Source organism: Arvicola amphibius, chromosome 3, assembly GCF_903992535.2.
Source record: "Arvicola amphibius chromosome 3, mArvAmp1.2, whole genome shotgun sequence".
Lineage (NCBI taxonomy): Eukaryota > Metazoa > Chordata > Mammalia > Rodentia > Cricetidae > Arvicola > Arvicola amphibius.
The window spans coordinates 30,436,892-30,581,070 of NC_052049.1; the positions used below are offsets into that span (position 1 = coordinate 30,436,892).

General features: G+C 37.2%; 1 protein-coding gene across 1 annotated transcript; it reads right to left on the minus strand.

The window, feature by feature from the left end:
- Positions 1 to 5,448: 5,448 nt before the first annotated feature.
- Positions 5,449 to 78,586, minus strand: Fgf10 (fibroblast growth factor 10). The gene is made up of 3 exons (XM_038321083.1): positions 78,229 to 78,586; positions 10,200 to 10,303; positions 5,449 to 5,646 (listed from the first exon to the last, which is right to left on the minus strand). The coding sequence occupies exons 1-3, from the start codon at positions 78,584 to 78,586 to the stop codon at positions 5,449 to 5,451; spliced, it is 660 nt and encodes a 219-aa protein (XP_038177011.1).
- Positions 78,587 to 144,179: the final 65,593 nt, after the last annotated feature.

A 144,179-nucleotide genomic window follows, 5' to 3' on the forward strand; every position in this document is an offset into this window, starting at 1 on the left:
CAGACATCAGTCTGAATCTATCGTTCAGTTCCATTTGATTTCTACATGAGCATAAGCTTGATATATGAAATTCATTTTGCATCCAGAACTCAATATCTGGAAAAGTCAGTGAGATAACCGTTTCCTTAAGATCCAGTGCGAGCATCCTGCAGTGTTTGTCATTGGAGAACTCCATAAAAATACATAGAGGTCTCCTAGATGCTCACCTGGATACCATTGATGTCTGAACATATTGATTTGTGTCACACACAAAAAAGTATTTGTTAAGGATTCTGGTTTAAATACTATATGTTAAAATATTTTAATGTTGAACTGAATTAATAATTGATCCCTAACCCTAAAGCTTCCCATAACCGTAAAACAGAGTCCTTTCAAAATGTATAATAGCTCATGGAAAACTGGTTTTAATTTACTTCTCCTTGAAAGACCTCTTTGAGGGTATTTGCATTGTCAGCAGCTTAAATTGACCACAGAAATGATAACTAAATAATTTAGAAAATTGTAAGATGATTTAGGCATTTAAGATGTGTATAAGGTAATTAAAACCAAACCTTAGGAGGGTTAAGGCCACACTGCCGTTGGTTGTTCTGCAGCTGGGGTCACTGCCTACATTGTACAAAGGCATATGTTCAATCTACAGTTGTAATGAGGGACATGGGGTGTTTTGATTCTCCATTTGCTGTGCTCATCTCTAGAGGATGCAATTGCCTGCGTTAAAAAAATGCACATAGGCTCTTTTGTGGAGGGTAATAAAATTGTGTCAAATAATACATGTCACATGCATGTACCGTTGGCATATGGCTTTTCTCAGAGTTTGGAATTGTTGCCTTCAGCTGCTATCATGATGGAGACTCATGGAAATGTTCGTTATTATCCACTTAGAAATAAGACCAGCTCCTTTGATCCTGCTAGTTTGATCATGATTATTCCATTTTAACTAATGCATGGTGTTTATAAATGTGTTTCAGTAGATTGTTTACTTACAAGGGAAATTTCTGCTGTTTTCCCCTAATCTACAAAAGGAAAGAGGAATGCAGGTTGTAAAGTTTTCCTTTGTCTCCTGTTGAGTGTATACATGAAACATTAACAGATGCAACCGAAGGGTTTTTTTTTTATAATTTTATTCTGCAATGAAAACAATAAACGATATTGGGTATTCAACTCCTTTTGTGCTCTGATTTCTCAAAAACATTAGCACATGTTCACGGGAGACGTTTGAAGAAGTGTTTCCAGCATGATTAGGATACACGTTGGTATTTACTGCGAGAATCAGCTTCTTTTCACTGCAAACCTGTACCTCGTTCCACTGATCTAAGATGTGCGAAACTACAGATAGCCTGGCTGTGTTCAGGGCCTTATTCTTGACTTACAGCAAAACAAACCTATTACTTTCATTTAACAACTGCACAAAAGAGAAAGACCTTTACATCTCCTTTGGAAAATCAAATGGCAAATGATTGGAACTGATTAACAAATATAGTTTGTTTTAATCACTCGTAATTTTGTACCTGCCTACCACTGAATTGGTTACTTTTTTCTTATTGTCCTTCCTCTTTTCCTCTTCAGTTTCGTGGCTAATTTTTCATGCTTGCGTGTGAACTTCTAACAACTCTGGCCTTTCTCTTCGTGGTCACATGAATGAAGACTGCTTCTTCACAGCGCCTCATTTTCTTGACATGTTAGTCCCCTGCTCCTGAAGTGGACTGATAACTTCCCAAAACAGAGTGGTCAGGATCATGCCTAGGCTGTCTCTATTTTTCATCTTGAGAAAAGAAAATCTGGGGTTTGGGAGTTGGAAAGAAACAAATTGGAAGCTAGCCTCCATAGCTATTTACCGCCAATCAGTTGTGAGGGCCTGAAGAAGGCGAACAAGTGAATAGAGCTTCATTTCCCAGCTCTGGAAGAGTTCTGATGTTATCCCCAGCACCCTTCCAAGATAAATCGTTTTTAAACCTTAGTTTGAACTGCAGAGGTGTCATCTGTCGAGGTAGACAGAGCTCTTGACACAGGATTTCTTTCCATCCATGTGTGTTGTTCTAAAGTGCAGACCGTTATCTCTTAAATATTCTAATTTCCTGTACATATATCTTTATTTAAACAAACTTAAGGCTAGCAACTTCCTGATATGAAAATATTGTTTACATTATTGACTACTCAAACCAAGAATTAGCAGCATTCTAATTCTTAGAACTGTGCCACACAAAACTATGGCTCCATACTGGAAATATGTCTACAAACTTGTACCCTGGAATCAACTTGCATTATTATTGTTTTTTTTTTTTTCCTGCCTACTTCTCAGATCAAATGCATTGGTCTATTCCATCCCCTGGAAGTCTGATTTTGCAGCTCCTGGCTTTCCTCCAAAAGCCTTTCATTGCTGCACAAGCCATCCTGGTTTTCAATTCATCCTTCTTTATCCACTGTGTAAACTAGGTGGATCTGAATGGTTAGGAAAACTGAAAGCATTTGGTTGTTATTAGGGTAAGGATAGCCGGCTCACACATGTAAAACATTAAAGAAACCTTACAAATGTTTGAGTATTTTTTTTTCTGTTGTTGTTGTTTGGGGCTGTGGGGCATTTAACCACATCCTGCCATGCACACAAGCCCGGAGATTCTCTCATTACCAGGTAGAGTTTAGGCTAATAAAAAGAAAAAAAAAAGAAAAAAACAAGGACAGTATTTTTATTTTCTTTTCCCAGCATTTTATTGCCTTTATTTAAATGTAACATAATATACACTGTTCAGCCTTTTGGGGGGGTGGGTAGAAGGGAGGAGTGATTCTATATCAAGGAACTTTAGTGCCAGCGCTTACAGCTCACATGGCCTTGTATCTGTGACTGACACACTTTAGTGTAGTGGACCAGTGCCCACACTTCCCATGGAGGCACAGCTCCCAAAATCGTGATACTTTTTTTTTCTTTAACACACAACATTCAGGACTGAACTTCTTTTCTTTCAGTAGTTGTAAAAGGGAATACTATTATCAAACAAAGACGCAATATTTTTTTTTAATGCGGAAAAATCCTCACTCCTTATTGAATTGTCTCTGTATTTATCTCTGTTAACTTGTATACAGAGAACAACAGTGTAGCGTGGGGAAGGGGGAAAGATGTTTTCTATTTTTGGACTCTGCAAGCTTTGATACATTTTGCTAGAAGCTGTTTAATGTCTTGAGTACTATAATGATGACTGTTTACACGTAGTCTCTTTAGTAATCTAAATGGCAATGTGAAATAAGAATCCAACGTCTGCCCTATTTGCTGTTACTCTGGTCATTGAATACTATAGTTTGTCTCCCCAAACATTTAATTTTGGTTGTGGGTGGTCTGTGTTCATGTGTCAGGTATAATTATTATTTTAAAATAAAAGAAAAAGAGAGACACCTAGTTTTTCTAGGGATGCATTACATTAGAGCTCTCAGACTCAGTTACCAATTACATGTTAACGTACAGAATCCAACCACAAAAAAGCATACATTTTTAAAATCCCATTTGTCACAAAACAAGTGGAATGAAAAATACCATGAAATGCAGCTATACCCATAAACACAAGCACTGTGACTCTGTGCACTTCTCTTGAACTAACGCTTTACAAAGAAATCACAAAGTATGACTTTTGTGAAATTACTCTATGAGAACATTCTCAACAAAGTGGATTTTTAAATAACTGATTAGCTTTTAACCTAATATTTTAAGTAACTGATTTGCACTTGCAAAAGGTCCACAAATCACCAGCCTTTGTAGAGGTTAAATTTTTAGTAAAAAGAATGCTTGCTCAGTCTTTTGTTTGTACCAAAATACTGTCTCCAGACAATAAAAATGAACAGATCTTCCAAAACAAGAAATAAGAAGATAAAACTGCAGCATCAATATAGACTTAGAATTATTCTTTAAAACATTTAGAACAAATAATTTTTTTACATTTTTAAATCATTACAGACACTGCAAATAAGGCTTATGTGTTTATTTAGTGAAATACAAAGTAACAGTGAGTTGTACACTTACGTACTGCTTTCTATACCTGCTCTAAGAAAATGAATTTTGATGTGGTTATATTATGGAATCTTCTAGAACACTTTAAATGTACAGAAAACAAGCTTTATTTGGTTTTGTAAAGACTAGATCATACAGCTTGAACAGGTTTCAGTATATGGTTACACATATACCAGGATATATTTGCTCAGTTTTAGCCCCTGGGAGAGTTGTATGTCATACCAAATTCCTTTTTGGTTCCTTTTGGGGAGAAGCATTCTGTGGGACTTACAAAGGGTTCTTGCATATGAGGATAACCTTTCCATCATTTGTGACTTTGACCTATAGTGAACCATCATCAGAAAAAAAAAAAAAAAAAAAACGAAAACAAAAAACAAACAAAAAAAAAGGTTAGGCTAAAATCTAATAATTCATTTCCTTTGTTTTAGTATATTTACGGAGATAAAATAAGGCAATGAAAGAGAATTCGTTTAGCCTTATATGCTTTTAAGTAAGGAAGCCTCAGACCTGACACATGTTGGCAAAGGATGACAGAGATCTATTCCTCAAGCTACAGCAGAACTCCGCCATAGTCCTCACTGAGGGTCCTTACTGCACAAGTGCAAAGAAAGTCAACTGATGCACACAGGGCACTTGTGCTGCTCCCTTGATCTCATCTCCTGTTTCTGAAGTGTTTACCAAGTTCTTAAAACACTTTGTCATGATCATGCATAGGGTGCCAAAATTAAAAAAAAAAAAAAACTGAGAAGGCAAATCTGAGGGCAGCGCTGAGGATACTCTTTAAAACCCCAAAAGATATTTAACATCCTATTAAATAAATAACTTAGAAAGAAATAGTAAAGGATGAAGGCAGAATGCACAAGCATACCATACTATTTGTATTGTTAGAACAGTTTCACACTAATATGCTTATATTTGTAAATCTGATCCAATTCTTCCATGGTGCCACACCCAAAGCTCCTTTGGTTGTGCATATGATATGACCCAAGTGCTTTCCAGTAAATGCTTGCGTGTCTTCCTGCTCATTGAATCATCAGGCTTGAATGAGCAATGAAAGTCTTTGATATGTGTTCATATTCCATAAATAACTTTCCCAAAGATCATTCAACAGATTGTTCCATGTCCTTTAAGTTCTATCTCAGAAGTCCAAAAGCAAAAACTTAAACAAACAAACAAACAAAACCCAGCCCACAGCGTTGTTCACTTGGGGATAACTTCCATTCCATTTGATTTGCCTCTGTCTTGGGTATAAGGCATGGCACAGAGCTACTGAAAAGAACTTCATATGTCAGCAGTGAGTACAAAAGACTCCAAAGCCTTCCTTCCTTTAAGCAGGTTGAACTCTGTGATATGTCTTTGCCTTTTACTCTACAGTCTTCTGTGAGGATACCAACTCTAACTCTTCCTGGTCAAAGAGTCTTTGGTTGTACTGCATCCACCAATGGTGCCTTCTTCTATGAGTGGACCACCATTGGGAGGAAATGAGCAGAGGTGTTTTTCCTTCGTGTTTTTTGTCCTCTCCTGGGAGCTCCTTTTCCATTCAATGCTACATACATTTGCCTGCCATTGTGCTGCCAGTTAAAGGATGCATAGGTGTTGTATCCATTTTCCTCTATCCTCTCTTTCAGCTTACAGTCGTTGTTAAATTCTTTCTGCAAAGGAAAAACAGTCATTTATTGGTATGGTGTTGATACTTGACTCCATAGGATATAAACCATCTAATGAGTTACAGTGAATAGTCTTGTTTATAGCTGCCATTTTTACATAATGCTCACTTCTTATAAAATGTCAGCAACAGAAGAGTCAAAATTTCTAACAACAAAACAGATTCTGGGTTTGAAAACACATGGCTCATTTTTGATTTATAACCACAGAACCACATCCACATTTTCTGGCCCTTTAAAAAATGATGTGCTTTGACTATAGCCTGGTTTAAGTGCCCAGAATGGTTGTCAGGAAGTAGATACCACATCAACAATATTTATGAGGACAGTATTATAGTATTGTCTTTGCTAGTGTTCAATATAGGTTTTATAGGAAAAACAGAATCACCAGAGATTTGGGCGTATCACATTTACAAACATGATCGATAAAAGTCAACCCAAAGAATGTTTTAAAGCTAAGATATAGAAAATGCTTTGGGGATTAGGAATGTGGCTCACTTGGCAGAGTTCTTACACAGAATGCATGAGACCCTGGGATCTATCATTAGTACTCCATATATTAGGCATGGTGACCTATACCTATAATCCAAACACTAAGCATATAGAGCCAAGTGGATCAGAAGTAAAGATACACAATGAAATTCAAGCCAACCTTAGCTGTGCGACATGCCTTGTTTTGCCATGTCAAAATAATTATGAACATAGCAATTGAAAATGCATTGCAGTGATCTCACTGGGATACCCATCTATACCTACATTATTTTTACATTGTACCAAGGAAGTGACCAAGTGGTTTAGGGAGTTTTAATGGGCCAAGAATTTTTTCTGCTTTCCAAATTCAGTGTCTTATTCTGAAGTTACTAACAGACATGAAAATCTAATGAAAATCCCTCTGCTCTTGATGCAAACTAGAGTTATAAAGAAACTAAGGACCAATAGTTTTGGGGTTCTAATCCCTTCATGTACCACAAAGGTATTGTGGGCCCATTCTGATGGATGCGTCGATTGTGTAATTTAATTCACCTCAGGAATCTTTGTGTTTTCTAATTTTTTGAAGAATTTATTAACTTTAAAATGTATATATAGGTATGTGAACCTGTATTAGTTTGAGTATACTATATTCCAGCAGGAACCCACTTGGGTCAAAAGAGGGCATCTGGTCTCCTGAAACTTGGGTTGTACAGGCTGTTGTGAACCACCACGTGGGTGCTAGTAACTGAACCCTGGTCCTCTGCAAAAGCAGGAAGCAGTCTTATCCCTGAGCCATTGGTCCAGGCCCCAAGTTAAATTCTGGTTTATAAATTTTCATGTTTTAGTGGTATAGGTAATAATTCAGAACATAATAATGAAACATTGCATATTTACACTGATATCATTCATTTATTTTTCTGTTTCCTGGAATTGAGTAGTAGCATGTGTTTCTCATCTCTAAAGTACTATTAAATGTAAAATTCACATGGTGATAGGATTGAAATGAAAAAAAAAATTATCAAAGATAATTCTTACAATAAATAAAGTATTCACTAGAAAATTAAATATTTTATGAATTTATTCATCTTACTATTTAACTTTTATACTTATTCATCTGTCTAAAAATATGGATTTCAAGCAAATGGACGCTTTTGCACTTATTAATATGGTATGCAATTTAAAGAGTCAGGGACAAGGCCAGTAACATAGTTCATTGGTTAAGACTCTTGCCTCGAAGACTAAATGACCTGAGTTCCATCCCCAGGAACCATAGGGTGGAAAGAGAGAACCAACTCTTTCAAGTTGTCCTTTGACCTCTACAGGTGTATTGGGGAATGTACCTGTCCTCTCATGTACATATACACATAGAGACTAAACAAATGTAACGACTCTGTTCAAAGGAAGATTGGGACTATTTCAGATAATTTCATTTGGAGATGCTTATTTTTTTTTCTTGCCATAATGAATTTTAAGAAAACCTTTTTAAAAAAGAAGTGTGCCTTAATAATTTTTTAGAGAGTGTGTCTGAGTCAGCATTTTCATCCCAGATATTTTGACCCTTGGAATGTAACTAAGATGTGCCATAGCTATAATCTCTGAAGGATGGCCTAGACTTTCATGAGATACAGGCAAAGCATGACTACTAATGTTTAAGAAATCTAGATTGTACTAATGTAAACATTTCTCCCTGCTGGCTAGACTTCATACTGAAAGGTATTATGCAGGCTGCTAAGGAAAACCTAGGAGTAGTCCCCTAGGTCTGTGAACCTTGTGAATTGCAGTAATGACTGGTGTGGCGAGAAATGCCATTGGGTGCAATAGTGGTACAAATATTATGGGAATAACCACCATTTTCTGATTAGATATAAAGCCCATCTCACAGTAGAAAACTCATGCCCTGTGCAATAAATCTGGCCAAGAATTCATGGCTGGGGAGTTTACAGGCCACAGGAGTGAACCTACTTCTACCATTTTGCTAAATAGAGAGTATCAGACTGCCCTCCTAAATCTCTGTCTCTTGACTGGTAGATTAGCACACCTTTTAAAATTCTGGGATTCCTGAAGGCCGGATCGCCATTTCGGATTGTGGTCAAGGTAAGAGTCAGTAGCTGACTGCTTTGCTTTTTGGATCTTCAGGCTGAACTCAATTTCTCTTTCTGAGTTTTTATTAATTGTGCACAGGAGAAGGTAAAGAGGTAAAATTGTATCTTGATAGGGGAAGGATCTGGTGATGAATATGCTAAAAATACATTGTATGAAATTCTTAAAGAATTAATAAATATATTTTAAGAGAAGTAGCCTGTGTGTTTTTCTGTCTTCTTCTTGTATGCCTGGCACCTGAGGAGGTTAGCAGAGTATTATATTCGCTGAAACAGGAGTTACCTAAGGTTGTGAGCCATCATTTGGTTGCTAAGAACTAACTTGGGTCCTCTGCAAGAGCAGCAACTTCTCTTAAATGCTGAACTATCATCTCTCCATGCCTATGACATAATATTTTTAAGAGAAAACTTATAAGCAGATTTATTTTGTTAGTTGTTGTTGGTGGTGGTGGTGATGGCTTTTTATGTCTTTCTTTTCTTTTTTTTAAATGTCTGTATGAGTGTACATATGTACATATTAGGTCACACATATAGAAGCCAGAGGACGATTTGTGGGAGTCATCTCTCTCCTATCAGTTGAGTTCTGGAGATTGAGCCCAGGTTGTCAGATTTGGTGGCACATTTATGTGCTGGACTATCTGGCAGGTCCTCAAACATGTTTAATGGGGGAAAAAAAAGCAAAAACAGTATTTTTGCAAAAGTGGTACGAATTTACAGCCCTAAATGGAGCTATTTTTAAAAATGTTCTGTTGCTTTTTAGGCTCCTTTTAGAATAATATGCAATGAAGAAATTGAATTAAAATTCCTGTAGACCTCATACTTCACGTATTCATTCTGGTATGACTGGCTTGTCACTTAACAGTAGACCTGATATGAATAAAAGACCAAACTAGGCCATTTCTAGACTTCTACTTCTCAATTCTCAGTAAGTGAACCAGGAGCATGGGCAGTGCTTGGCTCCACATTGAATGTGTAAATTCCTGGACCTTATCTTAGACTCTGAATCAGAGAATCTAGGCCTGCCTTGGTTGCATTATTATGTCTTTTAACAATGCCTCACGTTGATTTTAAGGCTTACTTAGGTATAAGAACCACCAACAGCACTTATGTTAATCAAAAAAGTAAATTTATTTTTATATTTAAAGTTAAATTCTTTTCGATGCTGTGAAAAATGTAAAAGTACACACTAATTGGCTAGAAATACATGAGATTATTTAAAGTGTGTCAAATGTTTTATAAATCTCGGCCCATTGATATTATTATATGTATCCTCAAAATGTAATTAAAATTTTATATAGCTATATTTTATGTTCTCTTCTAGAGTGGAATTCAGAAAAATTTAAAATCATTTAGTATTTCTTTGGTAGACTTTTAGGATTAAAACCACGAAACATAATCCATCATCATCAACTGACCTGCTTGTGCTATCCTTCAAATGGCAATTAAGTCTTCATATAATATCTATAATACTCATGCATAATTAGTATTAATGACTATTACCTAGGTAAGTGCAATTCTAGGGCTCATTGAATAACTTGGGAAAAATCATGAGTCTCTTGATATGTTTCTCCATTTATGATTTTAACTAAACTACGCAACATCTGTGCCCTCGTTTTCTCTTCAGCTGTGGCAGACACTCATAGTACATGAGGTTCCATTCCACCCAAGGTTTTTGATTTAAGCAATTCCTCTCCAAGTTGTCTCCAGTCCCCGCGCTACTTCGCTCATTTGAGTGAAAGTCTGATTGACTTGCAGCTTTGCATGTTCACAAATGCCAGTAATAGACTCATGGGCCAACAACTATGGAATTATAGAGCTGAACAAGATGCTGGTGACCCAACCCCTCCCTCTGTGAATCTGGTTACGTAATGATGGAATGACCACGAGGACATTCAGTGTCTCCTCCTGGAAACCATCCAAGTCTCTGGTGCTTAGTGCAATGTGTTTTGAAAACGAAAGCCAGCTACTTACTGAGCCATAGAGTTTCCCCTTCTTGTTCATGGCTAAGTAATAGTTGCTGTTAATGGCTTTGACGGCAACAACTCCGATTTCCACTGATGTTATCTCTAGGATACCTAAAACACATAATTACAGAGGCAAGCTGTAAAGAGTCATCTGTGCTTAGGTGGGAGAAGGTAAAACAACCAAAAACAAATGAAAAGGTACATTTTGTATTATCTCAAAGCAAAAGGCAAATAGTGGGGTAGCCAAACTGAGCCAAAATTGTGTTGGTATGGACAATTGTCTGTATTCTGTCAATTAGGTTTTAAAGAAATGCGGATTGGCCAATAGCCAGGCAGGAAGTATAGGTGGAACAACCAGACAGGAAGTAGAGGTGGATCAATGAGAACAGGAAAATTCTGGGAAGAGGACACAGTACCAGCCCAGACACAGAAGAAGCAAGATGTGACAGCCTCGCTGAAAAAGGTACTGAGCCATGTGGCTAACATATACTAGAATAATGGGCTAATATAAGTTATAAGAGTTAATAAGAAGCCTAAGCTAATGGGCCAATCAGTTTACAACTAATGTAGACCTCTGTGTGATTTCCTTGGGACTTAATGACTGCGGGAACGGGGCAGGACAGTAACTCAGACAATACTGTGTAAATAGGTTAAAAACCCCAGTGAATACATAAAGCCAGTAGTAAAGACTTTGGGAGGTTTCCTTCCCGTTTTTACTCTGAGCATATACAGGCAAATGTTGTTTTAATTAAAATGCTTCCTTTGCAACCTCTGCATTTTCAACCCCATAAATATTGAAACTCCTCTACTCATCTTAGCCTAGATTTCACAAAAACTTATCAGAGCCCACATCTGTACTGTGGTATTAAATTAAATCCACAGCATATGTCAGTGATATGTCAGACTTACCTCAATCTGTAAAAACAATGGCAAGCTATTTTTTTTGTAGCACATTTAGATAAACTAAATCCCTTGGCTGCGTTAACTGATAAATTCATTTTTGACCAATGTGTTGACATGCTGAGGCACAGGGAGACTTGCCTCAGCATCTGTCCAGCCTTACCATAGCAGATACAATGCTCCACGTTAAGGGATTTTCTCCTTTTTGAGAAAGAAAGGAAAGCAGAGGGAAGCAGTGATTGACAGACAAGACCATTTCCTCCAGGAACAGGTGTTTGGTTTGGTTTATGTAAAGATGATATCCTTAGAAAAGTTCGTAGGCTGGTGTGGAAAAGGCATTTGGTATAGAATGCAAAAAGCCCAGCCACTTCCACCTAAGACTACTTCAAACTAAAACTCATTTGATTATTTTTAACAGCGCTTGCTCAGGCTGGATGAACAGCACAGTGAGGAGAATGTGGTATCAGGAGTTAGGGTCTATGGACTCGACTCCCGGCTTAGCATCTGTTGGAAAATGACCCCAGAAGATATCAAACCATTCTATGTCTCCCTGTCATTTGAAAAGTGGGCAACATAACAATATTTCTCTCAGAATCTTGCTGTGAAGGCAAACAAGATTATATGCACAAAGTTATTAGTATCTGCCTAGAGGTCAAAACTCTAGTTATTATGAGAGGCATTTTTTCCCCTGAATTTTTAAACTTCTTTAAGAGGCTACGGAACTTTTTCATAGATCAGACAAACTCCCCATTGTCTTAGCCAGCTGATGTGGAAAGAAATCGTAGTTACCATGCATTGTGTATCACCTAAGATGACAAACACCATCTTCAATGAGTATATAAAGTATGTTCTCAGATTTTGTCCCCTTTGAAGGACATGAATGGCTTCTCTCCTATTCTTTCCCAGCTTAGTCTGCCAGAAGACTTTTCTGACAGCAAAGCTGACATAAAAAGAGACTTCCACTAGATAACATGAAGCAAAACCTCTATCGATGTGTCAAGGAAATGTTTGATTTCACACAGCATAATCTTCACTAACATAGCATCTCACTGTGCTTGCAAACCCAAACCAAGGACATCAATGAGGTCTGTTTGGGGCAAGGTTTATGTCATCAGTATGTCTTACTGTATGCTGGTTATTGCCCTTGGGCCACTCACCCACGTATTCATTTGCTTATTTAAAAAAGTACTCTCTTGCAGTTTGTTTCTTTAATTTTTGTAACTGTTCCCCAAGGAGGCATGGCATTCTTATTGTCAATTGTAGATTAGAATATAGAAGATAAAGTTATATAGCTCGCACACAGGTGATTTTTAGGTCCATCATGATGGTTATATACACCCAGTCCCAGGGCTTTCACACTTCCTTTCCCCCACCTCTGAATAACTTCATTTCTCCATCTTTCCCTTTCTTAGAGGGGGATTCTCTAGGAACCATTTAGCAATTATGATTCTTTAGAAACTCTTATTAAATGACAACATGCTATCGTCACAACGATGTAGGTGTGCCACATGGGAAAACTTCTGAGTTTCAGAGGGTGAAAAAGTTAACAAACTCGGTGACAAGGAAAAGATACCAACTAGACAGGAAGTGGTATTCTGGTGGGATTTAAGCTGCTGTGCCTGCAGAAAGGGAGTGTACAGTATCAGTAAACTGTGAGATGGGCCGCATGTATTTCTACTCAGACAGGAAATTGACAGAAAAGAGAGGGAGGAAGAATGTTTTAACAAATAATAAAGCAGAATTTCTGAAGGAGAAGTAGTAGGGGGAGCTGTAGTAATGAGACAAAGGCAAGGAAACAACATGATATGAATATCGCCAAATCCTTGGTTAGTTATTTTGGAGAATTTGTGGCATACAACAGGTTTACTAAGACACATTTAAATTATTTGAGTTTTACCACAAATGAGAACTCAGTATTTAAAGGATTGATCAAGCATCGTTTTTTACTTTACAGCTAGTTTGAGTAAGAATGCAAAATATTTACTTTTTCAATTTTTCAATTGAGGCATTAGAATGCACATATCTAAGGGTCATCACATGATGCTCTACCACAAATGTGTATTGCTCAGGGTTCATATCAGAAGAAGTCTGCCTATCTCTTCAAAAAAGGTCTACTATACTTTTAAAATAGAAAAAGGAAAGAGTTAGGTGATTTAATACTTTTTTGGTTGTACCACAAATCACTAAATCATAACTTGGAAGCTTTATAGGTCATAGGCAAGTGCTGCACTTATTTATTGCAAAGCTCATTGAATGTGGATACTTCTTTGTGAGGAACCAAGCCTGCAGGGCATCCCTGTTCTTCGTATGTAATTTCTGCAGTGTTTAGTATTTGGTGAAAATTATCAGGCTTTCTTATTCAAATTATTTTTGAAAAGAGACCTCAGAATTTTTGTTGTTCATTAGATCAATAGCTATATTTGTCCACTTTGACATAAAATGCAATGCCAGTTGAAATACATAATTCTAAAGAATGAGTAAAGGGTATATGGCATCTCTCTGCATTTCTTGCATCTTATATAATGCTATAATTATCTCAAAAATTAAAAGTTGCTAAAAAGCTTTTGAAAGCTAAAGCGATGATTCAGTGGTAAAGACATCTACTGTCAAGACTGGGGACAACTGGAATATAATTTTAATCAATATGTTGAAATACAACATAGGATAATGGTATTAGAATTTAAACTTTTTAAGTTAAATCTCTCCCTTTACCACATGAGTTGTAGAGTCCTTAACTGATCGATTGCATGCTAACATGGGAAAATATTTTGGGTAGCCATCACTTTTGAACTACATATATATATGTATATATATATATATATATATATATATATATATATATATATATATATATCAAGGCTTAGGTAACCCCACTCAATATTGTGAGACACTCTGCATGACTATGCACTTCATTTCCTAAGAATTCCCATTTGGGGTCTCATATCTTTTATAATTCTTTTTTATAAAAAAATTTATAATTTTTTATATCTTCTTTAAGGAATCATAATAAGCACAGTGGTGCTCATTATATACACTTGATACATAGTCATTGAATGGCAAAAAACAAGAATCCATGACTGTGCAAAGCAAAATTGGGCATTTCTGAAATCTCAAAATTTGGGGGTTTTTTTGATCATAGTTATACTTGTGAAATTATCCATTAATATTTTCATTAAAATGAATATAAAAGTAAGGAAAACAAAATAAAGAAATGTTAGTGAATTATAAGATGAATTTGATATCAGTTATACATAAATTATTATAAATGTGAAAGTTTTTGTTGCTTTTAAGTAATCTTCAACTATTGGTTAATATAAGTAGAGGAGTTTTGAAATGATATTGAAAGGTTATTTTTGGTGTAACAGCCTTGATTTAAGCAATATTGATTTTGGGACAACAGAAGATAACAGGATAACATATCTAACTGTATTTATTCACTGAACCATCTCTCCAGCTCCTTTAAATTCAATAAAAACAATAATGTAGCAAGATATGGCTGTAATAAAGGACCCTATTGTGTCATCTACTTTTACATATGTCAGAAAGTTCCAATTAATTTAATAAGATATATCAGAGTTAAACATGTTTTTTATATACAAAAATAGTCTTGGAGAAATTACTAATTATAAGTTAGTGGACATCTATTATTTTGAGTATGATTGATTTGATGCTTGAACCCAAAGTCTCTCTGTTCTTTCTATATTATTGGGCTTCACTAATAAAACTGTTATTTAGTAATATGCCAAAGCCTTAGATAGAGTCATAAGAGTGAGGTATATATAGATGTTGACCTCATGGCTAAATAAACAGAGAGACCTGAACTAACTTGTTCTTCCTCATCATGTGATGCTGTCTGCCACATTGTTGCCACAAGTAGGGTTTACCAGATGTCCAGAACTTGATGATGAACTTTTTCTCATCTGGAACAGTGAGTTTAAAAAACCTGTATTCTTTACATGGTATACAGTTGCGTTTGTCTCAGAGTTGAGCTCATTTTGCTTCTTTCCTTACTGTGACTGTCAGAACATCTGAAGTCTGTATCCAGCATTGCTTTCTTTCTACTTGTTTTTATTTTCCCTTTGATAATCACATGATATTTAAAAGGTCTCAGAGACTAGAGAGTAAAAAAAAAAATTACCAAAAACATGGATGTTACATGTCAACAAAATATTCCATAAATATTTGATACAACAAAAGATCAAAAAGGATTACTAAAGGAGATCTACTTAAGGAGGGGAGCGAGGTATGTTAGTGTCTGTGAGTGTCCAGCCAGTTTAAACCTGTCTGGGTTGTAATGAAAATAAAATACCATTTGTCTTGGAGTCATATCTGTAATACTAGGGTGTGGACACTCTAAAATGTGTCTCCCAACAATAACAATGAGAACCCATTTTTGACCTGTCTGAAATAGTGCATGTGGTTAATTTGACAATTTAGCTTGGTTTCTTTTGAAAGAATGGCTAAGTAATTGTTATGATCAGTATAGCTAGAATCGTATAATATTGGTAATATTAATTTTATTTATTTATTTTCGATTAGCTTCTTATTCCCTTAGTTAATTTTTCTACTCTCCACGTAGTGTCAAGGAAATTTCAGGATCCCATTTTTGGCCATGAAATTTAGAAAGGTGCTTAGCTTAGTGTGTAGGGAGGGAGTGGATCTGTAGTAGAGGTGAAGCAGTGGAGGAGGTCGGCTTTCCATCTGATGCTGGGTAGTTATCGATGCAGGTAAGTTAGTTGCAATCCCAGAGTCTTAGCATTATTTGTAAATTGGAACTAACTGTCCGTAGCTCCCTAGGTTGGGTGGTGGCGTTTTAGAGAGGGGGCCATTAAATCTGTGTCCTGTCATCTCAGTCACAGAGGTGCCAAGTTAACTAACAAACCCAAACCTGCCTACCAACCATCTAGAAGACGCGTTGAAATATGGGTTGGTTGGTTTTTTGTTTTTGGTTTTTTTTTCTCTGTAGGTCTAGGCTGGATCCCTGGAATTAGATTTTCCAGCATTTGATTTTTTTCAGTCAGTTTTGGCTCTGCTAGCACAAGGACCACCCACTGCTCTATACATTACAACTCAGAGGCAGGCAGCAGCTTTGATGCATGAAAGTCATGGCAAAAACATGTGTAGAGAAGCAGAACCACAACAGGAAGAGACGCAAATGACGGCAGCAGTTAACGTCCCCCGCGAAAGCTTCTGATAGATGTGGATAGAAGAGGATTGTCTTCTGTATAACAGGTGTGGGATTCTTGACATTCACACAACTGTCAAAACATGAATTTGGGATATGTGCTGTATATGTATCATTTCCTTTCTCAGCTTTTTAGAGATTCAAAATAATATTATTATCAAAGAGGCTAGAGAAGAGCTCAGTGATTAAAAGCATGCACTGCTCTTGAAGAGGGCCAGAGGGACCAAATCCCTTTTTCTGGTCTCCATGGGCACCAGACACATACATGGTGTACAGACATACATGCAGTTGAAATACACATACACATAAAATAAAAATAAATATTTTATTAGAGATAATATTATCATTTTTTTTCTTCTAAGACTATAGAAATGTTAACAGAAACTTAGAAGATTTTAACACCTTTTATTGACATTCTGAAGTGATTATTTGTATTGACAGACAGGATTAAAGGCCTGTATGTTGCCCTTAAAGCTTTGCTTATGTCTGTGAAGCTGGTTCAGTGCAATGGGGATTCGTTTTCTCACCAGACTTTCAACCCAAGTTGAAGAAATCTGCTTTTCCTAGAATGATCTTGTCTTTCAAAGAGGGACAGCACAGTAGCCTAGTGATTAGTCCAAGTCTGGGCTATCTGGTACAATTATAGACATGGGTCTCCTGTTCAGCAAACTGCAGGACAGCTATCGAGTTTCCCTATCAGTTCAGAGACTCTTAGCGTTCACTTAGAATTAATCCCCAATGAGAAAATCCTTACCAGTATTCCATGAGGAGATATGTATTTCTTAATTCGGTAAAGACCAAATGACCTTCCACATTCTCACTTAGCAATTTAAGGCATAGGATAAACTCAGCCATCAGCTTGATTTTATGGATCTTAGGAAGGCCAAACCTAAAACAATCATAAATTTAAGACTAACTGGTAATTTAAAGAACAAGTGAAGTGTTTGGTCTGGGGATATAGTTCAGTGGTAAAGAGCTTAGCTAGTATGTGCAAGACCTTGGGTTTCACACCCAGCATCAAACACACACACACAAAAAAAAAATAAACAAACAAACAAACAAAAAACATACTTTTAAATAGTTAACCCATTGGCACTAACCTAGCATTTCCTGATGTCGGAAATTTACGATGGGATCCAAACAAAGTTTTTTAAAAATTTACTTATTTTTTAAATTCTGTCTAACACCTTTCTTACTGTGTTTTATTACAAACAAAATGTGTCTTCAGGTCATTGATACCAATCAGAAACCAATAAATACTTGGAGTTAGTGATCTAATGTGTGTTTTAGTTATCAGTTTGATACTTTCTGGCTGTTTTTTTTTTTTCTCACTAACTCTTCTAATTTTTTTCCTGTGGCTGCGATAAAAATACTGATAGAAAGCAACTTTGGGGAAAAGTTTTTATTTGACTTATGATTCCAAGCCATAGGCTATGATTTCGGGGAAGTCAAGGGAGGGACTCAAGCAGACTGTCACAGCACACCCACAGTCAGGAGCAAAGAACCTAAATAAATGCATCCATGTTTGCCTGTCTCATCCCACTCTCCTCTCTTCCTGTTTAGAACACTCCGTCTAGGGAATGGCGACCTTCACAAGAGGACAATAGACTGGGTCTTCAAACACCAGTTGTCAATCAAGACAATTTCCCATATACTTGTTCGTAAGACAGCATGATCTAGGTGATTATTAAGTCTCTCTCTAGTAAAGATAAAACCAAAACACAAATTATCTGAATATGTTAGGAAACACAATTTATCAATTTTGCAAGTGTTATGTTTTCTTTACTTTTATATTACTTTATTTTAGCATATTTTCCCAGAAAGACATAAATCGTGTTTTTCCAAGGGCTCTTCATAACTGTGTGAGTTTGTTCTGATATAAATTTGCCTCGCAAAACAGGAGAGGATTTGGTGGCAAGCTAGGGTAAAGTACATACTTGAACTTGCTTATATATGATTGACAGCTAGCTCCGGTTTGAGAAGAGATAAAATGGGCTGTGGTGGGGTACACAAAACACAGGAGTTTAGAGTGACAGGTACTTCCAAAAGGGCCCATTCAAATGGTGTCTATCAAAATTTTGAACAAGGAGGTGAGTAATGTTTTTCCTAGATGAGTTTGACCAGAAGATATATTTGTATAAAGACAAATACAGCTATTAATTCTCATTTTATTAAATGACTCTTAAAATAATTCTATCAAATCAGAAACCTTGATTTTTTTTTAAATAGGGTATCCTAGATACATCACACAAGTGACTATACCTCCTATTATTATATTTCACATTGTGGAAAAAAAGGCCTGAGTGATTTCATATGTAATGCAGGTCTTTACTGAACATTGAAGGAAAAAAAAAGTCTGCTATTCTCAGCAGGAAGTGCTTTCCTCACCAGTAATCACTGTAACATTATTGCTTCCAGAGAAATCAATAAGTGATTTATGATCTCATAGCTGTGGTATGCATTAGTAGAAGCCAAAGGCCTCCTTAAGTTAGATCTACTGCAGTAAGGTGTTGGCAAACATCAATTCTCATATATTTTTCATGTCCTAAAATTAAGTTATAAATTATTTCATAAATCTGCATGCATTCAAAGCCTGTGATCACTCTAATTGAAGGGATGAACTTCAGAGCTTCAAAATGAGTAAAACAGCACTAAATAATAGTAATAAAAAGACTAGCTTTTTTTCTTTTTTAAAGTGAGAAACATTGATTTTAAAACTTAAGGAAGGCTATGGTTTAGCACACTGTAAATTCAGAGAAGAGCTTGAAGAAATGTAGAGAATGTCTGCTTCATATCCCTTCTCTTCTACAAGAGATGACACCAGGGGATTCAGAGAGATTGGAGGGCTTATCCGAGCACCTGTAGAAAGGTCACTTAGGACAAGAAGTAAATCCCAAGCCTATATTCTTCCTGGGCTCCTGTAAACATTTATAAACAGTTGGCAGCCAGGCAAAGACGTTATATCGACTTTATGTTTTATAGGCTAATTCGTCTTGTTCATTACCCAGAAACAATTCAGTCTATTTGACTCTTAACCATTGCTTTTTATTTATAAATGAAGAAAAAATTAAAGTTAATGCAAAGGGATGGATGAGTTACTACATGAAATATTTCAATAAATTATCATTATGCTGTTTTAGATATTTATCTTAAACGTAGCTCAATAAAGTATCTACCATATTTATTAATTTTTAAAGTAAATTTCTCTAGTGTATCTAACTACATTGTCTTTTTCTTCTCAACTTAATTAAAAAGAAAATGAGTCATTGGAGCACACGTTGATGTTGTTCTTGTACTTTGTCCACAAAAAAAGTTGTACTTGATGTGTTGAAGAGTTCGTAAAGTGGATAAGCATGGAGGGCTCTAAGTAATAAAAACTTAATATGGAACAAGTTTTAGGGGTTCAAGCTATGGCTTAAACACATATGCTTGCAAGTCTGACAAATTCTCACACTAAAATAAATTAACATTAAACTCTTTCCATGACCACTTAGAAATGTGCATTTTGATTTGATTGTGAAATTTCTTAACATGAAATTTTCAAATTATAACTAGAAATTGACAAACTATGTTTACTCGTCTTTATAATTAAACGCTATATTTTGTTAATTCATGGCAATGAGCTATGAGAAATTATGTTTCTAATACTTAGATTATGTTCCTTAGATTACGGCAGGAGTAAGTCAGACCAAGGTTAGAAGCGATATTCCCATAGTCCCTGTAAATGCTCTGGATTTGCACAACTGGCACAAGAAAGAAAACAGAACCAAGGATTGATTTCGGACCACTGTCAAAGCGTAGCCAGTAAATTAGGCTAGAGTGGGTACTTCATATAAGTTAACACAAAGTGCTTGCTTCGTGCAAGAGTTTGAAATTGTGTAAAGACAAAAGTTAAAGCATGGTGATGCAGATGTTCTAGTCTAGAAAGGAAAAGGGTAGTACTGGGCTGGGAAATGTTTTAGGAGTAAACACTGCTTTTTTAACCACACAGGAAGAGGGAGGACTGCTTCGTCAGCAAGAAGACGGGGTAGCAGAATACAAGCTTGTGATTCAGTCCTGTAATTATATATGGGGTGTAGAGTGTTAAGTCAAAGTGTCAAAGTTCTAATTGAAGATACTTTTGTTGTCATTAAATCTTAGGTTAACAATCTGTAAAGGGATTCCCAGAAAGAGTGAATCCTACCTGACACATTATGACCTCCTCATGTGGACAAAGAAAATAAATTATGTCAGTATTACAATTTCTCAGAAAACAAAAGCTGACATTGGTTGAAAACTGTATGTTCTTGATAAACAAACTCCCTTTTTCTGAAAAATACAAGGTTTCAAGTGAAAACCAATGTCTAAGAGGAAGAGGAAGAGTTTATGACATGTTACAAATTATCACTAGGTGTTCTTTTTTTTATGTTTGTATTTCTTTTTTTTCCATTCTCATGGTTTATTTTTTTTTATATTTAAAAATTTCCATCTCCTTCCCTCCTCCTCCCCCTTCCTGCCCCTCCTTCTCCCCCTTCCCTCCCCTTCCCTCCACCCATACCTCCCCTCCCTCCCTCTCAAGGCCAAGGAGCCATCAGGGTTCCCCACTCTATGCTAAGTCCAAGGTCCTCCCAACTCCCCCCAGGTCCAGGAAGGTGATCGACCAGTGTTCTTTTTTTTGTTTGTTTGTTTGTTTGTTTGTTTGTTTGTTTTTTCGAGACAGGGTTTCTCTGTGGCTTTAGAGCCTGTCCTGGAGCTAGCTCTTGTAGACCAGGCTGGTCTCGAACTCACAGAGATCCGCCTGCCTCTGCCTCCCGAGTGCTGGGATTAAAGGCGTGCGCCACCACCGCCCGGCCTAGGTGTTCTTAAGAAGGATTTCAAAATGCAAAGAGGTAAATCATATCTGTACCTTGGCTATGCTTACAAACACTAAGGTCCACAATATTGCCATTTAAAGAAATATTGTATGCATATATACAAACACATAAACACACACACAAAGAGAGAGAGAAAGAGAGAGAGAGAGAAAGGTAGAGAAAGAGAGAGATTTATACTTGGAGGAAGTTTGAACAACTTTATAAATAAAATGAGTTGAAAACAATATTTAATAGTGCTTAGAACATTCACTTGGGATTACAACCTATTTCAGTTCTTGCACACGTAAAGTGTCAGTATGGTGAAGAATCAGAGGGCAGAAGTGATTAACAGGAAACCAAATCCTAAAAGTTAGCAGAACAAAAAGAAACATTATATACATCTGTATGCTAAATTTAAACACTTGCTTTTACTCAATTTGTAGCTTATTCAAGAATGGCAAACTTGAAAACAATTAGAGAATTATACAGGATAAAATTATCTTAATTTCCTTTGGGTATATCTAACTCAGCTGTGTTTTTAATAATAACCTCCAACTTTGGCTTGAGCTATAGCAGCATGCTTGAGTACCCATCTAGCATGCGCAAGCTCCTGGGTTCAACTACCAGTATGTACATGCTCAAAAACATACATGTAAAGAATCTCAATATTAGATAATGAAAAAATCCTTCAATTTACATTTAGCTGTAAAGTTCCTAATGTCTTTATCTTTAGAAGACTTATTAATATTATTTACTGTTCATAGTACATTGCAATGAGTAAATTGGGTTGATTTGCTCAGTCTTGACTGAGTGAGTTTTTGTGAAGCAGTTATAAATTCAATGAGAAGCATTAGTCTGTTGTAATATGTGTGATTAACAGTTACATCACTAGCTGGGAAGACAAAAAATGTTTTAAAATCTCATCAAAATCAATAATATGACAACACACATTTCTAGGTAAAGTGCCTGGCTTCTTTAGGCAGGTTTTAATTATTGAAAATATCCATAAAGAAGAATGGGTTGTTCCGAGTGCCAAACGACCACCCCTGAAAATATATAAAGTAACAGTATACAGACTGAACAAATTAGATTTAGGAATATATATGTATGCAATAATAATTATTTTTAAAGAGGCCAAAAATAGAAAGAGATTGAGGAGGGATATATGGAAGTATTGGGAGGAAGAAAGGGGAACAGAGAAACATTGTAATTATTATAATCTTGAAAATGCAAAGGAAAAGAATTACCAAACACCAACAGTTCCATAATGCTCAATTTCTGTTTCAATTGTTGCTCCTTCTCTTTCTAGTTCAGATCAGAGTAGAAACTGATCTGCGCCTCCTCAATTTAGTACAAACACTGCAGTATCTCAGTGAGGATTATTCTTGAATATGAGTCAAAGTAATTGGACTTTCACATAAAGAGCTTACAAATGATATTTAGATGGAGGAAAAGCGAGGGTCCTAATCTACATTTCAGAAGGAGATATATCTGTAGTTTTTTTATATTTTAGAAAATAGGCTAAAAATCAGCACCAGCAGCATGGCTTTATTTCCACAGTTGCTGTCATTCAGTGGCTGGATAGATAGGTTGATGAATAGATGCGTGCACATCTGTCTCACACGAGAGAACAGTTAGAAAACAACTTCAAATTAAATTACAGAATGACATAACCAAAACAGAATTGATCAAAAATAGAGCTGCCCTCTAGAAAGCTAAAAATTCAAAGCATGGCTGATAAAGAAATAGAAGGAACAATCAATTAAGGAATTTCTACTATGGGTAGAGTACAGCTATTGTGTAACTAAGCGTCTTTCTTTTAGGCATATACTGTTGTGGAGAAGTGTTTCGTATGTAGGTTTCAAGCTAGCTTCAAATCTCTGATCTTTGACCGCACAGCAGAGGTGTGAGCTGTACTGAAGCAAGAAGGTAGAGCGTTTGACTGAGGGGTAGGATGAAGTCTATCTTGTTCCTGAGAGAACAGTACTTTTCTGTCTCCTTCGGGGCCTCCTTTGTCCCCCTTTCTTTATGGTGGACTAGAAGGGCAGGTTCATGGACGATGCCCAAATATTAGCCGTGGGAGAAATTAATCAATCTGAAAAACTCTCGTGGGCAATGAATCTGTTTGTGAACCTTATTTTCTTTAGAAAGGAGAAAGGAGAGCAGTAGAAGCTCTTAGTGTCTGTCCTTCATTTTTCAGTTCTGAAGTTCCATGGTGACACTAAGTGAAAAAAGGAAGCCAGAATTTCCACCTATAATTTTTGGCAACTCTAAGCATGGTACTCAGCGAAGCTGAAATTCGAAGACCAATGTCTGTTTTCTACATTCAACACAGTCCCTAACCTACGCAACAAATCCTCACATGATTTGGTTTTGTTTGTTTGTTTGTTTTGTTTGTTTGTTTTGTTTTGTTTTGATTCTCGAGAAAGGGTTTCTCCGTGCAACAGTCCTGGCTGTCCTAGGACTCGCTTTGTAGACCAGGCTGGCCTTGATCACATGATTTTATATATGTGTATTTTAATCAAAAGCAACAAGCTGGCACCCTGAAGATCTGGTGCCCCAGTACAACTCTAAGAAAACTGTGTTGACAGCCTTTGATGTTTAGTGCTTAAGACCCTTGTAGGAAACAGAAAAAGCAACTGTCGACTTCATGCTCTAGGAAAATAAAGGAAAAAAAGAACTCCAAATCTAAATGAGAATTATTGTACGTAGGCTTCTCTTGCTAAATCCACGTATTTCATTCACAGGAGCCAATGACCACTTCTCCCTCTTTTGTGGCATAGTGTGTAGTCATGGGAACGTTTATAAAAAGGAATTCTTAAAGAAGTCATCTTAGCACAGAAGGCCAGTGTCCTAGCCATAACTCTGGATATTCTTTGTCTAAGAAGCCAGGGATGTGAAGGTAAGGAGGCCTGGTGCAAATGTCCCAATATAAACAATTGTTTGTTGACTCTAAAACTCCAATGAGTGTTTTCATCTTGAGTGCTTAACAGCTCTTTGACATGTTGGCAGATCCTATCTTTCCTCCTGTAGCCGACAAACAGCCTCCTCATCCCTCTTTGCCTTCACAGTCATTCAACACTTTAACTCTGAAGAGGATGACAAACTCTTTCCTTGAGGTGGACTTAAAAGACACGAGGAAAAAATAGAGCCATTTAACACCCCCTCTTCTTTCATTATCACCAGCTCCTCTTTTTATTGTTTCTTCAACTTGCCGCAAGTCTACAAAGACAGCCGCTAATGATTACAATTGGGGTCCTGGGTTCTGTGATCTAATTGCACAGGCTTCTGCCACATGTCTTGTCCAGTTACACTAACTTGATTTGCAGAAAGAGAGTTTGGGAGACATTTCCGTAGGCTCTTCCTACTCACTCTTCAATGCTTGTGTATGCTCTACTGTTAGATTTGTTTTCACCTCCAGCTAACTGTCTCCAAAAATACTGACCTACACAGGGAGTGAGTGTCTTTGGTAGCTGACTACTATGTAAGGCAATCACACTGGAAAGTCAGGGATATACTGACACCAAATCATGCTAGCAAATTCTGCTGTCAAATTAATGGGAGCAAAAAAAATATGATCAGTCATTTTCTAGCATCATTAACTTCTCAAACAGATTTTATATATGTCCCTTAGCTCTTACCATACTCCTGTCGGTGAGAAGCTAACCCGTACTGACAACCTCATCTATGTGCATAAAATGCTTATAAAATGAAGAGGATGTCTATGAGGAGAATTGTCCAAGTAGGTTTTTATATAAAATAAATGTTTGACATATTTGAAGATTTATAGATGCAGACTTTGATCTTCTCTTAGCAAAAAGAAACAAGTCATTGATTCCTTTTTTTTATTATATCTTTCAAAGAAGATTTATCTCTAATTTGATTGACATGTTTGACACTAGCCTTTTAAGTTTGCACCATCGTTCTCCTACCTCAAACAGAACCCCTAATCGCAGGACAATCTGAATGAAAATATCGCCAAACGAACACACTTCCAATACAAAAAAACCATTTGCTTTAAAATTTATGGATTAGTCTTAAGTGCTTCAGTAAGATTTACCAGTCTCCAATACAAAACAGCTGCTCTCAGTGGCATGCCAGGTGAAGTACCCAAGTCTCAAGAATGGCTAGACAGAAGATCATTGTTCCAATGCATCTTTAGATCTACTGAACCTGTGAGTTTGGCACAGTTTCTCTTCCTACAGTAGACAGCTCAGTTTCCCCCTGGGACACAGTTTTCAGAATCACCACATGCCCAGAGGATGCTGCACTGTACAACTAGTCTAGCATGAGCCCCACTGATAGAAGTTCTCAGAATCATTGCATTCCCAGAGGATGCTGCACTGCACTGCTTGCCTAGGATGAGCCCCATTGATAGAAGTTTTCAGAATCATCACATGCCCAGAGGATGCTGCACTGCACAGCTAGTCTAGCATGAGCCCCACTGATAGAAGTTTCCTCTTGGGATTCCTAGACTGGTCTTTTATATGAATGAACTTATCCATGAGCTAAATATTTTAAATGTAATTTGGCTACTTCACTCTTCATCTGGTAGTTGTCTCAGAACTATAAAATTGTTTAATGTGTCAGTAAACAACCATTTAAAATTCCTAAAGGGTGTTGCAGTTTCAAAAGTAAGTTAGTTAGAGAAGTAATTATAAGCAAGGTTATTAGGAGACACTAGCAGGCAATGACTGCCTTTCTCTGCAGCGGGTTTATTTTACAGCTAAGAAAGCCTCCTTCTTTTTATCTGTGTGGCTTCAGCTGCTCATAGGTCCTACTGTCTAATTAATCCTTACTTAAAATTCATCTAAGTAAGTTTAACATGGGGAGGAAGTTGGTTTTTGTTAGCTCTTCCACCTTTAACCCTACCGCACATCTGGGAAATATTCAGTTTTAGAACAGGTCCAAGCCTTTTGGCATTAACTACCTTAAAACATTAAGATATCACCAGGAATTTGCCTCTGTTTCAGAAAATGGAAAGCATATTTGAAATATAAACATGAGTGTGCCACTAGCATTACTGGTAGTGGTTGCAAGCACATTCCTTGATTATAAGACTGTCAGAGAAAAGAGACTCTTAGGCGAAAGCTGGAGAAGCAGCCTAAACGGTTTGTTCTCCTACAATATCTGAGTACGCATGTCTGTGAATTTTGCAAGCAACACACAGTGAAAGCTGCTGTTTTGCTTCGAGGTTATTGTACTTTTATTAAGAGAAAAAACACATGCCTTATATAATGGCATAAAATCTTGTCTAGCTCTTGGGAAAATATCTAAATTATAATTTATAAACTGATAAAATTAAAAATAGGCATTATTAACTCAATTGATCAGACAGTTTTAATTCTCTGTAAAGTTTTTCATTAGTTTTTTTTTTTTTTAAATCCTTATTTGGTCATTTTCTTCAGCCTCCAATCAACCTTAGTGATTAGATTTTTACATTTCTGTTGTTGATAATTAAAAGTAAGCTTGAGCAAAACCAAATTGCATAACTGCTTCTCGGTCAAATTATGGGAGTTACAACTTCTTTCGTACGCCAGAATCATGAGGAAGGAGAAATGGATAAATGGTGTTTATACTGTTTGTTTGTTTGCTTAATTTGAAGAAATTAAATTTAAAGATTTATATGGGAGCTGGATTTGCATTTTTGAATTGTCCCTGGTAAGGGCAGAAATTTAGGTAGACCAGATAGACCTTCAGATTTTCAGGCACTTTTTTGAAGAGTTTATATGTTGCTAGGATAACTCTGCAAAGACTTTTCTTACTACAGTTTTCATTTTAGAAACTTACTAATAAATCTAGATCTTTAGAAACGTATAAAATTTATAAATTTATAAAACTTGTACAATTTCTACTAACACCCAAGTGACTATGTTCATACATTTTACATAATTGAAACATTCATTGAAAAAATAAGAAACAAGAGGAAGAAGACATTCTATGTGCTTTTAATCCAGTGTTATTGTTTCTTTCTCAGGCAATTTCCATTTTGGTTCATTTATTTATTTTTTCTAAATGGCACTGACATTTAAAAAACATTCCTTTAAAAGGTCGCTCTGAAGACACATACGTTGTTCTGGGGGTGTTGTATGTGCAATTAGGGATTTCTTCTTTGTGAAGCCTTGCCAGTTTCTCAGATGAATGGATATCTACTCGCCCAGTTTTCAACACCTTTTGTATCTGTGGGCCTGACACAATGTTACTGATCCCATCTTGCTTGCAAAAACCATGTGGGACTCAGCATGAGAAGCAGTCACTAGCCAAGCTACACAGAACCAAGGACCACCAAGAATCACATTCAGGGTTCTTGCTGAAAGGAATGGAAAAGGGTGCCGTAGTGTGGTTGCCCAATACTTAGGGACTGGTTGATATTCGCATGTGGACGCTTTGGAGCTTGATGTGGAGACACGCAAGCTGTGTTCTGAATGTAGAGCTGATGAGAACGAAAAGTCAAGGAAGGAAAAAAAGAAAGAAACTACAAATTGGTCTTGCAGCTTCATGTTCCTCAGTAACAGTTACTGGAGTCAGGCCGGTGACAGATGTCCACCCTAGGTGTGAACCACATTTTTCCAACAGAACAAAACAAAGAGAAGTTTAACCTGGTGGTACAGCCTTCACTTGCTTTTGATTGGAACCCGATTGACAACAGTTTCAGCTTTGTCTGATGAAACCATAAACTCTAGTTTTGGAAAATCCGATTGACTTCTCAAGGTCCTTCTTCTCTGTAAAATAAGTAGGATGCTCTCTTTATAGTTTTGTGTTCTATGAACAACAGCCGAAGTTACAATTTAGGATTTGACCCCCGATTTTATACTGCTAATGCCATGGTACTTCTTATTTCATTAACCTCCCATGTTGAATTTCCCCATGTTAGCCTAGTATGACTTCATTGTTTTTATTTTCAAGGAACTATGTTTAAACTCCTTGACAACAATAGGTGATTTTTTTTTTAACAAGAGTTTTTAACCCTACTTTGGAAACAAAGGCAGTACTGGGTGGTACATATGTCCTAGCGCCCTCTAGTGGATGAAACCATGTACTGCTTAGATTAGTCATGAGCTGCGTTGGGTAGTTCCTCTCAAAATTTTTTCACAGATTATCAGAAATAAAGCCTCAATTTCTGCATCTCAAACTCCCATATGATTTAAAAATCATTCTCCAAGAGTTGCTCAGGCATTCAGACATCCTGCCTTAATGATAAAAGCAAGGGCTACTCCCCCCAAATCCATGTAGACTGGAAACGCCCTTTTGATTTTTCTACCAGATTAGGATTCAACTTTAGTCATGTTTCCAGTCCTGTTCAAAGTCAGAGTGTCCTGCTAAGGACTAATATGAGAGCTGCATTCTAAAAAGTCCTTTTAATAAGGATATTTTATGAAGAGAAAAGAAAATCCAAATTTACGTCTTCCTGGGAATTGCATGAGCACCAAACTCCATGTCAACTATAATTATGTCATTCTAAAATGTCCATTGATTTATGACCGGAGCATTGTTAGTGAAGATCAAAAATTTCCATCTATTTGGATAATCATTTTGCTATTATTTTTTTACTGCAAAAACCTTATCATGGAAAACAAGTCATTCCATACTACAGTTATCTATAGTGTATATGTTTGCTTTTCTGCATTTAATTTGCTGTGTTTTTCCCGTCAAGTATATATGATATACCTGATTTTATATATGTGTGTGTGTACACATATATGTATGTGTGTGTGTGTGTGTGTGTATATATATATATATATATATATATATATATCACCAGATTGTGAAAGAAACTATTCTGCAACTAACTAGGTAGACTATGATATTTAATATAAACATACTCATTGGAATAATCCTACAATTACTCAAACTCTTGAATATGTGACAATCAGAATGTAATTTGTGACTGCTAATTATGAAAATGGCTTTATCAGAGATTGGAAAAACAAGAACTACTCTATGACTTCATATCTTACAGGCTAGAAAATGCAAACAAGATGGAAAAACGTGCATCATTTCTCTGAATAGTAGATATATTTGTGGAAGACTTATCTTTTCATGTTAACTGTTCCCATATGCTTTCCAACATTTTTAAAAGCAGCTTTCTTTAGCATTTATTTCATTAGCATTCTTGGAAAGCTGGGATCTCACTGCTGCTGGTTATTATGTCTTGTGATTGAGAATTGAGTTCCTTATATCTTTTATTTATTATTTGTAGTTAATCTCTTAACCCTCCCTTTATATATATGTATATATGCATATGTGCATGTATAATATGTGTATATATACATATGTGTGTAGGTATATTATGTGTATTAATCCATACTCATGTTTAGTTTTAGTATCCTTCATATACATTGTTCAAAGATTATTTTATATAGTGCTTTTAGTATGCCTACGTTTTGCAGAATCCTGTCACTCAAAATACTTCCGGTATTATATTACTATCTGAGGGTTCATATTTTGCATATGTTTTTGGTGTTCACATTAGGCATGCTCAACTTATTTTTTATTTCATTTGATTCAATAACATTGAAAAATAGTCTAAAATACTTATTAAGATAACAATGACACAGAGCACCAGATTCGTTCATTTGTTGTTAACCATATATCACTGTCTCCCCAGGGCCTCTCCCTCTAGAGAAAGTTGGTAGAGAATTTCCAGAGTTTTGGAATTGAACAATGTTTATGAACTTTGAAAATTTCCAGTTAGTTGGATTAAATCCTGCTTTCCCCGTGTACTTACTGTCTTTGTAACTTTGTGTGGATTGTGTAATCTTGATAAACCTGGGTCATTCCACTATTATCTGAGATAATAATAGGATTTAGAACTCTGCTGAGAATTAAATGACAAGGTACCTTCAAACCTTTTAGAATGATAATAATACTTATGTGGCAAAAATGTTGTTAATTAATCAATTTTACTTAATCCAGGAGACAAATCCTTTGAGTTATGTCCCATCTAACATGAAGTCCAGAGAGAAAAAGTGATATGGGGCAAAAACAAAGAAACACCAAACAAGGACAAAACAAAACAGGCGTTTTCCCAACCTGCTTGTTGGGATGAGGGCAAAGCAGGTGCGAACACTTGAAAGCAATCAAGGTGACCTTCAGACTTTTTCCCCCTATTCCATTCCTCAGAACTTAAACAAGAAAAACGCCTGCCGCAGATGTGCTGTAGGTCCAGCCTCAAGACCACACCACCGCAAAAGCATTTTTAAAATCTTTACCAGTGATAGAATTATCTAGTTGTTTGGCTCATAAATGTTATTGAAGTTTCTAAAACTGGCAATTCTATGCTCTATCAGTGATCTCAACTTCAAAATTATCGCATAGTTGTTATACTGAAATATAATAAAGTTAATACTCAAAGAATAGTATTGTTGACTTCTAAATAAAAGGATAGTCAATCGAACTAAACAGAATTGTAGAGGATAATCATAAGAAGTAAGATTTAGACTAAAAAAATTGCGACATAATTTACAATAAGATAAGCCAGATCAGCTGACACAGAGGGTTTTTTTTTTTAAACATTAAACAAAAGGACTGAACAAAGCAAGAGCAAAGAAAATTTTGGAGGGTCAGGACTAAGGAGAGGAAGCCACGCTACTGTTAGCATGAGGCAATAGGACAACCCAAACAAATACAAAGTAGCCTAGAATAAAACTCCTGGTTTAAAATAAGTTGTACTGAACAAAACTCAAGAGCTCTTAATGATTTGAGTAGATAGGTTACTTTTGGTTGGGTTGCCCTATCACCTCAAGTTACCAAGGTAACCTATCTACTCAAATCATTAAGAGCTCTCGAGTTTTGTTCAGTACAAGTTATTTTAAGCCAAGAGTTTTATTCTGGGTGCCGAATACTGTTGGGGAGATAAAATGGTAGGAGATTAAAACCTAGACTTGCTTATTAAATAATGTCAAAATCATTATGAATGGTGATGACAAACTAAGGGTCCATTTAAGGACATGTGTTGGTTACATAGCTATATCAACATAAGATCAGAGCATTTGACTCTGTATGGTAGATGATCTTAATGCTGTCAATAATTGCTCATAATGTAAACCTTAAATATACTACTAGATATCAATAATTCTATAAAAGATATAATCCAATGTATATGCTACATGTAGTTTTGAGATCCTAGAGGAAGAAAGGTGATCCAAAATAATAGTGACTCCCATGAGAGATGACGTCATTTCTGCTTTAATTTATTCTTTGCGTTACTCAGTATTTTCTAGAGCTGGCACTCACAACTTTCCCCCATAATACAAAATTTATTCTGAGAAAAGAAGACTTGATAATCTAAGTTGACAAATACCAAAGCAAACAGAAACTGTGCTCTGCGTAGACCTTCTGGTTCTGAGTCCCTGTAGTGAGCAGCTCTCTTTTCTAGTATTCATAAGAGATGGATGGTTGTCTACACTGAGAGATGCCTCCCAGCTCCCTTTTAGGCTGAGAAAAGCATCCTTCTGGCCTTGTGGGCTTTGCTGTGTGTTAAAGATCATCAGAGGTTTCCTCTGCTCTTCCTCTAGGCACGCAAGTTCAAAGGGACTTTTATTATGAAGGGGTGCAACTGTAACAAAAGCCTTTTCCTTGCTTTTATTTATGATGTAAAGTTTCTCCATAACTTTATCAGAAATTCATCAATTATTAAAGTACTATACTCTATCAATTTTCATTGGCTGTTGTGATTAATGCTTGCTGCTTCTAGTATCAAAGGCAAAAGGCGAGAGACATGATTATTCGGTGAAAGGATCAGTGTAGGAAACCAAGTAATATCCACATGAAGATTATTCCACCAGGTACTTAATAATGCATTTGAAGCATGTTAAAAATGTCAGCCAGAATGTGGATAGATGCTCCTCAAAGCCAAAACAATGACTCTAATTTCCTGTTTATTTAGAATGAACTCTGTTTAATTTAAAAATAAAAGAAACCCTTTCCTGTCAACTATTTTTCTTTCTTTCTTCTTTTTCTTTTTTATTGATTTTTATTGAGCTCTACATTTTTCTCTGTTCTCCTTCCTGCCTCTCCCCGCCCCTACAACCCTCTTTTAAGGTCCCCATGCTTCCAATTTACTCAGGAGATCTTGTCTTTTTCTACTCTAAAAGTGATCTAAGCACACAGGGAGTAAGATTTAAAGAAAGTAAGCTAGGAAAATATTCAATGTATTTAATCTTTCCAGAGAACATTTTAAAATGGATTTAATGATTTTTATTTGCATATCTTAGCTTCTCAGTGTTACAAAATGATCAGAATAAATTATTTTAGAATTCATAACACTACTTTTAAGCAGTATTAACGTTTACCCTATTGATGAAAGATTGATATACCACCCAAAGATATTAACCATTTTATAATTTAATGTATTTTAGCTGTTAAGTGGACAATGATGTTGTTGGTTTTTTAATACTACATTGATTAGTTTTCAAGACTAAGAAGATTTAAACACACACACACACACAAAATTAAATCTTGATAGTAAGGCAGTCAGTCTACCAGGGAAATTTTCTCTGTTTGTGCCAGTCAGCTTTACGCGAAGACAATTTCATTGTGTGTTTGCAAATTATCTGAACCACAATGACAACCTCCCACCAGCTCTCTGTATGTGAGAACAGTAACCTATTAGACCCATGCTGAGAACTAACCACTCACTTCTTTCTCCACTTGGGGATTCTTTTGAATGGTGTCTCCTTATCTTACAGGTTTCCTCTGGACATTTGACCCCTCTCTGTAAAGTCAGGCTTCCTGCTCTCTGCTCTTCAGCTCCTCACCTTGCCACTTCGGGTTACCCCCACCCCTTGTTATCTCAAACAAAGGGTCATCGCTTTAGGCCATCCGCCTCCCTTCTTTTTATGTCCTATCAACACTAGTCTCTCACGTAGGAAGACTTGGGTCTCTCTTCTTACGCACTGCTTTCAAATGAACTGCTGTCTTGCACTTTTCTCTTGCCTTTCAATTACTTTCTCTACTTATTGGTTAGTAGTGAGGGGGGAAGGGTAAGAATTTATGGGGAATCAAGAAGGAGGATTTGGGGATGCAGATGTGTCTTTTGCTCTCACACTACTGTTCCATTTTCTATATCTGTGTATCAACAGCTGCGGAAGTCAGTAAAGGGTGGTCCCAAAGAAGAGAGGAACATGTAAAAAGGGCATGACTGGGTGAGAAAAAAAAATAGTGCGTGCGAACAGAAATGCAAATATTTGAATTAACACAGTTTGGATGGGGAAATGAACAAGAGGAATAATGTTCCTTGAGCTCGCAGTCTCCAAGAATACAGGAGTTACCCAGGTGTGGTGGCACATAGCCATAATCACTGTACCTCTCAGTATGAGGCAGGAGAGTATCCATGAATTCAAGGCCAGTCTGGGCTATATGGTCACTTAGAAGTCCATCTTGGTTACCTAGTTATTAAGAAGCCAATCTGGACTTCAAAGTAAGACTTGTCTCCAGGAAAAAAGAAAAAAAAAAAAGCAAGCCCAATGACTGTGAGAGTTTAAACTCAGGTGAGAATCGAAACCTTTGTAACTACCCTGTATGCATAAGGCAACAACCCTTGGATCTTTGACGATTTATTTGAACTTTTTAAAACACTCAACACTGACTTAAAAGAAAATCATATGCAACATAATGAAAGTATGGAAGTTTAAGAATAGTATATAAGCATGTATGTATTTCAACATTAAAACAAGGCTCAGCAAGATCAAAGTATAGTTCCAGGCTTTCTTGTCATTATGTGAAATGCTACTTTTCACTATTTTGCTAGTGTTGACACAATTAATCTATAGTTCCTATCATTCACGTTGAACTACACAACACACACTAGTGTGGACTTCTAAAGGAAAATGCCTTTTTAAGAATTTAGACTACAGCACGAAACAAACTCAATGGTATTTTTGAGGGATTTTTTTTCCCTCATATTGCTTTGTTTGGGTATTTATTACCATACTGGTTCTTTTGTTTATATTATGGTTTCTGATTTTGTGGTTTTATAAGTTTTGGATGTATGTATGTGTTTCTTTGCTTCTTTGTTCTTACTTGTTAAATTTTGTTTCAGTCTGGCGTTTTTTGTCTTTTTGTTTGCCTGTTGGTTTTCTAAAGAGGGAGACAAGGAAGTCTTGGAATTGGAAGTGGGGAGAGATTGGGAGGATCTGGAAGGAGATGCGGAGGGGAAATCATGATCAGAATATATTGTTTAAAAATAGTCTCAATAAAAAGAAAAAGAATTTAGGCTATATTGGGGTCGGTTTATTTTATTTTTTATTTTTCCTGTCACAGATTTCTTTCTATAATTTAGAATCTGTGACCTGGGATAAAATCAGAAATATAGAGAAGGAAAAAAAAGTGATTTGTTCTTCTTTGCCTAAAAGGAAAATAATGTCAAAAAAAGAAGAAAGTAAATATATATAAAATTATTTATATACATCTGAGAAATTAATGTTAAATGTACTCTAAGAATTGGTTTATACATTGCCTTGATATATATTGTCTAACTAATCAGAAAAATGTTTTAATTTTCTTCATTTGTTGTTGTGTTTTTAAGTCTCTGGGTGTATCTGAGCTTAGGCTCTAAAATAAAAGTTTCCATGAGAGTTCAAAGAAAAATAAACAGCTAGAGATGTATGTTGATTAAGTAACTACCCTACCATAGCAGTCTGTCATAAATTTCGTTTCTATACCATTTATGTTTTACAGACTTAGTAACTACATTTTCTTGGACATTTAATATATGAAATATTATTTAGTTTAATAAAATGCTTGAATTTAATGTTTAAAGGCTTAGCAAAAAGCAAGAATTAAAAATATAATTTTAAAATGACACTACCCACCCAGTTCTACTTCATTGGGACATGCAATGAGATGTACTGAATACAGTGAAGGATTAAGAGACTACGTTTCATTATTTTCTATACTTGGGCAGATAGACAAAAAACATGAACATGTAAATGGCCAGAGATGTCTCTGTTCCTGGTTTTCCATTATGGGGAAAAGAACATAAAATTTAAAGTCTTCCAATAGAAAAAGACTCACTCTTTAGAAAAGAACAATGGATGGTGTGAACTGTCCACATCCGGCCCATCCTCTTACATGGAAACCATGGTGAAGATTTCACAGCCATTATTGCAAGATCCATGCCAGCTAGGAGACTGTCATGGCCACTCAACACTGCTCTCAGGATGAACTAGAAAGACAGAAGCATCCCTGTATATGATCTGAGGAGACTGAGAAAAAAAACCTGTGATTCTGGATTAAGGATGGAATTTAAAAGAGAATCCAGGTCTGACTTTAATGAAATTGAATACCTTTAATGATATTGAATGACCCCCCAACTGATAAAATTTCATTGAAGAACAAATTAATGTACAAAAAGCATTAAAAATAGATACTCTTATTTTCGTATTTCAGCCAATAGAGTAGGCATTACCAAAATTGCACTTGGGTGTCATGGAAGACAAGGGCTAAAATATATTGTTATGTTTTTATAACTTTTTAAAAATTAGCTGTATATCTCTTAATAATTTACCGTAGTGAATATTTGGGCACGTAAACTTATCTCAAAGTTACTGAGTGTATTTGCAGTTTCATCTGCCTCTTCCTACATATTAAAAAAGCTAGTTGCTGACTCTAAAATTTATACTATTTTATGTTAAACTTGATTTTAAAGCATTCAGGCATATCATTAACTATGGATCTGACAACTGATGTAACTGTATGGCAGCAATATCTAATGTCAGGTTTATGTGCTTTTCACTATAGAAAACAAGGAAACAGCAAGTAAACCTTACCTCTAATTCCACCATTAAAAATTGCTAAATATTATGCATATACATTCTGTTAAGAGATAAAACAATTTTCAAAAAGTTAATAAACGTTCCAGGACAGGCTCTAGAAACTACAGGGAAACCCTGTCTCGAAAAACCAAAAAAAAAAAAAGTTAATAAACGCCAGACATACTTAGATATCCAAACATCAATATAGATATCACAAATATGAACACAAATAAGTGTGAGTTTAGATGTCACAGATATATAAATATGAATTGCCAAATAACTGAAATAAATAGCAACTTGAATAGCAGTTCAAAGGAATTTTAGATAATGAAGTTTATAGAAGGCTCAGTGGAAACACTAGAATCCATTATTCAAAGTATTTACTGACTGTCAGTTATAGACCAAGCTCTACAATAAATCCCTGCGGAAATCCTTACCATAATCAGATGAAAACAGACAGGAAACTCCTGTTGGTAAGTGAAGGATAGCCATCGGGTCTCACATAGCCCAGGCTAGACTAGAACTCCTATGTATCTGATGATGACCCTTGATCTCCTGATCTTCCCACCTCTATCTCTCAAGGGATTGTCTGCACCATCACACCTGACTTCAGGCTATTTGCGACACTAAAGCCTACTATGAAAACATAAAGTCATGACTCTGAAAGGGACTGGTAGGGGAAGAAAGGAGTTTTGTATGTTAGGAGATTTAAAAATTAGTGGAAAGAGGAGTAACTAGAATACATTGTATATGTGTATGAAATTGTGAAATTTTAAAAATTAAAAGAAACCACAACTCATCAACTATATGCTTTGGGATTTTTCAGTAGTTTAAGCAAAGGAGTTGAATAATAAATGTACGGATGTCAATTTCCCTTTTAATTACAAGATGGAATCTATAACACCAAAGAAGTAATAGTGCAAGACTTTACTGAGTTACCTACTAGCCTCATAGCATGGTCCTTCTTTATAAATTGCATCACAAAATTTGGTAAGATTTCCATTGGGTTTTATTATCTGTTTTTTTTTTAAAGAATTGCACACAGGAGCATTTATATTTAAATCATTTCGACACCTCCTACCACCACTAACTTCTCCTCCGTGTGCCTACACTGCATCTCAAATTCAGGACCTCTTTCTTTATGATTATTATTCATACACAGCTTCCCCCTGCACAAGGACAGACATAACCACTGGCCCCATTTAATATTGTGCTTATGTACCTGTGCTTAGGACTGACCATTTGGCATAGTATAACTTACTAGGGGCCACATCCCTGGAGAAGACTGAGTCTCTATCTATCAGCATCCTTATGACAATCTACTCATCATTCTGTCAGTTTCTGATATGTATGTAGGGAAGAAATATCTTCAAGATTAATGCAGATTCATGTATGTGTGTGCGCACATGCATTAATGCATGCACACATGTATATGTGTAAATGGTGATTGGTGCATTCACGTAGGCAAACTAATCTGATAATTATATGTAATATGATTATTCACTACTAGAAGATTTTACTTTTCATTTAATAGCTCTCATTTACAATGAACTTTTCCATTTAAATCTTTCCTTGATATCCAAATTTAGCATAAGGTATTAATTCTGTATAGAAACAGTTTTGTCAATTGACAAGGGCACGGAGAATCATTACAGTCACAACTTATACTGGATTTCAAAGTCTAAATGTCTTATAAGCCTTGTACTAATGTTATAGCTCAAAAGTAGAAAATGCAGTTAAAGACCATGAATCAGCCAACAGTATAGCTAGTTGTATTATTGTTTAGCACAAGCTGTCTGATAGTTCCATACTTAATCACAATATACTAAAGTGTGACATGCATAACTTTCACATAACATGTCGAGGAAACATGTGGTTTTTCTGGCGTGACACAGACATGACATGAAAAAGCACAGAGTCATACAATGACACGTAGTTTTTCAATGTTTGTGATATGTCAAGCAGAATCTCAGTTTAGTAACAATATCATTAGGATCTCTGGAAAACATGTTTCTATCTCTCATTTGATAGGTGAAATCATTACTCCAAAACTTAGATTATTCTGTAAAAGACACCACATAAGGGTAACTTAATACAAAATTTTCTTCATATTATTTATTACTTGATGTTCCTGGCAATAGATATTAGCTTTCCTTTACGAGTGTGATAGGAAAGATGATTTCTTTTCGAAGACATATTATGTTAGTATACACAACAAATCAATTTAAAGGGAGTATTTGGTAAGTAATAAGATAGAGCTCTAACAGACATGGCCAACTTTGTAACAGTACTATGTGAAACAGCTGTTGAAGAAACAATGCTAATGTAACTCTTACATCTTAATCTAACCCATTTCTATTAATCTGTGTATCGCCACATGGCAGTGGCTTACTGGCAAAGTTTCGGCATGTCTGACTCTGGCTGTGGCTCCATGGCATCTCTCTCTCCCTGCCTTCCTTCTCCCAGAACAACCCAGCAATAGAAAACTGACTGCTATATACTGTCACACAGCTAACAAACCAGAGAGGAAGTTAAAGATGAAGCTGAACACTACAGAGATGGAGAGGGCAAGCCATACGGAATCGCCAGACATCTGCTTAGAAGAGTAAACAAAATGTGTCTACAGTGATACCGAGTCAGTTGAAACTGAGCTAAAATGACAGACGTCAGCTTCAATGAGGCTCACTACATTCCCTACCCATGTTTAAGGAATCCCATCACCATAGTTCGGTTTTAGGGAATAGTGAATCTCAATGTACCGCAGGGGTATATTTAGGAGTATGATGAAATCAAGCTTGCTTAAGAGAAGCAATCAGGATGACAATATTGGTGTGCTTGTACTTCTTACTAGGTTACTGCCAAGCCATGCAAAATATAATTTGCAAATGTTTTAAATATTACATGAATGCTCAATTATATTTTGTAAATTTCAATCAGCAAAATTGCCAGTTTCTAGCTACGTTGTAATTTAGGAAAAGTTTTAAATTAGGATTTTCTCTCTCCCCACCCCCGCACCCCATACCAACTGCCTGACCCACTTCTGCTTTGAGGAACAAATACTTTATGTTTCCAGTACTCAAGATGGAGAGAGAGCTGTTCGCTTCAAGAGGATTTTCCGTGGCCTAATGCTAATAATAACAGTGTTTCAACATTGTTCTGATTTTATGGTATGTACTGGGTCAGTGGTTTCTATGGGTCAGGAAAGGAAAGGAAGTTTTTGGACTTTCAAAGGATTTAACTTGAAAAAATAACTCTGACTTTGGATAAAACTCATTTGTCTATTCCTAGTAACATCTCCAGTTTAGACAAAATACAATAGGCATTTCTTCGGGTTTTGTTTTCTTTTTATTGTGCATGGAACATTGATCTTTGGCTTTGAGTGCCAAAAGTTTCAGCTAATTTAATTCATAGTTTCACTATACATTGTCTAGCTTCAAAACAAGCATGTTGTATGTATATGCACCATTTTTCATCCAATGTGTTGTTCTTAGCCATGAAATAATAAAGCTATTTCAAAGGACAAAAACTAACTTTTCATCATGATTCAAATTTAATAATTCTAAGTATAGAGTCAAAAATACCTTCATGTTAAAAGATAACTTTATTACGCTGCTGCTGCCCAGCTAGCTTAGACCTGAAATAATCACACAGAAACTGAATTAATTAAATCACTGCTTGACCCATTAGCTCTAACTTATTATTGGCTACTCTTATATCTTAATTTAACCCATTTCTACTAATCTGTGTATCGCCACATGGCAGTGGCTTACTGGCAAAGTTTCGGCATGTCTGACTCTGGTTGTGGCTCCATGGCATCTCTCTCTCTCCCTGCCTTCCTTTTCCCAGCATTCAGTCCAGTTTCCCCCGCCTACCTAAGTTCTGCCCTATCATAGGCCAAGGCAGTTTCTTTATTCATTAACCAACAAGAGCAACACATAGACAGATTTCCCACACCAGTGGCATGTGACTATAGTCTCAGTACTTGGGAGGTGGAAATGGAGATCAGGAGTTCAAGTTTTGCTTCACTTCTTAACAAGTTCCTGGCCTGATGCTTTCTCAAAAAAGGATCTTCAAATGCTAAAAGCTGAGGGTTAATGATAATATTTTCATATTGTAAAATAATGAATGATAAAATGAGAAAATTTGGTGATCTGATTTGAGCAAATACTGAAGGAAAATATAAGCTTTTAAACACTAAAATGCTATTGTTAAAATGTCTTATATTCCGTCAAATTTATATTCATCTGTTCAGAATAATTTTAATGTAATAAAAGTCTCCATTATGACCTGACTTTCAACCACTTCTGCCTGAGAAAATGCTTATTTCCACCATTCATGTCTGTCTGTATGTAGGGCTGTGGCAGCAGCATGTTTGTCTCTCTCTCAGGTTAAAAGCGTCCTTTCTCTGACCCAACAAGGGTTTTCTGAATTTTTCTCCATTTTTGTTTTATGTCCCTTTTCTCAGGAAACCATGGGATTTTCTGTAGGTTACCACTTTGCCATTTTACATTCCTCTCTCCTCATCAGCTCTGCTGGGTCCTTGCTTGTTCTCATCACCATCAATAGTGGTACCTTCATTACTCCAAAGGTCTTACCTCAAACCTTCCATGGAAACAGTTTCCTCTGCTGTCATCTGTGAGAACACCTTGACTTTTAGCATATTCTTCGACAGCACTTCTTTCTCTCTCTATCTTTTCCAATTCTCTACTCATCATGGAAATGCTATGTTGACTTTGGATTCAGGCCCACATGCCCTATATTGTTTCCTCAGGGATCTGCTTCATGAGTTTAAATCCCAAACACATGTTAATGATGCCCAAACAGTCAGATTTAACTGTGACATCTTTTGTAAGTTCATAAACCTCTACTTAACAGCCCTTGACATTTTAATGATGATCTTAATATCTTAATATCTTAATTAACTGAGTGGTTCTCCTGAAGCTGTTCCTTGAACCAAGATCCTTCTCAAGAACAGAAATTCACCCTTCACATGCCTGTACCTCCCACTCCCATTTGTGGTAAAACCGAAGCCTGATGTGTTCTACCTTGGATGTGTTTCTGGATGCTGTTACTCTCTTACAGCTCCACTGTTAGCTATAAGGCCATGTTCTCATTTGCATAGTGCTTTCACTTTTCTAGTTTCTCGTGTCCAAAGCAGCACCATTCACCTCTATTAATTCCTTCACTAACTTTTTGCTGTTTTTAATGGGCCATGAAATCATAATCTACTCCGTAACTTCTTCATTTTTACTTTTATAAGTTATAAGCTGCTCATTAGACATGGCTCCCATCCATGTAGCAGGAGTCCACAGCACTAGAGGTTGTCACCTTGTAACTCTGTCTTAAGGCTTTCACTATTACTATAGAAAAATAATTCTTTTATTTTCTTGAGATAGACTCTCACATTGTAGCACAGGCTTGCCTGCTAGTCATTTCATAGTCCAGACTGACTTTGAATTCCTAACCATTTTATTGCTTCAGCCTTTCAAGAACTATGATTCCAGGCATCAACCAATATGACTAGTTTTTGTACTATAGGAAAAAATACTTTTGTTATGGAAATATAATTTTCTGTTTGGATAATGAAGATACATTTTTACTTAATTTAGAAGGCAATATATGATCATTCCAGAAAATTATTCTGCTGTGTAATGTTTTTCTTAAGAATGTCATAATTGAACATAAATATAGAAAGAAAATGTTTGAATGAAAATTTTTGAAAAATACGAGACTGATCCAAGGAAGCCCCACAAAGACTCTGTTTGCCTTCTAGAATACTACATATAGAATGATGTCGATGCATGCAACATTTCTTTAAAAAGAGTTACACACTTCATGGAAGGCTAAAAGTGAATTCTTAGAAATGCATTTTTGAAACCACTCACAATAATAGAATAAAATAATCTATAAGTATTAAACAAAGTTAATGCTAATAAAACTTACTAATGGAATCGTCTTGCCATAAATGGAAGCAGAACCAGGGACAGAAGAAAGGGCACTTGACTTGGGATCTGGATTTCATAATCATCCTGACACTAACTGTGCATACTTGTGCTCACTCCACCCTTGGAGCTGCAGCACCGTTCAGTGCAAATTTCCCCCACTCCCATTCCAGATAAGATGGAACCTGTGACCCTTCTCATTATCTCTTCTCAGGAGCAAGTTGCTGGGAGTAGTGAACAAAATGTGGACTACCCAGCTATGGCTGAACTTTACGTAATCATCCTAGGAATTTTTACTTAGTGTATGGGGTATTCCATGCGATGTCATGTACACGTCTATTTACAGTACACGTCAATTGTTGTTTAACCCAACTCTTGGAATAAAACATTTCTTAAACAAAAGATGTTAACTGATGAAAATCTGGTAATGTGTGTGGGAAAGGTACTGGCAGGCCATTCGTCACCGTATCCCTTCCAGTAAAATATCACTCTCAGTTTTCATATTTATTTCATTCCTTACGCAATGTGTCAGCTGCTTTGTGAAGCAGGCCTTATTTTCTGTAGAGTTTCCTGCAAACTCATTCAGGACAGTTGTGTACGGAGCTGACTTAGGCAAACTTCTGTGAGTAGGGATGGGCAAATACATTATGCCAATGTAAATAATAAAAGTAATAGATAATCAAAGGTCACCTCCTTCCCTCCCACCCCCCACCCCGCACAATGCTTCAGTCCTGTCCTGTTCATGGTTCCTCCTGTTTCTATGATCAGTAAATTTTTCATCATTCACTTGAATGGCCAGGTAAACTAAATACTGCTCAGAATTTTTAAGGGAGTCAAACTAATACATAGACATTTTTATGATAAGGGAAAGTATCCATAAGAAAACGTAATTATAACTACTGTTCAATGGACTGTGTACAGCTTAATATTACTCAGAGTATCCACTTATTATGTAATTACATGAACACATGTAAGTGAAAGCTACATTGAGATTCCATCTCTAATAAGAAAGGCCATCAGTAAGGAAACAATGACAAGTTTTGTTGAGAACACAGGGAAAGGAGAACACTAACATATCAGTGGTATTTGATCACTGTGGGAATCAGGAAGAAAATCACTCAAAAACTGAGAGTGGAACTACTATATAGTCAAGGTGGGCTATTCCTGGGAATATGCCCAAATTGATCAAAGCCAACATCCTACAGGGATCAGGCTCATCCACGTTTATTGTAGCTGTCATGATAGCCAAGTTATGGAATCAGTTTAGTTGTCTGTCAACAGATGAATGGGTTATCCATACACACAAAGAAGATGTGTTCAGTCATAAAGGGACAAAAAAACATGCCACTTGTATAAGAGTGGAGGAAATAGAAGATTATTGTACTAAGTAAAAGTAAGTCAAACCCAGAAACACAAGTATACAAATATTGCATATATTTTCTCTCTTTCTCTCTCTCTCTCTCTCTCTCCCTCTCTCTCTTTCTCTCTCTCCACACACACACAGAGACACATCTATAATATAGATGTACTTATACATATGGCATGTAGTCAAGTGAGAGACTATTTGGAGAAAGTAAGGAGACTATTGGGTGCAGAGGATGGGGAATTAGATTTCTGTGAGGGTTTAATATGATCAAAGTACATGATATATTTGAATAAAATACCACTCTGAAGCTTTTAATTTTGTGCAATGAATATATGATAAATAAAACCTATTAGTTACATAATCATAGACACAGAGAATAAAATAAAGGGAAATTCAGCAAAATGCAAAAGCTGGTATCTCTGTGTAGCAGAATTATGAGTAATTATTGTTGCAGCTCCTCTTTTATTTTACACACTTGCAATAAAGGACATGCATTAAAGTCATTAACATGAAAATAATGCTTATATGTATATACATAGGCATGCAAATGATATTTACACCACCTATCAGTAAATGTGTGTAATATATGCTCTTCAGTTATATAGAATGTGTAATTCATGTGTAAAATATAAGAAATGTATCCAGTTTTAAAGTTCCATAGACACTTTTGGAAATGAGATTTTACTTTATCTACAGTTTATTTCATGAAAAAAATCATCATTTGTTGTTAGCAACACCCTTGTCAAACTACTGTGGTTCATTATTGGCTGTGTATTTCATAGTACCACACTCTGGGTTTGTTTTGTGTTTTAAAATATGATTTTAATAACTTTAGGTTGAGTTTCCAAGTTGAAAAATCCCACATTTTATTTGCATTATTTTGCTACCTTAGTAAATATGTCCCAATGAAAACCATTTCACTGTTATTATAATCATGTCTAAAAGGTTTAAAGAGTACCTAAATTAACCCTCTAAGTCAATTTGCTCATTCTGTAAGTGTTAAGTGAACAAGATTAGCTTATTCAATTCAGCCAACACTGAAACTTGGTGTTCATGGATCTAAGAAATGCTTTTCTACTTCGCAAGGTAGAAGATGATCACACAAGATAAAAATTTCTCTTTCACTCAAAGGGCATAATTAGCTCCTTTAAACATGGTTCCATAATATGAGGGTCCTGCACATTTTGTCACAGAAAAGAAGGCCTTTATTATTCCATGATAGACAAGTAATTCTTAAATGTGTCAGAGAGTTGTTCTTAGAATCTTCCTAAAGATCTTAACCTAAGATGTTTCCTAGTTGGTACACACCAGGCCACGTTTTCTGATGTGTTCTTTAGGAAAGACTCTAACTTCATTTTTATCCAAAAAATTCCTGAGGATTTCAGAACTATACATGAAACTTCATTCAAATGACTGCTTACTGGGGCTGGAGAAATGGCTCAGCAGTTAAGAACACTGGCTGCTCTTCCTGAGGACCTAGGTTCAATTCTCAGCACCCACATGGCAGCTCACACCTGTCGGTAATTCCAGTTGCCGGGCTTCTGACACCCTCATACATTCATCCATGCAGGAAGAACACCAGTGAACATAAAATACAACTGAATGTAAAATAAAACAAATGACTGATCACAAACACTGTTTGTTTAGTTAAAATAAAGAGGCATCTGCAGGAGGAACTTGTCCTCTGTAATTAAGAGGAACAGGTTTCCCAAGGCAGTTTCAGCATCAGCATTTCAATTCTGCCAGGGAGGAAGACTCCTAGGTTATCTATCACTAATTTTTATGAACTAACATTTCTTTCTCTGCGTATTCTGTTGCTGGTTTGACATCTGGAAGCACTATAACAAGTCATAGAAATTTCCATTTTTGCACAATAAAGTTGAAGAAATATAGTCAATTATGTGAGTTATGGTTATAATTTGGTTTAAAAGACGTGCATCATAGATGTTCCTTGCTTCAAGTTAAACACACACACACACACACACCACACAAAAATCTAGAACTAAATTTTAATATTTATAATTATAATTTCTACTTTAAAGTCTACATTTCTCTTACCAGCTGGGAAATTTTTAAGTTGAATATATTAGTAAAAGTTATTAAGGAATGGACTCATAGAACAAATCAGTCATTCTGCTACTGGTGATTCCATCTCAGACCAAAGTGATCTGAAGGCTGATCAGGAGCATAGTTCACAAAAGAGGGACACTTTGGGTATTATAAATAATATTGTCTTTCATGCAAGGTGGGAGAAAGTATACTTATAACTGCAGGTGATTTTTCAAATCATAAAATGTGAAATAACTCACATAAATTATTTTGTATTACTGTTCATCTTCCCTGACTCCAGCTACTGCATAACAAAGGAAAATTATAATGCATTTTTAAGACAAATAATTAACTCTTAATTTTAAATGCAAGCAGAGTTAATGTAGAGCCCAGTCCCAACTGATACATGTGTAACACAATCCCTGCACCTAAGACCTAAGCATCATTTGAGAATAGGAGTTCCAAAGACTGTAAGAGACAAAGGAACAGGGAATTTGATGTGATATTCTGTCTCCTAGAAATGTCAGAGAAGCTATACTCATGAAGTCACATGGCTGCCTAAACAAGACCTGAACAAGGACTAATGTGGAAAGGAGCTTATGAGGCCTCAACCTTACACAGAGAACTACAGGCAACTCAAAAATGCTGAGAGTGGGAGAAACAGTCTTCCTCAGGACAGAGCACAACAATAGGTTATCCAATACTAAATGGTCAGCCCTGAAAACATGCATACAGTCAACCTGATACTGACTAAACATGTTATATTTAGAAATATATGTGCCTATACATATTGCATGTAACAATAATTTACTAAAATAGAGACCATGAATTGAAAGAAAGCAAGGAGAGGGTGTATATGGGAGGAGTTGAGGTAGAAAAGGAAGGGGAGATGCTGTTATAATGTTATAGTTTCAAGAAATAGAAAAATAATTAAAAAATAGTTGCTTGTGAAGACCTTAGAACTTTAAAGTTCTGTTTATGGCTACAGCACAGTTACAAATGTTACCTTTACGGATATGTTCAAATTTCCATCCTGTGAGAGAAAAATGTCACGTAGACATCAGTCCTCACACACGAGTTAAAAGTCTGAATGGGGCGTAATGTTAGGCTGTAGTGGCAGGTCATGTGTGGGAATTTGGTCCATTAGAAAGCTGTAATGCAGCTGGAGTTTCAATACTCAATCTGTGATGGATAAAACCCAGGGCTACCAGTTCAGCTACCGCCTGCCCTGAGTCACACTATCTCCTCTCCAGAACATATGCAACATATTAACAGTCCGATAATTAGTGCGCATTCCTGCCTGCTCCTTAAAACCTCCCGCCCAGATGCTGCTTTGGTGGGATGTTGGTTTTATTAGCTCGCATGATTCACTGCCATTCTCACACCAGCTTCTTTTCAGCTCCTTAGCCTTGCTACCCGACAGAGCAGTGCTGATGCATGCTCAGGCCTTGGCAAATCAGTCCTGCCCGTGCTCTTTGCGTGAAACCAGTCTCTAAATGATATGTCCATACAATTAGATCTGGGATTGGAATGGCATAAGTGAGGAGGAGAACATGAAAGAGTATTTATTTTTACTTGCATCTACAGTTAGAAAATGAAGTAGGGAAACAAACAATTCACTGAGCAAGGCCATTATCTCCTGGCCTACACAGAATGTGTAAAAGCTCCATCTGACCAAAGCCCTTTGAGACATGTGGCCCCATCTAACATTACAGAGGCTGTGTGAAATCCAAGCATATTATTGCTCTTCTGTGGCATAATGTGCTTTTCATAGACATGATAAGTGACAGCTAGAACCAAAAGAGAAAATTACTTATGAAGTTCTGGCATGAAGACTCAAAGACAAGATATACATACACACACACATATATGAAACATATTCATTATACACATGCAACTTATTTTTAGTGTCATAGTGTTAACTAAGAAGACAGAGAATGAAAAATCAATCACCTCAGATTTCTGAATGTAAAATAAAGGCAGACCAATCAGGTGTTAGTGTACACGAGGTATAAAAACAAGGAAAACAGAATGAATGGCCCATATTTTTCACAATACTTTTGCACAGAAAAGAAAGTTCAGCTATCTGACTGCTGGATAAGATGCATACGTTTACTTCAAGCATCATGATTCCCTTCTCCTATTTTGTATTTGATAAGTAGCATAAAAAAGCGATAAATTATCTTAAGTGGTACTTTGGGCCAAATATCTGAAGCACATCCCTGCCTTTCCTGTGAGTCTTGACTCATTAATGCTTAAACAATAGACCGCTGAGCATAAAACTCTCCATGTCAGGAAAGGGAGAGAGGAGACACTGCTAAAACATTTCCCCTAGGAAATCAATGATGGGAATAGAAAGATGTAATATCAGCTCCATTTCTAAACTTTAACCAACTCCATCCCAGCTCATGGTCAGCCAAAAGGGACAATACAAGGGGCTTTTTTCCTTTTTTTTTTCTTTTCTTTCTTTCTTTTTTTTTTTTGTGTGCCAACTATGCTTTAACAAATTTGGGAATCAAGATCAATTAAGTGATCATTAGCAATACAGTTGATATTGGCCAACTTCTTCCACTGAAAGGGAGTGGTTCCCCTGGGCAAAATCTAGATAAAAGAGCACACTCCTTATTAACAACAAAATGTTGGGTATGTTTCAGTTTATCACAAAATCAACTCTCTTTGTCCCTGATGGTGAATTAAACCTAAATTCAACTTAGATTGAAGTCCAAAATAAGTAATTTTATTAGCTGATCTACCTAACACTTTATTACACAATGAATTCAGTGTCGTAAACATGCTTTTTGGCAATCGGTTACTTTAGCTCGGGAACGAACTTGGAAAACCCTGGACAACATTTGGATAATGACAATCTCATCTTGTCTGCTTTGGAGAGCAATAATGTAAACAAAATGAACTCTGTACCGGCAGCCAAATGCAGTGGACTTTGTGTCTGTTTCTTCCTAATGTCGACGTCCCAGGCTCTATCATGACTATGTTTCTGGAGGCAGGAAAGACTTCATGTCTGTAGTCAAGACACGAGTCTTATACTGCACTATCAACTGTTTGCCGCAGTGAGACATTTTCTATGAAGAGTGTTACCCAAGAAAGCCATCACTTTATCTGCTATTTTTAAAAGCAGTCCTAAAGTTCTCTGAAGCTTTAATGGAGGGAGTGTCCATGAAAAGGTGTCTAGGATGGTTTTAGTTGTTGGGAGGGGCAAGGCAGCCTTATCAAACTGATGCAGTATTACCCAACTGCCTTTCTGGAGGAGCAGGAATGAGGTGAGAGAGAAAAGAATTATATACTTTAGCCTAACCGGGTGACCTTGTATCCCTTTTCCTCCCAATATATTTTACTCTAAGAAAAAAAAAAAAATCTAATGTTTCACTTCTTCCTGTTTAACTGCCAAAAACTGTTAGTAAAAAAAAAAAAAAAAAAAAAAAAAAGGTTGTTACACAGAAAATATATGTCTGTGTAGGTAGCAGATGCCTCTTAGGTCACTGATACTTCCTAAGTTTCCTGGTATTTAAAAAAAAATCTGGAATCACGACAAGTTATTTTGGCATATCCACAAAAAGCCCTAAAGCTGAAGAAATTCGATGTTATACCCACAAGATGCCATGCAAGTAATCGCCAATCTTATTTTACAATCAGTTGGGATGTTGTTTAATACTGACTGATAAGGGCCAGGTGCCCCTTATCCAGTCACTGTAGGAACCCTGAGCAGGATTCTACAGGCATCTCCATTCCACTGCGGCATGGCAGGTGTGTGATATTCAGCAACTTACTTCATCACTGAAGGTAAAAGTTAATCATCAGCTCCAGAGTCTTTATGTTCTAGTGTTCTAACACATATGCCAATTTATGCCAAGATTCTCCCGTGTTTTGTTTTCTCTTCAACATTTCAGTGAATGTAGTTTTTTTTTTTCTATATGGTTAGTAAGTTCCTTATTGTAAAGATATTAGAACCCTAGAATCTTCCTGAGTGTTTTTGCCCGGGAAGTCATAGGATACCTGCAGGGATTATATCTGCCTAGCCTCGCTAACCTGAACCGCATTGAAGCCAGTGAAACAGAACTTCAATGAGGAAAGCCAGACCTTGTATAACCCTGGAATGAATGACACCGTATTCAGAGGCTTGATGGAAGAAAAGGTCCTCCCAGACCATCCTCGATTGCCTAGCTTCAATATTTGTCTTTTATTGTTTAAGACAGAAAGAGCACTACAGACAAAAAGATTAAACTTTGTGGAAAATGAGGAAGATTTTATATGGCAGGAAATATAATAGACATTCAAGAGACTAGCTCCTTAATCTAAGTTTATTGGGTAATTACTTTATGTACTTTTTGCAGATTGGGCTGTTTTCCAAAGTCATACCATGTTTAATTTGAAATTTGGAGTAAAAGATGCCATGTTTTTCTTGAGGTGCAATGGGGGGCTATTCTGGCACATACCATCTCAAACTAAGAACTATTTCTACATGTGGATTGTTTAAATTCAAGATTTGATCTTATTTGCTATTAATTATTTGGTTTTATAAGCATACATTTGATTAACTATACATTAAATAAAACAGAATGACTATTAGAGTCAGGATTCTGAAAAACAAAAGGACATTATAGAGCCCAGACAGCTAGCTGCTCTCTTGCTCTGCTAATAAAGGTCTCCCTCCAGACTGTTTATGTAGTATGCACAGAGTGTCAACTGATGTAGATTGTACTGGAAACTTTCAGACATAATTAACCTCAGTAGCCTTGTAATGCAGTTTCACCTATAATACACAGCCTAGCTCAAACACAGAAGAATCTAACAGCTAACTCGCCCTAGGATTGCGACATTTCATGAAGAATCTGTGATTAAATCCAGACATATAGACAGTAAGGAACCATGTGGTGTGTATTATCTCCACACATCAGTTTTAATGGTACATGCTCTACCCATGACAACACTAAAAGTCAGCGTGTTGTATCTTAAATTGAGATATCTATTTTAGAAGCCAAGAAGAAAATGAAAATCATATAATTAATAGGATTAGCCTCCCAAAATAAAAATCACAGGGTAACAGTCTGTAGGACCAGATCTGTTTCTGTGTTGTGTTCATTCCCTGTATACACACACACACACACACACACACACACACACACACACACACACACACACATACAAATCCTCATAAATACAAAGACTCAAGCAAGTCAGGAGTAGATAATGTACAGTCTTGGATCTCTCTGAGAGCTTCCTAGCAAGACTGTAAGTCCCATAGGGCAGGGCACCATTTTGCACTTTGTGTTTAAACCGTTCATAGCACCTTTGCAGAGGGCTAAATAATGATAATGAAAGCTTGAGAGTTTTCTTCTTGTTCTTAGGTATGTTCTGAACCCTCACCTTTTGGTATACAGGAGGTTCATAAGAAAAAAGTGATGCTAATACACACTGGCTGGATACGATGTACAAAAGTTAATGATAGATAAAGATAGAAATCTCTCACCGAGGATACAGTTGCTGATTTCCCTACCAGCCTGTTGTCGCTGTGAGGTTTTGAAAGAGGGAATTAGTGTATCCTACAACCATCCATATTACCTGGGAGATGCCTGGGATACAAGCATCCTTCTCAGATCAATCCTTCAGATTGAAACAGAGACACAGTGTTATGTTTTGGAGTTTTCAAAGAGACTGGGCTATCGGCTTACATTTATTAGTTTGGAGACTGCAGCAAACCAATGGAGCATCTTAAGGTCATAGATTTTCTGACTGCAGAGTGGTGATGATGACACTTTTTCCCGGCTGGTATATTGTAGGGACACATACAATAGCATTTATAAATCGTTTGCACACGAGAGATCCTTTAATAGTCCCTTACTTTCCCCAAGAGGTAGCTTTGTGCTGGCTAGGAGGTTGGTGTAGTTTGGTCTAGAGAGTTCAATGCCCTACTAAAACATGTGATGAGGTATATCACCGTGAGTGTTGAGAACATTTTAGTTTCCTTGACTGAATTTTCCTACAGGATCTATAGTTTTCTGTGAGCCTTAGAACTGCCTTCGCATGAATGCAGTCATCACTGTCCTGGAAAAAAAAATGCAAAGCAAATTGGCCAGTTGACAAGTATCCCTTTAATACTTTCATGCATTGTGACATATCATGACTTCATGCATGACTTTTGCCAAGATTCATTTGGATAATTTTGAAAGCCAAATGAGATCTAATCCAATAGCAGACGTCTTTAAATAAAACAGATAGTATTTAATTGCTTAAAATCTAGTCCATCAAGAAAAATAATTTTTAAAAGCAAGACAATGTGCCAACTGAACTCTCCTATTTTTCCTATGTTTGCAATCTTATGAGAGCCTTTCATATGTCTATCAAAATATGAGTTCACCAACTATCTCAAGCAGTGTCTTCCCTGGTTCCGTCATTCCTTCAGTCACATGATTTGAATGCTTAATCCATGTACAAACTACATTTCAAATTAGGACAAAGATATTACTTTGAATTTGTTTCAGTTTCTCCTCTAGAATGTATGTTTCCTTCAAAGAACATCTCTTGTGTTTCCACCTCCAAGATTTTATCATACCCACCACTTTCCTGATTACTTCATTTGCCCTCAGAAATTATAGGCATTTATAAATTCCATTATATTAACTTCCTTAAATTCTAAATTAGATGGTTGTAGGAGTTTGAAGTATAGGGCTGACGTCTTCTGTTTTCTTGTTATTATAAATACTGTTATTTTTGAGACAAGGTTTTTCTATGTAGGTTAAATTAGTCTGAAACTCATTATCCCCTTACCTCAGCATCCTAAATAAAATATTGGAGTTACAGGAACTGCCACACAGGCACCCAATAGGTTCTCAATGAATATCTGTATAATATGATGAAAGCCATTATTATTATTCTATTAAAAGAAGCAAGATGGTTTTAGCAATACAATTGACAACTGAATTATTATTAACAATATTAATGTCATTATGTTGTCAATAATATATTCTGTCTCAATGATAGAATATATTATTTCAAGATTTGAATCTTTTAAGAAGGCTGATGTGGCTAAAATCCGAGATGATTTTCTCATATTCCCTAATTTAAACTTTAAACATTTGTGAATGCATGCTATTTTAACTATATTTTTAATATAATATAGAATATAAACAGAAGTGTCCAGCAATATCTACATTAAATGCTACCCTGGATCCTTAGAAGCAATAATAAATTTTAATTCATTTGCAGAAGCAACTCTGTGTCAAGATCACTCTTCTGTGTTACAGAAGCAACTCTGTGTCAAGCTCATTCTTGTGTGTTGAAATCTTGACTGGAACGGTGACAATCAGAGGGTTTGCTAGTTCTGCTGAAAGCAGCTTCTGCTGCTCCACAGAAGCACCCTGAGTCTTCTTAGCTGGTAGTTTATTGCTTTCTGGGATAAAACATAAAACAAATTAAGTTGGAGAAATAACAGCTGAGATTTTTCAGGCACTCATGGGAGCCTTCTCTGCAGAGACATGTGACGGCCACCATGTAAGGGGTAGTCATGTCTTTTCCCCAGCGGCAATGCCATTGATTTGAGAATCTGACGTTTTGATCTGTAAGAACTCCTAGGCACATGGGATGACCCAGTGTGTTAATTAGGAAAGCAAGCCTCCGTGTATCCCTCTGAAAACTCAATGGGGAGTGAGAGTTCCACTCCAGATGACTGATCATCAAATAAGAATTTGGAAGGGGTCAGAACATCTGGAATTATCTCTCCAGATAAAAGCTCTGCTTAGGAGCTGAGCCAGGGAGGCAAGAGAAATTGCCTTGCATAGTCTGGCAAGTCTTAGACATATTGGACTTCTACAGACCTCTTGTGCCTTGCAAACCATTATTACATTGCACTTAATAAATCTGTATTTGATGTTGTATATAGGTTGCCTTGAGATTTTTTTTGCTAATTTTATTTTGTCTGATCAGCACTTTTATAGTCACCATCTTCACAGCATCTATATATCATTACTTTTCCCTTTTGTCTGCACTTGTGAAGTCTCTTAAACATACACCAACATAAAGCCATTTTCCTCTCTCCCCATTGCTACTTTTCCTAGAAAGACGTCTTAATTATTTTGCCAAACTGCATCCGCCATATTTCTTCTTTCTGCGTCAACCCTGAAGGTCTTTTGAAAAGACCATGAACTCTAAAAAGCCATACCAAACTCATAGAAATGAGATGCTATTATGCAATGATTAGATTCAGGTAGACCTAGCTTGGGACCATTGTTCTGCTAATCGTTGTACTTGCCAACTAGTTTAGGTTAGATTTAGTTTTCCAGAAAATTGGAAATACCATTCCTCACTACATAGTATTTCTGATTGAATTGATTAGGGCCTATAGACAGATTCTATAATCCAGCATATAGCACACAGATCTATTTATATTACCCCTTATTTGGCAGAACTAATATTCCTCACAGTGCTTCATGCTATGAGTTCATAGACGTACATTGGAAGCCTACCATATACAGAGATCTCAGCCAATGATCTTTAAGAGGTGGGACCAGGTTAAGGCATGACTTTTGGGCTACCTGGAGAAAAATGCCAGGCAACCCAGAGTTCTCTCTCCCTCTCTCTCTCTCTCTCTCTCTCTCTCTCTCTCTCTCTCTCTCTCTCTCTCTCTCTCTCTCTCTCTCTGTGGTTCCCTCTCTACTCAGTTGAAATTGGACTTCTCATTTTGTGAATTTGCCCTTTATAATAGAGAAAAATATAATTGGTTTATCTTGTAGTTAGCCTGGCATTTTTCTACTCCCCAATAATTCAACACTCAGATAGTATAAGTAGATATTATTTGTTAAATTACAAACATTTAGATTTTTGTGGCCTTACCATGACAAATCGTTTTAATTATTTTTGCTATAATATGTGCCATTATTATGTATTCACAATCTCCCTAATGCCTTGAAGATAGCTTATATATCCTTTATTCCCTGACAATCCTTCTTGGAGAAACTTGAACTGGTATCATTCATCTGAAACAGTTTTTAACCTCAAGATTTAGACCTTATTAGGGTTGCATTTTACTCTTTCTTGTTCTTGGCTTGTCTGTTATTCAGATGATTACTCCCCTGTGTGAATACATGGTTTTTTTTTTCTGCTTCCAAGTTATAAGCAGCATATAAGAGATATTCATTTTATTGTACCAAACTACTTCACAGAGGATGGAGTATAACAAGTACTTAGTGCGTATTTGCCAAATGATGAATACGCTTCTGAATGAAAGGCACTGTGACTTTTCCAATATTTCACATGAGTTTTATTGGTAATTTAATTTGGCATAAACAACAGAAGAGTCTAATTGACTTTAATTATATGTCATTTAAAAATGTGTCCTTGCATAAGATCTCTAAAATTCCATTATTCGATACACTATCAATATAGTTTTCAATATTCAGTTCAAAAAAATCAAACAAAAAAACAAAACAAAGCAACACTATCAGAGAAAATTAGCAGGTAAGAATTTGGTGAATCTCGAGTGATCCTCTCTTAATGACTATCTGTGAATGTCACCTGGACATTTTGATAAACAGTAAAGAATTGGACATTTTAAAGCCCCATAAAAATATGATCATATTGGCATGCAATCAGCAAGACTCAGCTGTTGGATAGTCTTGAAGGCAACAGCAATTTAAAAGAGAAAAATTACAACATTCCCATGATGTTTGAATGTTCTAAGATTTCTGTGAATTTTTTTGAATCAAAAAAGTGTCACAGTTTGTGATCAAGTGAGTTACCTTGCTAACCCCAAGGAAATAGATGTTGAATATTGTCAAATGCATGTTAAAAAGCATAATCAGAGAATGAAATATTCAACCACTTTTAGTTGGATTATTCATTGAGGTCATTGGCAGCATTTTTCTCCATTGAAAGATTTTCTTTACCATGTAAGCAAAATGTTCTTAGTAGTCTCATATCTGTATTGTGTCATTAGGAAACTTATGTTTAAATTAGTGGACTACCACTGACCATATTCTGTTCTTGAAATCATTTATAGTTTGTTTTGTTTTGTTTTCAGTTTTTCAAGACAGGGCTTCTCTGTGTAACAACCCTGACTGTCCTAGAACTAGCTCTTGCAGACCAGGCTGACCTCGAACTCACAGAGATTCACCTGTCTCCTCCTCTCGATTGCTGGAATTAAAGACATCAGCCACCACCACCTGGCCATTTATAGTTTTATATACACTTTCAGTCTATGGAAATCTTCAACCTTTCTTTTCTCTAGCTATTATTTACCCAAGGCACAATTTTTTTCTTTAGACTTTATTTCTTATATAACACCAACTATACAAATAAGATTACCTATGTAGTAAGGCAGCAAACTAAAGTCTATAGTAGCATAAGGTTTTATATTTAATGTACATCATGTAATTCAAAATGTATTTCCATAAGTTCCAAAAAGTACAGTAAAACTTTTGGATTCAGATCCTAGCTACAGACTGAGGCTTAGTGGCTAAGGGACTCTCAAAATCATCTAAAATCTATATTTTCTTTTGCAATTTAATTTGTGTGCAAATTGGTGGTGCATGTATATGAGATCATGTATGTGCGTGTCTGTGGTTGTGCAAAGGTGTGCCTGTGCTCTGAAGGCCAGTGGCTGACACTGGTTGTCCTCATTGATTACTTTCTGCTTTAGATTTTGATATAATGTCGGTCAGTGAACCTGGAGCTCCCCAATTCTGCTGGAATGGGTGGTTAGTGAGTTCAGAAGATCTGTATGCCTCCATCCTGCCCACTCCATACCTATCCTTTTCAGTATGGGTGCTGGAAATCTGAGTTCAGGTCCAGTCTGCATGTTTGTGGCTAACAAGCTCTTTGGTCACTTTACAAATTGAGCCATCATCCCAGCCTCCTCAAAGTACATTAGGAAACGAACAATTTCTTACTGAAACTCATCATGTGCATGTGTATGTGTGTGTGTGATTTGACATGAACTTCCTTTTTTACCCCAAAAAGGCAAAATGGGCATGCATGTTGAAAATTGAAAATAGGTAGTGCAGTATGTATGTGTGATGAATATATTCATTAATATGTATCTGTGTATATCCAAATATTTAACCATGCTAGACATGGCTATTAATGAACACAGGAGAATCTCCAATTGTGACTATTATTGTTAAGAGTGGGGGGAAGATGTCTAGAATGATGGGTATGGTTTGCAGAATGACTGGAGTGACCTAAATGACCTCTGGATGCTCCTCCCATACCTCAGAACCTCCATTCTGACTTTATACTCCAAAATTAGCTGTCAACACACTTTAGGGGGTATCTTATAGGATTCCAGCATTGACACATTCTAAAATTCTTTAATCAACGTCTCTTTGGGTCTCTTCATACCTCATTCGCAATAGTCAACTTCATTCTCAAGTCATTTGTCAACATCAACAACAAAATCTTTCTCTTTTATTGTTCCCTTCTTCCTAGATCCTGATTCTGTAATGTTATTTAAAAAATACATTTGGAAGGAAATTCAAAACCTTCTTGCACCTCCCCCTTCTTACTCCATAAAATTCCTACTCCACTCTGAGCCATGACTAACATGTACAGTATGCTTGCAATGAAAAAATTTCCCTCCTAAATGTCCTAACTCCAGTGACTTAGAGTCACTTTTGTGACTCTAAGCTTTGATTAAGACATACATTGAAAGCGCAAGTCTGTTTTCATCCCAGTTCCAGGATTCTCCTTTTGTCATTAAGACACTTGTGAGGATGATCTGACTCAACTATGTTTACTTGTCACAAATAGCTAATAGTACTAAAAAGGAAAACCACACAAAGTCAGAAAGCACAGATCCAACTACAGACATAGTTAGCCACAAGTGGTTAGAACATTTGGCTTGTCTTTCAAAGTACAAAAATAAATGTAAATATGAGAAGCATTAAAAATAATACAGCCTGGGCACAATACATGAAAGATAGATAATATCTAAGTGCCAACAATAAAGATAAGTCATTTCCCTTCCTCCTTTTAGGATTATGCATATTATCATTTAATCTTTTGTAACTTCTTATCATTGTAGTTTTTAAAGTCCTGGATTTTAGCTAAACTAAGCTAAGTTTACTATCTCAGTTTTGCATTAATTAGTTCCTATTTTGTGGAATTTTATTTTTCCCGCCCTCTGTCTGATGGAAACCAATTAGAATAATGAGGGCAAAAGGTTATATATACATCTGGCCCTGGTATTTAACATCCTGGTTTATCCTCTATGCTTCGCAGAGAACAATGGTGAAAGGTGGACAGGAGGACCCCGCTATCCCCTTTTGATGTTAGAAAAACATGAAACATTCTTTTTTTTTTCTTTTAATATATGTGACATCTGAAAGGACTCAGGCATGACAACATTACAGAGATCGTTGTGTCTTAATTCCGTGTTTAATTGTCAGAGCCAGGAAGGAGGAGGTGAAGAGAGAAGGCAGGACTTGCACGGGCTGGTGCTTTTGGAGGGGCTGGCCTGGACAGGCATGGCTTTCATTATATGTAAGTGAATTAGTCTGTTTCCTTTAAACAGGGGAGATTAACAAGCCACCAAGGGCCTGCTGTGGGAGTCTGACACTTTTAGTGGCTTGTGACATATGATTTGTGAATATCAATTCTCCTTCAAAAGCAAAAAGCAAATCTATCATTAGCATGAAGTATGCCAAAAGCTGATTTTGGGTTAGTTTGGTTGAAATTCATTAGGAAATCCATTTCCTAAAATAGGGGAATAAATCTCTCATTTGATCCAGTGATCTGATAATTTTTCAATTATCCCCTTTGGATTTAGGAATAGTTACACATAGATGTGGGATTAACTAAGAATAAATATTTTTTATAAACAGAATGGTTGAGGTATTGAGGTAGAGAACTACAGAAGACTTAAGTTAGAGGAAAGGACTTCTTCAAAGTTTTTTTTCTTTTCTTCTTTTCTGACATTTGGGCTCACTGTGCAGCTCTGGCTGCTGTGCTGGAACTCACTCTAGACCAGGTTTGCCTCACACACACAGAGATCTGTCTGCCTCTATCTCTCAAGTGCTTAGATTAAAGGTGTGTGCTACGGCTTCTGGTCATAAAATTTTGCTTTTAAAGAGTATGTCTTCAAGAAGGTAGTCTATTACCAAGATAAAAATTTCTTAAGTAAAATTAACAAGATATTTACCCCATCGTGGACTAAGTAAAACAAACTTTGATATTAGAGGAATGACATAAAAAATTTCAAGATGACAGGACTGATACATAGAAAAATTTACACTATAAAACCTTCTTTTAAAATACCATGTTTATCATGATTTGAAATGATAGAAATGTATAGATTTTTTTCTATTCTGTTTCTTTTTTAAGACTATAAAGATTAAAAACAGGAGCCAGATTTTTGTAGCTGCAAGTAAAATTATCTAGACAGCAAGAAGAGGTATTCTGGGGTCTCCATGTAGGAAAGATTTAATCAGGAAAATCAAGTACAACCTAAGTTCCATTAGCTATAGCATTTAATTTACAGATGTACCGTCGAAGACTCATCTAATGTATGAATAAAGGGTTTTAAAATGTATTGGTTGCATCTCATTGAGGATAGCATAGTGATTAAGTGGATAGGAACAAAAACTATGCCAACTGGGCTCAAATCTTACTTTGATCCCACTGATCAGCTATTGACTTCAGTGATGTTAATCAGTGGTCATGAATGTTCACATCTATAAGGTGGGATTTCCTGGTATCTATACCACTTAGTTGTTCTTTAAAAGAGGAAATAAGTACAAGTGTGAAATATATGGAATTGCGTATCAAATTCCAATACTTATTATTTCTGTTTTATCCAAGTCTATTAACAGCTGAAGGAATATTTAAAACTGAGGGATAGATAGCTATCAATACTCAAAAACCTTCCACCAGTTTGCATCCATTTAGTGCTACCTAAGAAAAATCATAAGCTCTCAAAATTGACCTGATTAACAAGTTGATACTGCAAATATCCACAACGATAAAACGAAAAGTTACAATGACACATGAAGAATCCATGTGCTGATTAATACTGAGGTAATGATTAGAGCCTACGCATTGTTTCATTACAGACTTAAGGAAACCATAATTTTCTGTCTAATCAAAGTGAACACAGGTATGCTACTTGAGCTCTTTATTTGTTTTGACTGCAAAATAAGAATTTAATAATCTATTCCAAAATCTGTATTGATCTCTTATTCTACTTCATTAAAAAGGTCATTATTTTCCCTACCACTAGGGAGGTAAAGGCAGGCAGATCTCTGTGAGTTTGAGGCCAGCCTGGTCTACAGAGTAAGTTCTAGAACAGCCAGGGATACACAGTGATACCCTGTCTCAAAAAAAAAAAAAAGAAATTTATTTATATATTTCTTTATTTATGATTGTGTGTGTTCAAGTGTGTAAGTGATGGGAAGTGTATAGGTGTCATGAAACATGTGTGTAGGTCAGAGAATAAGCTTGTGGAGTTGGTACTCTTCTGCCTTTACTTGATGAGCCATCTTGCTGGCTGACCCTCCTCAAATTTAACTTCATTAATTTAACTTTATTATTATCGTGCAAGCTGTGTGAGAGTGTGTGTACACCTGTGCAGGTCAGAAAAGAGAAGACAACTTTGGGGGTTGATTTTTCTCCTTTCGACCAGGAATCCCAGGCTTGAATACTTTTATATGTTGAAGCATATAAATATAAATATAAACATAAATAGTTTTTATATATGGAGGCATGTCTTCAGCCAAAGCATCAATATTACTCTTGAGAATTTAGTTCAACTGTTAGAGCAGTTTTCTAACATACATGAAGCTCTGGGTTTGATCCCTAATACTGTATACATTCAGCTTGGTAATATATACTTATAATCCCAGCATTTTTGGCCAAGCATCTTTTAAGACAGTACAATAAGCTATAGCAAATAATGAATCCCCCAGTCTGTGGGGGTTGTGAAAAGTCTAAGCCTTCTCCTTTCGGTATGTGAGACTAATGAATTATGGTCAGTGGTCAATGTCAGTAGCTATATAGCTTGGGTGAATAAATTCCAGTTATCCTTATTATATTACTTTATGGCCTATAGTACAGAGAAAAGAATGTTTGCAAATACATAAAGGAAAACAAAGAAATGTATCCGAGTTATGCTACCTGTAGTTAATTCTTTATTAGCACTCTTGGATTCATATTCTTTGTGACTTTACCTAAGTATGCCCATGAGAAACACAGGGTCTCAGTCTTGTATGAACTCAGCCTTGTCAGTATAAAGAAATGCCACATATATTAGAAGTGAAGTTATCTTGTGTATACTCTTAAAACACCCAAGGTTGGCAGATGAGCAAAGTAATCTTTTTTTTTTTTTTTTTTTTTTTTTTAATCACAGTGTCAATCCTATTTATTTTAGGAAAAAGTGTATACAGGAAGACAACTTCAATTCTCACAGTGAAAGGAATTCCTCCTATCACTAAAGCATTCTCCAAACAGTCTACAAGGCTAAGAAATGACTGAATTTAAAAGACAGCAGCACACAGAGAAGCTGCAGCCTCTGGCTGCTATCCCTTCTTAATACTTCTAGCTTTGGAAGTTGCATTTCGATCTCCAGCGGTCACTTGAATAGCTAAGGTGCTGGAAGAAGTCTCAGGGTCAGAGGCACAAGCTCAGAAATTCCTGTGGCTTCAAAGCTGAAGTAGGGAAAAGCCCCAAACCTCTAACGTTTGTTTACAAGTGTCATCTGCTGCAGCGACTCCAGTTCTCGCTCATAAAGGGCAGTGGGGGAGCACGCTGACATGGCGAGGACAGTTCGAGAAGAGGATCACGTTTGTGTCTCCTCCTCCCAGCTCTAGCACGCAGGCACTCAGACTAGAGGGAACTGAAAACTGACCTAATCTCAGGTCTATCAGAAAACCCTTTCAGTAAGCAAGGAGCAGCAGAAGGCGAGCATCTGTTTTAACTTACGTTTAGAATTACCTCCCTTTTAGAGAACATACTGGCACTTTCTCTCTCTCCAGAACATACGTAAAAATGAAAAGTTTGCCAACATGGGAAGTGTGCATGAAGATTTTTCTGCCAAATTTTCAAGTTGTCCTAAACTCAAAACAACTTAGCCACTCCTAGTATTCCCTTTCTTAAAGGCTGACTGGCATAATAAAACCAAGTGAAGCTGTTTGTCACTGTTCAGATTTACTGTGTGTGAATCTGCTTTGTCCTCCACCCACCTATCAAAAATGATCTCTAGATTAAGAGTTATAATTTGCATCTGAATACTCATACTAATTCATTCTGGTCATGTCTACTTTATAAACATAAGCTTGAGAAATGCCAATTATTACCAATTATTATTATAACATAGTTCCAATCTGGCTTCCTTCTCTTACTTTAATACTCTTTTGTTAAATGCTTATTAGAAGGAATTTTATATATTTTTAAGAGTAATGAGTAAGTTCTAGATCTCAATGAGAATACCCAATTGACTCTTGTAGCCATTTTACCACTGAGAAAATTTAGAAAATGTCCTAGAGACTTGAACTACCTCCTGCTATATGACTGGTTTTGGAGCCTAAAACTGAAATGCTTTGTTAGAAGCAATTGCAGGTTGCATTTCTCACCTAGTTCTTTTGTACCACAATGTTGTTTGTAATTGGAGCCACCCTTCCAACTCTCTTTGCCATTATCTCTTTTCTCAAGTTCCTATAGGAAAGCCTACTGAATAAGGAGTGTTAAAGAGGAGAAGTAGGAGCTGTGGCAGTCAGTCTCATCTTGGTGAAAGTCCTGTTGTCTTAAGGCTGAATAACATAATGATTGTCGTCTGTCTGGGAACTCTATAGCTTCTACCGTAATGAGAGAAACCAATTTCTATTAAACAAAGGGAATGTTGTAGAATCATACTGCTGTTCTAAACCCTGAAAATTCAAACAGTAGAAACATGTATGAGTTTCAGAAGAACTGTATGAAAGCCTCTTGAGAGAGGACAGGTTTGCATAGAGTCTATCATTTGAGTTTTATGCATTTTGGCATACCGAGAGATAGAGATGATGTAATTGATTTTAAAAAGAACAAATGCATAGTAGCTAACTGTTTTTAACATTGAGGACATTTTCCAGAAAGTACTACTTACTGGCATTTTAATTGCATTAATTGCCTACTTTAAAACATTTTTCTTTTATTTGATGTGAATGAGTGCTTTGTCTGACTGTTTATCTAGGTACCTTGTGCATACCTGGTACATAGGAGGCCGTAAGGCAGCATCCAGTCCTCTGGAACTGGAGTGAACAAATGGTCATGGGCCACCGTGTGAGTGCTGGCCACAGAACCCAGCATCTTTAGTAGAGTAACAAGGGTTCTTAAGCACTAAGCCATTTCTCCAGTCCCAGTTACCTATATTTTTTATAATTTAGCCTTCAGTCACCTCCTGTTGTGGAATAATCTTTCTGTACACCGTGAAGGTTTGTCACTCAGAATGGTTTAATAAAAAGCTGAACGGCCAATAGCAAGGCAGGATTTTCAGGGTGGAGAAGACTCTGGGAAGAAATAGGGTGGAGATGCAGAGAGTCACCAGTCAGTCATGGAAGAAGCAAGAAAGCAGCTTGGGCAGTACAGAGCAAACATAATAAAATGATGAATCAGAAAGTAAATAAACAGAAATGTGCAAAAAAAAAGCCTATGCTATCAGGCAAGCTTTAATAAATAATAAGAAGTGTGCATGTGGCTGTTCGGGAGCTGGCAGGCAAGACAGAGAGCTCTGTCTACATCCTCCATTTTCAAAGGGGACTTTTTCAATAGGAAGCATTTCCATGGAGTTAGCAAGCAACTGAAGAGAACTGATCTTGGAAGCATTCAAGGGAAACCCTTCAAACTAGTCAACCTGAGTTTACCTCGTTGCAGAAACAGATCACCTGGGTAGTCAAATTCTGCGCTGAACACGCAAAGCTTTTTAAAACTGAGTAACATAAAGGCCACATAACATAAACACACAAAAACAAACAAACAAACAAAAAGCAGTATTTTAAACAATGTCTTAGGAACATGTAATCATTTAAACTTATCCACTTATAGGTAAGCAGATCCGAGGTGCCATTCTGAGCCCTGTGCTCTGCTAGGTATTTTTACATTGAATCTTTACAGAAGGGCTGAGGAAGCAGAAACATCCAGATACCTCATTCATCCAGTTAAGAAGTAGTACTGTTATAATGTGTATACACTTGACTCCATGCTTAGTTCTGTCTACCGTAAGATGCAGCTTTGTTTTTGTTTGTTCTTAATTTGGTCCATATAAGGCTGTTATAGTTGACTGTAACAAATGACCAAACATTTGGCAGCTTAAAACGGCAGCAACTAGTTATCTCACAGTTTGGGAGACTGTAAATCTGGTATCAGAATGAAAATTTCCCTGGATTGAAATGAAGGCGTTGGCAGGATACACCCCTGCTCCAAGCCCTCCAGAGGAGGTTCTATTCAACGTCTCTTGCAGCTTCTGGATCCACAATTATTTTTCCCTCCTGGCCCATCTGCTGTATTCAATGTCAACAGTGCAAATCTTCAAATCCCTGCATTCCACCTTGCATGGATATGTCTAATCTCCTTCAGTCTTTTCTCTTAAGGTTATTTCTGGTGACACTTGGGGTCTACCTGGATAATCTTAATAATCTCACCTTAATATTTTTAATTATATGAGCAAAACTTTACCATATAAGGCTACATACACACCTATCAGAGCCTAAAACCTGTTATCTCTGGGTGCCCATCATCTCACCTGTTAAAGACTCTGCCTCTCCCAAAAAGGCCCCCCAAATTTACATTTTTCCCATATGTATGCTTGCAAGAGATAATCACCCTCTTCACCCCTCCAGAGTTTCCAATCAATTATAACCTAATGTCTTCAATCTCAAATACTAACAGTTCAAATACCTCCAGTTTCATACTTTACATAACACGATCCATCCCTAGATGAAATTATTCTCTACCAATGTTTCTACAAAACTAGAATATAAGTAATTCGTTCTCAAATGCAATGATAAACAGGGCATGGAAGAACAGTTATAGAAAGTACAGTTCCCCAAAGAGGGCAATGCAGGAACAAGGTGTCCTTTACAGTCCCTAGCAATTTCAGACCCAGCAGAGGAATTTTTTTTTTTGTTTGTTTGTTTAGTTTGGAAACAATTCTCTTTGGCTTGCAGGTTCAGCTTCTGGCTCCACAGTGGGAAGATTTTTTAAACCTGTGTACTCAAACAGCTGAATTTGTTCCCAAGACTCTGTGATTACAGTAACCTTTCCTCTTGTTTTTAAGATAGCCTGTGAAAAAGTTTTATGCCATTAATGCCCCTTCCTGTCCATAAAATCTGTGGGGCACTTGATAATCTTACTTCATCTTGCCTTTTTTTTTCCTTTTAATCCCATCTTAATCCAAAGAGGCAGTCTCTGACAATTTAACATCCTCGAAATCATGGCGGGAATTTTACGTGAGTGGTGGAGAATCCTCATTAACAGAACTTGCTCAATCTCATTATTATTCCTAGCTACTACTTGAATTGACATCAATGTCACCTCTAAGCATACCCTAAAGTTGTTCAGCAGCTCCTTGGACCTGCTCTTTCAAAGGGTCTCCTAGTTTAAAATATTTTACAGCCAAATAAATTGAGATTGTGCTTTCTCCCCTTAGCAAGTCTCTCTTCACTTTATCCTCTTTGTCTTGAATTTTCCTATAGCCACAGGAAAGCAGGCTGTCTTTCAGCATTATCCTTGGGGATGCCCCAGATAATCGAGCTGACCACTTACAAACTGAACCTTGCATACTCAACGATCACCCGTCTTCCAGTTTCAGTAACAGATTTCTCATTGGTTTTTCCAGGCTGTCACCATAGGCATTGATAACACTCCTATTTTCACCAATAAAAGTTCACTAAGGGATGGGTATTCCCAGGTGATTTAGGCTTGACTGTGTGCTTGTCTTCCACATTCCAAACAGAATATCTTTAATGCCCATGTTTCTACCAGGCATCTGTTTCAGAAAAATTTAGACATTTTTAGTACAGGTCTGAAGATTCTTTTGTTTTATGCCCAATGTTCAATTCCAAAGCCACTCTTACAATTCCTGGCATTTCTTGTAGCAGCCTTCTATTTTGCCTGTCAAAAACCTATGGTTTCCGTAACAAAAAACTGCAGAGATGGTTATTCCAGTGCAAATGTATTATTTCACTGCCCTGGAGAGCAGATGTCTGATATCAGTATCAGTTTCAGAGGATCTGCATCAAGGGATCAGAGGGATCAAGCTCTTTTGTGGCTTCTGGAAGGGAAGTCTGCCCTTCCCCAGTTCAGTTACAGGATCCTCTGCAGTTCCTCATTAGAATGTTGGTGACAGCGTATAGGGTCCACATGGCTAAAGAGAGGTAATGTCCCATCTTTTTGTAAAATTTCTACTGAAACTTTACTATATGAAGTTGCATCCACAGGACTTAAGGATTAGGACCTGATGTCTATGAATGACTACCGTTTAACATGTTTATCTATTATTTTCCAATACAGAAAAGCTTCTGAAATTTGCTCCTTAATCCATGAGATGAGTGTACCAGGCTGGAATAGTTTAATGATGATTTAGTTCAATTTGGTGGCACTTTTATAGATAAGTCTCTGAGGCCAAGATAAAGAATGACCAGTTTAAGATCTCACGGTAATGTTTTGACACAACGAAGACTACATGCCACATCTCTTTACTCCGCTATTTGTAGAACATTTTTCTTTTCTTCCAAAGGAATTACTGAGAAATTCTCATTTCTTCATAGTCACCCATATTATCCAAGAATAAGAATAAATAACTTGAAATCAGAAAAATGCTCCAGAGCAGCAAGAATTTTAAAGGGGAGGAGATTCATTATTAATATCCATAGAATATAATCAAAAGATCTTATGAAACTATGGATATATGAAAAGTGATTAATTTCATACTAATACAATTTTAATTCAGAGATTTGGATGAATTTAAGTTTTTCAGAGTGAAAAACTAGCAATGACCCTTCTAATGCACTTTTCTATTTCTCAGAATTGGAAAATAGGAGCTGAATGGAAGGGTATGAGATCATTTACATCAACCCCTTCTCTGCAGAGTACAAAGTACAGAGAATATTAATCATGCTTTTCATAGCATATGACCGACCCCCAAAACGTCTCAGTGCCTTGACTAAGGCTCTAAAGTTGGAATGATTGATTTCCTTAATAACAAATGCGGAGAAAACTGATTATATACGCCAGGTACTAAATTAAGAGTTGATATCAAAGGTCACTGAGACATAGTGTGCACGCACAGCGTCTTTCTCTCAGAATGAAGCTAGGGGTAAGCAGTGAGTAATCAGATGGAAACTGTGTAATGATGGGTCAGGGTTCTGTAGGCATGGGAATGATCAAAAGGGCATCCTCAAGATGGCACCTGGATGAAATCTGCAAGGAAGGGGAGCTGGGAACGAGGGTAAGATCTCCTCCATTCCAGGGGCATCTTACGCGGTCGTAAAGTGGGAACACAGAGATTGGGAACTTCAGGATCAAAATCAACTGGAGATATCTGTAATGAGGGCACAGGAATAAGTGGGACTGGGGGTGAATGGGAAGAAAACCGTGATCATTCTAGATGAAATGCAAAAGACACTGGGAAGAAATCAAAATGTCTCTTAGATAAATGACTTCGTGGATGTTCTCCTTCCAGAGCCAAAGACTGAAAAAGATGGGGTGGCTTCTGTAATAGAGTAATTTGAAATAGAATGGGGTACTGTTGAAAAGTAGCTCAGAAGAAAAGGTAACTATTGTGACTGTTTCATGAAAGCCAATATTTTTGAGGTAGGCTGCTCAACCCAGGATCAGGCGAAGTTTGATATTGACTTACGCTAACTCATGTATCTTCAGGCTGGACACAACTTTTATGCTTAACTTTTCTCATCCTACAATAGTACAGGCTCACAAACACTATCTTACTTTTATACTACTGTTTTGAGAATCATCTGGTGAAAACATTAAAATGTTTTGTAAACTATAAAATAAAGTTGGCTAGTGTAATATCAATATTATTCCTAATTTAAAAATATTGACTAATCCAAGGATCTTTCTAGATAATGAATAATTAGTAACTATACAAGTTAGTCATCTTTCAAATACCAATGAAAGCTAACACCTCTGAGCTCTGCTCAAGGCCCTAGATTTACAATTTATAATTCCAATTACACTTGTAAATCTGTGAACACACCTTCATATGAATAATGAGGCAGATTATTAGTAACATATTTTGCCTAGGTGCAGAAATGAAGCCTTGGGTAGTAACTTGGCCAAGATCACACTGCAGTGTAATTTCAGATTTCCGATTCTTTACCCAAAAGTCTGATTCTGAAGCATACACTTTCATTACTGGATGTCATTATATATAATGACATCTTCTCCTTGTTTGCTTAAAAAATGCTAAAGTATTTAATTTGCCGGAGAATGAGCTGTAGCCTCATTTTTTTCTTTCTCTGATGACTTAGATCAAATAAGTCTAAGAGTATTTGGGAGACGAACAAATGCACAAGCTGGCAGTGGATAGGGATATCCCAGTAGTTCTACTGTGGAACCTGCTGTGAAGTATACAGTCCCTTCCCAGAGATCCACATAGTAAGAACCTTTAAAGCTGGCCATATTTTAAATTTTAAGCTAATGGCCACCTGATATATCAAGAGCTGCTTCATGTTTCCAGTTTAAAAAAAAATACTGTTCTGAGTTTTGTTTTAATCCAACTAGAATTTTTTTTTTTTTGCTACTAACTCTATTTTAATTATGCCAATTATAATACTGCATAATGGCTTTTTCCCAATGTTTCTCAGTTTTCTTTCCATGATTTTCTTTACTTTGTAAAGTCAATGACAGGGCTGGAGAGATGGCTTAGTGGTTAAGGAAACTTGATCTTGCAGAGGACCTGGGTTCAGTTCCTAGCACCCATATGGCAGCTCATCATAACTCCAGTTCCAAGAAGTCCAACACCTTCTTCTGATCTCTTTGGGTGCCAGGAAAGCACAAGGTGCAAATGCATGCATGCAAGCAAGACACCAATATACATCAAATGAATCTAAACAAATCAAATTAACTGGGGGGGGTGGATGTTAAAAATGAAGAAAGTTAGTTTTAAACCAAAACCATGTTCAAGTGATATTTTGTCAGAAAAACTGAAACCCTAAAATGAAGGGTTATTTCACACTTGCTTCTCAACGTGCCAGCAAGTTCCAGTGTTTTCTGTTCCACATAGTCTGTACACTGCCTACTCTGTTGCTGTGCCGTTTCCTGAATACCCTATGGTTGTGAATGTGCATGCTCCAGCGTTGTCTTTTAGTGAATTCTACTCTTGTTTTTTCTTTCATCCTGACTTGTCGGATAGCTCTTTGACTTAGTATTTGCTACTCTTGTCATTCTTTACTGCTTCTCTACTCTGAGAATAAATTGTGTTCTCTCATCTTGCAGCTCCCTGTGATGAGCTCTTGTCTCTGGAATGAAAACTCGTAAGGGAGGAGCCCAGAAAGTTGAAGTAGAGGGACAACAAATGAAAGCCAGAGCACAGTATCTGTGACAATCCTACACAAAACTGGATCACAATAACATATAATGTTACTGAAAATGTGTAATTCCAGAAGAAATTGTGACTTTTCTCTTTCTGCCTTCTGTCCTATAATCTCTCTTCATTGCCCCCGTGCTACCTGTTTTGTGCCAATAGTTTTTCTCCTTTTGTAAAATTTGCTATAGCTTGAATCCTTGAAGACATTTACTGTCCTCTACCCTCTATTCTTCCTTCTCCTCCTACGCCAATCTTTTATGTTTAAATACCTGTTATCAGTCTTTTGAAAGCCTCTACTCTTTCCTGCAACTTCAGAATACTAGGAACATCAATGTTCAAATCAAATTTCAGGAAGTTCTAATGGTGTCTCACTTATCTTTCTTCAATGTTAGGATTGTTAATTTCTACTTTAACAAATAATAATCAGTTTTTTCCCCTGAAGAAGATGGAAGCACCATACTCATTTTTAAATTACTATATCCTCTTGATGAAGACTTAATACATACCATATAATATCACGTTGTGTCCATGTACCAACTCCCATTTCTCTGATCTTTGGTCAAGTCTCAGTGTACCTTCTCCTAGTTTCCTGCTCTTCCCTCAGCCCACTTCTCCAGGTCCCTTTCTCACCACTAGGATCAGAAGAGTTTCCCTGGTTTCTGTTCTGGTACCTACTTATCTCTTTTAGTGCTCACTGTAGCATTCTCGATGTCTTGATTTAGTTGTCTGCTTGACACTGTCGGTCCATTATTAGCTCCATGAGAGCAGAAACATTACTCAATGTTCTCAAACATCAAACCTTCTCAGTACTTGACACAATATCGGACACAAAATAATTAGTTCATATTTCTATTTAGTGAGTTAAATAATGAGGGGGTTCTCTACTTTCGTCTTTATCAAGTAATAAAAAGGACAATTAACACCTTACTTTACTGATGGCACCTTGTACAGAGCTGCACACTCTTGTCTTGCAATTTGGTACCCAAACCCGTGACTTCTGAGTCCACTTTCACCCTATATCCATATTTAATTGCTTTGAATCAAAGACCATGTTTTTTTCGTTCCATCATTAAGATATAGTTGCTTTGAGCAAGACTTGGGTCTAAGTTTTCTTTCTGCTGATACACAGACTATTGATGACCTCTGTGGGCTTCCTCTTAGGTCACAGGTTTTCCTTTCAGTTAATTTAACATACAGTTGACAGGCAGGAGTTGGGTTGTATTTTCTTGTCAGGTCAGCCTTTTTGCGGAGCAGTGCTGATCATTTGCCTGAGCTCTATCCTGGGAGTTAAAACGCTGGTCCTCATCACTCCCGTGAATTTCCCTACCCCCTCCTCAGGCTATGAGTCCTCTTTTCCTCTTGTCCTTTTCTTCCAGTTTCTAGAATTTTCATTACACATTTTGCACTGACTTTCAGGCTGGTTGGATGACTGCTTTATAAATCTAAAGCTCTCCTGTAGTTTTGTTCAACAGGCTCTTACATTGTAGTCTGGTTGTCTTCTTCCTCACTCCTTCCATGTCTATGCAATTATATTATTCCAGAGATATGTCTATAAATACCCATGAAATCTAATAAGTATTGTTACTAATATTGCTACAAAATCTCTCCCTTTAGATGAAAATAGGTCATGTGTTGCCACATTTGCCGTATTATAGATTATTAACTGTTCCTTTCATTATACTGATAAATTCATAGCTTCAAATTTGGAAACAATTAAAAAGAAGCTCACTTTCTTGTTATTATTATAGTAAGAGATAAATTTAATACAAATAAATAGCCACATTCTGTTTATAAAACATATAACTGTAATTTAGCAGGTAGTTCCCAAAGGTGCTTTCTTGGAAAAAGAATATGAGTAGAATTACATATTTCTGGAGATCTTAACTACTGTCTGTGTTTCAAAATATTGTTAATAGAGATCTACATGTCTTTATTTGGTTAAGCAGAAGTACAAATTGTGTGTGTGTGTGTGTGTGTGTGTGTGTATTCCCCTTCCCAATAATCAGAATTTAAAAAGGCATGGATTTTGTTTTAAAAGCCATATATACTTGCCAAAGCTATACAAAGAAGTGTGATAATCTTAGTAACATTCTGAAAGTTGGGATCATCAATTAGCTCTGAATCAGTATTTATCATCTCCTACAATATAGGGGGAAATATGTATTCTTAAATTATCATTGCTTTATCTTATACAAGTTTAGGAGAAGAAATGAAGGCACGGAAGGTATCAAAACAGGGAGTTATACAAATACAAACAGAGTTAAAAATCATAGAACAGAACAGCAGAAATGGGCGTGGATTCAGAATTTAAGATGGAAATCAAATATAGAATGATGTCCTTCTAGGGTTTTGCTGTCTTTGGTATAGGCAGAGCTTAAAAACCCTGGCCTGGAGGGTGGGATACAAAAGGATTGGCATTTGATTCAGTCTAGTGGGGTCCTGGTAGAGCGTGTCCGATTTAAAAGGACGAGGTTCTTGTGTGTTGAACATAAACTATCTAACATCCCAAACCGTCTGTCTGCACTTCTGGCCTTGCATATCTGGCCCTGGGGTGCTAAGTGATGACTTATCTGGCTTCAGGGATATGAAGTAGGTTTAAACATCTGGAAAAAAATGAATTAAAAACAAACAAAAATAGAAGAGAAAAATAATAGGAGAGGTGATAAGCCAATCAGGGTCACAATGTTTCTAAAATAGAGTTGCCATAGGGCGTCTCAAAACAGAACTACTAGAATGTAACTGAGCCTTGACGTGAGTTGCAGTATTACAGATGGCAAGTTATTCTCAACATGAGAGGGAGACCTTAAGAAAGATTAAGAATAAAACAACGGTTATTCTTATCAAGACAGTGAGCATTCTAAAGGGTACCTGAAAGAGACCAATAACTTATCTGAGGGATAATATGGCTGATAAACTAGTCCTTTAGCTTTCTGTTAAGCTAAGCTGCAGAAATAGGTTACAGTTATAGTGGGATTATTAGGCTTGTCTAGTTAATTTAATTATTTAGAGTTTAGGGTACATGAGTTTAATCAAGACATTCCCTTCTATTAGGCTTAGTCGGGTAATAAATTCACATATTCATCACAGCATTCATTGCAGGAAGCATGCCAAACATCTGAAAGTCCCTCGTTATTGGTAATACACATACTGACAGGTTAGGCCTAGGTAAAGGTAGACAGACTGAGGCAGAAGAATTATTAGGTGAACGATACAATGAGGTAATGCTGCACTGCCAGAACTATGAATCTCTCACAGGGTAATTGGATGCACGTGTTCACAGCAGTATAAAGTCAGTGTCCAGTTCTCCACCTTACATGGGAATCTACTCCGAGTGTCTTCTTTGATTTATTGTTCCAATTAGAACACAGCGTTCAAAGAAAGAACACTAGCGGCCTGATTTAAAGGCAAGGAGCCTTGACGACCATTACTTTGTGGGTGACCTGGTAGATATTGTGAATGCTTCTATTAATAAAAAAAATGTGTTACAATTACGGTCTTATTTTAAAAATATCCTACATAATAACATCAAAATTTTGCATCCATCAATTCGGTATCAGGTGTACCTGGTGGATCCTAGGTTTCAGCTCTATTTCCTTCCTCTAACTTGGGAGGAACCTTTATGCTGTTCTTTGTTGCACCCACTTACTGTTACAGGTAAAAGTAATATTGGGAGAAAATATGCCGATAAGAGACCATCAATATCTTACATCTGAAAAAAAAGGCAAATTTAAAAAGTTGTCAAGTGGTAAATATAAAAGATACTAAGTGATTGTGATATACCTTGTAAGGTTAAGATACATTTGTATAAAACACTTGAAACAAAATGAAGATTTTTTTTTTTTATATCCCTACCTTGTCGGAAAACTGTTTGAAAATTGCACAGAGATCTATATTTGGTTTCACTGCAAAACTACAAGAGGATTTCAACTTCTTCAAGGCAAATGCTAATATTTTACTTAAATTAAGCAAGCATCAACTATTAATGTTGACAAATGTTGGACCAGTCATAGTAAAACTGTCATCTGGATAACTATTCATTGCAAAGTTCAGAGAATTAATGTTAAAGTAGATTAAAATCACTTTGAATCCACATGTATTCTCTTCCTTTGGAAGGATAATAAATATCATTTGCACTATAATTTTTGATAAGCATATGGACATTAAGGCTTGGGAAAGATGTAGATAGCTATCCATAGGCAGCTCATAAATGCGAGGAACATTAGTTCCATCTTAAATGAGCTGTCAGCCCTTTTCCCAGGACTTTAGTTTGTGGAAAGGTAGACATTTGGATAATAAATGGGGTTTGCCTCTGAACATTAAAGTAATTGTATAGGAATTTAAAGTATCTATTCATGTTCATTGCAAGTTATTTAATTTCTAAGGAAACACACTAGAGTTAGAGTTTATGTTATAAGCTGTTAGTGACAATGTAGAAGAAAATGTGCAGACAATGGACTTTGATTTAATAGGGCCCTTCTTTTTCAAAAATTGTAAGTTTAAATATTCTTTTGGAAACACATGCTTTTAAGGAATAGTCTGTACCTTCAGGTACCAGGTTACTGACATTCCCAAGACCTAGAGTTTGGTGCCTGAATTCTCCTCCTCCACTACCAGCATGCAATTCCTGCCAACTGGTTTGTTGGGTTCTTCTAGTAGGTGGTTATAAATCAGGTTTATGAAGAGGAAACTCTCAAATTGTGCATTTTAATGGATTTATGATAAAGCCATCAAAGTGGAGGGTCCACATGGTAGAAATGCAGTAAAGGTAATAGAACAGTGTCATGTAAACATTAAATACAGTGCCTTCCACCTTCATAAATCCTCCACGCTGATGATTAAATGCTTCTGGTTATAAATTTTGCAAGCAAATTCTAGAAAGAACCACAATTGTAAATAAGACACCAGCGGAAGCCATAAATTGCCATAGAATTCCCTCACACTACAGAACACTCTGAGTATTTATTATGAGACAGTACCTTATCTCTTCTTTCCTCAACACCTATTTATCTTAGCTTTTTTCAATAATGAACTGAATTTTGATTAAAACAATAATGCAAACCTTTAGTTCTATGTCTAGCATTACAATCTATTATTTTTATGTGGCAAAATATGTTTTTGATTTATGGATTCACTTTGCAGCATCAGTATCTCTAGCTTTAGGTCTCTATAATGTCATTCTTTGTAGGGTCACCTGTTAGAAGTTCCTGCAACAGCCTAAGCTCCCACAGGTATTTCCAATCAGATTATTTTATTGCACGTGGGAACAATTAAGCACTTGGCCCTCAGCTGTAAACAATTACTATATACAATGACATTCATGGATTTTCTTAAATAGTCATGTATTCCTAATGACCTCTGCTCACATAAGTGAGATTGATGTGTGCGTACTTTGTGTGTGTCCACAAGCAATTATATTCCCAAACATAATATCAAGAGAGATGCTTGACCTGGATGATACACTGCCATTGTCTGGTACCATGTGACCACGTGCACTGATTATCTCTAACATTTTATTTTCTTCCCATAGCCATTTTATTTCTCTTCCAATTAAGACTGAAATCTATTAGCGTTCACAGCAAAAGACAACATGAGTTTTAAATGATTTGTTCTTAGGAGGCTGGGAGTGTCTTGGTCTAATAAACTTGGATTCTTATGCAGCTCAGCAGAAAGCTACAGCCTACAAGGAGAGATAACCAGATAGGGTTAGATTTGCAGTGTGCTTCTGTCACTTGCCTGTTGAGAGTTTGGAAACTTTACGTCTTTCAATCTTAATTTTAATATTTTAAAATGCTCATAGTTAATCAAAGCTATGTTACTATGATGAGTACTAATTGGGACACATACTTAAAGAGATGGAGTGTGTGCTCTATACTCCCTGTGCCTCATAGTCTTTTCTCAGAAAGGCCCATCAGCTCTGGGATGCTGTATTGGGAACATCTATTGAGTTGTCTCTAGTTTGGGGACACATTTTCCTTTCACTAGATTATTCTTTTCTTCAAGTGACAGCCATAGGAGAAGCTCACAGCTGTTTTCCTCATGTCCAGAAATAAGTCAACCAGTCCCATTTGCAGGGGGAACTAACAGCTGTATCCAGCCTTTCTAGGAGGTCAGAAGCAGAGCTGAGTGGTAATGTTTCAAGGGCAAAGCTCTAGATGTAAGGAATGATAAAACAAACCCTAAATGAGCCTGCACATATCTAGTGACAGATATGCTATAGCCAGTCTCAATTATTCAAGCTTCCTCAGTCTTCATAATTCACCCCTACTCTCTTTATTCTACTTCCAGATAACAGCAAAGAGCAACACACACACACACACACACACACACACACACACACACACACACACTGCTAAGCCCCTAACTCTCCCCTTCTAAAGAAAAAAGCTTTAGTAATCACTTAAGTTGAGAAGAATTTCTTTAGCACATGTTAAACTTTCAAATCTATTCAAAACAAGGTGCTAACTTTGGAGGATGAAGTTTTTTTAAAAAAAGCATCATTTTGCAATACTTATTGCAATACTTATGAATTGGGTTCCATTCTTCCCTTTTGTTAGCATTCTGCTGGCAATGAGCCAGTGAAACACTGTTTAATTATCCAAGGCATCTAAACTATATCACCTCTTAGGTAAGTGGTGATGGTATTCTAACAGCAATGATAACAGGGTCAAACGTAACAAAGAAAAGTTGTCTTAAAATACACAAATCTCAAAGTAACATCTTTGTGCATTGATACTAAGTAATATCTTGTTTAGGAAAATGGTACTAAAATGTGGCTTTTGGACAAGGACCTGACACTCTTCAGAGTTTAGATAGTCTACTATTTAACAGGCTACTATTTGGTGGGCTGTCTGGTTGGCTACCCTGTGGGTGTGGCAAATGTTTCTTATGTGCAATTATGCAACATTTAAACAATATCTAAATGATACCATGTATTTCAGCTGAATCAGTCCAGCTGGAAACGATAGCTGCATTCTGATGACTAGGCCACATGTGAAATTAAGGCCTTTTCAGTCTGTGCTTTTTACTTGCTATGTTTTGATACACATGTTCTTGGAAAGCTTAAATTAGTTATGGTTTGACAATATTTAGCAATATAACCACCATCCTTCTCCTTTAAACCGTTAATTAGAATGGTCTTCTTATATTATATATTTAGCTTTTAATTTCAAAACAGACTAATAGTAATCACCATATTTTACTCCACAAAAGAGATAATGTCTATTTTTTTAATGTCAGGTTGGAAATTTGCTGTACTTGTTTGTGCAATAAAAGTTGCATAATTTTCTCATTTGGGATAGTTCATATTGTAAAAATAAAACTCAATGTGTTCCCTGGGAGTCATTTTACTAAGTAGTTCATGGCACAGGGATCATTATTTTACAAAATAGTTATCTGAGTATCATAAACTAAAATCATTACATCACATTACATCATTACAGGTTGATCATTACATCACATTAAAAAAACACTTAACACAGTAACAGCAAGACCTAGCTATTATCAAAATGTTAAGAAGAGGAAAGTAAGCTCAAAGTTAAAACTTGGATATTTTGCTCAGTATCTTCATGTTTTCCATATGAACAAAAGAGATTCGGGCCATGGGAATTATAAAAGAGAAGACAGTGCAGCCCAGTTTGGAGACGGCTTCTTCCTTTAACTGAGCACCACTACTAGATTTTATTTTAGAAGTAGGTATAACTATTAGATTTGGATCAGCAGACCATAAAGACTGTTTATAGGATAGTATCTGTCACACTCACGTGAAATGAGACTTTCAAGGAAGAGAAATTATCATTAAAGATACCATTCCAGCTACTTTCTTAGCATCAGAATGTAATATATTTGCATATGTAATAAGGTATCTAATATTGCCAATACTAAACCTAATATAGATTACTTCAAATGATTCCATAATGGTATTACTTAAAAAGATATTGCTAATTTTAATGAGCAACTAGGATGAAAGCAACTGAAAAGGAACAAAAGAATGTTGGATGTTTGTGAGTCCCACAAGAAGAAAACTAAGTCTCAATTCATTTAGTCTTTATTGAAAAATAAAATACTAAATTCTGGTCTGTTGTCATGAAAATGACAACTGAGTAAAAAAAAATTCTGAAATTTGTTACTCACATAGTTCAGCATGCTGGCCAGTATATGTTTGGAATTCCCAAAGAACTAACACAAAACGTTCCCTTTGAAAGGTGACTTGGAATTTACCACGGAGATAAAGCCAAGTGGTCATTAAAGATGTTTAAATGTCATTGTCTACTGTCTTCAGTGTGCCATTACATAGCCTTGGGAATCCTTTCAAAGAACTATCAATAGAGTATGAATAAGTCTCAGCACATGAAAGCAACCAGAAAAGGAAGCCAACAGCATAATTTGGCTTGCCTGGGTTGGTTCAAGAAGAGACTTGGTATCCACCCCTTCCCTTCTCATTTTTCCTCCCCTTTTTTAGGCTCCCCCTCCCCCAACGCAAGACAGACCATGGAAAGAAAGACCAGAGAGACAGGAAGAAGGAGAGAAAGAGATCCAAGGATCCCCTGCCGAATGTGTGCTGGGGAGACAAACCTCGCCCTATGGGATACAGTCTTGGAAACAGACTTAGGCTTTTGCTTTGAAAATAAAAGAATGACAATGAAATTTGTGTGAGGTCTGTGTGAATCCAGTCCCAGATGTTTACAATGCTGTAGTACTATGCCTCTGCAATATGAGAGGGTTCAGAAGAAACAGTACAACAAGACACCACAAAGCAGCGCATATGCTATTGACAATGCAGACATGAGCATCATGTTACCAAGAGAGAAGGCAGGCAAGAGACAAATAGCCGTGGTGCTGCCCGAAAAGCTAACTTCACGGACTGCAACCACTCAAACAAGAATGAGGGACCCAAAATGGGGGGGGGGGTGTTAAAAACTAGGGAAAAAAAAACATTTTGGATTCTATCTAGAAGTGGTGGGGCAAAAGATGGGGGCCGGTAGACAGTGGAAGTGACTCTTCTTCCGTAAAGGTCATATAAAGCCCCTATAATTGACAGTGGATAATTATTTTCAGCTTTAGGAGTCTGTCCCAAAACTCTTAAGGTTGCCAGCGAAAAGAAACAAAATGTGTTTACTTGAGCCATTTCCAGGAGGGAGGGGAAGGAGACCTTTGGATGAGATGGGGGGATATTGGAGACAGAATGGGGAATCTCCTAGCAGGAACAACTCTAGGGTACCGGGAGTGGCCCTGTGAGTGACAAGCTAGAGAGATCCAGAATAGGGTGGCAATAGGTGAAGGAGGCTTGTGTGGTGGAGGGAATCCTGCGGCACAATGTATACTCGGGAGGGGGTTGATTTAGTGTGAAAGTATTCCACTTCATCATTTTACAGGGGTTGGGGACATAAATATTTAGCTGGCCACATCTGGAACAGATTCTGCCCCCCCTCCCCGCGTGGGGTGGGGGTGGATAATTGGAAAGAGAGGAGCACGCATTTCTTACTTACTGTACGGACAGTTTTCTTTCTTGGTACCGCTGACCTTTCCATTCTTCTCAATCTTGAGAAAGTACTTGGTGAAGGAGAACAGCTTTCTCCAGCGGACATCTCCTTGGAGGTGATTGTAGCTCCGCACATGCCTCCCCGCACTGGAAGGAGAGGACAAGGAGGAGGACGAGGAGGAGGAGGAGGAAGAGGAGGAGGAGGAGGAAGAGGAGTTGGTGGCCTCCGGTGACACCATGTCCTGACCAGGAGCTTGGCAGGTGACAGGGACGGAAGACACCAAGAAGAGCAACAAGAAGCAGCAACAGCAGCTCGGCAGGTGGGGAAAGGCTGAGGCACAATGTGTCAGTATCCATTTCCACATTGTACTGAAACTCTCGGCACTGGAAATTGTCTCATCAGAAGGAACATACTGGAAGGGTAAGACCTGGTGCGAGGCAACGAGACAGCTGGAGGTGGTGGCTACTGGTTAGCTCCCTCCGGGTACGGATCTGGCCAGAAGCGAATACACCAACATCCATAACTCCTCGGAAGGGCCGGCTGCCTGTCCTCGCTCCGTTCTCAGATCCGCTGCCTGTGTCTCTCCAGTCTCCGGGTGAACAGTGGACGTGGGTGGCCGCAGCAGTAGGAACTGGTGGTGTCGGTCACCAGCGCTCTCCGCTCCCCACTCGGGGGTTACTTTGTTCTCTTCTTCACTCCTTTCTTCACCATGTTAGATGCAAAAGAGGTCTGAAAAACAGATGACAGGACGGTGAACAAAACCCAAAGTGGGTGGGGTGGGGGTGCAGGAAGACATCTGCGCCCCTCTGCGGTTGGCACCTTCTGGTCCTTCCCTGCAGAGTCCCAGCCTGCTGGCCAACTTAAAAAGTGTGTCTCTTTGGAGTTGTCAGAACTGGAGGCAGCTGCCCAGGCGCTGTTGTTTTCTTCTCCTTCCTTTCTCTTTTTGGTGGTGCCTGTTGATGTGAAGTCTCCCGAAAGCCACTTCTAGTTTGGGGGGCGGCTGGCGGCTGGTGTTTTGTTTGGCTCTACCCTCCACCTCCAAGGCCCTTGGAAAGCCGCTTGTAAACAGGTTGAAGCCTGCAGTCTAAATGTCAGTGCTTTTCAGCCAGAGGTGGGCTCTAACTCTGCTGGTCAAACCTCATTTGCAGGGGTGGAGAAGGCGGGGGAGGGGGTCAAACGGCGGTGGGACATCTGAAACCCTAAGCTGCTGGGAACGCCAGGGAAAAGGGAGGGGGTGGAGAAGGGGCCGGGTGGGAGGGGGGAGCCTGGCAAGAGGAGTGCACGAAGCCTTTGCTCTGAGCTGGGGGCTGCGGGTCCGTTCCTCGCAGCCTCCGTGGGCGCAGCCGCTCCGCAGCCTGCAGCTCCAGCTAATTGCTGCTCCAGCGTCCTGTGCTAGCAGCGCTGGCCACCAGCGCGAGCTGTCCGCGTGCTTTCCGAATTTTGCTGCCCTCCGGCGGGAACCACTCCCCTCCTGGGAGCCCCTTGCTCACTTGTTTTCCAGTGTAGTTTTTTTTTTTCTTTTTCTTTCTTTCTTTCTCCCCCCCCCCACCCCCTTGGCCGTGAAAATAGAATTTGGAGCCTGGTTTTTGTGCGTTTCTCTCCTCCAGGTCCCAGAAGCAGGGAAGAAGGCTGGGGAGAGAGCACAAGGGGATGCTCAGGGCAAACTCTGCCCAAGATTAGCAGATTATAAACTGATAGGAGCTAGAGTCGAAAAGGGAGACCTAACGAGCTGCTTCGTTTCCTCCTTTCCTGCCAGCTTCCAAGGAGGTCTCGGGTTTTAATGAATCATTGATTTCTCGCTTCCGTTGCTGAAGTAAAAAGTTCACACTTTGGCCCTCTCTGACTTTTTAAGCTCAGGGAGATTTATCGTCACCCTTAAACATCGCCTCTCTCTTGGCGTAAATGAAATCAGGGACCCGAGTTACTGATTTCTAATTGCTAACATGAGTCCTTTACAGAATCACGCATGGACTTCAAAGTCTAAGCACTTTCCTGCCATCGCAGATGTTATCACACAATTTGACCAAATCCCCTGCTGCCTGTTTTCTTCCCTTTGTAATTTCCTTTGCATTTTACCATCCAAAGAGGAGGAAAAGTAATGTTTGAAGGGCTGTATTTTACAATGCAGCTTCACTACCTACAAACCTTCCACTCACACCCCAGCACATGCCAACCGCTAACTCTACCACAGCTAGCACAAACCAGCTCTTAACCCAGAAGCAGACAGAAGGCAGTAGCCGCCCAGGAAGCCGTCGCCCAGAATCAAAAGGCACACACACAGAAGGAAATACTGTGCTAACCCATTCCTACCTGAATGTGATACAGTTCTGACTCCCAGAGGATCACTTCTTCAGGAAAGTATCTAAGCTAGGGAACCGGTGACTGGAGAGAATGCATGCACGTAGGTTACTCTGTTGTGTGAGGCAGTTAGCCGTCTGTGTTCTGTCTAAGCCAAACAAATTGTCAATATCTTCCAGCTTTCCATTTAGGAAAGTGGCAATTTCACAAAGCTCAACCTATGAGGTGGCATAAGATGCAGGCATTTCAAGGTGAACTGGACAGACATCCGCAACAATGATTCAAAGAAAAAATTACAAAAGGAACTTGCACACACAAGCTAGAAACCTTGTCACGAGCATTCGGTTTCAGTCTTCCTGGAGAACTGGAGAAAGAAAATTACAATTTAAAAGTTCTAGAGATAGGCATTATTAATGATTGCCCAAATACATTTTAGGGACTTTAAGAATGGCTTTGAATGCATATTCTTATATTTTTTGTGTGTGTTCAGCGCCTTTGAAATAGAACTACTTAGTAGCAGAATCGGGATTTTAATTGCATTATTTATAACTCATTGCAATGCTTATTCAAAAGATTTCAACAATGTGACGAACATCACAGCAGATTTCTAACTTTAATATAATTAGCTGATTTCTGTAGCTATTAATTGAAAAGTTAAGCAAATAAAGAGCATGCGTCAAAGAAGTCTTGCTTCTTTAATTAAAGTATGGATATTGAAAAATGAGCCCACAGTGCTAATTTCAATTTCCTATTTCACAGTTTTATACCTGAACAGACAAATGACTGAGAGAGCAGACAATTTCTTAGGGAATTTACGTAGCATCCTCATAGAAAGAAGAATTCCAATGTTTGAATTGACAACTAATTGAAACTACATTTAAAAATATGTTTGATGGAAACATACAATGAAGATTCTTTTGTGAAAAATTATGAAACACAGGAAGTAATTAGTTTGAGGTTTCTTTACACTGGGCACCAACACTATTGATGCCAACTTGAGTGGTTTTGCTTTTTTAAATTCACACCAGACACACATTCAGTCCAACACCTCTCTCTCTCTCTCTCTCTCTCTCTCTCTCTCTCTGTGTGTGTGTGTGTGTGTCTCCTATACACACACACACACACACACACACACACACACACACGCCACCTTTTTGTTCCAAGAGAAGCTTATTCAGATCCTCTAGCTAAAAGTTTAACTTTAATTCTATCTAAAATGAGGAAAGAGCCATTCTCGAAGCTTCCATATTAAAACTGGCCGCAGCAGGTGTGGTGTCTGAGCGGTCTGGAGTCCTCTCGCCTCTCCTCTGTACAGTGTTGATGACAGGGGGGCATTTACCAAACTGCCCAATGGAGAAGCTGACATGGCTTTTTAGATTATATCTCCGTCTTCTTTTTCCTTTCTGTGCTGCCTTTCTTTCCCAGCACAGTAGGATCCCTAAATCCCCCGCCACTTTGTATTGTAAAGTCACCTCTCAGCGTAGCCCCAGAAAGCCTGAGAAAAGTTCCGCAGGAGAGATGCACTATTTAACGGAATCCAATCTCTCCCAATAGATTTGAATCACTAACATAAATGTATGAATGTAGATTATATCTCTGTAATGAGGCCTGAATCATTCTCAGTTACTTCAAAGGGCTGAAATTCTACCTTCCTTTTTTAGCTGCAATAATCAGGTCTTAATGGGTCCCTTTATTAATTGTTTCTCTGTCCAGATTGAAAGGACAGTACAAGCTTCAGATTGGAGGGGTACCCGCTATTCTAAAAGGCTGTCTGTCTCTTTCATCCAACCTTTGGAAAGCACGCTCTGTTTCTATGGCTTAAGCATATCCAGTGATATTAGACTAAATCTTTATTGATGGAAAGGGAGGAAAACTTTTGTTACATGTGATGACTTGAAAAATTATAGACTTTAAAGAAGCAAGTTCGTGAGAAGAAAGCATTAAAGACTTCGAAAATGTGACATGGCCGTGTAAGGAGGCTCTGCGAGGGCCCTTCTTCCAGACCCTTCGTTGGTAGCTAGTCTCTTGGAGCAGTTTACATGTGAAACGTGTATTTCCTGTATTCTTTATGTTGCCCCGCACTGTCTGTGGTTCAGTTACAAGATGTGTGTTCTATTTTGTGAGATGTTATTGGCAGTGTCAGTAAGCTGCTTCAAATAATTCTAAATCAGGTCAAAAGTCAGCCAGGCTGTTTGACAATTACAACATGTGCAGGCCTCATTTTTTTAAAAAAGCCCATCATGCAGCCAATAGGAGCATGAGCCTGTTTTCTTATTTACATATAGGAAATGCTAGCAGGAAGGCTTTTATTTTTTCCTGCTTGTTTTTTTTCCCCCAAAGCTACAGCTAGAAATGATGGCCACAATCAGTGATTCTAGGACAGAAGTGATAGTTTATAACCGTTGATTTCAAGGTGGACTGAAAAAAACATTGTTACCTTACGGAGTAGGACTGCAACACTTTGGTCAGTAGGAAGCATGGCAGGGGGTGCTGAGCATCCCTCATTGAAATGAACCAGGGCGGAAGGCCTTTGGGATTCAGATTTGCTGAATGGTTTTTCACATTTGCATATATACTGAGTGGTAACTTACAGGCTGAATCTAAGTCCAGTAGTGAAATTCCTGTTTTAAGCATGCTTCATAGAGATGTTCTAAAGGTAAGTTCATTTGCTATTTTAGGGAACTGTGGAGGTGGCTCAGTGGGTAACAGCGCTTGCCATGTAAGCATGAGGACCAGAGTTTGAAACCCTGGCACCTATACACATAAGAAAAGATAGGTATTGCTCTGGTACTTGCTGGCCCGGGGACTAAGGTAGATAGAGCATGGTAGAACAGCACAAACTCCCCTGGCCTGTGCACAGCTCGCTCTATACTACAGGCACACAACCCACTCACATATTCATACACAAGAATACACAGACCACTTTATTTATTTATTTATTTATTTATTTATTTATTTATTTATTATTTAATTGTGTGTCTGCTTCGATTGCAACATAGATTTGGAGGTAAGATGTGGAATTTTCTTTTTCTGATGTCATGGTGACCCTCACAGAGTTTGGATGATTGAAATTTCTGTTTGAACTTTCGGTTTTTGGAGACTCTTGCATTATAAAATGATTGAATTTCGCTCAGTAATAGGTTAGGAGTGCCGGTGACAGACCTCACCTGTGACCCTAGGTTTCGCCACACCCTTCTACCTGTTTTCTTTCCCTTGCTCCTTTCTCTGTTTTTTTCCTTATCATCCCTATTCACCCTAATATGTCTGAATTGCCAGAACGGAAGAGATAAGAAAGCTCAGAAGGCTTTAGTTATGGAAAACCAGCGTATCTTTGCGGCCATTGATTAGCCAGAGAAAAGCAATAAAATACCCTAGCGTTGAATTATTAACTATCTGTTGATTAGACAAAATAAAATAAGTGTTTTTGTGGTTTGGGTAAAGCAGACTCTTAAATGCAATGAACACATTTAAATGTGACTTACGCTACACATTTTCGGGATATTCACAAAGTATTGGGAATTTAATAAGCATTTTTAAGTTGCGTCCCCTAAGCAAGTGATATCATTTAGAAACGTAATCTATTAATTCTTTATGTCATCCTGTTAAATTTTCCAGAAACAGTATGCTATTCTAAAGCATAGACATGTGTATAAACTTTTTTTTAATGTTTGAAAGTGAGATGAATTTTCTGTTGCCTTGTTTTTGAAGATCCAATGATCTCCTACTGCAAATGTGTAAGGCTGAGATAGAAACCTGAAGGTTCTTTTGTAAGGAAATATCTATATTGGCATGTTTGAAATATTTTCACAATAAGTCAGCACAATTCCAGAAAGCTGAACTCTGCATCCTGAAAGCAAACACAATGAACATATTTCCAGAGAGCTGCTGTTTGTCCCTGCCCCACCGCTGGCAGACAGAGCCTCCCTTGACAAAGTTGTAAAGTCTCCCAAAAGCTCGGTTTGGTGCTTCCAGCTGTCCCAGGGCAGATCTGTGTCTCCTGCCAAGCCAAGCTCTCTAGATTGCTTAGTTGTGTGACACTTGCCGACGTTTTGTTGGGAAATTACAGTATTTTCCTTATAATTTCAATTGATCAACATGGAAATATTTACAGCCATTTTTTTCATACATTTTCTGAGTTTTTTAAACTTAAGTGATATTTATTGAGTACTAACTACGTGCTAGTAATCCATTCTCAGTGTTTTGGGTCTAGCAAATAAGATAAGGCAATTTAACTCTTAAATAGTTTGCATGTATGTACATAGGAGCGAACCTGTATTGTTCGCCTTTGTCGTCAGGGATAGGAAAGCTAGAATGACCTAGAAAGCATTTGAAGAGATTTGGATCCTGACAATTAGTTATGTTGCCTTTGTCTACGAAGGAACCAAGAAAAACGGCGGCTTCTATTCACTGGCTTCATGAAGGATTCAGGTTTGATCATCTCCTCTGTGCTTATGGCTCAACCCTTTGCTCTAGATTTCCCCTACAGGCTTAGGATGTGAACAAAACCTCCGCCAGCTAACCCTGATGTTCTCACCTTGGTTTCTTTTTCCAGAATTGAGGATGGATAGTATATGTGTTCTAAATTATTAAGTTAACCGTTTTCTGCAAAAAAAAAAAAAAAACAAAAAAAAAAAACAAAAAAAACAAAACAAAACAAAACAAAAACTCTAAACCATCTTCTGTACTTTCTAGTTTTTGGTCAGATTTATTTATCACTCTTTATTGATGTGTGTTGCATGAGAGAGGGCCTGCTTTGAGTATACATGTGCTGCAATGGAGGCCAAAGAGTATGCCCTGGAAATGGAGTTACAGACAGTTGTGAGCAGCCATCAGAGTTCTGGAAGCAGAACCAAAACCTCTTTAAGAGCAATAGGTGTTAGAAACTACTGAGCTATCATCTTCCCAGCCCCAGGAGCTTACTATTAAAACACACAGCATATCAAATTCAATTTGACCAACACCCTATCACCCATTCTAAATTTCACAAGTTGTCCCTTTATTCCATAGAATTAGGCACAGAGAATGTGCATTCTGTGAATTAGTGATTCACAAAAAGTTCTTGTGTTGTAGTAAACACAATCTTTGTTGTGCTAAGCTTTCTTATATTATCTCTGGGAATCCATTCTCTTCCCTTCTCTGGCTATCTCTAGACTGAAAGCCATACTTCTCCAGTGTTCCTTTGACAGGTGACTTGCCTATGGTTTTGTCAGTGAGTAGATAAGCGCCTGCGTGGAATCTTGTGGTATTTCTTTCCTATATTCCATTTCGTTTCAGTGGCCTGATTTCGACTGGAGGTGCGTCCTTCCAGATTTACATTTCTCTTCAAAGGACCCTTCCGTCAAGTCTCTAGCTTTTCATGGAGTCCTTAGGATAATATTTTATTCTCTCGCTATTTAAGCGCAAGGAGTTGCATTATTCTTTGTTGCTGGCTTGCCAGTATCATCCCTTGTTGCTCCTTCAATTGTGCTACACCTCTGTGAGTAAACTAAGCTCGGTTTAAAGGTCTCTTCCTGTGAATCGTCTGAGATCACGTTTGTCTTTGTTGGGACAGAGCAGACAGACAGACTGTGGACTAGAATACACATCTTCCCCAGCAAGTAATCAGCCTGTGATAATGTGTTTTTGTTTTTATATGAGATTATAAGGAAGTTCAATTTAACACAAAGCCCATTGTAAAACATCCAGTGTTTGCTTGGGGATGTGCTGAATTCTTTGTAGAAAAAGATAATGATATGTGACATTTCCCCTACTGAAATAAATAATATGGAGTCACCTTTAGATGAGGACTACCAAGCTTTTTATTTATCTAATGAAGTTTTAGGTTCAAAGAATCAATTATTTGATTGTTACAGGTCTGATCAAATACTTTCATATAAATAAAAGGAGCTTAGTAAAGTTAAAATTACATCTGTAAACAAAATATGTTTCTAGAAAACTGTGGTTAAAAACTTTACACCAAACCTATTTTTTCCTACGGTAATAGGGGTGAAAAGAACTCAAATTCAGTATACTTGTATGTCAACGAATAGAAAAATTAAAAACTAGTTCCCTTTCCAGTTAACTGTGAAAATACCAAATCTTTCTTAGCGTTAATCTTTACAAATCTTTAAAATAATTATATTTGCAATTAAAGTATTTTATTAACATATAGTTATAACTCATTGTAAAAAATAAAGATTGGAATTAATTATGTCCTTTTTCTGGGACGCTTAGGGTAATTGTTTGAACATCTTGTTTTCCACTAAAAACAACTGTTTTGAGATGGAGAGATGGTCACATCTAAGCTCTAAGGCTAGGCGTAAAGCTGTTCCACATGGAAAAATCTCAAAGAATACAATACACGAGTAGATAATTGCTGTTGGCCATTGTCCTTCTAGGAATTCCACAAATCATTGACTTCCTTTGAAATCGATACAACCCAGAGGAGACCATGCTCGTTGTCCGCTTTCACGTTGCAGTCCTAGGCAAAGATGCAGCCTGCACCCTGCCAGTTTGTAAAGACTGGACTTCCTGTTGTCCTCCAGCCCCTGCTTTACAGGTTAAAAAAAGGTGGGTCTGGGAAAGGTGAGTGCATTGTCTCAGGCAATCAGGTTGGTGATAATCTTCTTCAGTATTAACAGATAAGCGTGCAACAGAAAAGAGTTTCAGCTTTCCACATACAAAGCACAGGATCCACTTCCTGGCGAGCAGAAGCTCTTTCCGGGCTCTAAAGCGAGCAGGAAGGAAAGGCATGCTTCAGAATTAGGGTCTTGAGCTGTGAGGATTGGACACTTCTCGGGGTTTATTGGCCCTCGTTTGGAAAATCATGCCTTTTTAGAAGACCATGCTTTGTGACACAGAATGAACTAAAACCATCTCTACATTGAGAGGATCTTGATGAGTTCCTTGAATCCCAACTAAGCCTAGCAATTCAAAACAGTGAGTTTTACAACCCATTTCTGCTGAAGAATCTTCTCAGTGGTTTCCTATTGCCTTCACTACCAGGTGCAAATCCTTACCCTACATGCCCGCTGTAGTTAGTGGAGTCTCGGGTAGCCTGAGAGTAAATATTTTATAAACTCTGCCTTCTACGTTCCCATTGCAATTAGTGGGGTTTGGGACACAATACTAGATTTCTCTTGGTAGAGGGAATATGGTCTTAGTTCCTTTGGCTAATTTTGTGAGAAAGAAGCACTCTTGCTTTTAACCAATGAAATCATGCCTATTATAAATTGATTAGTGCAGAATTTCCTTAGCCTCTTTATTCCCTTTCCTACTTCAACTGTACTTGCCATGGGCTAGAAAGAAAAGCATAAGATCTATTTTATTCCTATTTTTTCACATTAAAATCTTATTGTGGGAATTTCTGTTATTCCAAGTATCAATAAACTAATGCATACACGCAGACACCACACATATGCAATCTTTCAGTGGTATCTAGTTAGATATTTAGTCCTGCTTTGAGTCCTGTAAATATGTGAAATTTAAATCTGGGTCTGGTAGCCTTGCTCTGTAATTCCAGTTAATAGGAATAGACTATGGCAAGAGGATTACAAGCTCAAGGCTTATGTGACCTTCAGAACAAGCTTAAAGTCAGCTGTGGAAGTTAACAAGATCCTGTCACAAATATATATATATATATATACATATACATATAATATACATTATATGTGTGCATATTATATACACAGATGTATTTTTACCCTCATATACTTAAATGGATAAAAATATTCAGTGGCAGAGTACATGCTTAGTATGTTCAAGACCCTACATTCAACATCTGGTACTGCAAAAAGCAAACAGCAGACAATCCAGCAAATAGAAACCAGACTTATAGATCAATAGGAATTGGTGGAAAAATAAGGGTTGAAGGTATAGGTCAAAAACAGAACACTTGTCTAGCATGAACAATGCCCTGGTTCAACCTTCAGTGTACACACACACACACACACACACACACACACAAAGCTCAAGATTTAGACAACTTACTTTTATACTACTCAGTATTAATATATGCCACATATTTTAAGGAGAATGACATGGGCTTTTGATACTTCAAAGTTCAAACCCAGAAACACTTCTTGCAACAAAGCTATGTCTCTCTAATTTTTCAAGACCTTTCCACCAACTGGGGACTAAATATTCAAATAACCAGCCTGTGGGAGTCATTGTCATTCAAACCATCAAAGATATATGCATGCATGTATCCACATTCTTCGAGAATTAAATCCCTGATTTTTTTTTTTTAGACAGGGTGTCAAGTATTCCAGGCTGCCCTTGAACTAACCTACAGCCAAGAACGAATGACCTTGAGATCTTGAACTTCTTATCCTCCTCCGTCTACCTTCTGAATGCTGGGGTTGCAGGGCTGTGCTGCCGTGCCTGGTTAATGTGGTTCTCTGGCAAGCTCTCCACCACCTGAGCTCCATCCTTAGCCATATACTTTCGGAATTTTTCAGCACACTGTTCATGCCCCCTCTGTCAGTGGTTCCATCATTATATGGGATTTGATTAAAACTTACTTATCACTTCAGAAATTTCTCAACTTTCATAAAATTATCTACTAATTAATTTTTAGCAGCACCACGTTGCGCAATTGTGGGGCCCACAATTCTTGTGCTAGTCTGTGTGAAAAACATCCCCTGGAATTCTGCAATGCAGAAGTTTCTGCAGCAGATACCACTGGCTGTCTATCTCAGATCCATTACTAGCTTTTTTCCTTGTAGTAGAGCTACTGTCTGATTCGGAAAGCCCACTTCCCTTCTCATGCCTAGAACTCACTAAGCCAAACATAACACACCATTGTTTGTCTCTGCTGGTGATTGGTCTGAGGGTGGACATATGACAAGAGGTCTGGCATAAGGGAAGGGTTCTGGCAACCCTAGATAGATAAAAAGACATGTCTGTTTTCTTATGCCAGCCTTTGTCATAGGCAGACGTGGTTCAAGGAGCCAGGGAAGAGTTTGTGGCTATAAAGGGAGAAGCCGGAGGGCAGGCTACAGTAAGTGGCCATGTGGCATGGCAAATCTATGAGGAAATACCACAGTTTTCTGCTCTATAACACAAAATGACAGAATGACAACACAGGACACTTAAAGTATGGGGCTATCCTGCAAGAAGACAGCCAGAGCGTGAGCTCTCCAGTATTTCCCCATACACACCAGACAGTTATCTGAGATGTGTGTTCGTGGAAGGAGAGCTCAGCTGCAGAAGAAAAGACCGAGCTGAGATTTGAACTAATCCAAAGCTGATGGTGGGAGCTCAGCCAATTAATAAGCTGGAGGGCTACAGTAGAATAAACAACATGCCACTTACAATGTCCAGAATGTGACCGCAAATCTCCCCACTTATAAATGAGAGGAAAAATGTGTGACCCTTTCTCAAGAACAGGGCAGTCAACAAGCAGCAGCATCAACGTAGCCCCATTATCCTGGTGAGCATAGAAAGACTTAGAGGAGCTGCAATCATTGAGATATATTAAGGTAAAGGAAAATGAGTTCACACAGCGATGCAACTATCTGAAAGGAAGGCAGAGGAACACTACAACCAACCAACCAACCAACCAACCAACCAACCAAAGAAACAAACAAACAATCAATCAAAATACAGCATTCTAAAACATTTACTTAATAGATGAAGCTCTCAAAGGAAAGGGTCTATAAACTGAACTTACCTCAGCAGTAATTATTCATATTAAAAATAGAGGGAACAAGGCTTTGATAATAAAAAGCAACTTGAAAACATGCGGCATAATAGCATAACTCATTATACCCAAAAGACAGAAACATGCCAGTCTCTGGCAAGAGAAAGAAGAAAAGGCCACAGTTAAAACTGACAGACATATATGAGTGTAATAAACTCCTTAACATGTATAAATAACAGTCCTGCATCTATTAAATAAATGAAAATTGCTATAGAAAACTTCAGCGGAAGAAAACTGTAGTCCCCATTGGTGTAACTGATGAGCTCTAATGATGATAAAGAAGATAGAATTTTCCAATTTATGTTATGAAATGAAGACAAAGTGTAGAAAAGATATTGCAAAAATATTAAATACCAATATTAAAATATTAAACACAAAATATTAAAGACCAATATCTTTTCTGAGAAAAAAATAACTTAGAATTACCCTATGTAGCCAAAATGCCATATTAAAAAAAATCACATTAAATCTATTAAATCTGATTAAGCATATTGTAAGCCGGGCGGTGGTGGCGCACGCCTTTAATCCCAGCACTCGGGAGGCAGAGGCAGGTGGATCTCTGTGAGTTCGAGACCAGCCTGGTCTACAAGAGCTAGCTCCAGGACAGGCTCTAATGCTGCAGAGAAACCCTGTCTCGAAAAACCAAAAAAAAAAAGCATATTGTATCCCAGAAGTATTGTTGTATTTTTTCTTATTCCCCTCTATCTTTCTCCCTTCGTTCCTCTTTTCTTCTCTCCTCCATGCCCCCATTCTTGTCTCCCCCCCTGCCTTTCTTGTCTGAGAATCACACTCAGGGCCTCCTGTATGTGAAGAATTTGTTCTACAACTGCCTGAGGAAAAGGTGTGGTTAGTGGCCAGGCAGCATGATAAATTTATATGCAAAAACCATAAGTTTTGGGTTCCAAGGACAAAACAACACAGCAACTTCTGTGACTTCTGAGAAATGAAAAATCCTCTTAGAAAAGAGAGTCAGATAATGGTAACTCCAGTTTCCATCCCTAAGTTCTAGACTGTTATGTGGCTAGCCATGTGTGGCTAGTTATGTGTAGAGGAGACTTCAGCTCTGTTCTCGTCCTTCATGTCATGATATTTTTTATAATCTGATAACACAGAGAGATAAAATTTTTATAGCTTGTGTATAATAAAAATGAAAACATTAATATTTGTAAGTGTTGAGTGTACATACTAGAAAAATGATCTAAAGTCACCTATCTCAAGAAAGTTGGATTCAGAATGAGCACAGAAATGAATGGTCAGCAGAAATTGATGAAATCAAAGTCAGGAGATGAATAAAGAAACAATAAAATCTGAAGATAATAATAAAGAAAAAGGTAAAGAAATTGATAAGTCTTTAAAAGGCAAAGGAAGAAAAACTATTAACAGCAGAAGTAAAAAGGAATCATTAAAGATCTTATGAATATCACAAGAATAATAAAAGAACATTAAGAGAATTCTTTACTCATAAATTTGATAACCTATATTAAATAAGTCAATTCTTAGAGTGACACACTCATGCAAAAAAAATAGAACAATATGTATTGACCTATACTATTAAAGAAATTTCATAAATAGTTATTTAGTAACATCACAAAACTAAAATACAAGATTAGATTTGTTTAGTGGTTAAATCTATTAAGTCTTTAATAATAATAATAATAATAATAATAATAATAATAATATACTAGTAGTTTACACTCTCTTACTAAAGATGGAAATATTAGAGATATTTCATAACTTATTCTAGATATCATCACTAATCCCATGACAAAACCAGGTAATGATATTAAAATCAATGTAAGGTATAGACCAGTATATCTTATAACATTGATATAAATATCCTCAAGTTTTCAACTTGAATCTAATAATGCACAAATAAATTTGTTCAAAATGACCAAATAGGACCTATCCCATACTTTCAAGGCTAATTAACATTTTAAACTGATAAGCATAATAACCAAATTAAAGTGCCATGGAGAAAAAAAACCTTATGATCAAACCAATAGATACAGACACAGCACTGGTATAAGTTCCTAACCCACTCATGATAAATAAATACTCTAATGAGACTAGGAATAGAGATGAACTGTGGGCTTGAGAAAATCAGTCTTGCACACAACAACTACAGGTGACATACTCCAGAAAAATTTGAAATTTGCCCAGCATGGCTAGTAACAAGGTATTTGTGTCTTCTTTCACCTTGGCTTTCAAACATTGTACTGGAAGTCTGAACTCAGACAAAAGTAAAACAAAATTTTACACACACATACAGACAGAGAGAGAGAGAGACTGAAGTAGTGAAACTGTATTTGCAGATGATATGATCATCTATGTAGATATGAAGGAACTTACAAATGTACTAACAGGTATCTGCAATGAACATTGTAGGCTACAATGTTAATCTACAAAATTCATCAAATCCTTGCCTGGGAACAATAGACAAGCAGAATTTGAAAGTAAAACTGCAATTCTCTTTATATTATTACCCAAAGAAATGAAAAATTTGGGTGCAAATCTCGTTCAAGATCTACCTGATGAAAGCTCAAGCTGCAAATTCTAATGAAAAATAGCAAAGCAGACTTAAGTTGGAGAACATTCAACAGTCAAAGATGTGGAGACTGAATTATCTTGTCACCCTCATCTATATTTTCAAAGCCATCCAATCAAAATCTCCTTTAAAATAGTTCTTTGGATATTCTCAGCTTCATTCTATAGTTTGTTTTTAACAGAGATGCAAAACAAACAAGTAAAGTAAAAAAAAATTAAATTTCCACTAATTTTATAATTAAATGAGATGGTATTGGTAAAGAGCTGACAAATACATCAATATAATAGAATAGAGAATCCAGAAGTAGACTCGCATCATTTTTTAATAGTTCTACATATTTATAGCTCTACTTTCAAGAGGAACAATCATTGTGGAGAAAAAGATAGTCTTTTGCTCACTGGTAGGAATAGAAAATGAGACACCTTGGAAGATGTTGACAGTTTTTTACAAAGGAAAACAATACTCCCAGAATGTAAGCCTGCAATCACTCCTTGGAAGCTTCCCAAATCAACAGTAAAGTAAGGCTCCCTCAAGAGGTTCCATATAGATATTTATAGCAACTTTATTCATAATTACCTAAGCTTGGAAGTAACTAATATGGCCTTCAGTAGGTGAGCGGATAAACATACTGTTGCATTCAGACATTGGAAAACTAATCAGTGCTAAAACGGAACGCGCTAATAAACCATGGTGAGCATGGGAACGACACACTGAAGATGAGTAATTGAATGAAACCAATCAGAAAGGAGGAGGCCATGCATGACTCCAAGTATATGACATTCCAGAGAAGGCACAAGCATGGAGACATTAAAGAGCAGTGTATTCCAGGCTTGGTAAGTGATGTCGGTGTTAAATCGGCAGAGCGCAGAAGAGTTTTAGGGCAGTGATGGAGTGTATAGAGGAGCAGAATGGTCATCACCTGCATCATTCATCTGTAAACACCCACAGAATAGAAAACACTGAAAGTGGCCATTACATAGATACTGGGATTGGGTATTGACATTGAGACATTGACACAAGTAGACTGGTGACTATAGGTGTAGCTATCTGGTGCGGGATGATGGTAATGGGCAAAGGTGTATGTGGAGGAGATAGGATGTGTGTGGGAACTCAGTTTTCTCTTCAGTTTTAGTATGAATCTAAAAGCGAAATTTATGAATGAACAAAGGGAATTCTGGACGTTAAAAACTAGCAACAGTATTAGATCTATGATCTCATAAATAAGTTTTACAACTTAGGCATAATAAGTGAACTTATTAAAATAAAGAAAATGCTACCCCCAGTAGGAAATTTGGAAGCCCTCATATTAAAGGAATTGTATTCAATGAATAACACTTACCTTCAAAGGAAATTTCAAGCCCAATGTCCTCAACAGTTAGTTGTTTCAAGTATTATCAGACAAAGGTCCTGATAATCTTTTACAAAGGCTGCCAGAAAGTAGCGCACAAGGAACCACATTTCAACTGACTGTACGCAAATTTATCTCTTACCTCTGACTGTTCACACTAAGTAGCTCACGCTGAATCATAGATTTAAATGTAAAAGCTCAAATCATGGAACATTTTGTAAAATAAGCCTGGAAGGACTTTCTCATGATGCTCAGAAGAAGAACTGTTTCTTAGGTTCATAAATAATAACTATAAAAGTGATCATTTCTAGTTTTTCCCCAACTAAAACTTGAGGCTGATAAAGACACTAATAACAGAGATGGAGAGGCTGGCCATGGATGTGGAGCAAGGATACCTAAGCAATGCATCTGGGGAAAAAAAAATCGTTACCTATGAATGTAAAAAGAGCTCCATGTCTTAATAAGCAAAAGACAAAACGATTAAAATTATTAAATGGTTGTGGAAAAGATTAAAAGTATTAAAGAGTAGTAAATGCATGAAAAGGTTTTTTGGCATTGTCACACATCAGGGAAACGTGAATTACACGCGGTGTCTCCTGTCAGAAAATCTAATGGGATTTTTTTCGCAGAAGTGACAGCCTCCATTTTAAGGTAAATGGAATCATCGTGGCTATTGTATGAAAGGTAGACTTGAAGGAAATAAAGCATCAAAACAGAGAGATCATATTTTCCAAATTGAGCCACATTCAAGAGGAACGGTGGGATGACAACATTAAAAGTGTTGGAGAGTGCCCGCGTCCTTGACACACATAAAAATATCAAGACACGGTGTGCTGATGAGCTGCATGTGTCCAAGAATCAGGGGTGGAACAACACTGGGCTTTGTCTTGGAGAAATATAAAAATCTGAACTAATTTAGAAAGAATAGGAAAAATGCTGAGGTTGAAATATTCCTGAGTATGTCAGAGATTAAGGTATATTAGTGATGTAGAGATATTGGATTGGGAGAAAAGATAACTACAATGGGCAAGAGCCTGTGCTTATAGATTCTGGAAAATACATAATGATATTTGTTTATGGAAACTTTGAAAATTTGATTCTGGTTGCTCCTGTTTTTTCAATGAAAGAAAAAACTGGGCCATTGTCTAAATTCTTTTTACCTTTTTAAATTTAAAAATGTATACATTTACTCCAGAAAGCTCAACTTCTAGTAATGTGTCCTTTATAAAGAAAACACTGACATTCAGGGGTGGTTGTTTATACCTGCCTTCCTGGCACGTAGAAGGCTAAGACAGGAAGATGGCCATAGGTTTCAGGAGAATTTGTGCTATACATGAAACTCTCCCTACTTTAAAAAATGTACTAAGAGAAGAAAGAAAGAAAACACTGAAATATTTCTGCCTAACAGTGGGTGAAAGAGCTGAGCAATTAAAAAAAAAAACAACACTGAAATATAAGGCCATAGGTATATAGTTTAATATCAATTAGTAAAATTTAATATATTATTTATGCAAAAATGTTTATAAAATATGGGCAGAGATACTAAAAATAAAAACTAGGAACTTTAAATTGTTTATTTGAAAGTATAGAAGAGAAAGATTCATGGCAGGAATAATTTTCTTTTATCATACATTGTTTTAGTTGTGAAAGGAATACATATTGCTTTTGAATACTCGCCTGAAGAAAGCTGACTTTTAGTGCCCTTGCCTAAATATTCTTTGTATTTAGATCTTATGTATACATCTGCCGTCATACTTCAGCAGCGTTTCCTGTTCTCATTGTATTTCTACTTAATTTCTTTTAGTTATAGAAGCAATTAAGTATCTATTTGGTTATAGATGCCAGTAAATGTAATTGCACTGTATAGGTGACGTCTATTGAATACCCCTTCAAAGTCTTCCAGGTTTTACATCATGCTTTAAATTGTCAACAGTTTTTATGATTTTTTTTCATTAATGTGCCATTTTATAATACTGTGCTTTATCACTCTACGTGTCAATTTTCTTTTAATTATTATTTTAATCTAGTTCATGTCACTATTTCCCAGTGGGGATCAGTGAGTTTGTGCATTCTTTTCATCAATTACGGTCTTAGACTGTGAGGACACTCAATGGCCATCAGAGATCGTTGGTTGGTATTGTTGCACCTCCTTTTCATTTGTAGTTGTAGGTGGGTGATAGTTTTGTTTACAATTAAGAAACAAAATATCTGCTTTCTAATTTTCGTTGTGATAGACAAAATGTGATGCTTATGCATGTACATGATGTGTGTGTCTGGTGCCTGTGAAGGTCAGAGGAAGGTGTCAGGTCCCCTGGGACTGGAGTTACAGACGACTGTGAGCTGTTATGTGGGTGCTGGGAATTTAATCCAGGTCTTTTGCAAGAACTACAGTACTCTTAACCACTGAACCATCTCTCCAGAACTTCATAATAGATTTTTTTTTTCAGCATCATTATCTTACAAAAGACTCTTTGATCACATATACTGAACTTAGGGTCCTTTCAAAGTTTCTATGTTGGTGTCTAAAACCCACTATACTAGTATTAAATGTATTTTATGTGAATAAGCAAACCATGAAGGTTCTACTCTCATCGATGAGATTAGAACCCTCACAAGGCTCAAAGAAACTGTGCCCATTTTTTCTTGCAAGCATTCAGCTACAAGGGACCACCTAGGAAGTCAGGTAAATTTGTTGATATTACTGATGACTCAATCTTGGGCTTCCCAGATTCTAGAAGTGTTATCAATATATCCTCATTGTTTACAAATTACCCATTCTATAATATTTTCCTATGACTGCCCAAATGGATTTTGATTATATAATATTATTCTCAAATACACCACAATTATTAGCCTTCTCGCCGGGTATTTAACAATACATTTTTCTGATTCACAGAGACCTCATCCAAGATTTGTTGCATCTTTGCTTCCATCAGCCTGTATTTATGACTCTATGCAAAAAAAAAAACCTGCTTTTACATGCCTGTGAGAACAGACAGAAGGTGTGCTGTAGGTAACTTTTAAAGATGGGTTAGTATAACGCAATAATATGAAAGTTATCTCTCCTGTGCTAGGGCAGGACAACCCTGTGGTATGGCGCATAATTGAGAGAACCCTAACAAAGTCATGGCTTGTTTCATCTTCTGCTTCACCTAGAACAATGACAATCCAAGGTATGATATCCTGCTCGCTATCCCCTAGTGACCCATTGTTTCTTGGTGTGCTTTCCTGGATTGGGGCTGTTTTGACTGTGGTTCTCAGGCTTCTTTGACTTGACATAATATAAGTCATATATGTACATATGTGTGAAAAAATACTGTTCCTTTATTCCTAAACCTTCACTCTGGTTTCTGTTTTGGAAGAAGGTTTCTGAGTAGCAACAAACAAGGCTATTTTAAAAAGAGATTACTGAATTGGTAACTTTTTAAAATCATAATATTGTATATAAATTTGGTAATAATTTATTAATCTATAGGAAATATATTAATGGCTAAAATTCAGCTTTATTTAGAAACTGAATCATTAAGAATACAGTTAAGAGGAGCCAAGATCCATCACCTTTTTCTGCTCAAGTTGCATTTGCTATCGTTGATTTTATATTCCTAGAAAACTTCTCTGGTAGAATTAATTTCTACCCAACATCAGTTTTAAAAGCCAATTTGTTTGCTATCTACCTTGTCCTGAGTCTTTAAATATCCTGGCTTGTTTTATCTTCTCGTTCACCTAGAACAATGGCAGCCCAAGGAGTGACATCCTGCTCACTGCCTCCCAGTTCCAAGTTCTGACCCATTGTTTCTCTGTGTGCTTTCCTGGATTAGGGCTGTTTTGGCTTTGGTTTTCAGGCCTTTTTGATTTGACAGCACATTTGGACACATTTCTGCAAACTGACCCTTGGCATCTCCCTTTGGAACAGAGCATGGTATTTAAACTCTGGCACCGTGCATTATAGATACAAGCAAGAAGTACTTCTACCTTGTGCTGTGGCCTTCAAACTCCAGCCATTGAGTTCAGATTCTCCAGCTTCCCTTCAGCAGAGGATTGGAGAGCTGCTGCTAACTGACTGTCTCAAATGTCATTACTTTACCAAGTGTTTTGAAGACAAGTTTTATGAACACTGGATTCTTTCCTGCAGTCACAATCTTTTATTATTATTTTTTCCATGCAATATATTTTGATCATGTTTCTTGCTCTCCCACCTCCTTACCTACTCACCTTCTTTTTCTCTCCTTCCCCTCTCTCATTTCTCCCAAATAAATCCCCGAAACAAAAATGAAAATCTAAAACAAGAAAAATAAACAGACAAACAAACAAAAATCCCACCAAAATGTAACTAAAAGCCCCCTCTTAAAAAAAAAATCAAGAGTTCAATTTGTATTGGCCACCTATTTCTGGGCATGGGGCCTGCCCTTGAGTGTGGTTGACATACTCAGAGTGACACGCCACTGGAGAAACTGTTTTTCTGCCTCCAAGGAGATATCAATTACAAATAGCTTCTTGGTTAGGGTTAGGACTCTGTTTTCATGTCCCGTTTTCAGTGCCTGGATTCTGTCTGGCTTGAACCTGGGCAGGCCACGCACATCTTCTCGCACTCGCCGTGGGTTCTCGCGTGCATTGATCCTGTCGAGTCTGGAAGACACTGTTTCCCTGGGATCATCCATAACCTCGTGCTCTTACAATCTTTCCCCGCTCCTCTTCCATGTAGATTATTGAGCCTGAAGGAGAGGGGTTTGATTTAATTAACAAGACTAAAGGAACCCAAAAATCAACCCCTGAATACTCCCCTGATATTTTCTCAAAACCTGATAAGACAGAAAAAAAAATGTGAAAGCTTTTCAGTAATGTAAACTTACATTGTGAAGGTAATACAACTTCAATTCCAAAGACCAGCATTGGAGAAATTTCCTAAGAGGAAAATGATGAAACAGCCTAGGACCATCTAGAGCCAGAACACTAAGCTGACCTAAGCCATGTTCTTCCAGCATAACTTTGATTCTTTAGTACTTAGAATTTTTACTGCCCTCTTAAGACAATGAAATGGATTCTTATAGAGCTCTTCTGCATAGAAGTTGTTGCCCCATGCTCTGCTGTCAACACAGTAAAAACTTGTGCGACAATTCTGAGCCAGGCTTCTGTCTTTCTTGTTTTTGAGAACCTCAACACAGAAGAGCGAGAAAGAAATCAGATCCTTCCTTGGGAACTTGACCAAAAATCCAAGAACTTTCATCTTGTTTTTTTCAGAGTAAGATCCTATGTTCCCATTATGTCCAGGTATTCTTACATGTTTTCTACAGAAACATAGCTTCCCTCTATAAGCATGATACATAAAATAACCATTAAGATGCCGTTTCTAGGTATTGTCTGGTTAGTAGTGATTGAACCATCAAGGATGAGGTTCAGTGAGTTGATCAATAAAGTTGCTTACAAAATCGTTGTCCTTTATGTCAATGGCATCCCAAAGGTCACAGGGAGTTGTTTCCTGTAGTTTTTTTTTTTTTAAAGCCTGGACGTTTTCACTTTTTTAATGGGCGTCTCAATTCTATAGTTGAAGATCAGGAGATTCACCTTGTAAATCATCTTTTGGTGACTCCCCTCTTCTTTCTGGTTGCTGTAGTCTTCATATAACTTGCTACATGAAGTACAGGAATAATAGCTCTGAGCACCCTGGGAAATGCTCAGCATCCCTACCTTAGGTGTCTTCTGTTCATCTGGACTACCCAAAGAACAGGAAACAAATAAATAGGCATTCTTCCTCATATTTAAGGTGAGATTAAACTTTAAATCAATAGACACTCATTAAACTCTTAATAATGTAATTGACAATAATCCAATTGGCTAAAGTATTTAAGAAAAGGAAGAAGACCTCCAGACAGACATTAGACTCAATTTAAAATGTCAGTTCTTTCCCTAGGTCTCCAGCCTGCTGGTCTACCTTGAAGCATTTGAACATGTTACCTCTTTCTGTCACCAATTTCCCTTCTCTGAATAGATGCACACACATACACACATGCACACACACACACACTGTTGATTCTGCTGTTGTCTCTTTTAAATCTCTAAGACATGTGATTGTAAATGTTATCCTCTAAAATGAATTTGTATCCCCAACATTTTCTCACAAGTAAATGCATGATCCAAAGTAGTGTAAGCACTTGAAAAACAGCTGAGGGAATTGCCTTTGATATGTCTCCCAACGAGTAGCCTGTTCCTGACCATTAGCCATTAACCTTTAATAGGGAAAACAAATGGTTTGCATGTGACATACTGTGACATACTCCCATCTATTTCTTTATAGCAGAGACCTTCAACTTTGACAGTGATATTACCCAAAGAACCAGTTAAAAAAATATTCATTCCATGAGAACAACCCCAGATCTACATTCTGGGGGAGGACTCTCGGGGGCACAATTTGCTTTTATTTATGTGGTCAATCTACTGTGTAACCAGTGGTCAGAAACAGTGATGGAGATGCAGAGTGGTAACTATGACAGCCACTGAACTGAGTACAGCTGGCTTAACTGCTAACACATCATGTTGGTTTAGTACTGCAGTCTTGTTTTCAGTAGTTTGACTGGCAGGGGCAGGGCCGCTATCTACTTGTGATTTCACCAGAGTACTTGCTCCGTTCTGTTATTGCTCTGCTGCCTTTTACAAATTAGCATTCTCCTCTCTGTCTCTTGAGATAATGATCATCAAAATACTGTCATCAAACATGTGCTATGACTCTAGGCAGAGAGGATAAGGGTAAAGGTGTGAACATCAGAGAATACATTTGACAGTTCAGGCATAGTACATCCCAATCTGCATAGCATTTAGGAAACACCAATTCTAAGGATCTCAGAAGAATATTAAAAAATTTCATTGTTTTGTTTTTAATTCTTCTCGAGGGTGGGAAGAGGAGACAGAGGTATTGTAATGGTTTAACTGCATTCAAATGTATATGTTGAAAGAATATTTCTACCAAATATGTATGTACTGTTTTAGTTTATAATATCTTAGTTTTTTATTTGATGTTCCTAAATTATTTACACGTCCAATGTATCTATGTTCACCATTTTTGAAATTTAATGAGAAAGAATAGTTTTGACTTTGTAGTTATAATATCTTATTAAATGCTCTCCAGTAACAATGTCCAGAGAACTTACATAATTATCGGATTTGAATAGCAATGTCATTTATATTTTATTGCTTAAGTTTTTTTGGGGGGGGGGGTTCGAGACAGGGTTTCCCTGTAATTTCTAGAGCCTGTCCTGGATATTGCTTAAGTTTTTAAGAATAACTTTTAACTTCGAGTCTTGCATTTTGTTGAGATAACAGAAGTATAAAGATGCAAAACCCATCTCTAATTTCAGTCCCCCAACTTCCAAGGAATTACTACACTGTAAGGCATTGACAGGGTAAGTGCTGTGTGGGCATCTCTGCTCCTTGAACAATTGTCACAGATTTTCTTTTCTAGGCTGAAGTTGACTCAAGCAATACAATTTGTTGTGGATTGCAATTTAGTGACATATTTCATTTTATTATTTTTTTTAGTTCATCCTTCTATCTCACGAGCCACCCATTTTCTTGCAACTATCATTTTCACAGGGGGAAAGTCTATTATTTAAAACATCATTATCTTGCATGTAAGTATTTCAAGTGAACTTAATTAAAATATGAGATTAAATATAATTTAAGTTTATTCAGGGCAAACATTTTCAGTGGTGTTCTACTTTGTTTCATTTATTATTCTTTGAGAATTTAATACGTGTATACAATGTATTTTGATCATATATATCCCCTCTTCAAATTAAATAAATGCTTAAATGAATACAATAAAGGTCATGGTTTTATGATGAAGGAAGGAGTATTGAGTGTTCCCAAAAAAGACTGGGTCTGTTACTAGTTTATTCCCAATCCATTATGTAAATTAAGTTTAACAGAGCTGTGCTTAAACAATCTTGCTTTTGTTAATTCTATTGTCTAAGCAAAAATACACTTTTTAGGCATATATGATTATAAGCCTTTCTGCTCAAAGTTTAATAGAATTGAGGAATATTGATAAAATGGCTTAATGCGAAAAATATAAACTCTTGGATAGTTAAAAAGCTCATGGTTTCTTCATTTGAGCATTTGTTGTCATTTAGCAGTTAATTCTATGAAAAAAAACCTTCCAGCCCTCAAAGAGCACTTGATCCCCTGCAGCTGGAGCTACAGGCAGTTGTGAGCCCTCTGACGTCACTGCTGTGAACAGAACTTGGGTCCTCTGCAGGAGCAGGATGCCCCTAGACAGTTGATACATGGTTGTAACACATATGAGCTTGTAACTTGTTACTACCAACTATCATTGCTATATCGCTCACATGTTGATGATAGTGGTGCTTATTATCAAAGGCCCATCCTTGTTTGTGATGGTATTAGAAGTATTTATCAACCTTTAGAAACCTATTTTGACGGTAACTTCAAGTAATCCATGTTACACTACGTTAATTTTTTTTACATCTGAGGCATATACCTCAGTGCAAAGAGAAGGGTCAAACAGAAAACTTGTTTGGAAACATTGAAATTGTTTGGAGAGCTGGGCATCTGAGCTCAAACAATAGCAGTCAGAGCTTTGCTTTGTGTTGCTAATGGTTGTAGCTGCAGTTCTTTATATTGGGCTGGGTCCTAGATCTATTGTTAGCTAAAGTGGTATCTACTGTGTTTCATTCCAAATGAAAAGCACATTGGAATTCCTCAAGGGATCGTTTTCTGTTGTTGTTTGATAATACATATAGAATGAGTCACTGAAATTCTGAGGCATTTTGTTTGGCTCGTCATTAAATGCACGCTGCTTTGTTTTGTTTCCAGTGCCTGCCTTTCATGGTTAAGTGTCTCTTTAAGTGCTATCATCAGGTCCTGGAACTTCACCAGTCTCTTGGCCTCCACAGCGATTATACCCCTTTCAAAACAAAACAGAAAAATACATAATTAATAAACTGGCAAATAGATCCATGCAGAATTTAGTTATTTACATATGTTTGAATATATATTAGGAATAAGTAGATGACATTCCATTGTAGTGTATCATTATGCTGTATATATTAATGTATAAGATATGACTCAGTCACAGCTATTAGAGATGGAGGTACAACTTATATATGAAAGCATGCTCCCCCACTAAGGTTCTTCTGAACATTTGGCTCCAAACTACGTCAGGTTTTATCTGTTTAATCATGATGCACATCGATTAGCATTTTTTTAGTTTTATTAATATTAAAATGGATAATTGAAGGCTATAATAGAGTGTCTTCTGTCTAGCATTATTTAAAAAGCATTCAATCTGTTGGGGATTAAGAAAACATTTCTAAAGTACAGTTATATATACTAATTTCCTTAAGCTGTAAGTTATTTTTAAAGAATATGAATCAACACTGACTATTACAATCCAAATGAATACACCTTTTCATCACATTGTAAGTTATTACTAATAACTAAGCTCATTTACATAGTGTGTCCATATATATTGGCTGTCCCTTTTCACCAAGCAGAGTTCATAGGAAAACAAGCCAACATTTGGCATATATGGCACTCTAAGGCAGAGGGTGGATTCCTAGCATGACAACAGTGTTCTTCAGCAGAGAACCAGGACTTTCTAGGACACCTTTCCAGTTACAAAGTGATCTGTTGGAACATAAAGAAATAAGACTGGTGCGTGTTGGTGTCCGGATAATGACTGTCAGCTTTACCGTGTGTGTAAATTCATTTCAGGATTTTGAAGCTGTAAAAACAGCAAAAGTATATTAATAGATGTGTGAATTGCTTTCATTAGAAAAAAATGGGAAGAATCTCACACGTGACCATCAGAATATCTTATAAACCTTATTTAAAGCATAAGTTCAAGTTTCCAATCACAAAATGTTCTATTCCTTTTGTTGGAGAGTGAATTGGGACAACCCTGCCCATGTTTCTAAAATGCTGCAGCACCAAGGTAGAGAACTACTGGTTCAAAATACACAGGGCATGAATAATAAGAAGAGGCAAAAGAGACATTCGGTTACAGGTTTTTCTTTTTTTTCCAATAAGGGAACATTTTCTTTCTTTTACTTTTTCTTTATTTTTCCTTCTGCTCTTCTATCTTTTCTTCTTTCCCTTATAGGCAGGATCTCATTATATAGTCCAGGCTTCTGCCTCAGTCTCCCTAGTGCTGGCATTTTAGGAAGTGTGTGCCTCTATGCTAGTCTCCGAATTTAATCTTTGTGTGTTTGATGCTGGGGAATGGGGCTGAAAATTGGAACTCCCTTGTGCTACTCTGGAGTTCTACTGCTGATCTACAACAGCTCCAGAGCAGAAAATATTTTCTTAGCACTGGGAAAATAGATTTTAAAAGTTAATGAAAAAGTAAAATATTTTAAAAGTTAATGGATGGAACTAGAAAAGGTCATCCCGAGGTGAGGTAACCCAGATCCAGAAAGACAAACATGGTATGTACTCACTTACAGGTGGATACTAGCCATAAAGGAAAGGATAGCGATGCTACAATCCACAGACCCAAAGAAGCTAAGCAGCAAGGAGGGCTCAAGAAAGGACACATGAATCTTAGTGTGGAGGACAAACAGAATAGATATCACAGGCTGGGGGTGGTAGTTCTGGAAGAGGAGGGGTCAGGTTGGTGGAGGATGGAAGGAAAGAGTATTGGGAAAGACAACTGAAATCAGGGGCATCTGTGGGATGAGCTAGAAACTTAGTGCAATGGAACTTCCAGAATCTATGAATTTAACCCTAGCTAAGACTCCTAGCAATGGGGGATACAGAGCCTGAACCAGCTGTCTTCCATATCTTCCAGTGGAGGGATTGGATCCCCAACCCACCCACACAACCTTTACTCTGCTTACAAAACATGCTGGAGTAAAGATGGCACAGAAATTATGAGAATGGCCAAACAATGACTGGTCCTGCTTGAGAGGCTTGAGAGGGAGCCCACCCCTGACAATGCCTGGAGGGCCAAGACCTGGAGGCTGCACAGTCTAGAGAAATGATTCCAAATGATACTTTACTATACTCACGGATTAGTGTCTAAACCAATTGCCATCAGTGAGGCTTCAGCTAGCATCAGATCAAAACAGATTAGAGACCCACAGTCAAACCTTGGTGGACCTTGGGAAATCATACTGAAGAGGGGGAGGAAGATTGTGAGAGCCAGAGAAGCCAAGAAGACCACAAGAGAAACACAGAATAAACTAACATGGGCTCATAGGGGCTCACAGAGACTGAAACACCTAACAGAGAGCTTACGTGGGACTGACCTAGGTCCTCTGCATATAAGTTACAGTTGTGTAGCTTTGTCTTCTTGTGAGACCCCTAATAGTGGGAGGAGAGGCTGTCTCTGATTCTGTTACATGTTTTTGGAATCCTTTCTTCCTACTGGGTTGCCTGGTCCAGCCTCAATAGGAGAGGGGGCTGCCTAGTCTTACTGCAACTTGATATACCGTGGCTGGCTAATATACGTGGGAGGCCTGCCCTTTTCTGAAGAGAAAGGAGGAGGAGTGGATTGGTGGGAGGAAAGTGGGGGTTATAGGGAGGAGCTGAGAGGAAAGGAGGGAGGGGAAACTATGATCAGACTGGACAATAATTGATTAATTAAACTAAATTAAAAATGAAAATTTTGAAAAAGTTAATGAAACACCTTTACATATGCGTTTGCTACAAATTGAAGGGTAAATGAATTGAGTAAAATTGGTTAGTTATGGATGGCTCACTATCCTTGGATTCCAGGAGGCAGCAAGGAGATGATGATTTCTGTCAGGTATGGGAGATGATTTCATCAGAAATTTATGTTGCCACATCAAGAGATTTAACCAAATAATATTGTGACCTTAACAGAAAGATGGGCCTGGGAAGATGGTAGTAGGTGGTAGATAGTAGGCAGTAGGTAGTAGTTAGATCCGTAGGCAGAGTTCTTGATACGCATGCTCAAAGACCTAAACTTGAAAGCCCAGAACCACATAAAAGCCAGACAATGTAATATGTGTCTATAATTCAAGCACTCCTGTGGTAAGACAGAAGATGGATATAGGAGAATCTCTGCAATTGGGCCGGCTAGATCGGCTAGATTGACATATGCAGTAGCAAAAGGATGGCAAGAACTAAGACGAGGTTGTCCTGTGAACTTCATATAAACACATTGCATTTCTGTGTCCCATATACCAGACTAGAACACACACACACACACACACACACACACAATAGCAAATAAAAACAATTATAGAAGATGATTCAGGATGGTAATTTTGGAAATATTAAGAACAAGATAATATCACAGCATCTTATGCCAACTATTATTAACACATTTCTGGCCTAAGAACAGAGGGATACTATAAATGTATTACATTACTTATTACATTGAGTATTCAAAGAAACAACTATGAGCTAAACATATAAGGTGTGTCTGCCAGTTAAATCTATTTAAGCAACAGATGATAGAGAATTCTAATATAACTGTCAAATAGTGACTATATTAGAAAGCATGGTATTCTGAGTTGTCTAAGCCTGGCTTTTAAACTTCAGCCTACAGAGATATTCTCCATTTTCCACGGACAGAATTTGATTAAAACAGTTAGGACAATGGTATCACAAAGGACTTTTAGAATGAAAAGGGAAAAACTGGGGATCCAAGAGTTAAGCAGGGTATTATTACCAATTACATTTAGGAGAAGCTTGTCAGAAAGCCAGAAGGAGGGGAAGTTAAAGAACCCAGAATGAGCGCTGTAGGCTTTTCCTTTTTGAGAAGATGTTTTAGAGTCCAGAAAGGGTGGTGATATTTTTGTTTTTTAAAACAGTGGAAAGTAGTTCATTCCGCTCAAGGAATAACTAAAGGAATAACTAAAGGAATAACTAGAGTAACGAGACTATGACAGCATGAAACTTTCACCGTGAAAATGTCACCTACAATGAATGTTGCTCCTGGTGATGACCAAAGTAATGATCACCATTTCTCACTTCAAGGAACTTCTCCAGTCTCCATGAGAGCACTATAGCTCAGGCGGAAAATTACGCCCACTCCATAGGTTAAGGAGTCCAGGCACCAGACTTTCATTAAGCTACTCGTTGAATACTTACTCAGAAGGCAGGAGAAACTGGAAATCTACACCAATGAGAAGTAAAACACAAAAGATGGGGGGAAAAAGACAGTGATTTGTGTTTCACTTTGGCTAAAATTTAATTATCCCACAAATAATTGAATAGTTACTATATACTAAGATGGATGGTCTAAATAGTAGCCCAAGAGCTGATGTTTCATTAAAGATATTTACAATTTCATAAATATCCACATATTTCTTGCTAATTGATAAATTGGATCTCAGAATATGAGCAACAACTACTTACAAGAATGCCTTAGTATGAGCAATTCTCAACTAACTGGTCTTCAGTGTCAGGAAGTGAAGCCATTCTGCTGGACGTTCTGAAAAGATAGTATTTGGCTGTCTTTGTATGTACTTTGTATGTATGTATTACTTTACATGTAATAGTTTCTGTCACACTGCAGTGAAATCCAAAGTGTAAGATCGTGCCTAAACTAGTTACAAAAAAAAAAAAAAAACCAAAAAACACATACCCTGTGACCTCCAATGTGAGAAGGACAAATTATAGAAAACACTTAAAAGCTGTTTGAAGATTTATCCCAAAATACACCCACGTACCCACATGCAGAGGTAGGTTATAATGCCTTTGTGTCTAGCATAATATTTAAAACCCAACCGTCTTTTGTCTTTATCCTTTTAGAGAGATAGTTTTTGAATTATGTTTTGTTGAACAGTCACACTGTGATTTCTCTACATCCATAAATGTAAAATAAAATGAATCTCTTCCTTATTACTAGTAAATAGTGATAAATACTCATAAATTTCACATAAGTTTTCAATCCAGTGTTTTTCTTTACTGAGTTTTAGAGTTTCTAGATAGAATAACAGATGGGCAGCTAAATTTGAAATCCAGATGAGTTATACACATGTATGAAACTGTCAAAATACAGAGGGAGAAAAGCACCTTTCTTTTTACAAAAGCCTGAAGTGATTTTCATGTCCTAACCTTCATGTTCTAGCTTTACTACTTGGCAATTCGTTCACTATTTATTCATTTATTCAGCTTCTGCTTACTAAGCCCTCGTTACGAAACTCTATCTAGGCTAGATCAATCAGGTATGTTAAAAGCGTGTTGAGCTAAAGGACTCCCATTTTCAGATGAAAGAATAAGATGCCTTTCTTTAGAAGCTATTTCGACCTGCAGTAGAGTATTCTTATACACTCATTTTGATGGTAAACAAAACCTACTATCAGGCAGATCCAGAATTTACAATTGCGTTTGGTGATGTGTTCAGACTAAAACTAAACCAGCATTTACATAGAAATGACAACACACAAGGCTCAAGTTTGTGAATATGTTGTCATATTTATTCTTGCTCATCTCACATTGATAGCAGCACTGTGAGATTATAATATAATTTCCATCTCACAGACCAAAATTCTGAAACAATTATAGAGAGCTTAATGTCTCGTTCAGGGCCACACAGCAGAATCCTGTAGAATTAGTCTTCCTGTAAAATTATCTTGTTCTAAAACCTGTGCTTCACCTGATTTTGTTAAACTGTTCAGCCCTGTTACAGATGAGATCTTTAACAGACTACAGGGAAGCAAAAAAAAAAAAAAAAAAAATATTCCAAGAGCATTGTATTTATTTTCCTTTGCAGGTTTGGGATCTCGGTGTCCTCTAAGCTGCTGACAGTGCCACCTGTCAGTATTCCCACCCACGGCCATCTCCTGTGCACTAAACATTGCTTTCAAGGGTAATCCAAACACTCTGCCGATCTCTGCCCACTGCTTTAATCATGAATCGTTTGTCGCAAACTTTTCCACAACCTCATAGCTCCCTCTTAATCCTTCCAGTTGCTGACCGCTCCTGTTTCCTGCCTTGTCTTGATCTTTAAACCTAGCATTCAGCACTTTTCCTTTCAACTAAGATCTAGGTCTTTCTCCAGCCACAAGGCCTCTAACTCCTTAGGTAAACAGTGTTCCCAAGATGACCTTGCTCTGGCCGCCTATGTTAGGGCCATCTCCAGCCACAATTCCAGGATCCAAGCTTAATGTTAGTTCTAAGAGCAGGAACAAGGCCTTCTTTCAATAAGCAAGCTACAGAACATTTTCTCAGCTGTTTCGCCCAGTTCTCTCTCTTCTTTTTATCTCCACTGGGCTATTTTCTTTCATGCTATCAAAAACAGAATTGATGAGCTCCACATAAACTTATATCTTCATGACATGTAGAATCTATTTACTCTTTCAAGCTCCTACTTGAAGAAAGTACAAGTTTTCATTGCTACGGTCATGTGTTTTAAGCAACAAATCTTAGTGTTTTACTATCTTGAGTTATCCTCCAAAAGTTGCTGATGATCTCGGCTCTGATTACACAATTCTGGGTCCTTCTTTACTCTTTTTTTTAACTATAAATTCTCTTTTTCCTGTACTGCTTGCATAGCATGGTCGATGGTAATGGCTGATGTCTTTCATTACATCCAGTTTTATAGTTTTATCTGACAATGTTCTTTCTCTCCCTAAGATTGGGACTTTATAGCATAAATCTGGCAGACTTCCAGGTCATTCTGTGCTGTATACTCCAGGTGTTCATCAGTCTTGTAGGAAGATCCTGGAGCAGCAACCAGACACTGTCCTGTACTTCTATTTATTCAGCAGAGCACTCTTTTACTAATCCTCAATCTACAAAATCTCTAACTCTGAAATAGGAACACGAATAACACTACTTTATAACCAACTTATTTCTTGCTTAGGACTTACAGTATCTTAGAGTCATTTACCAAGTTTCTTGTGTTTATATCCTTAGTGCACACTCCATCTGTTGAGTGATAATAAGCCAGAGAAATTATTGATTTTTTTTTCCTTCCCAAACTACCTTTCTTGTCTGGCTACTTAGTTTTAGATAGAGTACCAAGGCAATGATTTGGTTGATCCCAGTTAACTCTCCATCAGTACCAAGTTGTCCACTTGGTGAAGAAAGAACAAGTGTTTATTAGGCCAGTTAAAGCCTATATACATAGCTGTGAAGAACACAGCTTTTCTTCACAGCTATGTATATATACTGTGTTGAACACAGTAACTGGTGTTCAACATTTCCTAACTCTGAACGTGTGTCTTAGGAAAGAAACCAAGCAGGCACTCTATCATGAAGCTACATTCCCAGTCTTTTTTATTCTATTTTAAAAAGAGTTTTGAGACATTCCACTCATTAGTCCAAACTGGCCTGGCACTTGCCACACGATCCCAACAAGTCTTGAATGTGTGATCTTCCAACCTCAGCTTCCTGCTAATTGAGGTTAAAAGCCTACATCACCAGGTCTGGCTAGAGTACCTTATATGCTTTTCAAAAAAAAAATGTTTTTGTTTGTTTTATTTTTTTAAACAAAGGGTCAGATTTTGTCCCTCCCATTTCCTTTCTTTGTGGCATGCTTTTTATTCTTCAGCTTCCCTGTGCCATCCAGCTCAGTGACTTTCACAGTCCCACACTTGCCTAGGCTGCTTTCCTATGTTATCCAAGAGATTGTTTTTCTTCTTTAGTAAAGCAAGGGATAAAAACCTGTGATTCTGCTCTTTCGGTGTTTTCTGAGGCATCTGTTGCCTTATAGCTACCAAGTCAATGTGTGATCAGAGGACCTGGTTTCAGAGCAACTTTCCCTGTCTCCTTCAGAAAACTACACGAGTAATTTTTAGATTGCGGAAGGTTTGGGTTTTTCCCATTTTTTTCCTTCTCAGCATTTGCTCTCTCCCTAGCACTGATAACCTAGTGTTTAGACTCTCAAGCCCTAGAGTCACACATTAGACATAATCAAAAAGAGGCAAGTGTTACTTCAGCACCCAAACTCTTTACAGTTTGAGGTACATAGTGTGTAAATAAATATTTATTTAACATAAAAATACCTTTCAGCTCTCAAGTGCTATGGGACAATTGTCTGTACCCTGTCACTTACATTTTAAATAAACGCTGATGGGCCAGTAGACAGGCAGGAAGTATAGGTTGGGCCACCAGGCAGAAAGTAGAGGCAGGACAATGAGAATTCTGGGAAGTTTCAGTCTGCACTCATCACCCAGACACAGAGAAAACCAGATACAGATCAAGCAAGATGTGACTGCGTTGCCGAAAAATGTACCAAGCCACGTGGCTAACACAGAAAAGAATAATGGGCTAATATAAGTTATAAGAGTTATTAAGAAGCCTGAGCTAATAGGCCAATCAGTTGATAATTAATGTAGACCTCTGTGTGTTTATTTGGGACTAAACGTCTGTGGGACCTGGTGGGACAGAAAAACATCAGCCAACACTCAAGTATATGGTGTCTGCTTACCAATAAATAAAGCAACTCCGTGGTTAAACTTTACATACTCCCAATCAAGCTTTCTGATATGTAAAAGGGATTCTACATAGTACAGTAGGTGACATAGGTCATGATCAAAATTAGTAAATGTTTAATGATTTTTACATTGAGAATACAGTAATATTTTGTTTGTTCAGTGATTTCAAATCAGGAAAATGTTTTTGTTTCAAAATTAGAAAATTATCACTTATCAAACCTAAAATACTTACTAGTAGGCTTTAGAAGTAAAGTATTTTGCCTAAATTTCCAGTGGGAAGTAATTATTCCTTTCTTTTTAAATAGCTTTCGTGAGGAGAATAGAAGCAGTGAAAAATGTTACTGTGGGCCGGGCAGCGGTGGCGCACGCCTTTAATCCCAGCACTCGGGAGGCAGAGGCAGGTGGATCTCTGTGAGTTCGAGACCAGCCTGGTCTACAAGAGCTAGTTCCAGGACAGTCTCCAAAGCTACAGAGAAACCCTTTCTCGAATAACCAAAAAAAAAAAAAAAAAAAGTTACTGTGTAGTAATACATAGAGGCTGATGACGGATGACAGCTCTGAGTGTCCGTATCACCTCAGGTACACTTATGTTGTTTGCTTATTAAGGGGGTGCTATGTACAAACTGGTTCATACTGGATACATGTAATTTGTGAAACTTTATGTCCATAATCCCCAATACAGCTCTTTTTTTTTACATGAAAGAAAACGGAAATTACAAAATACCTACATGTAAATGAAATTAAGAATGTAACACAAACTGAAATTAACAAAGGCCTTTTTTTTTTCATCAGTTGTGGTTTCAAAGAAGAACTGGACTGAATTTAGAGTCCTCTGGATCTTTTGTGACTTAATTTAAAATCTTTTCTTTATTTTAAATGGAATAGATTTCCTATGACGCGCAAGAAGTAGTTAGGGATGGAAAATTCTAAAGTGTAAGTCCCATGGTTTCACAAAATTTGAAGGGCTTTAAAATTGTCCTAATGGGGACCTACATGTTTGATCAGTATGGCAGGAGGTGTGGTCCATTTAGTCACCAACGCCATCCTAAAGAGAAGGCAGAAGTCTAGTGTTTAAAATGTGATTATACTTTTAAAAAGAAGGCCCAAGTCTGCCCTTGATTTCTTGTAATGCAAATAGGTCAAAGACCAAAGTACCTCTCCCAACTCCTGTTCAAATTACCTCTATAGACTAGACCAGCCTCAAACTCAGTGAGATCATTCTGTTGTTGCCTCCCGAGTGCTGGGATTAAAGGTGTGTGCTGCCTGCCACCAGTGGTTTTAATAGTATTTGACTAGTGTAGCATTGTATTTCCATTTGAGAAAGCAGAGTGCTCTGTAGATCGATTAATTTGTCTGTGCTTATATAAAAGAAATATCGGCATGCCTGTATTGTATGTGAGTACAGAGAGTTGTTCAATGTAGGTTAGACTCTCCTTCCTTTGCTGATAAATTCTTGGAAGAGGACAGTACCACTGCCAGAATTTAGACAAAAAAATGTCAGCCTGGTTGTTCTACCATCATCCTCATGCTGACTCCCTGGCTGTATAAGCAACAGATGAGAGTCCCCTGGAAAATGAGCTTATGTGTACCATGTGTTTCCTGTTTAGCTAAGGATAGAAGGGCATTGATGGAGGAGGGTCTTCTATCTATCTGTTGATTTCATTGGTTAATTAATAAAGAAAACTGCTTGACCTGATAGGTCAGAACATAGGTAGCTGGAGTAGACCGAACAGAATGCTGGGAGGAAAAAAGGAGAGTGAGGCAGACGCTTCAGGCAGACGCCATAGCTCTCCTCTCTGAGATGGACGCAGGCTCAGATCCTTTCCGGTAAGCCACCACCTTGTGGTGCTACACAGATTACTAATATGGGTTAAAGCAGGATATAAGAATTAGCCAATAAGAGGCTGAAACTAATGGGCCAGGCAGTGTTTAAATGAATACAGTGTGTGTGTTGTTATTTTGGGTGTAAAGCTAGCCATGTGCGAGCCGTGCGGGAATGCAGCCTGCTGCTCCTACTACAGAGCATCTCACTATCTTTGCCTTTTACCAAAAGAAGCCATGGTTGTTCTGCTTAGACAAAGGAGGGTTCATTAGAATTCATCAGAGAAAGTGAAGTTTTCTTCAGTAGGAGCAATGCTGGAAGTCCATTCCCTGATATTAGATTTGTGGAGCATCAGAAACTTCCTGACTTGTTCCTTGGTGCACCAAAGCAGGCTATGATAATAAGGTACTTGAGATAAAGACATGGTGTCTTACATTCAAGAAAACATACAATAGGTATCTTTGTTCTTGCTCCCATTGCTAATTTTAACACTGTGAATCACGTTGAAGCCATCCTTAGTAATAAAAGGAGGATTATTTATGGTTACAGAATAGTAAAGTTTTTCTTTCTTTAATGTGGTCTTTGTACACTTCCAGGCACATGTATGTGGTGAAAAATATTGGGAGTTAGGAGATGTTGGTAAATGAAGGCAGGTTGGAGCCGTGTTGACAATTCTCCATGACCTGTCAGTGTTACAGTATCTTTGTCACAAATTAGGGGCTAGAAAAAGTAATGTCAAGGGTAAGGGATCATTGAGAATAGCTTTGCTGGAGATACTTCTTTTTCTTTATATGGGGGAATTGTTTTTCATTTTATTTTTTACTATAGTTGACTCTAAACATCTCTATATGATTTGTTCTGCCAACAGAATATAAAACATGTAACTCTTAATATAAAGTGCTGACCAGTAAAAAAAAAATGTAAGATAGACAAAAAGTGTTGTTTTGTACACTACTATGATATGGGCTTGTTTGTTGTAACTACAGAATCTAGCTAAACCCAAAGGATAGAGTCACTCATGAAGGGCATAGATGGGTAACTAGTATGAATGTTTTATTTTTTATTTTTAGACAAGATAAGAAATAAATTATTAAATCATTTTGAAATAAAAAACATTCGGTAGTTCCTAAGGACCTTTCTACTACTGTTCATATACACTGGTTCTCTAGAACAAGAACATATACCAATTATGTTTGGGGGTACAAGGTCTAAGAAACATTTTTGTTTATTTGTTTTATTCTTCTCTCATGTATTGCATCCCAACTGTAGTTTCCCGTCACATTTTGTGACCCCCCCCCAAGACCCTCCCCTGGCCTCTTATCCCCTGGATCCACTCCTCTGTTTCCCTTCAGAAGAAAGCAGGCCTCCCAGGGATATCAACCAAACATGGCATATCAAGTTACAATAAGACTAGGTTAAGAAATGGTTCTAATTAACAATTCGCATTATTCTTTCTAACCATCCAAGTATGGATTGAGCATCATGTGAAGTACTATTATGACCTGTGAGAGATATAAATGTTCCTGTCCTTGGGAAAATGAAGGAAATAAAGAAATTAATACCTGACACATGAAATTAATAGAGGAACACAATAGTAATGTAATTTAGATTTTTATAGCATGGTAAATCTTTGCACATTTAGACTTTTGCCCTAAATAAAATAATTGGCATTCATTGTTTCTTTAGGTTACCAAAATTTTAGTGATACCTTCATGTGTTTGGATTCTACAGTGGTCACTTTTTGGAAAGTGGATCAATGAAATGGTTTGTCAGCCTCTACTTTTTACATAGATATTAATAGAGAGGAAAATGCTGTGATTCAAACAAGTGTAAATATTTATAGAGACATGAGCCAACCAAAATGTTTTCCCTGTTTATTATGGCTAATATAATCTTAGACTCACGAAGTCCATGACCTTGGACTGACATTTCCTGTAAGGTAGAAGATTTATATGACACTTGTCATTGGTATGATACAAGGTAGTGTGAATATAATTAGCTTTGTTGTTGTTGTTTGATTTTCTTTCAGCAGGAGGAAATGGAATAGAAAGGATAGAATAGAAAACGAAGTCCCTCTGGTCAAGGGAGTAAAAGCTCCAGTCTGGATGGAATTCTAACACTCCATTTGTGCCAGGTCAATTACTTAGCCAAGAAATCATCCACAGGAAGATGGACTCATTCTAAGTCACAACAAAGAGATAGGTGGGATAATTTTCCATTAATGAGACACTGTACTTTTCCTTCCAGAGCCCCTCCCCTAGTGAAGTAGCTTTCCAGGGCATAAATACCTAGATTCACAAGTCTGCTCACTTTTCTGTATTATTCAAAAGAAAAAATGTAACTTCTCCTTTACTCTTAACTTTCTTTCAAAATATATTTTAACTTAATTTTGTTTTTGATTTATTTGTCTTCTTTTCTGTGTATGGTGTATGAGTGTTTTGCCTCCATGTATGTCCCTGTATCATGTATGTCAGATCCATTGAGACTGGAGTAATGAATGACTGGGACACTACCTTGTGGGTGCTGGGAACCAAACCTGGGTCCTCTGCAAGAGGAAATGTCCTACTGCCTCTAACTTCTATCTCTTTCCTAAGCATTCTTTCCTTCCCACCCTTGATCTCCTCAGCTCTGGCCTTCCTTGGTCTTTCTCCAAAGCTCCCCTCAATACCATGGGGCTGCTCGTCTGCCATGTGTCTATACTCCATGCCAGCTTCCATCTACTTGGCTCCTCCAGGCAACTCTTAAGGTTTTACAGTCTGCCTTTGCCAGGGTAGGGGTATCGTTTAAACTCAAATAAAATGTCTTTGGGCTTCCATTTGAGTCCATTTTAATTCTTTCATTAATAAGCTTGAGAACCCCAAGAGGGAACCCTGATTTCTCCTGTAGCAGAAAGAACACTTCATACACAGGCACACTGATAATGAACTCAGCCTGGTTAGTGAACCAGGATGCTTGCATCTAATTTTTAAAAATCAGATTTTAGTTAGGTAACCCATGCTATACTTTCTGTCTTAAAACTGTATGTTCCTGACTAGACTCTTTATAAAGTACTGAAATCCAATACTCAGTGAAGATCCAATTATTTTTTTCAAAAAAATGGGGTTCAAATTTTTTGACACGAATAAATTTAATTTGTGTTGAAAAAAATAATATCATCTATGTTCAGAATTGTATGTATTCACTTTCATATATATTCACTAAGACAGTATTTGTTGAACACAATGAAATACAATGTTGTATGGGATAATCTGTCTCTTTTTCCCTATTTCCTTAGACAATCTTGTCTTCTACAGAAATGTATGTGTAGCCAAGAACATTGTGTGGTTATTGAATTTCGCTTAAAACTTCATGTACTGTCCACTGCTGTGAGGGACATTTGGTTTTATGCTCTGAAACAAAGGTCTGAGTTGGAAAGACATTTGATAGGGTAAAACTATTTTATTTTATTTCCTTGGTTAATGATTTTTCTGTATTAAATGTTCTGAAGTTTGCAAATTGTGGCCAACAGCACTTTTAAAATATGTTTATAACATGTTCTTTTTCCAGCCTTGTAAATAAATATCAACTGAAGAAACATGTCTGAGCAAAACAAACTGATAACGAAAGTGTAACCTTTTGACGTAAAGTAGGAAAATTAAAAGTCATGTTTATTTAAGACTTTGAAAACATGCACATACCAGTAATGTATGGACTGAGTACATTGTATTTATATCTTTAAGAACATATAGAGCAACAATTTAAAAAATAGAGGCCATGAATTTGAGAAAAAGCAAGAGGGTACATGGGAAGGGTTGGAGGGAGGGAAAGGACCTGCAGAAGGCAGAATGATGTAATTACTTTAATTCTAAAAAATAAATTTTAAAGCAATCCATATAGCATTTAAGCAAACTGGTAAAAAGAAAACCTACCTCCTAAGGGATAGAGAGAGGAATTAAAAAAAAAAAAAAAACCTAAGAAATAAAGAGACTCTCTGGCCTCATTTACCCTTCAAAATATTCGATTCTCAGCAGTGTCAAATAAACAAGTCTAAAATCTCTTCCCTGAAAGAATTTGGTGCCTGATGGATGCATCAGTCGGGAGGGGGGGGGGGCAATGAAGGCTGAGACGTGAAATGACAAGCATGGCCAAGAGGCTGGAGTGGGGAACTGCGATGGTACAGGAAGATGGGGGTTTAATCTGGCCTTGTAGTCATTCACAGACGTTGAGATGCCATTCACATATCAGGATGGACAGATGGACGCTCCCCAGTGAATAATAATACAGAAGGCCTTTGTGTATGAAAATATAAGAAAATGAAGTGTTAAAGAGGTGAACAGGGAAAAGGGGGAGGAGCCCAAGACCATACTAAAGTTTTGTACTTCGTAGTAAGAAATGTGTATCTGAGACCATAGAAAATGGGGGCAATTGGATTTAAAAAATATCATTTTTTTTTTTTTTAGTGTGTAATGCTGTTATAACAAAGGGCCATAAACTGGGTATTTTAAACAAGCTCAAAATAGGTTCAGGCTTAGTGGCTTTTGAAGATCATAAGGAGTAATCTGTTCCATACCTGTCCCCCAGCTTCAGTTCTGGGTGCTGTCTGTCTATAGCTGCATCTATACATCCACCTCTGACTTCCTGTTTACATGCACTTACTATGAGTGGTAAGTGTCTGCCCCTCTAGAGATTGCTCTTATATAGCTGAACATCAACCACACAGGGCCAGAAGAGGTGCTTTGCTGTGATATACGCATGACACACTAAATTACACCTGTGGGAACTACACTTCCAAGTAACTACATGTCTTGAATATTTTGATGAAGAACTATTTAATTGTATATCATCATATTGAGTGTTTTTGATCCATCAAAAACTATTGTTTTTGCAAGTGACATCAGAGAATAAGCTGATATCAAGATGACCAGTGAGGAATGTCTTATGCTCTCTAAGAAGGACACATGCTTTGCTTGAGCAAAGAGGGAACAGATTTTAGATATTCAAGAGAAGAGATAAGTATTTTTTTTTTTTTTAGTTTGCTTTTTGTTGATGAAATAAACACCATGGCCAAAGGAACTTGAGGGGTAAGGATTTACTTCAGTTAGAACTCTGCAGTTCATCATAGAAGAAAGTCAGGGCAGGATCTCAAGACAAGAACCTGGCCGGGCGGTGGTGGCGCACGCCTTTAATCCCAGCACTCGGGAGGCAGAGGCAGACGGATCTCTGTGAGTTCGAGGCCAACCTGGTCTACAAGAGCTAGTTCCAGGACAGGCTCCAACGCCACAGAGAAACTCTGTCAAAAAAAAAAAAAAAAAAAAAAGAAAAGAACCTGAAGGCCAAAGTGAAGAATGCTTACGGGTTTGCTTTCTGTGTCCTGTTCAGCTCCCTTCTTATGCCTCCTGTCCAGGGGTGGCACCTCACACAGTGGGCTGGTCTCTATGACAGCAATCAATAATATTCCTTACAGATTCAACCTCTCAACATTCAATTCAAGATATAATTCCTCTTTCGAGAGTCCCCCTTCTTAGATACATGTAGGTTTGGCTCAAGCACAAACATCAGCCAGCACAGTCACAGCTTATGCTACAGTAGAAGGAAAAAAGAAAAAGAAGTTGAAACAGATAATGATAATAATAATAATAATAATAATAACAACAACAACAACAATAATAAAAAGACAGCAGCTTGAAAATAGAAAAAAAATGAGGAGAGACAGTTTAAGCAAAGAGCATATGCTGAGTGTTTAAATGCAGCACAGACAATACATCATGGGGGTACAAAGCTCTGGTTAGAGATGATGTTTAAAAAGTGAAGCAAACAAAATGGGAAGTGGCCCTGTGAGGAGATAGACAGACGTAAGGAAAATATCAAGGAAACAGTGACACTTAAGAATTGCTTCAAGCAAAAGAAGGCCATAATGAACTCGGTAGCTAAATCCAGAGGATTTTGTCAATCAGGAAAGAAGGCATCTTTAAAATAAGAAAAAGCACAGTCAGTAAAAGAAAAAAGTGGCCTCTACGGGCAGCTCTTGCAGTGAGTCCCAGTAACTGAAAAGTACCCTTGGAAATCATTAGTGGCTGCAGCATGGGCTGTTTTGCAATGTAAGATACAATGTATCTTATATATACAATGTATATATATAATATAGCATATATATATGCATCTAACCTATTACATTTAGTAGTATGTACTCAGACAAAATAGTGATGGTAACAATAACAATGATTTAAGTGGTGTGGCCAGTTCTGCAAGACATTCCACTCATTGAAACTCTGTTCTTATGTCTGGCAATAAACATCACGAAGGTTCAGGATTTCCTTGTTTTCCAATCAGTTTGATTCGACAGTAGTTCTGTCAGCTAAGAATCTTAGCATGATCTCTAATTCTAGCACCGCAGACTATGACATTCTTTGGTCCACCTCTATGCAACAGGTCTGGCAGAAATGGAGATACTCAAAGAGACACCTTTACCTCTCAGTCTGACTATCAGGGCCCTTGAAAGAATAGACTCCAAAGAAATGGGGATTTCCCCAGGAATCTCCTGCTGGGAGAAGGGAAAAGCGCCAGCCACAGGAGGGACTTGTCTCCTCGGGAGATTTCACACAGTTCTAACCTGTCAGGCCACTTTAAAAGATGAGACTGTAGCTTAGACGATGCTGGGCCAGTGGTGGGCAGAACTGGGGCTGTTCAGTCCTGCACCCTAAGCCCTTTATTTATTTATTTTTCTTCTTTTTTTTTGTATCTGATTTTTTTTATTTTTTTTTATTAAAGATTTCCATCTCCTTCCCTCCTCCTCCCCCTTCCCTCCCCTCCCTTCCACCCATACCCCCACTTCACCCCTCTCCAAGACAAAGAGCCATCAGGGTTCCCTTCACTATGTTAAGTCCAAGGTCCTCCCAGCTCCCCCTAAGTCCAGGAAGGTGAGCAACCAAACTGACAAGGCTCACAGTGAGCCCGTCCATGCTGTAGAGTTCACGTTCATTGCCGTTGTCCTTGGTTTCTCAGTCCTCCTCCACTGTCAGCCACATTCAGAGAGTCCGGTTTGGTCCCCTGTTCCATCAGTCCCATTCCAACTGGACTTGGTGGTCTCCCGTTAGATCTGTCCCACCGTCTCAATTTAACATGCTTTCAGAGCCAGGAAGGTGGACTTGAGAGGTTCGCTGGATTCTCCTGTTCTCCTTCCCGTATTGAAGAAAATCCCCATTCTGTGTTTTACTCCTTTTTATCATGATATTTTTATTTACACAAGATTGCTTAAATACTCAAATAATTACAACCTTCATTTATGATATCTTGATGCTAACCGTGGAACGTACCATCCAAGTGTGTCTTGTATCTGTGTACACCCAGTTTACACTGCAATACATAATATCCGTGAATAGGTGTATGCCTCTTTTTAACTGATTGAGGACTTATGGCCAAACCTGGCTTGGGGCACAAGTTATGACCCGCCCCCAACCCCTGAGTTTGCTAACTACTGATGTAGGCCTCTCAGCGTAATTGCTGACTGACTAGATGTTCAACCAAACAAGAAAACTAAAAGCAAAATGAAGCCAATACTGCCGTCCAGGATTAGTTAGTAGATGAGCTGGCTTTACACAAACAAAGCAGAGCAGCCTTCAGTGAAGGTTTGCATACAGATTTATAACAAATCCCCTTGCTGAGGTCTTTGCTTTGTGTGTGAACTTAAAGTCTTAATTACTGTATATATATAACCTATTTAATTTACAAATGCTGGTGCTTAGAGCATCTTTAATGGTGTCGGAGAGACATCATCAAACAATTTGGAACAATGAGAATACAAAACAGCAGCAAAACTGGAGGGTGGGTGTAAATGCCACAAAACAAGCAAAAGAACTACTATTCACAAAGTAAGGTCTCGTCCCTTGCTCCTGACTCTATTGTTTACAGGAGGAGGATGGAGTTGTCCCAAACAATCCTGACCTACAGGGCACCCAGAGGTGTCTATCACAGTGTCTGTCACGTCTCCCCTACCCTGTGTTCTGAAATCAGGACAGCACAGAAAGAGCTGCGTGAGAGCAGAGAAGGCAGTATTCTTCAGAGCCACACCCTTCCCGAGTCTAGCAACTGGAACTCAATGGATCGCTTGCTTTGTTTCCCATCAAAAGCATAGGGGCAGTTAATCACTCAGGGATCGCCTAATCCCAGAACGAGAACGTGGACCCCAGGTTTGCAAAGGAGTCTGCTTTGCCCTCCTGATTCCCCAATGGTGGATTCTCTAAAAGGGACAAACAATAGAACCTCCTGAATATTCATGAGGGGAATGTATTGTAATGTTGAAAGTGAGTTTTAAATTAATTTCCTTAAAAGAAAAATCTGAATGGTGGTTGGTAGCCAAAAGAATAAAAAATGGAGGACATATTATAGATTTTTATACTTATTATTAAATAAGGAGTGAAGAGTGAGAGAGCGAATGACTAATTCTGAGTATGGAAAAATGTTATAATGCTGTTCCTATGGGGACAATTGGGATCAAATAAGCTGAATATATTAAAAACATGAGAGTAGCGAAGGGGAAGAACTTGTTGATGACAAACTATTTAGTCTAACAAAGGGTAAAGAGAAAGAAATCCCAGAGGACTATAAAAAGTAATCATTGATGAACACAATAGCAGCTAAATTCAACACAGACGAGTACCATGGAAAAATATAACCAGAAGAAAATTAGATACTTTACATATGCCAAATGTTTCCTAATGGATTGTAGCCTTCCTGCACGAGCCTTTAAAGTTTGTACCTTTTCCTCAGTTTTACTTTTTTTGGTTTGAGTTACTCGTGGCAAAGTTAAGATCGCAAATACTTGAAAATTTCCAGGAGTAAACAACTAAGGAGTTGTAACCACTCTTTATAACTACATATTGTTCTGCTTTGCTGTTATTGGCCGTTGCTGATCTCCCACTGTACCAGTTGGTGAGCAAAGCTTTATCCCAGGTCTAAACATCCCAGATTGAGCAACATGACTAGGGCTCGGCATTACCTATGGTTGCTGGCATTACCGGGTCTCCCAGGGTTCCTAGCAAATAACGTGGACTACCGAATGCCCTTTGTGGTCAATTCTATGACAGCAACTGCTTTTCAAGTACACTTGTTGAAAGAATGGATGAAATATTTGTAGAATAAATGGAAAAGAGAAGCTATACTGGGGTTTGGTAACATTCTAATAAATTATTTGTGGGTTCCTAGTTTACGATAAAAAATGGAGGAGGCGTTTTACACTGATTTACAGAATTTCCAAATGAAATGATTGCTTCTATTAGTTTTCTGCTTGTTCTCAAGGAGATATCAGCACACACACACACACACACTCACTCACTCACTCACTCACTGGCACAATGGCTGAGAGAAGAAGCGGAGGAGTACATGATTAGTAAGAGAGGATTTCTTGAGAAGAGAATTTGTACAGCAGAAGAGGAAGAGGCTATGGAAAGAGGGGGTACTGGGTTTTCAGTTTCCCCAAATAATACCTTTCCTTCAGCTTGGGACTTACCAAGGCAGCAAACACAAACACAGCTGTACTTCAAACCGCATCCTTCCTGTCCCTCTGCTTGTGTTCAGTGTCCCTACAAATAGGCTCACACAGTCCTGGATAGTTAGGTGCGGTTAAGCTCCTCCTGAGGCTTTGTGCATGGGGAAAGTAGAAAAGGCCACAGATTTCTGAACATACAAAAAAGGGAGGAGCTAAAAGATATGCTTCTTCATTAAGGAAGCAATTAAAGTTATGTGTTTATGCTATAACAAGAGGGATATGATATCTCAAAGCACTATAACAGAAATATAAAACACACTTCCTTTATCTCCAAGCACTGTAATTGAAGTGTTGTTCAGATATAACTGATACACGAGGCAATCAATTAATGAAGAGAAAGTGTATTTTGTCTCTAATTTGGGAGGTTTTGTCCATGAGCAAACTGGTTCTTTGGTTTGGGTTGTGCAGGCAGAACGTCATTTCAAGAACTAAGAGGAAAGCCGTTCACCTCTGGGATAAGAAGAAAAATGTCTAGGGCCGAAGACTTTTGATCCTTCTCAAGGGCAGCTCCCCTAATGGCCTAAGGCTTTCTTACAGGGCCTGCTTCTTAAGGGTTTCGGCCAAGTTCCAATCCAGCCATCCTTGGCAAACATGAGACACGTGGGCCTTTGGGGAACAGTGAAGATGCATCCTAAGTAAACACAGACAATGATGATGATGGTATTGACACTTTGTGACTCCATTCAATCAACATCAGTAATTGTGTGTGTGTGTGGATAGAGTGGCATATGCTACATTTTAACTGACTTATTGTCCATACAAGTTTTCCTCCTTTTTTGCCTTTAGGTAGACTTGTGCTAAAAGGAAAAAACAAACAAACAAACAAAAACACCCCCCTCCCAAAAAAACCCAAAAAACAAACCCACAAATAGATTATTTTTGATCACAGTTGCAACTATAAATTAGCACATAGCAGAGTTGATGAAAAGCAAATAATGGGAAGGCAGCTGCAGTAGACCCTTCTCTTGGGCTCTGACACTAAAGACTCTAACTCTCACTAGGTGAGCCTACGGGCCACCAGCGGTACCCGTCATTCCAGTCCCTGGACTTCTTAGCATTACATAAATATTTCCAAGTCTCTGTACTTTTCAAATTGGTCACTCATCTTTGAATGTGAGAAGTTTGAAATAAAGGGAGGAATAAGGAAGAAATAATGGATAAAACACAAAAAGAGCTTGAAATGACTTGCACACAGAAACAGAAATTATCAGCTACAACTCACATATCTAGGTCATTATGTAAAGTACAATGCACAGTCTAAATTGATGATATCAGTGCAAAAATCTAGAGGAAGTTATTGCACATTATCTACTCCAAATTTTTGGGTCTGGTTGTATTTCAGATATAAGATATTTTTATAATTAATTAATCATTTTTAGTTTTATAGACAGAATTTAACATGGGATTTTTCTAATTGCACTGTAATATATTTATAATATATTTGAGACATTTCTTCAAAAATCTCAATCTACCATTTTAATCTTAAATTGAAAATTTTAACCTATGTAATACTCTCAGTTTTTGTCTGCTTATTTGTTTTGCTTTGCTTTTTTTTTTAAAGATGGCTTTTTGACGACAGGGAGTTTTAGCCCTGAGCTGCGAGAAAGTAAGCACAGAAGACAGAATAGCAGACGAAAGGCTCAGACATAAAAGATCCCGATGATGTTTTATGTGTGTAAAAACCCACGTGAGTCATCAGCCCATCATAGCCCTCCCTGGTAGACCTCCCTGCTTGCTTTCTTCCCCAAGACTGATAAAAGGTGAGACTATTATTAGGTAACAGTTTGTTGAAGAAAAATATCATGCTGCCTGAGGAATCTGAGTTTCTAGATAAGAAGAAAATTGCTGAGATACTTTGCCTAGTCCATACCACATGCTCCATAAATTTTGTTTCCGTAGAACAACAGGAAAAGGTAAAGGAATCCTAAGAATGGCTCATCATCTCTATAGAAAATGCCTGCTTTTAATCCTCAGGATTCCAAAACATTAGGAGAATTTTACCAACATGTCTCAACAGATCTAGAGAATGACCCTGGAAGAAAGACAGGAGCCAGATCAGAAGAAACGATCCTCATGATATAAGGAATTGAATGCAGCTTCCCTAATGCTGGTTTTCCAAGGTTCTCCCTATTCTGAGCTTGCTTGCATCTGAGGAACAATAAGATTCGGTGATTGGAATTTTGAAGCCTTGGAAGATGCTCACACAACTTCTCATTATTTTGGTTTTTAAGCCTTGAGACCAAACCACTATAATTCAAAGCCAGCTTAAGTCTTCAAATTAACATTTGCTACCAATTAGTTCATAACGAGTGTTTGTCTGAAACATTTAATGACCATAAGAAATCTTTCAAAACTGAAGAACTTTTATGTTTGAGACTTACGTTACCCTCCCCAACTTCTTACTGCAAAGAGTTTGATCACCCAAAGAGTTCATAAGGTTTTTTAACAAGAAGAGTTGGCTCTCAAACAGGATGACAGGGCCCTTTCCCCTCTTCAGTGCCAGGCATAGGAAATCCTTCCAACAAAGCATAGATCTCAATTGCTTGTTTTGTACTTAAACCTCATACTAATCCTATTGCCTTCAATAGAAAGTCCTTGTATGGACTGAGTGTGGAAGACCATTCATAGAGCCACTGAGAGAAGGAAGTGCCTCTTTATTCCATCGTTAAATCCAGTTTTCTTAACTTTTTTTCTTTTTTTGGTCTAATTAGTACCTCAAAGAATCCTTCCTAACTTTATTGGGAGCACTTCTAAAGTTTCACTATTAAAAGCACTGTTTACTTTAAGTTTTTCTGTTCTTGGTTAAAAAAAAAATTTTAATCACAAACGAGTACTTTTATTGAATGCTAGATAGCACACTTTTACAAGGTTGTAGGATTTTTCCATCTTATTCTGCCCATGGATCTTACACTAATGGCTACTCTAAATTAAAATCATATTTGCATTATTTGGGAAGCTCACTTGGTCATGATATTTTCTTGAAATACATCTAAATTTTATATAACACTATTTTGTTTAGATTTTTCACACCAAAGTTAACATTTAATTCTCTTTTGAATACTATTTCTCGGTGAAATAGTTGAATACTCTCAGAAACAAATTGAACTACCCTTTCTATTTTCCATGTATATATTCAAAATTATTGACTTGAAGTTAGTTGTAAAATTCTCTCATACTTTTTATCAGTAATCAAATTCTCTTTATCATGTACCATGTCTATTGGCTCTCATTACTTTATCTTTAATCATCAACACTTTAAAAAATGTCTTTTAAAAGTTTATTTTATACAAAATAAACTCATATTACTTTGTACTCTTTCTTATGAATTTTCACTTTTGCTTTCTTCTTATTACTTGTGAGTTCACTCAGTCTAACTGCTCTAGATTTAGAGTTGAATGTCATGTCCTTGTTTTCCATTCCCCAAAGGTATTGATTTAATCCCATAAGCGTTTGAAGCAATATTTATATGTATCTCACAAATTTTATTTTGTACTGATTGCACTATTTTAAATTTATTACCCTTTAACCTATGTTAAATGTGGAAATCTTAAAACCATTTATCAGAGTTGTTTATTTTTTTAAATAGCCTTTGGGATAGTAATAATTTTAAATGACCCATTTCAACGTCATTTTGTTAACTGCCTAAAGGTTTATGATCGCGGTACATTCTTAGTGGTTTCTTATATCTAACATTACATCTGTTTTTGTAAAAGCATTATTCTTACAAGTAAGTATTCCTTTTATTATTTTTTTAAGATCCCTGCTGATTATTGGCTTATCCTGACAACACTGAGTGGTGGAGGTCAGTGGGAAAGGGAAAGAAGGGTGGGGCAGCTCTTCCTCAGCAGCCTGGCTTTGTACTTTCCTTATCTAGCAGATAGTCAAAGCTAACAGTCCTATTTCAACCTGAGATTCTGGATGTCTTGCTTGAAGCTCCCATGCAGCTGACAATGCATTCCTTTTCCTGGCTTTACGGGGCCTCCCACAACTTCTGCATTTACTGGTAATGTGGACCACACAAAGCATACTTTTGTTGTCCTCTAGTTTGCTATTTTTTTCATTCAGGTAGCTTTCTGGAGTAGGAGTTAAAATGGTCATTGTTCTGCTCTATCCATATGATCTGTATGTGCTCCAAGAGAAATATGCATAAGACCTAGACTTCTAACTCAAATTCTAGGTTTTGGAAACACACTGTGAAATAAGACATATCTTTCTGATATGTATCATTTTATTGTCCTAATTCCTTTGCTCATTATTATTTCTTGAAATTCATTTTAGGTGAAATTATTTTTCATGTTGAAGTATACTCTTTACCAGTTATTTCAGTAGGATATGTTTTACCAGTAAACTTTTATTCTTTATTTATTTAAGAAATCTTTTCCTTGCCATATTTCAGTTAGATACATGTACATATTTATGAAACTATATGACATATTTCAGATATCAGCTAAATACCTTGAATGGACAGTCAACTAGAAAATAAAAGAGGACATATCACACAAAACTGACTTTATGAAAGAACACTTAAAGCATATTTCAAATAGAATTAACTCTGGTATACTTCTAATGAATTTCTAAGAGTTAAAACAAACTAAGAATGGCCAAAGGTGCATTCAACAAGATAGCCCAATGGATAAAGGTGTTTTTGGACAAGAGGGAAGGCTGGAGCTGGTGTCTGAAACTCACATAATGGAAGGGAAGAACTGGCTCATGGATGCTGTCCTCTGACCTGAGCAGCACACATGCGTCATAGTTGAGTGTGAAAACGCCGCACGCACGTGCACACACACTCAATATAACAACAACAATAATGATAATAATCATTATCATAGCAGCAGCAACAAAAAACATGGCCAGCAAGATTATGGCCAGGATGAGGAACATTAAATCACTTTGTCTGCTTATGTCTGGATTTATTTTTACTGTTCAGCTGGTTTGGTACAGTTTCTGTTGATTAATCAGTTAATTCAGCTTGTACATTTGCTCAGTGTATTTATGAAGAGCCTTTCATTTCAAAAAGATTTAAAAAAGGAGGGCTAGGGCTGGAAACTCAGTGGTGGAGCTCCTGTTTAATATGCACGGAACCTGGACCTCAATACTTGGTATCTTCTCCTACCCTAAAAAGACCAGAACTCAAACTGTGCAGGCTAGAAATCTCAGAAGGATGCGGGTATTTGGTAGAAAAGGTGTCAGGTAGTTGGGGGGCATAAAAGACATAGTTACAGTGGAAAGAAACAAAACTATGAGTTCAAATAAAATGTAAAAAAAAAAGTGCTAAAATCTGTACAGAAGAAAAAAGCACACTGATATGTAGATCAAAATGCCAGAAGATCTGAAGTGAGTGTGCCAACAGAAAGGTTATTTGACCTATCGAGTTATAAAGGATGAAGATCTGAATAATTACCAAGTCCAGGCACCTTCAGCATACACTAGAAATTATTGTTCTTCTTCAAAACAAAATTAGGAGACCTGCCATGTGGCTCAAGTGTAGAGTACGTTCCCAACAGGTGCAAAACTCTATGTTGGACCACAGTATCACTAAATAAATAAAATAAAGTGAAACAGAGAATCAGATAAATGTCCATGTTGCTCACATTTTAGTCTCATGCTCTTTTTTCAATTTATCAAAGTAATATTAATGATAAATATGTTATATAAAATAACCTAAATTAGCTATGAAACTGCTCAAACTGTCCTGATTTCTTTTCCGTATGATAGTCCAAATTTGAAAGTTATATGAAATCATGTTTAAATATTTCTATTATATCATAGAAGATATAGATAGGTTTATTTTTTCTTACATATGATTTCCTTTATCTCGTGTGTGATCTATATAGTTATATATCACTTATTAGAGATCCTCAGAATTGTTTCTTTATGTAGGTCTGCCTTTGAGCAAACATTATAACATATATTTATACTGATTTAAATAGATGTGATGCTACCAGATTTAATTCACAGACTGTTAGGGTCTATGAGATTTCCAACAATGGCTAGAATGCTATTGTATTATAGGTTGAGTTGGTTTAATTTAATGTGAACATGGCTCTGGTATTTGATGTCCAGAGAGATGATGAACTATATTGCTTCTGGGTGTGCCCGTGAGGGTCTCTGGAAAAGACCAGCCTCTCAATTGGTGGATTGAGAAATGAATATGGCTTTCCTCATTCTGTGTATGGATGATCTTATCAGTCATGGGCACAAATAATAATAATAAAAACTGACAATAGAAAAATTCACTCCTTGTACAGTGATATTTCTGCTACTTAGGAATTTGGACCAGTCTTGATTGAACTATATCTCCAGCTGTCTAGTTTTAGATGGCATATTGACAGACTTCTTGATCTTCATCACCACATGGGTAAATCCCTTGAAAAACTTTTTCCTGATAAGTCTGTTTCTATTCCACAGACTTATTAATTCTGTTTCTATAGAGAATGCTGACTCATACACAAGCCTTCAGTAGTGACTTAACAGGATAAGGACAGTAACTGGGCTATGTACCCAGGTCTTTATCAGCTGTATTCAAATCTTGTCACCATCGCTTACCTGTTAGCTGTATAAGTTTAGGAAAATTGCTCGATCTTTCTGTGTATTAATGTTTTTCATCTATAAAATATGAAAACAGAGCAACTACTTCATATATTTGTTTTGTAGGTTCCCTAATGTCTGAGTCGCTGTAATCCCTCAAACTAATTGGTTGTTATCAATATTACTAATTATATCTTCTATTTCTAGCATTAGATAAGTTTCATGGTATCTATGAATAAATAATAACATTTATCACCTGTATCTATTAATCAGGTATTATATAAAATGTGATGGAGGGTAGTGCCTGTTTCAATGAATGTTGGCTTAAAATATAAGGTTTCACAGTAATCCTTGAGCCTTAGATTACAATGTAGATATGTATCCTTTGGGCCTGAGTTTCAAAATTCTGTATTTTGATTTGGTTATGGCTTTTAGAATCATCTTGGTCCGCTGCAAAGAGAAGTTTCCTTGATGTGGAGTGGGGACTACGCGGCTCTGTGGGCACAAGGTCGGATATTTAGAAAGCAGTGAGGGCTATGCTGGTTTTATCAAGTGACAGTGCTAGAGCTTCTCTTCCAAGATTGTGACTTCAGTTGCCTGCAGAGGGGGAGGAAACAGTGTAAGAGCCAGAGAAACAGGAGTTGACCATGTCATCGTATCTCGTAGAAATGTCGGAAGCTACGTGATTGAAGTCTTACCAATGTAACTGCCTAAAGCTTCTCTGAATAAGAGCAGCGACATCAATGGCTGGCTGCTCCCACAAGTTTTGCTCCTACCATTACTCTATCACATCCTGTAGGCAGGACAAATTGTGAAACTCAAAGGCTTTGTGGCTGGGTTGGTGTCCTAGTCCCTCCACTGGAAGCCTTGCCTTGTTACAGAAGACGCCCTGTTCAGACTCCATATTCCCTATTAGTAGGCGTCTTCCTTAGGGTTACCCTTGTAGATTCTGGGGAGTTTCCGTCATATGAGGTTTCTACATCACCACTGAAATGTGCTCAATTGCAGTTGTCTCTCCTAGTACTCTCCCCTGCCACCTGGTCCTCTGCTGCACCCTCCTTGTTCCCTTCCCCACCCTCCCCCAATACACCCACAATATCTATTTTATTTGCACTACCCAGGGAGATCCATGATTCCTCCGTCCTTGATCCCGCCTTGTTACTTAACCTCTCTGAGTTTGTCGATTGTATCATGATTATCCTTCACTTTACAGCTAATATCTGCTTATAAATGAGTACAAACCACGTTTGTCTTTTGGGGTCTGGGTTATCTCACTCAGGATAATTATTTTTCTAGTTCTATCTACTTGATTGGAAATTTCATATTTTATTCTAAAAGTAGCTGCATAATACTCCATTGTGTAAATATACCACATTTTCTTTGTCCATTCTTCAGTTGAGAGACATCTAGGTTGTTTCCAGTTTCTGGCTGCTCCAAGAGACGAAACCCACTCTTGACATTGCCCGAAGGCCTAGGAACCAGAGGCTGGATATGGATAACCCAGAGACCTTGGAGAGAATTAACCATGACTCGTAAAAACAAGCAAACAAACAACAACAACAAACACAACACAAAACAGAGAAAGTTCTTGCTGTAGTAGGCGGCAGTTAATGCAGAAATCAGAAACCGGTCAGAGAGCCAAGAATGAGTGATGGTGGACTGCTGGGCCCTGGGTGGACTGCTGGGCCCTGGGTGGACTATATTATTAAAGCACTCTCTCATTTCCTGTGCTACATGTTGCAATATCCATTTTTATTAACTAAAGATAAATTTTGCTATTATCAATTTAACTTTATCAAAATTACATCACTTTTACCCTAGTTTATTTCCATTTAGTTTTCATTTATTTATGCTATTATCGTCTATATTGCACTTAGGATTGTCAGAGCATAAAAATGTAGAATTACCATGTTTACATTAAAAGAAACAGATTTAAAAATATAAAAAGTATGTGCACTTGATATTTGTTTCCAGTCATATTCAGGTCTCTCTTCTTTTTATGTTCTTTTGTTTTACTATCTCATTTAGAGGATTCAAAAAATTGTTTCTTTTTGAAAAATAGTGGATATGGGGTAAAGAGTTCATGCTTTACAGTTCTCCTCCCTCATCTTTCCCCACATACCATTTGCTCCTTAGCATCCATTGTTTCGGAGGCAAAATCAGCTGCTAATTGTGTATATTCCTCTCTTTCCCAGTTTACATTAGAAATCCATTGGCTAGATGGGTGTGTTTGATTCCGTTCTGTGTTTTGCAATCCTTTGTTATTTTCTTCAGTGACTTTTTTCTCTATCCTGTAGGTTTATAATTTTTTTTTTGACGTTGACTTCATCCTTTTTATTTCTCTTGCTGCTTCAAGTGTGCTCTTGGAGCCCATCAAGTGGACTGTTGCCTTTCTAAATGTACTAGTCTATTTTCTGTTGTCAAAACAGAATACTTGATGTTGGGTACTTTATAAAGAAAGCAAACTTATTTTGTCAGCCGTTCTGTAAACTAAGGGTCCGGTTTCAGGTGGCCTCATCTCTTTGGCTCCTGCTGAGGGCTTCATGGCAGATGACATCACAATGACTAAAACAAGTGCGAAAATATCACATGATGAGAAGGAAGGCCGAAATAACTAGGGCTTAGGCTAGTTCTTTTCGTAATAGCTTATTTTTGCTTTCATGAGCACCACAATTCAGAGGGCTGTCACCTTTACTGGGCTAAGCATTGTCTACTAAACGCCACCTCTGGAAGTTTCCAACAAATACCAACAGTTTATCAGGAATACGTTTTCAACGTAGAAATCTTTTCAGAAAACCCAAACTACACAAAAGTCACCCCAAATCATACTTTCACATATTCTATCCACCTACTTAAATCCTCCTATCTTTTAAATCTTTGCTACCTAAATTGTCTTAATTTTTCACCATGATTTTTGTGTGATTATATTTATAAAATTTCAATTGCATTCTTTGCCTAGTAAGTTTAACATCTAAAACAACCAAAACCTGGAAGAGGTTTTCATTTCTAAGTAATATGGTAATTCACATTTTTTGTTTTGTTTATATCTTCCAATATTTTGGTTGAAATACTTTTCCCATTTATTTATTTTTTGAGATAAGGTTTCACTTTGCTGCTGAAGTTGGATTTCCTTTTTTATTACATTTTTATTTTTGAGGTTGTAATATAGTTACATCATTCCCCCACTTCCTTTTTATCCCTCCAAACCCTCACATATTTGCTCTCTTGCAAATTCATAGCCTTCTTTTTTATTAACTGTTGTTAAACGAATAAGACTGTTTCTTCCACTCTCAGTACTCCTCAGTTGCTATCTTTCTTTGTATTTTGCCTGTGTGTATTTTTGTGCACCTGGTACCCACATGGATCATAAGAGGGAGCTGGATGCACTGGGAGTGGGGATTCAGATTATTGTGAGCCACCATTTAGAAAGGCTATTTTGACTTTCCTTGCATAAATGTGTAGGTTTCATTATTTGCTTGTTTTTAAATCATTTTTTATTCGGCCAAATTTTATGGAGTCCATTTATAGTATCTTTGAATACATTTCTGGCTAGTCTACTACTGTCCCCTAAGAAGACTACAGTTTCATGCTGGTAAAGATGCTGGCGTCCAGTTTCTTTCTTTCTTTGTAAAAATAGTTTTCATCTTATTTTATTTTTAAGATTATAGTATAATTACAAAAGTTCTTCCTTCCCTCTCCTCCTTCCAAACCTTACCATATATTCCACTCCTCACTCTCCCTCAAATTCATGGCCTCTTTTTATACTAATTATGTTGCACGCAGGTAAATATTATACATCTACATATACACATATAGTATAGACACACATGTACCTATACATTGCATACATATATGCATATTCCAAAATATAACCTGCTCAGTCCATATAATGCTATGTGTATGTATGTTCTCAGGGCTGACATTTAATTCTGGACAATAAAGGGTGTGCATTTTTTTTTCCTGGAAAAGATTACCTCTCCTGCTCCCAGCTTTCCTCAGTTCTTTGTGCAAGGTTGAGGCCTCTTGGGCTTTTCCAGTCCACTTTGGCTTGTTTTGAGAGAATTCACCTCTCTATTCTCCCCATACCTTTGAATCTATGTTTCTAATAACTTTCTACTATTGCTACTGTCAAAACCACCAGTTTTTCAAACGGCAGGATTCCAGACAAGAAAGATCCAGAATCTTGCTCCTATTAACCAAAGTTCTAGCCCAGCATATTTTGCTGACAATTTACTAAGCCATCCATACCATAGCCTAAAGTTCAACATCTTGATTACTTTAAAATAATGACTGCTATACTATTGCTATTAAATACTTTCTATTTTTATGCAAAATGTAACCAGATCCTAAATTTTAAGGGTTTTACAAATACGGCTACTTGTTGTTGTTCATGGTTTTAAAATATTTTTGCTCGTGCATTTATTTGTACATTTTAATTATGCATTTTTGCATTCATTGTTATCTACTTGCTTTGTGTCATGAGTGAATGCGTGTGTGCATATCCCATGGTGCACTTGTAGAAGTCGGGAGAAAACTTGCCAGTGTCCGTTCTCTTCTTGTATCACGAGGGTCTGGTGTGTTGAATTCAAGCCAGGCATGGCAGCAGGTGTTTTTAACCAGTGGGCAGAACTGAAGGCCCTCATTGTGGTTTTTAAACTGTGGAGCAAAAGCTTTCTTTCTCTTCTCCGATGAGTTGCTAATTGGGTCTTCGGAAATGAACTGACAATGGACAGGCTAACAGGAGATGAGATACTAAAGCTTAGTATCTCCTGTACACGGGTGACACACGGTACTCATTAACCCGTCGAGACTGAGAAGTGTGGACATCCTTCTTCATAGGCAGAAAGGAGGCAGAGGCTGGAGGCGATTTTAGTAAATGATTTTTAGTGGGGACGAATGAGTCCAAAGACTAGACAGCGAGTAGGGAGTAGGGACAAAGGTTACCGGAGATTCGGCGTGGGGCTTCACTTTCAGGCTCTTTTGTGGGAACCGCTACTATTTGAGGAGCTTCTAAAGAGGAGGCTCGTGATCACTGCAGGCTTCTGGAAGGATTTAGTCAGGGAAGGGGACTTCAGAGGTGTCCTTCCTGGGCTTTGGGAGAGATTGTGTTCCAGGTGAGAGAGTCAAAGAGATCTTAAGCCTGCTTTTCTAGTTCAAAGCTCCTGGTTGGTTAAATGTCACAGCGGGAGCACTTGCAAGGCTCAGCACAGCATCTCTCCCCATGAAACCCTAGCTCTAGACCGTTCTCAAGATGACAAAAGAGCTCTTTCTTTATAGGGTGGAGACAGTTTTGAAGGACATGGAGAAAAATTAGAAATTGTACATACAGCTGTCAGAGAGCCCTGAGAGCTATTAGCGTTCTGCAAGGACTTTTGAACTAGGAGATTTAAGTGACCTAAATTGAATCTTAATTGCTCTTCCTCCGGAGCAAGACAGTGACCTCCCAGGTGGGTGGTGGTTCTCTATAATGAGACAGTAAGGTAAAACTGACCGCTCCTTTCAGAAAAACATCCTGTTTTGGTTTTTCGCTGCCCCAGGCAGTGGCAACGCTCAAGTGGGTAAATTTGTTTCTAAGGGTATTTAATTTGAAAGCTCATTCTTTTTTGCCTTTGAACACACACACACACACACACACACACACACACAACTTTCTTTCCATGAGTACATAGGGATGATGGCAAAAAAAAGGAGAGCTAACAGATGGTAAAACTCTCTCAACACGGACTTAGCTACTTCTGACTGGTAGATTTTAAATGCTGGCATTTTCCAGCTCCTGAGGTGGGATAGTTTGGCCCTGGCATAGAGGAGCTGGCTGCTGGAAGTAGCCTAAACACCATTAAGCGATTCTCTGATGTAAGAGGAGTTTCCCTTGAGTACCTACACCATGAAAATGATTTTATGGTTCTATAGTACCTTAATTGCCTTCGACAGAGGGAGTGGTTTCTGGGTTAGTGAACAGTTTAAGTCTACATAAAGTGTTCCTGCCAGTTGTTTTGTTCATTTCCGTGTTCACCATACAGGGCCTGTTGGCTGACTCTTACCAATGCAGGTAAGGTCTCAGGGAGGGCGTATATAAATTGTCAGTCATTACACATTTGCTTACAACAAATGCACGTATGGCTTGAACCAAGTTATTATTTTAAACTATTTGGGGAGCCTTCTGCAATGTCTGATAGTAACTAAATTTTCATGTAAAAGAATCAGAAACCTTGTGAGTCCATTAAGATGGCTTTTCATACCAGGGCAGAATTCCCCAGGATCTTCGAAGACATCTGGCTCCCTCTCCTTTTATAAGTCACCCTTGACAGATGGCACTTCAGCCCTCACACAAAGGTTCCCATGAAGAGCCAACTCACCACACTTGGGGTCACCAGCTCCACTTTTAATACTACCATGGAGTTCTAAGAGTATCTTTGTGATACAAAGACCACACTGAAGAGGCATTTTTTTTTTTTTTTTTTTTTTTTTTTTTTTTTTTGGTTTTTTGAGACAGGGTTTCTCTGCAGCTTTTTTAGAGCCTGGCCTGGAACTAGCTCTTGTAGACCAGGCTGGCCTCGAACTCACAGAGACCCGCCTGCCTCTGCCTCCCGAGTGCTGGGATTAAAGGCGTGTGCCACCACCGCCCAGCCCCTGAAGAGGCATTTTTAATTGCACCAGTTGAATACCTATTAAGGAGCGTATAGTTAGTCTACGTCAAATTCTGGATTCATTTTCCTGCCCTCTTTAGTTTCAGAGAGATTAAACAATATCATGGTCTAGGAACATAGACTTAGATCTGTCCCTTTGTTGGTTGTATGACAACTATTATATATTTTATTTCAAAGTATAGGTTTATATTTGGAAGTTATTAATGGCACCAACATTTACTGTTTGTTAGTTCTTAGACATTGCTTCACACTCCATTTGTCCCAAAGTCTATAAGCATTAAATAGTTTAAAATAGTTATTTTGCCCCCACAATCACCTTAGTGGAGTATCATTATCAGTGCCTCACAGAAACGGGAAGCATCAGCTATTGAACAACCTGTCCATTGACAAGGTTCACTTCAGGCAGAGAAGCAAGTCACACACGGCCAAAAACATCTGGACCACAGAGTTCCAGAACTATAGGGACAAAGCGTCTCTGCAATGTATAATATATTTTGTACTTTTGGTTGTGTGTGTGTGTTGTGTGACTTTATTACATATATATAATGTATGTATGTACTTAAATTTCCTCTATCATTGTATCTTTTTTCATAAATGGTATTTATTCTGATGTTTCATCTAGTTACAATAATTTTTAAATGAGTGAGCAATAACTAATATTGATTGAGAACCTACTACATATCCATTAGTTACTTAAAAACATATAAGCTTTATAATAAAAAGAAAAACACTGTAGCCGGGCGGTGGTGGCACACGCCTTTAATCCCAGCACTCGGGAGGCAGAGGCAGGCGGGTCTCTGAGTTCGAGGCCAGCCTGGTCTACAAGAGCTAGTTCCAGGACAGGCTCTAGAAACTACAGGGAAACCCTGTCTCGAAAAACCAAAAAACAAAAAGAAAAAAGAAAAACACTGTAAATAAATAAACATATTTCCACACTAAAATTCACCAGACACAAAGTCTATGCAAGTCAAGAAATTCTGTCCAATTAGAATTGGCCTTCCGAGTGAAGGCTGTGGAGCTTCATGTGAAATGTTGCACTTTAAGTATCAAATATATTTTATGTTCTTTTCTACAACCAAAATCCAAAACACTCGTGAAAAAATTAGAGCTAGAAAAATAGTTTGACGCTGTCTTTCATAACTAGCATTTTGCCTGCATTTAGTCCTCCCTCATGCCCTCCTATTTAGCATCCTTGTTTGACTGTCTTCATGTTATACTGCACCAGCATGCACATTTGTTACTTCACAAAACCAAGTTATAAAAAACGTTGCTCTATATCTGTCTTACTTTTTACATTATTTTCATTTTCTGTTTCTCTCTCTCTACCTCTTGTTTGTTTACCTAGTTTTTCTTTCCATAAAGTTATAGCTCAGATTGTAACCCCTTTTTCAATCCCTTGGCACAATGTTCATTAATTTTAATGAGGGAATGTTATTGGTCCACAAATAAGATTTTCATTTTTACAGTGTAATAAATCATTGCATATTAAAATATGTATAAACAGGCTTAATTCCTGTCATTGAATTAAAATAAGATTCTCTAGGATATAGGAAAGCAAACTAACAAAATAGAAAAACTTACCCAGGCTAGCGTATGTAAAATATCTATTCTGACTTTGCAGATATTATTATTTATTTAATGTATTCTTCACAATACCTTATTGGTTTGTCTTATTATAGAATGTTGATGATCTGATAGACTTTGTTTTTTTTTTTTTTTTTTTTTTTTTTTCGAGACAGGGTTTCCCTGTAGTTTCTAGAGCTTTGAAATGCGTTTTTCTCACACATTTAAGTGAGTAGTTGATTTTTCATTGTTTCCAAAAGGACATACTCTAAAGAGGAAGATGTAGATGGAACCTGGGTGGTTTAGAAGCTCTGCATGTGTTGGAGTGGAGGGTATTCATGCGATGGTGTGCCCACGTAAGAGGACAGCTTGCGGGATTCAGTTCTCTCCTTCCTCAACATGGGTCCCGGGGATCAAACTCAGGTCCTCAGGCTTAGCAGCAGGTCCCTCTACTCCCTACGCCATCTTGTTGACCCTGATTTTGAATTTTTTTTAAGGTCCTAGAATCAGATAAATGTCTTAAAGACTTACCAGGCAGTACTGTTTTCAGAATGCCTTGAGAAGTATTTCCTAAAGAAACTATTCTTTCTCTTTTTTTTTTTTAAATTTTATTTTCATTAGATGTTTGGTAACTATTTGTTGTATGACAGATTCTCTTCTAAGTACAGAGGAGATGCAAGGAGCTGCATGCTATAGCAAAAAATAATGTGGATGCTCTTCAGTCTTCCATGGGAATACAGTTCTCTGCCTGACCTTTCCACACTTACCTTAAGTAAATGAGTGAGCAAATGTTCTGGATATCTCGGTGGCTTTGAAATTATCATATCACTTTCATGAACTTAGTGTCTGCATTAACAGAAGGTTGACATTGACTTGACCAATGTGCCTCAACCATCTAGACTGTAGAGAGACAACACTCGGTTTACATTATCTCCTTATTCAATGGTAGGAGGTTTGCTCAGGTCATGTAATACTCTCTCTCCTTCTTTCCTGTATTTCTGGCTTCCACAAAAGAAATTTCAGATATTTAGGCATTTGATGGAAAAAACAAACCTAGGTGTTTCCGTAGTTCCTTAAATGACTCATATCATAAATCATCCTGATATTTACACAATAGCTTGTGGGGTGTGGTATACTAAATATAAATGAAATTTAACTTATAAAAATATCACATAAGTAAAAACAGAATCAATTTTCAGGGAACAGTTGAAGGGAAAATTAAATATGGTGCAAATGGATTTTGTGTAATCAACTCAATTATAAAACTTACAAGACTAAGGCTTTATATATTTTAAGGAGTTTAATTTCTTATTACCACTTCATAAAAATTTGAGACTAGAAGAACATTAGAAAACAAGAAAACAAACTATGCCATTCTAGAAAATGACAAAATAATATAAGACCAAATACAATCTTCAAATACTTTTGAAATGGAAATATTGGATGAAAGAATAATTTTTAACCTATTTTGAATCAAAATGCAGCATACAACACACAGGCAAACACATGAACCTATAAACAGTAACATTCTTGTACATACCTCCTTGAAGAAATGTATAAAAGTCTGAAATTAATTTTTTCTGCATCCATGAAAGAATAGTGTATTTATTCAAAACATCACCATTATCCTTATTAAAATTATATAGAAATAATTTGTTTCCTAGTCAGTCTTCATGCAATTATTTACTTCAAGTATTCATGCATGTTTCCTGAAGGGTTTGGGCCCATTCATCTTATTAACTGAATGATTTATCTCTGTAGTTAACATTTGCTATGGAAATACCTACTTTGCTTTTGAAGCTTTCCATATATCTTTATGGTATTCGTGGAGGGGAGAGGATTGTCATAATGTAGACTGACTTGGGATAACCAAAAACAACAACAACAACAAAAAACCCAAAAACCCAGAATTTCAATCAGAAATATGACCATAGCTTCTGTGCTTAAAAATAATGTTTTTTTTTTTCTTCTAGAATCCTGTGTCTGATGAAGTTTCAGAAGCATTGTTCCTTGTGTATTTAGCCACATTCAGTTCAGAAATCCCTTATCTATTCTTGTGCAAAGAACTAATGTACTAAAAACAAAATCCAGAAAATGCCTGAAATGTTCATGTTTATCAAGGCAAGACATGAAATAAACTGTATGTGGAAAATAATTGGTTCATAATATTTTTTATTATTTTTAGATGACACAAAGAACAAGAAGTGCAGACTTCAAATTAAAATTTATATTTAGAACATTGTTATCCTTATTTTGCGTGTAACATAAGATCAAGAATATAGAAAAATGTAATCACGGATCAAATGACTTTTTCCTTGAGCTGCTTGCTGAATTGCATCTGATTTTGTAAGTCTAGTGTTTCAAGGATCTTTATGCCTCTGTCTTTAAAGACGGATAGCAGATGGACAGCGTCTGTATCTGTCATTAATGAACCGATGTGTTTCTACAAATTAGAAGTTTTCACAATACTGTGCAGAAAATGGATCCTTTCTATCAGAGACAAATGTTAAGGGTATGACTTAAAAGTAGATAGTAACCAGCAAGTATTTTTGAGAAAATAAGAAGTTCATCAGGTAATGTAATTTGATAGTTTACTAACATGGAGTCTTTTTAAAAGTATAGAGCAATCTGTAAATATAATTGGTGAGATTATTTGGAGGTAGTTGTCAAAATATAATCATTGATACTTTCTGTAAGAGAATCCAGTAGGGAGAGAATAGCCATTAAAGCCTTGGAGATATTTTCTCTGAAATGATTTGTGCATGACTCCATTACCCTTTAAAAAAAAAAAAAAAAAAAAAACCTAGACAACAGAAATAGCTGCCTCCAGACAAGTATACTTATGTAGTAAAAATACACATGTACTGACTTTTTTCCTTCTCTATTGCTAGGATATATATGTGTATATATATATATATATATATGTATATGTGTATATATATCATATTATTATGATTAAACATTATTTTGAAGAAATTGCAAATTAAAAATCTTTATGCAGCAAGATTAGTCACACCCCAAATCTATAAAAACTCAATGAACTTCTGTGGTGATATTTAGTTTGTGATCTATTTGATAAAGCTTGCCTGATGATCAGAGTGTGGAGCTAGGCACTAGTTAGTCACAGAAGCCAGGCAGTGGTGGCGCGCACCTTTAATGCCAGAACTCAGGAAGCAGATGGCTCTCTGTTGAGTTTGAGGTCACCCTGGGCTACAGGAGAATGAACCAGTCTAAAAGAGAAACAGAACCAGGTGATGGTGGCTCATACCTTTAATCCCAGTACTTGGGAGGTGGAGACAGGAAGGGATTTGGCTGGGCCAAGAGAAGGATGTAAGGTGGGGGAAGACAGGAGCTCAACCCATTCAGTCTGAGGTTTCTTGGAGACAGGATCTTGCCCCTTTTGGTCTGAGGACTCAGTAAAGATAAAAGTTCTCTTTAGTGGCTGGCTCATTTAATTCTTTGCATTTACCCCATATCTGTCTCTGGGTTTTTATTATTAGGAACAATTAGAATTCATGCTACAGACTTCTCTAAAGTTAGAGTGGGCATGATAGTGCTGTAGAGTTTCAGACTGGATTTTACACTTCTGCTTATCATATATATTTTATGTACTTACCCACCACACAGAAAAAAGAAAAGAAAAACCCATGATAGCGTTAAAACAGAAAAAATATTGGCTTTATCTCTTTTTTCATGATCCATGTGACTATTGTCTAAATCTATCCTACCTGGTCACCTAAATTTACTCCTTCTCTTTTCCTTGATATTATATTGTACCCACAAATATATTTATTTATACACTCCTTCCCCCACTCCACAATATAATAGGATTCCATATGAAGAAAAGCATGCTGTTTTTTTTTCTTTCTGAACTTGTGTGAACTCGTTTAATATTATACCGCCCAACTCCGTCCATTTTCCTGCAATTTTTGTGATTTTATTTTTATATAGAGCTGAATAGTATTCCATTTTATATGGGTACCAGATTATCATTATCCACTTGTCTATTGATGGATATCTTGGTTGTTTTTTATTTCTTGGTATAATGAACAAGGCAGCAGTCACTGTGGGATTACAGATAACTCTGTGGTAGGGTGTGGATTTCTACGGGTGTATGTGCAGGAGTGAAACAGTTAGGGCATAATGTAATTATAATTTTAGTTTTTTTTAGAGGAATCTCCAAATTGTTTTCCCAAAGCTGCTCTCTTCGCAGCTCACCCAGAAGCACATAAAATTTTTCTTTTTCCAACTCCTCTTAAAATTTGTTGTCAGATTTCTGTATTGATGACCATTCTGACTGGAGTGAGGTATTCTATTTTTTACAAATATATGATTGAAGAATAATAGATATTTTAGGAACTCTGAATACAACTGGGTGTGTTGCTCATCATGCAATCCCAGCACTTGGAGGCTAAAAAAGAAGGGTCACTGCAACCTCAAGAATAGTCCTTGTTTCATACAGCTGTCAAATAAAACATCATCTTTGAAGTAGCTTTTGAAATAGATTCACATGATCTAAAGAGAAGCTAGAGCATGTCTTTTTAAATAGGCAGAATTTGCAGTGAAGTCTTGCTGCATGGCACTTCAAAAGTTTCCTCAAAACTAAAATAGATCACCGAATTAGTGCTAAGTTAAGAAAACGCACAATAACTATTCTCAAACCTACGTTGCCCCATTTTGAAATTGTTTTTGACTATAAGATGAAGGCTTTATTGAAAGAAAATGAGTACAGCCTGAGACTGTGAACCCAGGTGCAATGATAGCACATTTGGCTTGAATTAATAGAGTAAATATTTCTGAATTAGTTTGAAGGGCACTAGAGAAAGTCTTAAAATATTAAACCTGAAAATGGGTTGATCTTCCAGCTTTCCCAAAGCGCAACTCTGCTGGCCACACAAAACACTGAAGATCATCTGTGTGCAGCCACGTGGGGTACTTTAAAGATTTACAGCAATCATTTAGAGGAGAGCATGTGAGAACTGGAACAGAACTGGCAGCTCCTGATTTCTTCCTAATTTTCCATAAAAAGCCAAAGTAGAAACATGTCCAGACTTCAAAAACATAGTAATTTAAAAGAGAAATAGTCATAAAATATCAGCATATTTTAAAGTCCTAAATAAAGTTTTCAGCATAAATGGCATCTTTATAATAAAACTTTGAATGAACTATGTTTAAAAATCATAAGAATTGTAATTTTGAAAATTTTTACAGTAAGTGAAGTTATATTATTTAGGGATTTTTTTTGTCAAGTTAGCCTTAATTGTTAGTATTTGCTGTGGTTTACTTAGGATTTATATTGGCTTTTAATTTGCTTTTATGTTATAATTTATAATATTCCCTTAAAAGTAAAATGTGTGATAGATTCTTTCAATATACATAGCTTTCAATATATCTCTACTATTGTTTGTGTGTATGTATGTGTGTGTGCCATGTGAATGCTGAAAACTAAATTCTGGCCTTCTGCAAGAGCAACAAGTGCTTATAACTATTGAGCCATATCTCCAGCCCCTTGATAACTTATTTATCTGCTATTTAGTTGCTTTTATTTCAACCCTTAAAATGTTGCTACTCAAATTTTATAATTTTATATGACTTGTTAATTAAATAAAACATCCCACATAAGCATGTATCATGTACATGGAAGAGTCACGTGAAGAAAAAAGCACATCAAAGCAGATAAAAGTGCATATTTCGTATCTAGTTGATACTGATGCTTATAACATGATATTAATTATTATATGATTTATGTCTTCTATGTTGGTGTTATCACATTTAAAAACAACATATCTCTTAAGGAAAATTTCAATTTAAGAAAAGTCAAATTTTAATAAATTTTCACTGTGATTTAAATCACTCCAGTTTTAAAAGGCTGTGATATTGAGTCACACATGATGAAAATGGAGAGGCGTGAGACCTTGAAAGACTTTGTATGTTTGTTAACAAGGTGGGAACTGTGAGGAAATACTCACACTTTGTAGTGCTTGAGCAAACTACTCCCCAACTCAATGACAAAAGAGCAACCATTGTCCACTTCAATGTCTTTGGGAAGAGGGTGAGGGCAGCAGTAGAGGCCAAGGAAGAATGGCAAACTGGAAACCACATCCAATGTGAATCTTTTCCTTCCATTTGGTTGTAGTGTTTTTACCTTCCCTGGGAAGGTGAAGTGTGGGCGTCTTGTCCTCTGAATAATCAGAAATCAATTGGGGTTTGTCTTGTTTAGTGGGTTTTAGCTTTAAGCTCTTATCTGAGTTGAGTTCTCTTTGCATCTTTAGACAGCATACATTTATGGCATTACTGGAAGGTCAAAGTAGCCAAGTCTCCTGTTGTAGGAGGTCACTTGTTCATTTTCCCAGCTGCCCAGACCCCCAAAATAATCACACAGAAACTGTATTAATTCAATCACTGCTTGGCCAATTAGCTCTAGCTTCTTATTGGCTAACTCTTACATTTTAATTTCACCCATCTCCATTAATCTGTGCAATAACACTAGGTTGTGGCCTACCAGCAAACCTTCAGCATGTCTGTCTCCCATGGCAGCTCCATGACTTTTCTGGACTCTGCCCTTCTTTCTCCCAGCATTCAGTTTAGTTTTCTCTGCCTACCCTATCAGGCAAAACCAGTTTCTTTAT

Coding starts and splice junctions, on each gene's coding strand:
- Fgf10 (XM_038321083.1), bottom strand. CDS start 78,586: ATGTGGAAATGGATACTGACACATTGTGCCTCAGCCTTTCCCCACCTG. Junction 10,304..78,228: donor GAAAGAAAACTGTCCGTACA/GTAAGTAAGAAA, acceptor TATGTGTTTTAG/GTATCCTAGAGATAACATCA. Junction 5,647..10,199: donor AGGGGAAACTCTATGGCTCA/GTAAGTAGCTGG, acceptor TTTCCTTTGCAG/AAAGAATTTAACAACGACTG.